This window comes from Oncorhynchus masou, chromosome 22, assembly GCF_036934945.1.
Source record: "Oncorhynchus masou masou isolate Uvic2021 chromosome 22, UVic_Omas_1.1, whole genome shotgun sequence".
Classification (NCBI taxonomy): Eukaryota; Metazoa; Chordata; class Actinopteri; order Salmoniformes; family Salmonidae; genus Oncorhynchus; species Oncorhynchus masou.
The window spans coordinates 47358336-47502424 of record NC_088233.1 but is presented as its reverse complement, the minus strand read 5'-3'; the positions used below and the strand labels follow the sequence as shown (position 1 = coordinate 47502424).

The following is a 144089-nucleotide window of genomic DNA, read 5'->3' as shown; positions in this document are numbered from 1 at the left end:
CAACCTGTCCCTCGACGTCAGCAAGACCAAGGAGACGATCATGGAGTACGGGAAAGGGGGGGACATGCCCCCATCCATATCGACAGGGCGGCAGTGGAGCAGGTAGACAGCTTCAAGTTACTCAGTGTCCAAACCACTGATCCAAACACACACGCATGGTCGTGAAGAAGACGCGACAATATCTCTTCCCCCTCAGGAGGTTGAAAAAGTTTGTCAGGTGCCCTCAAATCCTGGAAAGGTTCTACAGCTGTAGCACTGAGAGCATATCGACTAGGTGCATCACTGCTTGGTATGGCAATGACACCGCCTTCGACCGCATGGCGCTACAGAGGGTTGTGCGGAAAGCCTAGTACATCACTGGGGCCGAGCTACCTGCCAACCAGGACCTGTATATTAAGCGGTCTGAAAAGAAGGCCCGGAAAATCGTTCAAGACTCCAGCCACCCAAGCCATAGACTGTTTTCTCTGCTGCCACACGGCATGAGGTTCAGGTGCATCAAGTCTGACACCAACGGGCTCTTGAACAGCTTCTATTCCCAAGCAATACGACTGATAAATAGCTAACAAAATAGCTACACAGACGGTCTGCGTTAATCTTGTATCTTTATTGACCCTTTATTTGTGCACTGTCTCTATGCACACTCACAGGGCCCTATACACACTCACTCCAACACACACACACAATCCCTCACTCCATCATTTTCCCACTCACACAGAATACGCACATACATTTATGCTGACTCTACACACCCGCACAGCCACTCACATACAAGCTGCTGCTACCGTTTATCATATATCCTGATGCCTCGTCACCTTACCCCTCTACATATCTACCTCCATCACTCCAGTAGTCCTCCACATTGTAAATATTGTATTGGAACTGACTTAATAATTGTTTTCCTGTATATAGTATGCTTACTTACTTACTTTATTGCACATTTTTTTATTAAATTGTTATTGATTAGCGCATTGTCGGGTTTTGAGTTTGCAAGAAAGGCATTTCACTGTACTTGTGCGTGTGCGTGTGCCATTAAAACTTGAAACTTGAGTTGAGCAGAGCTGAGCAGAGCTGAGCAGAGCCGAGCCACTCAGATGTCAGTGGTGGTCAAATGAAGTTATACCGAAGACATCCTTACTCGCAAAGTCAGAATTGTTTACAATGAAAATGCCATATGGAAACAATTTATCATAAAACAGTTTGGGAAGCCGCACTGAGCTGGCTTGGTTGCACCTCCACGATAGTTGCTAGGACCGTGCTGGAAAGGACCATGTGAAAAAGAAAATATTTGAGCCTCCACGTTTCGGGTCGTCACCATGACGTGAAAAGGGCAATGACAGATGAATCTTCAGATGTATGCTTCGTTTCCTTCTCTCTGTGAGGTGTGTGTGTGTGTTCACTTTTCGGTCCCCTCCCTACAGGCAGCTGTACAAGCCCCACGCGTTCCTACTGTGTGAGGAGGAGAGGGAGCAGTTCCTGTTCCACCTGCTGTCCCTCAACACTGTGGACTACCTCTGCTTCACACGCACATTCACCTCCATCAGTAAGTGTAGCAGGGCTGTGTTCAATGAGAAGCGTTCCTTTTAAATGTGTTCATTTGTTGCCGCTCCTAATGAACACGTCCCAGCTTCCAAGATACTGAAACCAGAAACGTTCCTGGAACATATCGGGGGGTGTTCTCGTTGGGTTCCTTGTTCCTATTTGGTTGTATGACAACAGTATGAGACTGTTTTCCGAATGTTATTAGAGCGTTACAGTTATTAGAACAACAGTTCTTAAGACAGTCCCTGAAACGTTTTAAGAAGGAATGTTTTTAGAACACTGGCATCTTGGATAGTGGAACGTTACCACTAGCGTACTAGGTAACCGAACATTGTTAGCTGGTTTAAACTAGAGCAGGGATCATCAACTAGATTCAGCCGCGGGCCAATTAAAAAAAAAAAAATTTTTTGTCTTGAGTAAATGAAGGGGCCATGAACTTAATTATAAATAATGTGTAGACTGCAAATTGACCGCGAGAAGCCAAAACAGACATTATGTTTGAGTAAAACATAATAATTTCAGACCTTGTTTATATTTGTATACGATCCCGTCTCTATTATGCATTGTAATACTTGGGAACAGATTTCTTAAATTAAAATCACTTGGAGCTGATTTCCTGGGGTTTTGACGGTCTAATGTCCAACAATGATTTTTTTATGTCCAATGGGGGGGGGGGGGGCAAATAAAACCACCCGCGAGACAAATTGGGGGTTGGGGAACCCTGAACTAGAGGTAATGCATCCAACATTGCACTGAAATGTGTTCACCGCCTTGCAGTGATAAGAGCATCTGCTAAATGACCAAAATGTAAAAGTCCTTGTCTCTTGTGTCCCTTCAGGCATTCCATACCGTGTTGTCATAACGCCCATGAAGAAGCTGAGCATTGCCATGACAATGTCCAACCCCTGGGTGTGTGTGTCTGGAGAGCTGGGTGACTCTGGGGTCAGGCAGATCCCCAAGAACACACAGGAGATCGTCTTCCAGGTGAGATGCTCCGTTCCTCTGGGCTGGTTGGCGTGGATGGAAGCTACTGCTTTGGGAATTCTCCATCAAACACACATGTGCAAACACATGCATGTACACACACACCACACATGTACACGCACTCTCACAAATCACTGTCTCACACACACACACACACACACACACACACACACACACACACACACACACACACACACACACACACACACACACACACACACACACACACACACACAGTTCTCACTTTGGTCTCTGTGTCAGTGCCAGAACCTGGGCAGGCTGAGCACCCTGCAGTTGGGGCAGGAGAACTCTGGCCTACTGGCTAAGTGTCTGGTGGACTGTGTGATTGTGCACAACGAGATCACTGGACACACCTACAGGTAACGCACACATACTGTATGGACACACTGTTTTGGCTGTGTGTCAAACCTGCATTAAACTCCACATCATTTGGACCACGTTAGTCGGAAAAGTGTTGCTCTAATTTCTGCACTCACCTAGGTCATGTTCATTAGGGCACGCAACGGAAAACGTTTGAAAACATTCTGCAACAGGAAAATTAGTGTTTATTATTAGACAAGTCCCAAATGACTTCTCGCTTGCCCTATTTCACATCTATCCTCTGACCCCATTATCTATCTACATCCACGCTCTCCTCCCAGGTTCCCGTGTGGCCGCTGGCTGGGGAAGGGTGTGGGTGACGGCAGCCTGGAGAGGGTGCTGATTGGTCAGCTGGTGTCTCCCAGAGGAGAGGAGGAGTCTGGGAGGTGGACGGGGACGCCCCCGGAGCAGGGTTCACCCCCTCAGAGTGGACACTTGGGGTCACTGGGGCGCAGCAACAGTAACAACAGTATGTATGGGGGACAGACACACACGCAGTTTGCACCTGTAATTAAAACGACAGTCAAAAACAGATATTTCACTTTTTATAGAAACAGTCAACCATAATATTTTCTTTCTATTGTCATGAGTAAAATGTGCAAAACATTTTTTTTACGTCACTCGTTGCTATACCTTACTTTTAATGCTCTCCTTATCTCCTTATCTCCTCCATGCCATTGTCCATCTTCACGTCTCTTCCTCCTCTCAATCCCTCCATCTCTTCTCTATGATCCTCGCTCTCCTTCTCTCCTTCCTTCAGGACTGTCTTCTGTCCAGGTGCAGGAGGAAATGAGGGAGGCAGTAAACAACCTCGTCAAGCACTTCCACAAAGCAGAGCAGGAGGTATGGGTGGGTGTGTGTAGGTGTGCGTGTGTGAGAGAGAGAGAGAGATTCCAAAAACAGAAATAGAGAGAGAGCACAGCAGAGAGTTCTAATCTCTGATGAGAAGAGAGTGTGTGTGTGTGTGTGTGTGCTGGTCTGCGCAGGCCGATGTGTGTGTGCTAGGCTTGGGGAATTTAGAAGTACCCCCTATAGTATGATTTTCAATACCGTACTCTGTGGTGGAAATTCTACCTTTTAACTAATAACGAGGAGAGGCAAAGTCAATAATCAATCAAGGTATTCCTTTTATTAAAAACGTATTATTGTAAGGTGGCATGGTCGCACCACCCACACTGTTGAGATGGAGTGAGAGCCTGCACACAAAGAACACGGAAGCCTTCTATAGTCGAGCTATCTTATGCAAACACCTGCAAAAACACGTGACCCTATCTATGTGTGTGTGGAGAGCGACGACTGGGTGAAAAGGTTGCCTCGGTCTGTCGCAACTGAGTGAGGACAATAGGTGCCAAAGTGACAGGAAATCACTCCAGACATACTTCCTCTAACAGCAGCTCAACGGTTCCCCCAAGTTGGGAAAGCAAGCGCCTTTGACTCTCGGCCCAAATGACGTATGTCCTTCCGCTAAACACGTACAAAACATGAACCCTTCGCCCAGAAACAGGCTCCAAACAGAACAACAACTCTATGACTGGTGTGTAGAATATAACACTTTACTCTGTCTCCAGTTAGGCTGAGAGGAAGCAGTTAGTTTCTGTCATTCTTGGCTTAGCGCCCAGACATCATGGGGTCCTTCTACACACACACAACACAATTAGAACAGGCCTCTATTAATGCGCTCCCACTATTAATGCACACTTTTCTACCTTGTATGAGTTTGTTAAAGAAACATTCTCAAGCCCAATGCCTAGGCTTAAAGGATATTTTTGTACACAAGCATTAGTAAGGTTTAACAGAAAATGCCCTTGCAACTCCCCTTCCCGCCCTCCAAATAAACGGCTATGTGCCAGTCTGAAACCCCCTGGATTAGTGGAGGCTGGTGGGAAGAGCTATAGGAGGACGGGCTCATTGTAATGTCTGGAATGGAATAATCTTTTTGGCCTTCCTGTGACATCGAGTGCTGTAGGTGTCCTGGAGGGCAGGTAGTTTGCACCCGGTGATTGCGTTTTGCAGACCGCACTACCCTCTGGAGAGCCTTGCGGTTGTGGGCGGAGCAATTGCCATACCAGGTGGTGATACAGCCCGACAAGATGCTCTCGATTGTGCAGCTGTAACAGTTTGTGAGTGTTTTAGGTGACAAGCCAAATTCCTTCAGCCTCCTGAAGAGGTGACAGCACCTTCTTCACCACGTTGTCTGTGTGGGTGGACCATTTCAGTTTGTCCGTGATGTGTACGCTGAGGAACTTAACTTTCCACCTTCTCCACTACTGTCCCGTCGATGTGGATGGGGGGGTGTTCCCTCTGCTGTTTTCTGAAGTCCACAATCATCTCCTTTGTTTTGTTGACGTTGAGTGAGAGGTTATTTTCCTGACACCACACTCTGAGGGCCCTCACCTCCTCCCTGTAGGCTGTCTCGTCGTTGTTGGTAATCAAGCCTACCGCTGTAGTGTCGTCTGCAAATTTGCTGATTGAGTTGGAGGCATGCATGGCCACACAGGCATAGTTGAACAGGGAGTACAGGAGGGGGCTGTGAATTCACCCTTGTGGGGACCCAGTGTTGAGGATCAGTGGGGTGGAGATGTTGTTCCCTACCCTCACCACCTGGGGGGCGGCCCGTCAGAAAGTCCAGGACCCAGTTGCATAGGGCAGGGTCGAGACCCAGGGTCTCAAGCTTAACGACGAGTTTGGAGGTTACTATGGTGTTAAATGCTGAGCTGTAGTCAATGAACAGCATTCTTACATAGGTATTCCTCTTTTCCAGATGGGTTAGGGCAGTGTGATGGCAATTGTGTCGCCTGTGGACCTATTGGGGTGGTAAGTAAATTGGAGTGGGTCTAGGGTATCAGATAGGGTGGAGGTGATATAATCCTTGACTAGTCCCTCAAAGAACTTCATGATGACAGAAGTGAGTGCTACAGGACGATAGTAATTTAGTTTCAGTTACCTTAGCTTTCTTGGGAACAGGAACAATGGTGGCCATCTTGAAGCATGTGGGGACAGCAGACAGGGATAAGGATTGCCTTGCGAGGGTTAACACATTTAAATGAACGGTGAAGAGAACAATGGTGGCCATCTTAAAGCGAGCAAAGAACTTGTTTAATTTGTCTGGGGACAAGATGTCGATGTCTGCAGGCTAGTTTTCTTTTTGTAATGATTGACTGTAGATTGCCACATACGTCTCGTGTTTCAGCCGTTGAACACACTTTGTCTCTATTAAATGTTTACGGAGGAATAGCTACACTGTTTATGTTCGGTCATGTTTCCAGTCGCCTTGCCATGATTAAAAGTGGTGGTTCGCGCTTTCAGTTTTGCTGACGAATGCTGCCATCAATCCATGGTTTCTGATTAGAGAAGGTTTTAATAGTCACAGTGTGTACAACATCATTGATGCACTTGCTAATAAACTTGCTCACAGAGTCAGTGGCAATGTTGTTGTCTGAACATAATCAAGTCCATGTGATTAAAGCGTTGAATCTGATTGGTCAGACCAGCGTTGGATAAAGAACTTGTTTTGTTTAATTTGTCATGGTCAGATTTGCGAAGGGAGGGTGGGGAGGGCTTTGATGTCGACATTGTCAATGGTCCAGAATGACGTGGGCTATTTGTAATGATTGACTAGACACCTTTTCTCCACTGTTTATAGTCATGTTTCCAGTCGCCATGCCATGATTAAAAGTGGTGGTTCGCTTTCCAGTTTTGAATTCTCAGATTAGTTTTAATTTGTTAAAATGCACTTGCTAATAAACAGCTACAATAAATGCAGCCTCAGTATATTTGGTTTTTTTCTGTTTACAAAAATATGGACTTGGTAAACAAGCAGGGTTTGACTTGGTAACCACTCCACCACTCCAGCCGATACTTGGCATTGCGCATGGTGATCTTAGGCTTGTGTGGAGCTGCTCAGCCATGGAAACCCATTTCATGAAGATCCTGACAAACAGTTATTGTGCTGACGTTCCTTCCAGAGACAGTTTGGAACTCTGTAGTGAGTGTTGCAACCAAGGACAGACAATGTTTATGCACTACAAAATGGTATATCATAACCTGCAGTTTTGGAACAATGGGAAAGTAGTTCTGCTTTGAAAGTTGATTAATTTGAAACTCCACTTTTGAGAAAATGGCAATGGAATATTTTGGTACACCTACTGGAGAGCTCTCCTTTGTCGACACCTATTCAGCATCGTTCACACCCTCTGAAGCCTTAGCCCCACCCATCTCTTTAAGGATTCACATGTGCTAAACAGAGTGAGTAAGGTATTGTAGTTAACAACCAAAGATTTCAAGACTGAAAATGGTGAAAGTAGTAGCCTACAATAACAAATAACTCCAGGTAAAAATACACTTTATCTAGTCCTTGGCCTTATATCCTAATCTGACTTTGCACATTTGCATAGTAGCGATATCAAAAAATTGAAAGTGTCCAGATAAAAAACATTTGATAATTATTAGATGACGCTTACCCAGACACACTTGTCTAAATTGATGGGTCATGTGAAAGAAATGCTATAACCACCCCCCAGCCACATTTACCTAAGAAGATGGGTCACTTTTGTCTAGACATTTACACATGTTCATGAAATACAATAGATGGCCGTAATCAACCCCAGACACACCTGGCTAACTTGATGGGTCATGTAATCATCTGGTGAAGTGGAGTTGTTTTTGTTTAGACATGTAGCTAGCTAGCTAAAGAAGGAACCATAATCCCAACCCATACTACAAGCAATACAAACGGATTTTTATAGCTAGCCACTGTGCATGAAATGCTGTAGTATGAATCTGCAGGTACCTAAAACTAACCAAATACGTTCAATGTTAAGTAGCTAGCTAACATTAGGATATAACTAGCAATGCATATGGATTTTTGAGATACTAATAATATTATTACACGGATCATACATGTAACGCTAGCTAGCGAACCAGCAAGCTAACATTCCCTATCTAGCTAACAGTACGCTTTAACTTGCAATGAAAACGACTTTGGCAAAATTAGAAATGTATAATAACTGAAAATGTAGCTGGACTCTTACCCGTATACATGGGTGACCGCTTTATGGCAGACTGGAACCTCTGTTACTAAGTAAGGCATTCTGTGTCATGTCCGTTTTTGTTTGTACAGCTTGTTTGGCCCGCGTTGTGTCGAATCACTCCGGTTCACACTGATCGTGTGCAGAAAGCAGTCCATCACAACTTTTCCCCACTGATCTTTGTCAATAGCACCTGCTAAATTCAGAGTAGAAGCAACACTTTTGCAGTTCTCCATGGCTAATGTTAGACCTTTAAAAAAATGCCACATGTAGTATCTACACATACTGAGCAGCTCATGTTATAGACAGAAGCATGCTACATGGCAGACCATTCCGTACTCATCTCTTGGCATGTCCAGCCTATCCATTATCTCAGCCAATCGTGGCTAGAGGGAAAGTTCCTGTCTTTTTCTGTGGCTAAACCAACTAGGCTCATAATTTAACAATTGTATCAGTATTTACAGATGGCATACAAGTCTGTTAAAAATCAAATCAAATCAAATCAAATTTATTTGTCACATACACATGGTTAGCAGATGTTAATGCGAGTGTAGCGAAATGCTTGTGCTTCTAGTTCCGACAATGCAGTAATAACCGACAAGTAATCTAACTAACTTAAAATATGTTATTAAGGCACATGAAAGTTCACATGTTCCAAAAGGCATTTCTGCCAAAGAACATATTGAGTTCAATTTCAAAGGCCTCTCCTGTGAAGTAGTGACGTGTGACATACGCCTAGCTTCCTGAAATGGGTCACATTTGTGCTTGACGAGAGCGCATTGAAGTCTGGCAAAGACTATATATATATTTTATTTCTATTGCATAGATACATAGCCACTGACCAATCTGCATTAAGGGGAATCACCAATAAGGTCGCACGCTCAACTGTGCAACAGTGTAGGACAGATTCATGCTGGAAGAATCTACTGCCATACTGTGTTCGATCTTGTCTAGCCATCTTGTCTCAAGAGGACCACAATGGAAAAAAGTCCCGGACTTTATTGTGTGATATCCTTGATGGTTTAATTCATGTGCATGTATGGCTTTTTCAAGTTTTATGTGTGCTTGTTTCTTTTTAAATGGTCAAATTAATTAACTAAATAAACTAAAGGGGAAAGGAGAGGGATTTATGGTTCTATTTTTATGTCATTTTTTGTGGGAGGGGTATTGGAGGACAACTGGACGTCTACTTAGAGTTAGTATATATACGCATTTCAAAAATGGTGGTAAGGACAGTGATAAGTATCTCAAAATGTAACCCACCATGGTAATCGGTGAATTAAGTATAGCTAGCTATAACTCCAATGGTTTGGCTGATAATAAGAAAGGAAGAGCAGTTTTTACATGGCTAAAGGATAAAGATAACCATATTTATTGTCTTCAGGAAACTAATTGAATATCTTCCCGAAAAAGTGGCCTGGGAAAAATACAAATAAATCTATTTCAGTCAGGCGTAAAGAAATTCCAAGGTGTTATGATCCTGTTAAGAAAGAATTTGGATCTCGAGTTGCAATCCGTTAAAATAGATCCTCGAGGACGATGGATTGCCTTCTACTTGATGATAAACAAATGTATTTGAACCAAATAATTACGATCCAAACTTCTTCGAAAACAACACATAACACCCAGTCGCAACTGAATTGCGGTTGCATTTGGCTGCTTGCTAGGAGGTTGGTAGTTATCCTGAGGTTCATCGGGTCTTCATGTCCTCTGGATGGGAACCCAATTGCGCACAGCCATGTTGTGCAACACACAGCAAGCCATTACAATTCTGCACACTTTCTCAGGCTTGTACAGGAGTCTCTCACCGGCATGTATCAAGGCACTCCCTTTTAGTGCACCTATTGTGTGCTCCACAAGGGAGTGGATGAGACAGTGGAGCTCGTTGAAGCGCCTCTCTTCTGCACCCTGGGAGTTGGTGATCAGCCATAGTTTAAGGGGATATACCCTATTACCTGGGAGGAGGAAAAACACTTTTCATGATGCAGGGGAAATAATTGTGACTATTTCATAATTAAACCTGCTCATAACATTTGTTGTCGGAAGTTTACATACACCTTAGCCAAATACATTTAAACTCAGTTTTTCACAATTCCTTACATTTAATCCTAGTAAAAATGCCCTGTTTTAGGTCAGTTAGGATCACTACTTTATTTTAAGAATGTGAAATGTCAGAATAATAGTAGAGACAATGATTTATTTCAGCTTTTATTTATTTCATCACATTCCCAGTGGGTTAGAAGTTTACATACACTCAATTAGAATTTGGTAGCATTGCCTATAAATTGTTAAACTTGGGTCAAACATTTTGGGTAGCCTTCCACAAGCTTCCCACAATAAGTTGGCTGAATTTTGGCCCATTCCTCCTGACAGAGCTGGTGTAAAGGTTTGTAAGGCCTCCTTGCTCGCACAAGCTTTTTCAGTTCTGCCCACAAATGTTCTATAGGATTGAGGTCAGGGCTTTGTGATGGCCACTCCAATACCTTGACATTGTTGTCCTTAAGCCATTTTGCCACAACTTTGGAAGTATGCTTGGGATCATTGTTCATTTGATGACCCATTTGCGACCAAGCTTTAACTTCCTGACTGATGTCTTGAATATATCCAAATCATTTTCCTTCCTCTATTTTGTGAAGTTCATCAGTCCCCCCCACAACATGATGATGCCACTCCCGTGCTTCACGGTTGGGATGGTGTTTTTTGGCTTGCAAGCCTCCCCCTTTTTCCACAAAAAATAAAGATGGTCATTATGGCCAAACAGTTCTATTTTTGTTTCATCAGACCAGAGGACAAGTACAATCTTTGTCCCCATGTGCAGTTGCAAACCAGAGTCTTGCCTTTTTATGGCGGTTTTGAAGCAGTGGCTTCTTCCTTGCTGAGCGGCCTTTCAGGTTATGTCAATATAGGACTCATTTTTGTATCTGTTTCCTCCAGCATCTTCCCAAGATCCTTTATTGTTGTTCTGGGATTGATTTGCACTTTTCGCACCAAAGTACGTTCATCTCTCCTTCCTGAGCGGTATGACGGCTGCGTGGTCCCATGGTGTTTATACTTGCGTACTATTGTTTGTACAGATGAACGTGTTACCTTCAGGCATTTGGAAATTGCTCCCAAGGATGAACCACACTTGTGGAGGTCTACAATGTATTTCAAGGTCTTGGCTGATTTCTTTTGATTTTCCCATGATGTCATGCAAAGAGGCACTGTGTTTGAAGGTAGACCTTGAAATACATCCATAGGTACACCTCCAATTGACTCAAATTATGTCAATTAGCCTATCAGAAGCCTTTAAAGCCATGACATAATTTTCTGGAATTTTCCAAGCTGTTTGAAGGCACAGTCAACTTAATGTAAACTTCTGATCCACTGGAATTGTGATATAGTGAATTATAAGTGAAATAATCTGTCTGTAAACAATTGTTGGAAAAAGTACTTGTGTCATGCACAAAGTAGATGTCCTAACTGACTTGCCAAAACTATAGTTTGTTAACAAAAGATTTGTGGAGTGGTTGAAAAATGAGTTTTAATGACTCAAACCTAAGTGTATGTAAACTTCTGACTTCAACTGTATTTAGCTTATATATAGTCTGTTGCCCACACTGCTGTTCATCCGGATGAACAAGTCGTGACTTGAACTGGGCCAATGGTCAACAACATTGGTGAGTGCCATTTGTAGATCACAAATCACTTGCACATTGATGGAGTGGAAGTTTCTCCAGTTCACATACACAAACTTGTTCTCACTGTTGCCCTTATTGCAACACTAGGGCAGTCGATCGCCCCGATCACAATTTGGAAAACCTTCCATTGCTACAAATTGCAATTGTTTTTTTGCCTGTTCACTGGCTGTTTAGGGGAACCGTAAGTACCTCAGATACAGACGAATGATGCCATCCAACACTTGGCATTACGCGGCTGAGGGAGGGCTGTGATATGCCCGATCTGTCACACTATTCCCTCTGAAAGTCCCTGTGGCTAGGAACCCAACAGTGGTCAAAACCTGTACATGGACAGGTATAGCCTGATTGCGGCATGTAGGCCGTGCAGGCATTTACCCCAATTCAGAACATCGGTCCAACAGAATGGCTCTGGGGATCCTGTATTGTCTCATAAGCCAGTCATCAACGTGGGCAAAGAAAATCTGCTCGTCTCAAAAGACGCTCGCGGAGAATAACCATGCCAAGATTGCCAACGCAGCCCTGGTCTTTGGATGAAGCTAGTCTAGAACAGACATGCATATATTTATATTAACAGAGACGATTTTGAGTAATTGCTTGCACCAGTGCAGTGAAATGCATCAATATTAAATGTAAAAAAAAAATTATGCATTATTTTACCAGGTAAGTTGACTGAGAACACATTCTCATTTGCAGCAACGACCTGGGGAATAGTTACAGGGGAGAGGGATGTAAATTGGGGATTATTAGGTGACTGAGATGGTTTGAGGGCCAGATTGGGAATTTAGCCAGGACACCGGGGTTAACACCCCTACTCTTACAATAAGTGCCATGGGATCTTTAATGACCTCAGAGAGTCAGGACACCCGTTTAACATCCCATCCGAAAGACAGCACCCTACACAGGGCAGTGTCCTGGGGCATTGGGATATTTTTTTAGACCAGAGGAAAGAGTGCCTCCTACTGGCCCTCCAACACCAATTCCAGCAGCACCTGGTCTCTAATAAGTGACAATAAGAATAATACAAAAATAATTATGCATTTTATTTGTATAGCACTATTTTAACAACAGAACGTGCAGGCTATATGCAGGCTTAAGCCTAACAGGCTACGCATGGTCTAAAGTTAGCGGGCAGAAAAGCACATTCTCACGTTCCGTTCTTTATAAATTCCAACTTTTTTTGTGAATACTGACATACACATGTTTGGGACATATGTTGTACGTATGCAACGTCTATAAATGAGCCCCCAGGGCTCCAGCCTATGCATTTTGTTTGCTAACTTGCTCAATAAGTGGCTCGTTTGCGAGATCAAGCTTCTTGGTTACAACAGAGACAACCAACCTCCTCCTGGATCAAGATCCCTGCTGCCTAAATTGTTCTGTGTGGGTTTTTTTTACGTTTGGAAAGAAATCCCTTGCTGGTCCACTGCTGGTAGTACAGTATACCCCGGTATGGTACAGGAACTCTATGAACATCTGGACACCTCCCAACCCTAGTGTGTTCGTGTTTCTTGTACACGATTCATGACCTTCACTCTGCAAGGCAGAATCTCTCACAGTTAAAAGGCAGACTTTTTCCCTCTCTCTCTCTAGTCTACAGCCTGCTCTGACCTCCCCCTTTTAAAAGCCTGCCCTGGAGCCGTATCCACAGTGACTCAGGGTAGAGAATTGGTCATAAGTCTGAGAGTAGACGTTTTACGCCTACTCTTATGGCTAAAAAAATAAAAGCTGTTCTGCCGAGTCGACAGATATTTAGGAGAGCTCGAGCTGTCCTAACCAGTTTTGTTACCAGCAGGTGTCTTGGTGATTGGCAGAGAGTCAGTGGGTCCTGCACCATAGACAGGCAATACTGTATGATTCAGTGCAATAGGCCCATCACATTATAAAAAATGTAAAAAAGAGTAGGCAAAGTGTTCGTGTCAGGTGTAAATTATAGGCCGTTAAATGTTTTACCATTGTAACATTTGGTTCACCTTGGTTTTCTGTAGCATGCTACAGAGTTCACAGCTGGCCATGTCTCCTCGCGATTGGTTAATTCCCCATGATTTGCAACAACGTCACCACAATCTTTCCTTTACGTACCTCCAACTGTCCTGATTGCGAGTTCAACTTTTATGGGCTGATTCTTACTCCTGGATCAGATTTTCTCTGAGCAGCGTTTTAATACCATCCTAAAACGTACTCTGAGCGAAGAGTTTTTTTGTTGTTGTCCTAAAACGGGTTTTTAACAGGATTCCTAGGACCTTTTCTGAGACGCTTAGTGGATACGGGCCCTGACCTCCCCTTTAAACACCAAGCTCTGTAGAGACTGTTGGTGAATCACGGTAGTATTGCTACTATGGGGCCTGTGGCGCACCTTAATAACATTTTAATTGGATGCCACTTAGCCCCTGCCACCAGGACAACGCCTCTATCAATCAGCTTGAATAAATGACCCTTTCCTCGGCACAGCAGAAGCTGAGGAGCCTTGCAGATTTACACAGCCCCTCTGTGAATTGTAAATTAAAGAAAATTGGAAAGAAAATTCATTCAATTATAATGTATAAAAACACACCGCTTTGGGTGATTGTGTGACAGCAAGTGCTTTGGATTTGGTTGTTTTAGGAACCTGAAGGGAAAGCTGAAGCGTGGTACTTTGAAAGCCCTCTGGAAATGAAGTGTACTAAATACTATCGCCCTGTGTTGGGGTTTGTCACCGTGGCAACCATAATTCAACTCCTCCACACTGCAGCCCGGCAATTGTACAACACCATAGGCAAGACAGTAGTGCCTCATTTGCAAGGACACTTTATGGGACGTGAGAATTGGCTACTCTCATACCATTGAACTCGTGCATCAAATGTCATCATTGTGGTGGACTCCTGGCTTACTAAACCTGCATTCCAATTTCTGTGATGATATGCCCAAACATTTCTGAATGCAAGACCTCTCCTCTCCTCAGAGGGGGAACCTGACTGCTCTGCTGTGTGGAGAGGAGGGGCTGGTGCGCTCCCTGGAACAGTTCCTCTTACATGGCTTCAAGTCCTCCCGCTTATTCCAAAGGAGTGTGTTCATATGGGACTTTGTGGGTAAGTGGGTGTGGGTGTGTGTGTGCACGCGGACAGACTATGTGGAGTGTAGTCCATATAACTTGTCTCAATCACCCTTTTACATGATTCATTGTTAGTGCAGCACAGAATGACTCATCCAGTACAGTAAACAGCCTCATCTTTGCCTTCAAACAGTTATTTTTCTAGAACAGTACATACACTTACTGAAATCATAGAACGACTTCTCAATTTGGCCAACTCCTTAGCTCAGAATGTTATTCCATAGTTATCCAAGGGTCATCCTTGCCATAGAAATAAAATTACTAGAAGTCTAGTGTAGGAATAGTCATTATTTATCTATGAACCCTGTCCTTCTAATGTGTTACCTGCTCCGCACCTCTCCCCCACAGAGAAGGTGGTGGTTTCCATGGAGACGGCGGATCAAATGGGTGACTTGCGGGGGTCAACGGAACTGTGTGACTCTCTGTGTCACTATGCCAACGCCATCAACGCCTCGCCGCGGAACATCGGCAAGGAGGGCAAGTTCCAGCTGCTGGTCTGCTTGGGAGTCAGGTGAGAGGTCAAAGTTCAAAGTTCAAACGGCAATGGAGATGGTAGGGGCCAGGAGGATGTAACGTCACATCACAAATCATTCAGATATACTGTAAATATATTTAGTATGTTAGGTTCTAATTTTCAGATTTCAAACTCAACGGACGCTATGAAAGCTTAAGCAAGTTTATTCTTCCCAGAGGATCAGTACAGCTGCATTAGACAAAAACATTTTCACACAAGCACAAGGCTGAGTGTCCACTTACACATCTGTACAAACATTGTCTTTACTGCTAGGCAGTACACTAAGTGATACGGGTCAAAAACTTTTCTTTCTCCCTTAACTTCTCTGGGAAATGTGGGACGGTAGCGTCCCACCTCGTAAACAGCCAGTGAAATTGCATGGTGCCAAATTCAAAACAACAAAAATCCCATAATTAAAATTCCTCAAACATACAAGTATTTTACACCATTTTAAAGATAAACTTCTTGTAAATCCAGCCACATTGTCCATTTTAAAATAGGCTTTACAGCGAAAGCACACCAAATGATTATGTTAGGTCAGCACCTAGTCATAGAAAACCATACAGCCATTTTCCAGCCAAGGAGGGTGAAATAGCGATTAAATTAATCACCAACCTTTGATGATCTTCATCAGATGGCACTCACAGGACTTCATGTTACACAATAAATGTGTGTTTTGTTCGATAAAGTTAATCTTTATGTCCAAAAACCTCATTTGAAATTGGTGTGTTATGATCACAAATGCGTTGTCTCAAACAAACATCCGGTGAAAGTGCAGAGCCACATCAAATTACAGAAATACTCATAATAAACATTGATAAAATATACAAGTGTTATACATGGATATATAGATAAACTTCTCCTTAATGCAACCACTGTGTCAGATTTCAAAAACGCTTTACGGCGAAAGCACACCTTCCGATTTATGTTAGGTCAGCGCTAGTCACAGAAAAACATCCAGCCATTTTCCAAAGAAGGAGAGGTGTCAGAAAAGTCAGAAATAGCGTTATAAATATCCACTTACCTTTGATGATCTTGATCGGAATGCACTCCAGGAATCCCAGTTCCACAATAAATGCTTGTTTTGTTCGATAAAGTCCATAATTTATGTCCAAATACCTCCTTTTTGTTTGCGCGTTTAGCCCAGTAATCCAAATGCATAATGCGCGATCACTTGTTCAGACGAAATGTCAAAACAGTTCTATTACAGTTCGTAGAAACATGTCAAACGATGTATAGAATCAATCTTTAGGATGTTTTTAGCATAAATCTTCAATTATGTTCCAACCGGAGAATTCCTTTGTCTTTAGAAATGCAATGGAATGCAGCTAACTCTCACGGGGGCACGCGTGATCAGCTCATGGTACTCTGCCAGACACCATATGAGTTCTGTCATACTCACAGACATCATTCAAACAGTTTTAGAAACTTGAGAGTGTTTTATATGCATATTCTAGCTTTTGGGCCTGAGTAGCAGGGTGTTTACTTTGGGCATCTTTTTATCCAAGCTACTCAATACTGCCCCCCAGTCCCAAAGAAGTTAACGTGACCTAAGCTCATCTCGACCCCCCCTTCATCACTAATCCATGGCTCTCTCCCCTTATCAATGCCTGCCACATGTGATCGCTTTCCCTGTACTCAGCACATTCCAAGCTTAATTGCACACACCACATACCTTCCTCCTACAGATAACCATTCACTTCTGGTGTAGACCCTCTAAACCTAAGCACTCAATATTTCAATAGGATACCTGATATCATGTAGACGTTATACATTACCCTCTCTCCCTCCGTGACATGAATAAGTATATTTCATATTCTCAGAATCCAACAAGTAGAACAGATATGTCATGCAGAATAGGGAATCATTTCAGCTCTGGTCATCATATTTCTATCTGCGTGTTCAGAACGCTGCATCCTTCAGAATAAACCCCGGTTGAGACCCCACTTGTGCAGGTGTGACTTGGATAGATGCATTTGAACAGGGCTTTCTAAGGAAAATTGGAACGTCACCCCTGCCCTCTGGTGGTTGTATTAATTGTGTCAGTCAGAGTTACACACTTTCACTCCCGCTGAAGCCCCGGGGCGCTGCTCCGGCAGAGTGGCTGGCAACAGGAATGGGCCCGTAACCACACAAATTAGAAGATTGGTCGTAAGTGCTGAGAATAGACATTTTACTCTTATGAGTAAAAATAAAAGCTATGCATGAAGCCTCTTTAATAATAAGAGTCACCCCGAGTGGACAGATACTTAGGACACCTCATGAGCTGTCCTAACCAGTTAAGAGTTACCAGCACGTGTCTTGATAATAGAGAAATGCAGCGAGTCAGTGGTTCCTGCACCACATGTAATTGCTTTGGAGTTGTTAAAAATGATGTTTTGATAATTCTATATGGTAGGCCGTCATTGTAAATAAGAATTCGTTGTTAACCGACATGCCTAGTGAAATAAAGGTTAAATTAATACAACATTTTTAAAATGTCAACATTTTAAATACATCAATAATCTAGATGTGTATGGTACCTTTGACAATGATTTCACATGCTATACCTAAATACTTATAACAAATAGGCTAATAAATCAACATTTTGATGATTTAATTGGTCTCCAAGGCCCAGGGGCGGCACTATACATTTTTCACTGGGGGTAGGTAAGCAGTAGCTTGGTCCATGCATACGAGTGCTTGTAATATATGGTACATGCGTGTATGTGCAAGGACTATTCTAGAGGGGGCTTCAGCACAGTCTTGCCCCTTCCTGGAGCAGCCAAGGCCTTACAGTCACCAACCTGACTCGTTTACATCACACTCTGTTATTTCGGCGAGGGTTTTGGGTAGTAAGTGGTCTGAGGTGCTTTGTTTGGACATAGTACTCTTCTGTATATTGTATCTACATTTTCCTGAGACGGACCACCTAGCTAGTAACTGACCACTATATTGGAAGAAGCATCAAATAAAACCCATATTGAATGAGCTCACTTAATTGATGTTGTTGAATTTTAAATAAAATGCCTAACTTGAATCTGAGGACCTAGTCAACAGCTCCAGGTACAAGTTGCCTTGAATGAATGCTAAACTTTGCTTAGATCAGTTGCCTTGGGGCAACCTCGTCCTAATCAGAGTAATCATGGGGTGTATTTAGAGAGGTGGAACATTCAGAACATTGCAGATAGAAATGTAATGAATAGAGCTGACATGATTCCTCTATTTCACATGGTAGGCAATCAGATTTGTTTTACACAATGTATTTCTGTCTGAACGTTAGGTAGCATTGCGCCTTCCTGAACAGGTCTCTGGAGAAAGTTATGATTTGACCTTTGACCCTTTGTGTTGGCAGGGACCAGCTGCTGCCCCAGTGGCTCCCCTTGTTGGCCGAGTCCCACCTGACGGCACGTCTCTACGAGGAGTCGGCTTTGGTCCAGGACCACGCGGCCGTCAACTCCCTCTCTCGCATCCTCCATACCCTCCACGAGTTCCCCATCCCCTGGAGACGGCCCTCATTAAGGGGGTTGACCTCTAACCCCACCGCCGCTGAGGACACTGGGATATGGAGTTTTACCCCTATTCACATAATGCACAACGTACACAGGGTAGCAGGACCTCAACAGAGTCGAGTGACTTCTACGGCTGGCACAATTACCGTATAGCTGCTTAACTGACGGTTATGGATGAAGACTGTCATGAAAATAAAATCACCTTCATAACCATTGAAATTATGATCATGTTTTTGGGGGGGGGTTGGAATGAACAGCTGACGGGACGGCTGGGCATTTGTGCGGTTGCGTCGTTTGTTTCTGGATGTTGTAGCTAACTAGTATTTGGTTGCCTAGGCAACCCCCCCCCCCTGCAGCAGCAGTCAGGAGAGAGAAAATGTGCGTCTTTAAAGCGGCAATCTGCGGTTGAAACAATAAAGCACCCCTGCTTTGGTGTAAAGCTGAGGGACGGGCTGGAGAAATGTAACCACTCTCAAATTCATAAACAGAGCTATGGATGCAAAGACTGACCATCCATGATGTCAGAATTATAGTATTAACCATGTTTTAGGGTAAAGTGTTAGTTTTAGATGTACTTTGTTTACAAACATTGGAGCTTATATTTTAGGTTCTGACGGTGTGTAACATTTGAACTAAATGAGGCATTTGTAAGTTATATTCTTCAAGAATCAATGAGTACATATCACTCAGTCACAAGTCCCAAAATGAATGTAGCAACTGCAGATTGCCCCTTAAAAAAAAAAATAAATATATATATATATATATATATACACATAATTTGTTTTGCTATTCATATGGTTATATAACGATGACCGCGGTCATTTGGCTGACTAATTACCGTCATCCAACATTACATGACCGTCACAGCCCTAATGACTGCCTCTCACGGTGTCCTCTCTCCTTCCTTTCCGCACCGATCTGCGAAGATTTGGCAGTTGTAAGTAAGCAGTGTGGCACAAAGCTCGTCATTGGATCATCACCTCTTCAATCCTGTCCCATCTAGTGTAGAAGAAGGAAAGGAGACAATGACAGGAAGTTACTTTAAGCCGAAGTCACACGAAGCAATCTGACTGCAATTTTTTTAATGCTTGCAACAAAGTTGCATCTGGGTTGCTCAGTGTGTCAACCCACAAAAATGGCCAGCAACTTAGTTGCATTGCATCGCAAGTGCTAGAGATCGATCCTATTTCACCAACTGACTGTATGCAATGTCCAATCAGTGAGCTACAAGACTTGTCATATCGTTCTGTTCGGGACTCAGATGTCACTTGCAACCAGGGTTGGGTAATCCGTTAGTTACTAGTTACCTGTCCAAAATGTAAGGATAAAATAACCTTTGGATTACCCAAACTTCATAATGTAATCTGATTACTTTCTCGCTGATTAAAGTTACATGTATTTATTTTATTTTATCCGATAACATGTGACTGATTACATGTAACAAATTACTCCCCATGCAGTCCTGTTTGCAACTTACGTCTACAACAGAAATTGCGTCCAAATTGCTTTGTGCGACACAGGCTTTAGACTATTGAGACACAACCACCGGGGCTGGTCAGAACTAGACAGCTGAACTCTCATGAAAAGAGGAAGTTATTTGTGGGTGGTGTCTGGGAGGGGAAGGAACCCAGAAACAAGCCACTGCCAAACGGCAGCTTCTGCAGGCCTCTATTGCCACAGCACAGCAGGCTTATTGCCTTGTCCACTCAATCAGTCAATGTCATACATACTGTACATACACACAGAAGAAAACATGTTTTTTTCTTTCTTCTCCTCTTATGCTTATCTACACTGTGATCTGTCTGTAGGAGGAGTGAGGCGGAGTGATTCCCTTTTACCTAGCCAGCTTTGATGTCTCACATCGTGAAGAACAAGGGAGGGGAAAAGAGTTGCGGTGGTAGTGATGGTCATGAACTTTGACCTGCCCACCAGGCCTACTTTGAATCCTATTGCTGTTATGCATTCCTTGGGAATATAAACCTGACAAATGCATGCATGGCCATATCAGGGGCGTATTCACTAGGAACCAAACGGGCCGAAACGAGGAGGGACAAACTTGTCCAATGAGAAACACTAATATTTGCTAATGTTTTCAATGGTATGCACTAATGAATACACCCCTGTTTTTCTCTCTCTGATGGTGTATTCTCTCGACACAGTTTTTCTGCCCGCCAATCATGTGTATTTTTATGGTCTGGGCATTGTGAATGGATTCATTTAGGATAGTTACTCTGCTCAAAAGCTGGTGTACATGTTTGTCCTCCAAACCTTGGTAGCACTTTGTAATATCTTTCATGAAAAAAAACATCAAATGCTTTATAAACTATAAATGTTATAAAATATTATGCTTATAAAGGCTTACAAATAACACATAAGTTTATAAATTGTTTATTAATGGCCGCCGAGTGGCGCAGTGCAAGCTGTGCCACTAGAGATCCTGGTTCGAGTCCAGGCTCTGTCCCAGCCGGCCGTGACCGGGAGACCCATGGGGCGACGCACAATTGGCCCAGCATTGGCCGGGTTAGGGGAGGGTTTGGCCGGCAGGTATGTTCTTGTCCCATTGCACTCTAGCGCCCCCTATGGCGAGCTGGGTGCAATACACACTGACACAGTAGCTTTCCAGCTGGCTTCCGAGTTAAGCAGGCATTGTGTCAAGAAGCGGTGCTGTTCAGCTCGGTTATGTTTCAGAGGACGCACGGGTCTCCACCTTCGCCTCTCCCAAGTCTGTACGGAAGTTGCAGCGATGGGACAAGACTGTAACTACCAATTGGATACCACGACATTGGGGAGAAAAAGGGGGTCATTTTTTAAATAAATATGTTTATGAATGCTCATTCATGAAAGTTGATTTAAAGTGTTACCAAAATCTCATGTAATTTTCTCTTGAAATTGTCTCTGTGCAACAGTTGCCTAGTCCTGTACATTGGAGGTTTTATTTGACCTACTGAAGCCAGAAGAGGCATGACTCTTAATGTTCCCTTACTTATTGATCTGTGTTGTTCGATTCACTGTTTGCCTCCGGGGTCATTCTGGTTTTGCTGACCAATATAGATTAGTGAAATATTGAAAGTGGTCTTGTGTTAAATGAACATTTTGTTCACACAGCTTCTTTTTTTTTTACTGTGAATGTTTGTTTATTTGAACGTCGCCTAGTAAGAAGTCGTCCTTCAGTCATCCAATGTCACAATATACAATGTTACTTACAGTAGACTTGTGAAAACAATCTGTCAACGAGTAGAAAAGTGTTTTCTGCATTTTCTGATCGTAATATTGTGATGCTTATTTAATTGTAATTGCTAGGTCGAAACACTGAGTACAGAAATAAGCTTCATATTATATTGATATTACATGTGCTTTCTTTCTTGACAAGGTCCCAAGATACTGTCTCGTGCGTTGTCCTGCAAGCACTATCCTTAGTCAAAGCCACAATGACCAAGTCTCTACTAATATTACCTGAACATAGATATGAGGGTAAGCAATAATGTATTATTGTTACTTTGAATATTTATGAAACGTGTCGTTAAAGATTAAAGTCTAAGATAAACTGTTTGCTTTGTTTGTCGGGTGATATAAATTCTCACGACTCATGTACTGAAAGCAATGAGCCCATCAGCCCGATAGCTGAGTTACAGTAACAGGCCATTAAGAAATGTCTGAGAATGGAATTACATTGTAAAATGAAAGGATTCACATACAGGGCATAAAGCTTCAGTTACAAGGCATTATTCTAAGCATAGAGAGAGAGAGAGAGAGAGAGAGAGAGAGAGAGAGAGAGAGAGAGAGAGAGATAAATGAATCTAAAACCCTTTTTATAAGCATCTCAGTTGTTGACCAATAGTTTTACTGTAAAGTTCATCTCTAATTAGATATTAGATATACATGATGTAATTACAAAAGAACCTCTGCTTCTCAGAGGTGTGACAATGGGGGATCTGGAGATCAACACAGAAAAGGCTGAATTCCTGAAAAGACAAAACCTTTTGCACAGAGTGTAGATAAATGTAAGAGTCACTTCGGGGGCTGCCCTACAACAGCCCAGATGCAAACTGGTGAAAACGGTGTGTGGGTGAGTTGGAATCCCAAAAGGGCTTATATGAAAACCCCACCGCAAAAAAACATAATATAAGTACAAGAAAGCTATGCTCAATCAGATAAGCAAAGCATACTAATTATTATTTGTGCATGATATACTCGGTAAACACCAAAATATTTGTTTGTGCTGGCGATAGTTAGATGACATGGAGGGGGTTAAATCAAATCAAATTTGTCACATGCTTTGTGAACAACATGTGTAGAGTAACAGTGAAATGCTTACTTCAACAATGCAAAACGTTTAAAAAAATAAATAATAAGGAATAAATACACAATGAGTAAGATAGCTTGGCTATATACAAGGGGTACCAGTACCGAGTCGACGTGCAGGGTACGAGGTACAGTTGAAGTTGGAAGTTTACATACACCTTAGTCATTTATACTCAGTTTTTCACAATTCCTGACATTTAATCCAAGTAAAAATTCCCTGTTTTAGGTCAGTTAGGATCACCACTTTATTTTAAGAATGTGAAATGTCAGAATAATAGTGGAGAGAATGATTTATTTCAGCTTTTATTTCTTTCATCACATTCCCAGTGGGTCAGAAGTTTACATACACTCAATTAGTATTTGGCAGCATTGCCTTTAAATGGTTTATCTTGCGTCAAACATTTCGGGTAGCCTTCCACAAGCTTTCAACAATAAGTTGAGTGAACTTTGACCCATTCCTCCTGACAGAGCTGGTGTAACAGAGTCAGGTTTGTAGGCCTCCTTGCTCGCACACGCTTTTGCAGTTCTGCCCACAAATTTTCTATGGGATTGAGGTCAGGGCTTTGTGATGGCCACTCATTGACTTTGACTTTGTTGTCCTCAAGCCATTTTGCCACAACTTTGGAAGTATGCTTGGGGTCATTGTCCATTTGGAAGATCCATTTTCGACCAAGCTTTAACTTCCTGACTGATGTCTTGAGATGTTGCTTCAATATATCCACATAATTTTCCTTCCTCATGGTGCAATCTATTTTGTGAAGTGCACCAGTACCTCCTGCAGCAAAGCATCCCCACAACGTGATACTGCCACCCCGTACTTCACGGTTGGGATGGTGTTCTTCGGCTACAATCCTCCTCCTTTTACCTCCAAACATAACGATGGTCATTATGACCACACAGTTCTATTTTTGTTTCATCAGACCAGAGGACATTTCTCCAAAAAGTATGATCTTTGTCCCCATGTGCAGTTGCAAACCGTAGTCTGGCTTTTTTATGGCGGTTTTGGAGCTGTGGCTTCTTCCTTTCAGGTTATGTCGATATAGGACTCGTTTTAATGTGGATATAGATACTTTTGTACCTGTTTCCTTCAGCATCTTCACAAGGTCCTTTGTTGTTGTTCTGGGATTGATTTGCACTTTTCGCACCAAAGTATGTTCATCTCTATGAGACAAAACACGTCTCCTTCCTGAGCAGTATGATGACTGCGTGGTCCCATGGTGTTTATACTTGCATACTATTGTTTGTACAGATGAACGTGGTACCTTCAGGCATTTGGAAATTGCTTCGAAGGATGAACCAGATTTGTGGAGGTCTACAATTTTTTTCTGAAGTCTTGGTTGATTTCTTTTGATTTTCCAATGATGTCAAGCAAAGAGGCACTGAGTTTGAAGGTAGACCTTGAAATACATCCACAGGTACACCTCCAATTGACTCAAATTATGTCAATTAGCCTATCAGAAGCCTCTAAAGCCATGACATAATTTTCTGGAATTCTCCAAGCTGTTTAAAGGCACAGTCAACTTAATGTATGTAAACTTCTGACCCACTGGAATTGTGAAATAATCTGTCTGTAAACAATTGTTGGAAAAACGACTTGTGTCATGCACAAAGTAGATGTCCTAACTGACTTGCCAAAACTATAGTTTGTTAACAAGACATTTTTGGAGTGGTTGAAAAACGATTTTTAATGACTCCAACCTAAGTGTATGTAAACGTCCGACTTCAACTGTAATTAAGGTAGATATGATCATATAGGTAGGCATAAAGTGAATAGGCAACAGGATAGATAAACAGAAGCAGCAGATGTGATGAGTCAAAAGAGATGTGTGCAAGAAGGGTCAATGCAGATACAGTGCATTCCGAAAGTATTCAGACCCCTTTACTTTTTCCATCATTTTGTTACATTACAGCCTTATTCTAAAATTGATTAAATTGATTGTTTTCCCCTCATCAATCTACACACAATACCCCATAATGACAAAGCATATAGTTTGTTAGGAATTTCTGCAAATGTATTATAAATAATAAACTGAAATATTACATTGATATAAGTGGGCTCCAGAGTGGCACAGAGATCTAAGGCACTGCATATCAGTGCTAGCAGCGTCCCTACAGACCCTGGTTTGATTCCAGGCTGTATAACAACCGGCTTTGATTGGAAGTCCCATATGGCGGCGCACAATTTGCTCAGCGTCATCCTGGTTAGGGTTTGGCCGGTGAACGCTGTCATTGTAAATAAGAATTTGTTCTTACTAACTTTCCTAGTTAAATAAAGGTTAAATAAAAGTTTTCAGGGTCTTTACTCAGTACTTTGTTGAAGCACCCTTGGCAGTGATTACAGCATTGAATATGACGCTACAAGCTTGGCACACCTGTATTTGGGGAGTTTCTCCCATTCTTCTCTGCAGATCCTCTCAAGCTCTGTCAGGTATCAGCTATTTTCAGGTCTCTCCAGAGATGCTAGATTGGGTTCAAGTCCAGGGTCTGTCTGGGCCACTCAAGGACATTCAGAGACTTGTCCTGAAGCCACTCCTGCGTTGTCTTGGCTGTGTGTTTAGGGTCGTTGTCCAGTTGGAAGGTGAACCTTTGCCCCAGTCTGAGGCCCTGAGCTCTCTGGAGCAGGTTTTCATAAAGGATCTCTCTGTACTTTGCTCTGTTCATCTTTCCGTCAATCCTGACTAGTCTCCCAGTCCCTGACGCTGAAAAACATCCCCACAGCATGATGCTGCCAAAACCATGCTTCACCATAGGGATGGTGCCAGTTTTCCTTCAGACATGACACTTGGCATTCAAGCCAAATCTTGGTTTCATCAGACCAGAGAATCTAGTTTCTCATGGCCTGAGAGTCATTTAGGTGCCTTTTGGCAAACTCCAAGTGGGCTGTCATGAGCTTTTTACTGAGGAGAGGTTTCCGTCTTGCCACTCTACCATAAAGGCCTGATTGGTGGAGTGCTGCAGAGATGGTTGTCCTTCTGGAAGGTTCTCCCATCTCCACAGAGGAGACTCTGAGACTCTGTATAGACATGCACCTTAGCTCAATTGAGTCTCATAACAAAGGGTCTGAATACTTATGTAAATAAGGTATCTATTTATTTATTTTTATAAATTAGCAACATTTTCTAAAAACTTGTTTTCGCTTTATCATTATGGGGTATTGTGTGTAGATTGATGAGGGAAAACATTTATTTAATCAATTTTAGAATAAGCCTGTAACGTAACAAAATGTGTAAAAAGTAAAGCGGTCTGAATGTATTGTAATTTTGTTTTACCTTTGTTTAAGTAGGCTAGGCAGTTAAGAACAAATTCTTATTTTCAATGACGGCCTATATTAGGAGATCATCTGCAAATGAGTTTAGTTTATACTTATGTTTACCAATACTTATACATATTACGTTTGGTTCCTGACCAATGAATTTATGCAAGTGGTTCAATTGCCAGGGAAAACAGCAGGGGGGAGAGAGGACATATGTGTCTTGTGCCCCTTTCTAAAGCAATTTCATCAGATAATATTATTTGTGTGTATTTTTGCTTTAGGACATTTATATATTTCGTTTTTCTAAGGACACAGTGGGAGAACCTATTCAAGTAAGTAAATATATTTTGAAAATTATTTTTCTTAAAGTTTACTTGCTAGCTTGCTACAGTAACTTAGTGTGCAGATTAACTCACATCAATCAAATCAATCAATGTATTTATAAAGCCCTGATGTCACAAAGTGTTGTACAAAAACCCCAAACAGCATGCAATGCAGGTGTATAAGCACGGTGGCTAGGAAAAACTCCCTAGAAAGGCCAGAACCTAGGAAGAAACGTAGAGAGGAACCAGGCTATGGGGGGTGGCCAGTCCTCTTCTGGCTGTACCGGGTGGAGATTATAACAGAACATTGCCAAGATGTTCAAATATTCACAGATGACCAGCAGGGTCAAATAATAATAATTACAGTGGTTGTTGAGGGTGCAACAGGTCAGCAACTCAGGAGTAAATTTCACTAGAGAGTTGAAAAGAGCAGGTCTGGGACAGGTAGCACGTCCAGTGAACAGGTCACTGTTCCATAGCCGCAGGCAGAACAGTTGAAACTGGAGCAGCAGCACAGCCAGGTGGACTGGGGACAGCAAGGCGTCATCAGGCCAGGTAGTGCTGAGGCATGGTCTCAGAAAGAAAGAAAGAAAGAAAGAAAGAAAGAAAGAAAGAAAGAAAGAAAGAAAGAAAGAAAGAAAGAAAAAGAAAGAAAGAAAGAAAGAATTAGAGGGTGCATACTTAAATTCACACAGGACACCGGATAAGACAGGAGACATACTCCTGATATAACAGACTGACCCTAGCCCCCGGACACATAAACTACTGCAGCATAAACTGGAAGCTGAGAGAGGAGGGGTCGAGAGACACTGTGGCCCCATCCGACGATACCCCCGGACAGGGCCAAACAGGCAGGATATAACCCCACCCACTTTGCCAAAGCATGGCCCCCACACCACTAGAGGGATATCTTCAACCACCAACATACCATCCTGAGACAAGCACACAAAGATCTCCGCCACGGAACAACCCAAGGGGGGGCGCCTACCTGGACAGGAAGATCATGTCAGTGACTCAACCCACTCAAGTGATGCACCCCTCCTAGGGACGGCATGGAAGAGCACCAGTAAGCCAGTGACTCAGCCCCTGCAATAGGGTTAGAGGCAGAGAATCCCAGTGGAGAGAGGGGAACCGGCCAGGCAGAGACAGCAAGGACGGTTCGTTGCTCCAGAGCCTTTCCGTTCACCTTCACACTCCTGGGCTAGACTACACTCAATCATTGGACCTACTGAAGAGATGAGTCTTCAATAAAGACTTAAAGGTTGAGAACGAGTGTGCGTCTCTCACATGGGTAGGCAGACCATTCCATAAAAATGGAGCTCTACAGGAGAACGCCCTGCCTCCAGCTGTTTGCTTAGAAATTCTTGGGACAATAAGGAGGCCTGCGTCTTGTGACCGTAGCGAACATGTAGGTATGTATGACAGGACCAAATCGGAAAGATAGGTAGGAGCAAGCCCATGTAATGCTTTGTAAGTTAGCAGTAAAACCTAGAAATCAGCCCTTGCCTTAACATGAAGCCAGTGTAGAGAGGCTAGCACTGGAGTAATATGATAACATTATTGACAGGAGCTGCTAATATAATTGACATACTATATAGCTAGCTAAGTGAATTAAATATAACCAGCTAACTAACTTCATATTAGCTATAGCTAGCTATCCTAATGTATTTATCATTAGAAATTAAAAACGAAAACTCTAAATGCATTTGTAGCTAGGCAGCTAGCTAGCTAACAGCCATGGAAGAGGGTGAAAGAATTAGAAGCTCCAGCTGTCAGAGAAGGGAGAGATTAGGCTACTCTGGAAAGGGCAGGTACCTTTGTGGGAGGAATAATGAAAATATTCTCCAGTTCAGGTCCCTAGCGAGAAAAAAACTGAGGACAGAGATATAGCAACATAACATTCAGTGCCGTCTAATTAAAGTACAATGAAGCCTGTTTCATTGTGATTTTTTTCTGTGAAACCCTGTCTGCAGATGAAGAGGTCCCAATGACTGTCTCAAGAGAATAAGGGTACATCCTTGTATACCATGGTTTATATGTGTACTTATGTTAGCAAATGTTGTGAACAAAAATACAGTTTAAAAGTCACACACAATGTATAAACCTGTTACAACTGGAGCAGGCCAACCGCACTGGGTGTACAGGCTTATGTTCCAGCCCAGCACTAACACACCTTATCACACATAATTAGTTGATAATCAACTGTGCGATTGCCGGGCTGGATCAGGGATCATGGTAGCAAGGTTGGCCACCTCTGGAATTTACTTTTTTTTTATTACCTGAAATGATACTTGAGGAATAATAGCCTACGTGTTTTTTAACATTTTTTAAATTTGTTTTATTAACCCATCCACCTCTTTGGAGGACAAAACAATAGCTATTTTGTTTCTACAGCTTTTTTGTTACATATACAGTACCAGTCAAAGGTTTGGACACACCTACTCATTCAAGGATTTTTCTTTATTTTTACTATTTTCTAGATTGTAGAATAATAGAGAAAACATCAAAACTATGAAATAACACATATGGAATAATTTAGTAACCAAAAAAGTGTTATATAAATCAAAACATATGTTATATTTGAGATTCTTCAAAGTAGCCACCCTTTGCCTTTGACAGCTTTACACACTTGGCATTCCCTCAACCAGCCTCACCTGGAATACTTTTCTAACATTCTTGATGGAGTTCCCACAAATGCTGAACACTTGTTGGCTGCTTTTCCTTCACTCTGCGGTCCAACTCATCCCAAACCATCTCAATTGGGTTGAGGTCAGGTGATTGTGGAGGCCAGGTCATGTGATGCAGCACTCCATCACGAGCACTCCATCCCTCTCCTTCTTATAACCCTTACACTGTCTGGAGGTGTGTTGGGTCATTGTCTTGTTGAAAAACAAATGATAGTCCCGCTGAGTGCAAACCAGTTGGGATGGCATATCGTTGCAGAATGCTGTGGTAGCCATTATGGTTAAGGGTGCCTTGAATTGTAAATAAATCACTGACACGGTCATCAGCCAAGCACCCTCACACCTCATCCTCCATGCTTCACAAAGATCATCCGTTCACCTACTCTGCGTCTCACAAAGACACGGCGGTTGGAACCAAAAATCTCAAATTTGGACTCTCAGACCAAAGGATATAGAAAAAATTAGACTGGGGAATGAGTTCAGTGAGTTCAAGACAACTGGGAACTCGTAAAAATAAAAAAACTCAGACTGTGAAAATATATTTCGAATGGTCATCCAACTCGGAATTCCAAGTCAGGAACTCTGGCCTCTTTCTAGAGCTTCAACCTGAATCATGATGTCAGTGATCCTCATGATTCAACCTGGTCCCCCCCCCAGAGTTCCCAGTTATCTTGAAAGCTCCATAAATCCAGAGAATGCCCGATTTTGATGACAAATTTTCATGACAAAATCTGCTCACGAAAGCCCGCCTCACCACGGTCCTGTTCAAGTGAGCACATACAACAAGGTATCATGACACAAGGCTAGACCCAGATGCAGACACAGGAGGCAGATCGTTGAAGTCTTACAATATTTATTAATCCAATAGGGGAAGGCAAGAGAATGGTCGTGGACAGGCAAAAGGGTCAAAACCAGTCCAAAGGGTACAGGCAGGCAGAATCAAGGTGAGGCCAGGCAGGATGATTAGACAGGCGGGAGTGAAGTTCAGAGTCGGGCAGGCATCAAAACCAGGAGGACAATCCAAAGAGAATAGAAAAGGGAGTATGGGGAAAAACATGCGGGTTTACTCAACTAACATACGAGACAAACTGGCACAGAGAGACAGGAAACACAGGGATAAATACACTGGGGAAAACAAGCGACACCTGGAAGGGGTGGAGACAATAACGAGGACAGGTGAAACTGATCAGGGTGTGACACAAGGTGAGTCCAAAAATGCTAGACTTTTGATGACAAAATTTGCCCACCAGGACTGCTGCGGCACATTCCTGTTCAAGTGAGCACAGGAAAACAAGGTGAGTCCAAAAATGTATTGTATGCTGCTGCATAAATGATGTAATATGCCAGGGAGATATGTATACTGTAGCTAAGAAAGAAATACTAATGTTGTGTAGTAAGGTGTTAGTAGCCCCTGTTCCTCACCATAATAATTTGGTCCCATTTCCCCTCATAACTTAGCCTACTGTTCTGACTTGGTGGTGCACATGTAGCCTATAGCCTGTTTTAGAGAAATGTCATCATCAAATATTGTAAGAGCTTTCATTGTCTGCTTATATGCCCCCAATTATTTATCATATCGTTCTGACTTGGTGTACAGGGAGAATACTGTAAGAACGGCCCATGTTCTGAATTCTGTCACTGTACATTTCAAAAATGCTGAAAAAATAGTTATATTGACTACGTCCATCGTAGCCTGCTCATTAATGTCTTCATCGAAATTAAGGATTTCCTCTTATCCACTCGTCCTCCCCTTATGACACAGTTTGTCCATCTCAATTATCAGTAGAAACCAAATTTGTTAAAGCAAGTCAGCCATATTAGTGATGTTCTTTTAAAAGGCAGTAAATTAGGCTGAATGAACTGTTTCACTGCCAGACAAGGCTCTATTGATAGCCAGGTGTAGCAGTGGTAAGGTGTTGGGACTGCTGTTTGGACTCTGCTGTTGGGACAGCTTTATGTAGGCTCTAACAGTTTGTGGGTACCGTTTGTCACTGTTATAGTGCAATTAATGTATTGTTTGGTGTTGTGTTGTGGCTTTTCTGGCATTCATCAAAAAATGAACAGTTGAAGTTGGAAGTTTACTTACACCTTAGCCAAATACATTTATACTCAGTTTTTCACAAATCCTGACATTATCTGATATTGGCAGAAAGCTTAAATTATTGTTAATCTACCTGCACTGTGTAATTTACAGTAGCTATTACAGTGAAAGAATACCATGCTATTGTTTGAGGAGAGTGCACAGTTATGAACTTGAAAAGTTATTAATAAACCAATTTGGCACATTTGGGCAGTCTTGATACATTTTGTACAGAAATGCAATGGTTCATTGTATCCGCCTAAAACTTTGTACATACACTGCTGCCATCTAGTGGCCAAAATCTAAATTGCGCCGGGCTGGAATAATATATTATGGCCTTTCTCTTGCATTTATTTACAAGATGATGGTACAAAATAAAATACAAAAAAACACGTTTTTTTATTTGTATTATCTTTTACCAGATCTAATGTGTTATATTTTCCTACATTCATTTCGCATTACCACAAACTTCAAAGTGTTTCCTTTCAAATGGTATCAATAATATGCATATCCTTGCTTCAGGTCCTGAGCTACAGGCAGTCAGAGTTGGGTATGTCATTTTAGGTGAACATTTTTTGAAAGGGGAGGATCCTTAAGAGGTTTTTAAATAGCTGGAGTAAAAAAAAAGGTGTATTTTTTTAAATTACTGCACTTTTGGAGCTAGGAACACAAGCGTTTCGCTTCACCCGCATACCAATACAATTTGATTTGATAAAAAGTCAGATGTCAGTGAGTGGCTCTCACTTTTAAATAAATGTATGTTGGAGGTACCCAGCTACACGAGTCCTTGTCCACTAAACGAGACCTAAGTCCAGTTACTAATGTTTTGTTATAACGGCCAGTACTCAAGCGACTGCATTTTAACAAGCCATCTGGCGTTCCATAGTAAAAGACTGTCTCCGCCTCTTTGCTTACATTCTTCAACGTGCCATAGCAACGAAAGACGAGCCCCCTGTTCCCGCGCAATGCTCCCATTCTCATAACGCCAGCAGAGTGCAAACGCGATGAAACGTCAGCCGTTTATGCAAATCAGGTTGATTGAAGAAAGTCAGAAAATGGAGGCGTGGATGGAGCGCACGCGCACTGAGTCCACAACTACCAAGTCCCATACACAGCGAGCTCGACATCAACAAGAGAGAACGGTATCTCGATGCTGTGGAATTGTGAGAGTAGTTCGGCAACATTGTAACGACGCGTGTTCAAGGTTATTAATTTGTATCAGCCACGTTCGACTTGCATTTAAGGTAAGAATTGTGTTGGCTATTGTTCAGGTCTAGGCTTCTCAAAATGTGCAACATTTTTGTGTCGGTTTGCTTGGCTATTGTAGGCTTCGAAACAAGCAAGCTCCGAGTTGTTTTGGCCACTTGAGAAGGCGAACAATTAACATCGATTTTCACAGTTCGAAAAACAGAATTAATTGGCCTATAAGCCTAGCCTATTTATTCGTTTTTAACTTTTTTTTTTAATATACTGGATTTAATAGGCTAGTTTAAATGGGAATGAAACGATTGCAGTAATATGCCTGTTTGTTGACTTCTGGAGGTGAACTAAATAAACCCAGTCTGCAACATAAAAAATGGGTGAACAGCAGATTTAGGCCTAGGCATTTTATCCCCATTATTTCGAGTTATATAGTGCGTTGTATGGTGTCTTCCCGATTAATTCGTTTTTAGTAGTGATTCTTAATAGGTGGATTCCTAGCCTCCGAGTACACTTCGTTTGCAATGTTGAAATGTGCATGTTCCGCTATTTATTCGACTGCTTACCGACGTAAGTGATACCCAAGTTCGAGACCCCATCATGCCTGCCATTCCTACCCGAGATGGTGCGCTTTCAACACGCGGGCGATTGCTCTGTGTCAGCACGGATGCATCTATCACAAAACAAGTATTAGCCTAACCAAATGATAGCGACGAACTAAAAATGATAGCAAGATTAAACCACAATTTAAAATAATTGATGTAGACCTACGTTGTCACTGTTAAAAACCGAAGCTTTGAACTTCGTGCGCATTTGGTGTTTGGAGTTGCACTGGCCAGTGACGCGACGTCACCTGAATAACAATGTGTAGCCTAAAGATCACATTACACGACTATTCCAAAGCAAAAAATGTCTCGTTTTAGAGAGGACTGTGTTGTTTTTATGTGAAAAGTTTGATAATGCGGTTGTGTCAATGACATAATCGAGTTTATGGACTCAGACGGTGGGTTGAAAGGTTCAGTTAAAATGGGTGCGCATGAGGCTGCTCTTGTGGCATGCTTCCTCGTGTAAGTGGGCGGGGAACGTATCGATTTACAGTAGTCTTTCTTCGGTGCTAAGGTTATTTTTCATCACGACCGTTTCGTTTTTAAACAGGCCGTTTTTAATGAAACGATGTTAGTCGGTTTTACAACTTTAAAATTCAAAATATCACAAGCTCCATTCCTCCCTCGCACACCCCCTTTCCTCCTCCACACACACACACACCCTTTCCTCCTCCTCCACACACACACCCCCCGCCTCCTCCTCCACACACCCCCCCCCCGGCCTCCTCCTCCCACACACACACACACACACTCTGGCCCCCTCCTCCACACACACACACTCTGGCCCCCTCCTCCACATACACACCCCCCCCCTCCTCCACATACACACCCCCCCTCCTCCACATACACACCCCCTCCTCCACATACACACCCCCTGGCCCCCTCCTCCACATACACACCCCCCCTGCCCCCTCCTCCACATACACACCCCCTCCTCCGACTTTGAAGTCTGTTGCCATGTAGAGTTACGTCACGTACTGTATTATCCTGCTGCTGTCTGGTTGTGCCACTGCACTGTCAAGAGACCCGAAGGACTGCCACTTATATGGCAAAACAAGTAGACTGTAGGGGGCGCGGCTCACGGTTTTGCCGCATGATTATTTTGAAGGATTCCAAGCATCGTGATAGGTTTTGCATGGCAACGTAATATATACTTCTCCTTTAAATGCAAATGAGAAATAACCCGTTCTTCCAAATTTTCTTCACATTTCTTGCACCACGAGGTATTCACACAAGCAGCAGGTCAGATAAACTTAGCGTATGCCTTGGTTATTTAATTTACTGCGTCGGTGCGTCTGTCTTCTAGCATCAGACGAGAGTTTACAATTTTGTCCAAGCTAAGGATATTTGGCCATAACGGTGCGGCAACTAATGCAATGCAAATCTCCGAAGACGATATGAGCGCGGCAGCAGGGTGACATTATCTGTATGACAGGCAAACATACAGCTGACCTATATTCGCTCCTTTTGGGTCAGAGCATGGCAAGATGCTCACTTTCATCTGCTGCGCGTTATTTTTTTTCTTTTAATTTAAAATGTATTTAACGCGCAAGACTTCTGAAAATTATTGAATGTCCATCAACCGTTATTACAATAGTTAGCCTATATGGTTGGGAAAAAATATTGAAGTTGTAACCTGTTGTTCCGCTGGTTGGTACACAGGCTGAATCTTTTGCAAATAAATAACTTTTGAATAAAATTGACCATGTTATTATAGGCCATTTCCGTTCATAATGATTTGTACCATTTTCATTTTATTAAACTGCAAATGCCTTTGCTGTTTTGTGTTTTTGAAAACAGATGTTTGGCTTTCACAAGCCGAAGATGTACCGGAGTTTAGACGGCTGTTGCATCTGCCGCGCCAAGTCCTCCAGCTCACGCTTCACCGACAGCAAGCGGTACGAGAATGACTTCACGAGCTGTTTCGGGTAAGCAAGGATTTCTGACAGTTACCGCGCCCTTATAGCAGATTTCGACATCTATGCATTCTTGCAAAAGTAGAATGACTGCAGGAGTTGTAAAACGTTTTTTTTTTAAAGCAGTCAAAAAACAAACAAACTAAGCAGTCAATAAAATATCACATATTGAGTTCTGTTTCCATAGCACTCAGTGCATAATTATGCATGGGGCCTGTGCAGCAAATTGGTGGACTCCCAAACACACTCTGAAAATTTAACAAAATATTATTAGCCCTAATGAGTGGACAGCTACATGTGAAATACTGTAAAATGGTCAAATTGTGTTCCTCCTGGTAAAGCTAAATGTAATGTCATTATGAACATCCGTAATATTTACAATGTTCACATGGTCCTGCTTAACCCATATTTCACATGTTTTCCCCACATGTAGATTATGTGAAACTCGGTCTGGAGAAATCTGCAATGCCTGTGTACTCCTGGTGAAACGATGTAAGAAACTCCCAGTGGGGTCTAAGAAAAACTGGAATCACGTAAGCTCCACATATCTGCTCCTCACAACTCACCTGCCTGTTGGAAATGGTTAAGAAGGGAAAAAAAGTAATGGGAGCTCCTCTCTTCACTTCTCCTCTCTTCAATTTTCTTTTCTTCTATCCTATCCTAGGTGGTTGATGCCCGAGGAGGCCCCAGCCTAAAGATTTCCTCCAGGCCAAAGAAACGGAAGTCCCTCTCCAAGAGAGCCATGCCAATCCAGATTAGCCGACTGCAGAAAGAGCTAAAGAGGAACAGTAAGTCCTGTTCACAGTGCCCCATAAACATATTAAGGTTTGACCACTTTTAGGTCAGTTTTGCTAATTCAGTAATAGATCAATGCAACCGTAACACCCAATCTCAGAGGTTGAGGCACTGAGTCAGACAATAATTTTTTTTTCATTTCACAAGTATCTTTATAACGTAGCCTAAATATCTACATAATCCGGAAGGTTGAGATACAAACAATTTGCGAGATTTTACCAATCTGAACATACTCCTTCTTCAGTCTACCCAATGATGTACACTATAGCATAGCCTTCTACATCTATGGTTCTACCCCTCCCTCCTCCAGACTCTGATGCCCACAGCACCACGTCCAGTGCCTCCCCGGCCCAGTCTCCCAGCTACAGCAACCCTTCAGATGAGGGCTCCGACACAGAGCTCTCCCCAGGCTCCAGACGCTCCCCTGTCTTCTCCTTCCTGGACCTCACCTACTGGAAGAGGTAAGGCCGCAGTCCCCTCCAATCAAAACACTGTCTGTAATATCCAGCCTGGAAGTGTCCTTGTTCATCTTCACCAGATGCTTTGGTACTCAGATAAGAGAGAAATAGAAATAAAAGGAAACATCTAAGACTTTATTTATTTTATATGCACATATGCATTCGTCACTGTAACAATAATTGACCATATCTTGTTTGGCTGCGTACACTGTATCAGTATTACATGAATAATCTCATGTTCCTTTGCTTCTCCTCCAGGCAGAAGGTGTGTTGTGGGATCATCTACAAGGGCCGCTTTGGGGAGGTGCTCATCGACCCTCACCTCTTCAAGCCCTGTTGTCGCAAGAAACAGCAGCGGCAGGAGCTGGAGGAGGAAGAAGAGGAGGTTGTGGAAGAGGTAGAAGTGGTGGTGGTGGAGGAGGTGGAGGAGGTGGTGGTGAGGAAGGAAGACGAGGTGGTGAGGTCAAACAGCCAGGAGAGCTCAGAGAGTCCTCAGCTACAGGTCATCATGACAACATCTCAGACCAAAGTGGAGGTTGAGGAGGAAGACTGGCGATATTGCACCACAGTGTGAGCATCTTTGAGGAAGCCTACAGAATGCTTCTGGTTTACAAGCTCTTACAAGAAGAAGTTACCGCTGATTGCCTTTAGTCAGCGAGCAGCTGAATCTCGTCGTTTTGTTTGGTAACTTAGACTGACTGAGGCATATGGGCTAGTTTTTCCCCAATTCATCTGGTCTTGTTGTACTTAGTATTGTCCTGGGTTCGTCTTCATTAGGCTTGGGCATGCAACGGAAAATGTTTGAAAACGTTTTGCAACGGAAAATGAGCATTTATTATTGGGCAAGTCCATGTAGTCCACTCTGTTGAAAATCCATTTTATTCCGTTTGGTGCCTTATGAACATAACACAGATGTTCGGACACCTTTCTTGGTGTTTTTCTCCTTGACATAAAATGCTGTAGTTTTGACTGATCGGCAGAATACCTTAATTAACAGGTAACAGCTGTACAGTAGCACTTGTTTTATCGTGAAACAAATTCACATTCACACTATTTATCTATTCTGTATATATGGGCCTGTATGTATTTCTATATGGGCCACGATCGAGAGCCTGTTCACAGCACCAACAGCCAATACACCAGCCTTAATTTAGTGAGGAAAGGCAGTGCTAGTGTTTTGTCAGTGTTGGTATATAGGGATGATATTAAGGGAAATTTTTCAAATTGAAACTTTATATTCATCTCCAGCACCACACCAACACTGGTGTGTAAACTGTGATTTTGTGTTGTGTAATCAAAATGATGCACACCAGAAAATATATTATTCTAGATGATGACATCTGGTGTGCATCATGTCATTTTAACCAATTATGAGTTAGTAATTTTGACCAGGTGATGCTCCTGCTCAGACGTTGCATGCATCAACCAATGGTTGGGTGCCATTATAGCAACTGTGACATGGACTGGCAGATTGCTATAACATAGGTGGTGGCTCAATTGGTAGAGCAAGTTGTTTACAATACCAAATGTCATGGGTTTCATTCCCACTGAGGCCACCCACATATAAAAGTGTCTGCTACTTGGCATATGTATATTATTATTATTATGCGGTTAGCTGATACGTAAAATACCTATCCAGGTGTTGTAAGATCTGGCTGGTGTCAACAACGCCTAGGCTGAGGAACGCTACCAATTTCTAAAGTGTTTCCCGAATGATGTCCTCATCTTTTGTTACTACAAAATATAGAAATGGGCTGTTTTTATATAGTATGTTGATGTTTGGGTGGTGGAGATGATGAATATGAAGTTGAAAATGGTGAAATGTCCCCCTTTTTTTAAGGCAATAGTTAGTGCTAGATGGGTAGTTTGCATTTTCTCCAGCTTATTATGTTAACGTTTGCAACGGAGGCCTAAGGTTTTCAAAATGAAGTAAAGCAACACTAGTGTGCTTTGCATAAATGCCGAAGAAATAACCCCTCTCATCCAGAAGATCTGTAGATCAGATGCATGAGTCAAATATGCTATTTCATGGTCTTAAAAGCATATTACTCTTATTTTAAATCTTGCTCTTATTTTCCAGACCCAATGCCCCATAGTATTTTTTCATTTATAAATTACATATAAAAATTTCTTCACCATATTATAAATCAGCAAATGCAATAGTAACCTGTTCAGATTGTGAAATATAAATCCTGGAGGCCTGGCTGGATACCTTTTTGGTTATTACTGTCAATAATGGGACATGATTGTCATTACCACACACACAGTGGATCTACTGCAACAACTTAGACCTACAATGCAATGAAATAACCCACATGAGCACAACTCTGTCCCCCCTGTTGTCAAAAACATTTTTTTTGATTTTGGGGAATTATCTTTTCTTTTTATATTCTTTTTGTCATTTGTCTGCAGGACTTCCATATAATTTAAACTTCATGATACATATGTCAATTCTATTGATCGTTATTTAGGCATTTTATACTTTTGAGGACTTACTATCATTTTCAAACTTAGAATTCATCATTCCTTGGTTAGTTAAGCAACTACTATATACTAGCCTACATTATCAAACAAAAACCAAAGCACACTTAGATTCATTCCATTTCAAATGCAAAACAGGTTATTTAGTCATTTTATTTGTAACTTGAGTGGTATAAAAAGGACACTAAAATCAGTTTTTAATTATCCATACTATAGGGAAGATTGTATGTATATGGACATATTTCAATGGGGGGGGGGGGGGTTGAGGGCTTTCTAATTAAATGTTATTTATTTCATATTGACTCGGTACTGGTACTTCCTGTATACTGTTATGGCTGTTATTTTCTACTTCCTATATACAGCCATGTTTATTTTATTTGTTATTCACTGTATTTATTCCTCGTCACTATTTATTTTTTTCTTATTTTATCTCTGCATTGTTGGAAAAGGACCCATAAATAAGCATTTCACTGTTCGTTTGTCTGCGAAGTATGTGACTAATAAACTTCAATTTGTATTTGTGCATTTTCCCCATGTGACTATTCTGATGCTGGTTTCTCACTATGTAATAACTTAGATTTCACATTTAAAGTACTGTGATATGGTTAGCATTTAATGTAGTTCTTAAGCAATCAGTCGAGTCTGAAATTCACAATTAACAGTATTTGTGAATTATTGGGAACAATACTCTTATCAACATTAATGTGTAGTAATTTATTATGTAATATACTTGTACAATAATTTGATTGGACCTGTATCTTTGTATCAGGTATCCAGCCTGTTGAACTATGAATTTCAATGATTTGAGGTAGCCTATATTCAAATTTCACTTTCCTCTCATCTTTGCCCTGTAATGTTGCATATGACCTACAAGTCGAATCTTTGCTTTAGTGCTTCATGCATGTATTGTAGCTATGCAATTATTTACCAAGTTAGATCTAGACAAAGCAATGTTTTGTGTTTTATACATGATGTACTTTTTTTGTACTAGTCTTTCAATAAAAATTTGTGATTTTTGAGTCAGAATTGTCTGTTTTGCTAAAAACCTTGGACTTTTATCCTGTTTTGGGGTAGTTTATAACCACTCCCAAGCTCATCACAATACACTTTCACCATCCTATGAAGTTCATAACTTATTTCATCAGTAGCCTAAAACTTCATGCTTTCCCGAGTTGTAGCAATATATACAGTTGAAGTCGGAAGTTTACATACACTTAGGTTGGAGTCATTAAAACTCCTTTTTCAACCACTCCCCAAATTTCTTGTTAACTATAGTTTTGGCAAGGCTGTTAGGACATCTACTGTGTGCATGACAAGTCATTTTTCCAAAAATGGTTTAGACAGATTATTTCACTTACAATTCATTGTATCACAATTCCAGTGGGCTTCTGGTGGATATATTTCAAGGCCTACCTTCAAACTCAGTGCCTCTTCGCTTGACACCATTTGAAAATCTAAAGAAATCAGCCAAAACATCAGAAAATAATGACACCTCCACAAGTCTGGTTCATCCGTAGGAACAATTTCCAAACACCTGAAGGTACCCTAGTCATCTGTACAAGCAATAGTATGCAAGTATAAATACCATGGGACTACGCAGCCGTCATACCGCGTTCTGTCAGCATCATGTTGTGGGGGTGCTTTGCTGCAGCAGGGACTGGTACACTTCACAAAATTAATGGCATCATGAGGAAGGACAATTAGGTGGATATATTAAAGCAACATCTCAAGACATCAGTCAGGAAGTTAAAGCTTGGTTGCAAATGGGTCTTCCAAATGGACAATGACCCCAAGCATTCTTCTACAGTTGTGGCAAAATGGCTTAAGGACAACAAAGTCAAGGTATGGGAGTGGCCATCACAAAGCCCTGACCTCCATCCTATAGAACATTTGTGGGCAGAACTGAAAAAGAGTGTGCGAGCAAGGAGGCCTACAAACCTGACTCAGTTACACCAGCTCTGTCAGGAGGAATGGGCTAAAATTCACCCAACTTATTGTGGGAAGCTTGTGGAAGGCTACCCGAAACATTTGACCCAAGTTAAACAATTTAAAGGCAATGCTACCAAGTACTAATTGAGTATATGTAGCCAGGTTCCCCCTCATAGCCTGGTTCCTCTCTAGGTTTCTTCTTAGTTTCTGGCCTTTCTAGGGAGTTTTTCCTAGCCACCGTGCTTCTACACCTGCATTACTTGCTTGCTGTTTGGAGTTTTAGGCTGGGTTTCTGTACAGCACTTTATGACACCAGCTGATGTAAGAAGGGCTTTATAAATAAATGTGAATGATGTAAACTTTGAAAGAAATAAAAGCTGAAATAAATCACTCTCTACTATTATTCTGACATTTCACATTCTTAAAATAAAGTGGTTATCCTAACTGACCTAAAACATGGATTTTTACGAGGATTAAATGTCAGTAATTGTGAAAAACTGAGTTTACATGTATTTGGCTAAGGTGTATGTAAACTTCCGACTTCAACTGTAGATATGATGGGCATAACTTTCACTGAGGACGGGGGTCATGTCCCACACACACATTGAGAAATTGCATTTTTGCTCCCCCTACTATTTCGTTGACAAGGTAACTGCTGTTTAACGTAACATTAAAAAAACATAACTATTTTTATTCGCAGTGGTGAGCGAGTATCGTAACTGACATGTAACGTTATCTAATGTTTTATCCCCTCTCGACTGAGGTGAATGAATAACACAGCCAGGTCAGCTCTAGCCTCTAGTTACCTGTCAGAAAGTGATATTTGTAGCCTTTGTTTTGTTCCGTTTCAGGAAGTAAATGAACTTGGATAGCTTTCGCCAGTTTATGTACAGTTAGAGAGAGACCTTGCCAAAAGTAATAAAAAGCTCTATCATTTCAGGCTTCACATACACCATGACATTGAAGCCTGCAACGTTAGAGCTGTTTATTACTGTGTCAGTGTGAAAGGTTGAGAACTAGCTAGGGAAACTGACAGATCAATAACATTTCATTGCAACACTGCCTAATAAAACTCACATTGCACTGAAAAAAAAAGAGTCAGAAAATCAATATTAAATCGTTTGGCTGATGGTTTCAACGTTTGATTCTGGTTTAGTGTGATTGAGGCAAAAAGAAAAGCTAACATTAGCCAACTTTTGGCCAGCTATCTGTCTAACTTTAAATCAACTGGCGAAACCTAGCCAAGTTCATTTACTTCTGAAACGAGACAAAACAAAGGCTACAAAACGTTTCCATACAAACAAAATCTGTTGGACAGTAATAATCGCCACCTCATATTTCTATCTGACAGATAACTAAAGGCTAGAATTGATCTCAATCAGGTTCACGGCAATATGTATTTAGATATTCTTGAATTAGTGAATTTGAAAAGATTGTGTTAACAGACTATTAGCCTTTTTGTTGTTATTTCTGTCAATCAAAGCATATATTCTGCCGAGAGGGGTGCTCTGTTGAGTTTTGACGCTTGAGAAAATACATGTGACTAGCCTATTCAGCTTCAGCTATTAACCATCTTAAAATCTAATTAGAAATGAGGAGGTGTTTTTGGTGTAGCAGTTATGTTATAGCCCTACTATTTTATGTTTTTATATTTGGTTATGTAACATGCAAATGAATCATTTCAATTTTGCGAGACGGTGATTCTTTGATCTAACTTTACTAAACGAGCAACATTGTTAGAACAGATAATCTATTTGTAATAATACTAATAATAAGTGATGAGTATGACTATTAAAGGCGTAGGCAACAGATCTGGATGAAATTGCATTGTAAGCGAAAGGACTGAAAGAACGTTTTAACCCGAAAGGTGCTGAAAAGACACAGCCAGGATTGCGCAATGACGTTAATGAAAGAAGTTTACCCAAATTGTGATGCATGAAGAATAGTTGAAGGATAGCTCTGCCATTCGGCCAGTTCAGGAACATACAACAATAATTTGCAGTAGGCCTACAACTCGGCTATGTGGTATAGATATTTGTGGCTAAATACAAATAGCCTACCGCTTAATGTCATTGCAGTGTTTGCAAGGAGAGCTTTATTGCACGTAGGCATTTCCTTGTATTGTGTAGTTTACAAGCTGTATCATAAATAAGCGTTGATTCGACTAGCTTGAACACGTGAATACCCTATTATAGAATAAAACAGAGAAGTGAACTATTAATTCATAGAATTTATTTGCATAGATAAAAAATGCGATCAAATAATTTGGCCAAGTAGTAAACATAAATCAGTACAATGTAGAATTGCACAGACATAAAATATACTTGTTAGTGTGGTGCAAACCCGCCACAGGAGGTTGGTGGCACCTTAATTGGGGAGAACGGGCTTGTGGTAATGACTGGAGCGGAATCAGTGTAATGGTATCAAATACATGGTTTCCAGGTGTTCGGTGACATTTCATTCGCTCCGTTCCGGCCATTTTTAAGAGCCTTTCTCCCCTCCACAGATTCATGTCTGAAAATTAGAACCTAAATGCATTATTAACTCCAACTTGACCCAATTTACATTTCCAATTGCCCACACTGACATACCAATCTAGGCTAAATATACTAAACAGGGCTACACCAACTTCCAGAGAGGGTCAGGCTTTGCGGTGGCCACTCTGGTTTGGGTGTCCACTGCAAAACGGCATAGCCTTAAGCAAGTGGTCACACATCGTTCTGGGTTCCACATATCGTTCTGGGTTCCACTGCACAAGAGGGGTCCATGCAGTTTTAGGCAGACACAGTGATTTGTTTTTGTATTGATTTTTTACCTACCACCATTTACCTACCTTAGGCTACATATTAATTTCGTTTGTCATTCTATAGTTTTTCATTGAAATTTAGTGGTAGGGCCTAGTTAAATATAATTTTAAAATATTTTTTTGTCATTCATTTTCCAAAAATAGTTTAACCGTGTATTCTCGAGTCAAATAGAAAAAAGTGAGGGAGCGCAGCTCCTCTGAGCTCTGGCAGCACTACACACCCATAAATTTAAATGTTAAAAATGTATTTTCATTGTTAGAGTGGCCACTATCTGGTCAATATAATGTATAATCTGTGTCAAAAGCAATTACTTTTCCCATGCGACCCCCAGTTCGGGTCGCATTAGTTTGGGTCCCATTTGATTAGTTAGACCTAGAGTCAGGGTTGGGTAGGTTACTTTATAAATGTAATCCGTTACAGTTACTAGTTACCTGTCCAAAATTGTAATCAGTCATGTAATTGTGGGATTACCCAAACTAGTTACCTGTCCAAAATTGTAATCAATCATGGAATTGTGGGATTACCCAAACTCGGTAATGTAATCTTATTACATTCCGTTACTTTTAGATTACTTTCCCTTCAAGAGGCATTAGAGGAAGAGAAAAATGTATGTTACCAATTGAACAACATCTATTGCACGATAAATCAATGTTAAAGTTTACATAGCTGGCCATATATGGATGTTAAATGTTCCTTTATGGGTTGGTTATGCAGGCTTCTTCTAACCCATCGCCTTCTACTACATATAATAATACTATTAAATTATATATTTACATTAAAAACCAAAGTCTATCAGAATTCCAGTCATTCCAATAAATTCTTGGTCTTCAAGAATAGGACTTGGAAATATGGAAGTATAATTTGGCTAAATTGTTTTACCTGAGCATGACCGCAAAACTAAGGACTTATTAGCCAGCCCTACTCTGTTGTTTATGCTTTTGTTGTCATGGAGGACTGATTGGGCTCATTGATTCGAGTTGAAAAATAAATGCTGCACTCATGGAATGGCATGCTTTGAGCTCTACTGAAAAGTGCTATTTACATGTGAAAAATGAATGTCATATCCTGCATTTGTTAAAGGACTATTGTTAACCTTTTTGTTGGTGACACTTTGAAATCTTAATAACATTCAGCTGTTTAAAGGGCAAATCCACAGATGAAACAATAACCACTCTCAGATTAATAGACAGAGCTATGGATGCAAGGTCTGACCATCCATGATATCAAAATGATTGATAAGTCCAAAAACGGATGTAGCAACTACAGATTGCCGCTTTAAGTCTATCAAAAGTGTGCAAGTGTGAGCACGTGTCCCTTAGGGCTATTCTTTTTTTTATCAGCATGAATTAAATTGAGCAATAAAAGCCCCACTTTTATTCCATGGGTTTGGATCGGCACTATGCAGATGTGGCAAGAGCGCATTTTTCACTGGCTGTCCACTGGTTTCCAAAACAATGATTGATAGGCAGTTTAAACATCTTGAATTCAACCATTATTGGGTTCAAATACACATTTAGATTTGTGAACAGCCATCCACAACAACCACAATCGGTAAAGCGCAAATAGCTAAATGAGAGAGTGTGTGATCAGTGTGATTCACATCAATGCGCTATGTAGATATCAATAATAAGTGATATCCGTATCGCCGTAGACTACACAACTGCTGTCACCCTTACATCCAAGCGTTTATTCAAATTGACCATCTTTGGATGCCGACAGCAGTCCCACCATTGGAAGACATAGCTTGGACTGTAGCCTACCCAAAGCCTATTCCTGCTCTTTTCCCGCGATCCATCAAACACATTTGGTGTGACATTACAAGTCAGAGATCATAAAAAAATATTTCACACTTCTCTGTTTTCTTAATGGCATTCAAATCAGCATTGAAAAAAGGCGCAAATTTAAGTTTGTTCCACATGTGGTCAGATTTGCTCAAGTGGAACAAACTTAAACTTGCGCCTTTTTTTAAAACAGAGAAGTGTGAAATATTTTTTTTCGCAAACATCCTTTCTGAATATAAAAGTAATCCTCGAAGTAATATAGTTTTTCAAAAGTATCTGTAATCTGATTAGAATATTTTTGCAAGTAATGTAAAGACTACAGTTACCGTTAACGGATTAAATGCAAAAAAACAACACAAAAAACGGTAATTACATGTAATCCGTTACCCCCTAACCCGTCCTAAAGTTCTAAAAAGGTAAAAACAATAATAATAACTACCTTTGGTTTGCTGTGATTGCCATAAAGCCACCGGAAATGACAGATATTCCTTTCCTATGTCACGTGATCAATATTTCCACAACACGGAAGTGCGGTGCAGCGTAGCGTTCTGTTTCTCCAGAAATAAATGTTTCTCTTTGCCACAGACTGCTAAATTACATCTAGCTCCAGTTATGAAAGTGAATGTCAGTAGCTTAATGTAAGAGTGTATATTGCCATTCAAGTGTTAAAGAAAATTCACGGATATAACGAGTTTGGGACATATCTAATCGTAAGTATGTTAGGTCTAGCCTGCTTATCGTTACCACATATTTGTATAACTAAGCTCGTTCTGTGTGACGTTACCTGTACTGTCTGTCTATAGTCTAGTCCATCATAGTTAGGTAACGTTAGTATGCTGGCCAGCTAGCTTTAGCACACTGAACAATAATATAAACGCAACGTAAAGTGTTGGTTTCATGAGCTGATATAAAAGATCCCACACATTTTCCATACGCACAAAAACGTCTCTCTCAAATTATGAACAACTTTGTCACTCAAAAATGTGCAATTTTGTCACACAACACATGCCACAGCTGACTCCCGTTTTGAGGGTGGTGCAATTAGCATGCAGACTGCAGGAATGTCGACCAGGGCTGTTGCCAGATAATTGAATGTTAATTTCCCTACCATTATCAAACGTTGTTTGGCAGTACGTCCAACCAGCCTTAAACTTGTAACCATGCCAGCCAAGGACCACCACATCCGGCTTCTTAGCCTGTGGGATCGTCTGAGACCAGCCACCTGAACAACTGATGGAACTGTGGGTTTGCACAACCTAAGAATTTTGGCACAAAAGGAGGGGAGCTCATCTGTGTGCTCATCGTTCCTCACCACGGTCTTGACCTGACTGCAGTTTGGCGTCGTAACCAACTTCAGTGGGCAAATGCTCACCTTCAATGGCCACTGGCACGTTGGAGAAGTGTGTTCTTCACAGATGAATCTCGGTTTCGACTGTACCGGGCAGTGGTTTGCTGATGTCAACTCTGAACAGAGTGCCCTATGGTGGTGGTGGGGTTATGGTATGGGCAGGTATAAGCTATGGACAACAAACACCATTGCATTTTATCGATGGAAATTTGCACAGACATTGTGACGAGATAACGCACTGCCCCATGTTGCAAGTATCTCTACACAATTCCTGGAAGATGAAAATGTCCCACTTCTTCAATGGCCCATTGAGCATGTTTGGATGTTCTGGATTGATGTGTATGACAGTGTGTTCCAGTTCCCGCCAATATCCATCAACTTTGCACAGCCATTGAAGAGGAGTGGGACAACATTCCGCTGGCCACAATCAACATCCTGATCAACTCTATGTGAAGGAGATGTGTCACACTGCATGAGACAAATGGTGGCCACACCAGATACTGACTGGTTTTCTGATCCATACCTTTTTTTAAGACATCTGTGACCAACCGATGCATATCTGTATTCCCAGTCATGTGAAATCCATAGCCTGATTGATTTTATTTTGAGTGATTTCCTTATATGAAATGTAACTCAGTCAAATCTTTGAAATTGTTGCATTTATATTTTTGTTCAGTGTTAAGCAAACTAACAGAACGCATAATAAGCCTTGTATCTTGCCAGTGCTAACAATGTAACTGTTTCATAGCATTTCTTGACTACGATAGGCCTGCTCCCTAGCAAGCTCATATTTGTGTTAGCTAGCTATTTGTTATAATTTGTCATGCAAACGCCTAGCTGTTTGACATTCATGTATTCACAGTGTTGATGGTAAATGCTTTCCATTAATCATCAGCACCATGGAACCCACAGCTTCTGGAATGTTCTGTAACAGAATGCTTAGCATGGTAAACTCTGAGGATGTCAACGCCATCATCCAAGCCCAGAGGCACATGTAAGTAACAGTCCGGACTGCTGCACAGAGCACATCCTATATCTGCTGGGAGCATTGATATTTCTCACCCAGAGCAATGTTTCCCAACTCCAGCACACATTTTTGTTATTGCTCCGAACAAACATACCTCATTCAACTTGTGTGCTTGTCCAGGGCTACAATAAAAAGTTGTACTGTTGGGGGTATTTGAGGACTGGAGTTGGGAAACACTAACATGGAGAGCAGACTAGCTGGCTGCATGGGGTCTTGATGGATGGCCTTGCACGCGCTGTGATATGTTACAATAGTCAAATACAGCACAACATTGGTTCCTTTTGGATCAATCAGATCTGAGGTGATTTTATTACACCAACAAAACAGTCTGGACCTACTCATTTCCTTGACACTCAAGCCTGTTTCAGTCAGGTTGTGCAGACTGGCAAAACAGGCACATCTTTGCCAAAGACTAACGCAAATAGGACACCATTAATTTATAGAGCCTATTTTATCTTGCTCGTCATTGGCTCCTCTCCCAGGCTGGACCGCTTTGAGAAGACCAATGAGATGCTGATCAACTTCAATGGACTTTCCAACGTGCGGCTGCAGCAGATGAACGAACACTTCCTGCTTCACACGCGCACCCTGGTGGAGATGAAGAAGGACTTGGACAGCATCTTTAGGAGAATCAGGTGATGGACCCATCCTAATACCTCCCCCATTGTCTTCTGACAGATGGCGTCATTCTGACATGACACGCCGTTGCCGTCACGCTATCCGACGTAAGACAATGAGGCTACCCTTAGAACCGGCCTCTAGACTCCTTATACCCTACATACAAAAACATCCCCAAGCCTTACCCCGAAATCCTTTCTGTAGATCTGACACGGGTTGGATAAGTGTAAACAATATGGTAATGTCTCCACCCAGCCTATCGGGACAAGATGGGAACTACTTTCATACCTATCAAATTTTCAGATCTACAGGAAGTGGCAAGGGGTTGTTTAACAACCATTTTCTTGGTGGATTGTATACTTCCTCCAAGTATATATTATACTAACTACGAATGGAAACTTTCATCTGACTGTGACGGTCAGTCACATACTGTCTCTTGTCCAATTTTCACTCTAGCTCGTGGGAGTAGTCACAAAATTATAGCTCTAACCTTGGTTTCTTTCTTTCATAATCCACATATTCATGGTTTTATCTGTCCACGCAGGACTTTAAAGGGCAAGATCGCCAAGCAGTACCCAGAGGCCTTCAGCAGTGAGTTTGACATTTTACCATTATGACGGCAACATTGGCAGAAAGACAAGTTGTTTACTGTAAATAGTTGCACATTCAGGCATTTTTCACAGTACAGTAGTTTACTCATCTTGTTAATTAGATCTACACATATCTGACACTTTTGAAAGTATTTGACGTAATGTAATTCAATGTTTTGATTCCATATTCAGTAAGTCTTACTCCTCAGTGCCTCTGAGGGGGCATCTTTAATATTATTAAGTGCTGTACGTTCTTCAAAGAAATTTGTGGTGAATTGCTTTCACCTGTGATGTTTTTTTTCTCTCCAATTAATGTAGAATGGTGGCTACTTTAGACTATCGAGAGTCAACCTGAGTCTCTCCCTCACAGACGCCCACGAGTCGCCGGTCCTGGAGGACGACGAGTTTGATCCCATCCCGCCCAGTGTCGCCACGATGATCACCGCCACCATGTCGGGGCAGAGCACCGAGTCATGTGACACGAGCCCCGACGTCATTTCCCCGAATGTAAGCCGGTGTTCGAAGACCTCTCCCAGGAGCAGGCCGACACGCCCACCTCTGACCAAGGCCTGCCTAGCCCTGATACGGACATGCTGAGGGACGAGGGCCCGGACTCAGTACCTGCAGAGTAGAGCCTCTGTAACTCAGGCCTAGAGCGCTACTCAGTACCTGCAGAGTAGAGCCTCCGTAACCCAGGCCTAGAGCTCTACTCAGTACCTGCAGAGTAGAGCCTCCGTAACCTAGGCCTAGAGCTCTACTCAGTACCTTCAGAGCAGAGCCTCCATAACCCATGCCTAGAGCTCTACTCGGTACCCATAGATTAGATAGAAGCAGCAGGAGGTCAATGTGATTGATTTGGCTTTTAGAGTTTTGGCCAGATATCTGGTTTGTCGGGTTTGAATCAGTAGCTGATTTGATGGTCAGGATTTAAACCAGCACACACTGACTGCTGTTCACTTGTAAACGCCAAGATTGTGTCCAAAGATGATCCCTTTTGTTAGACACGCTTGTCCATCACTCGCCACTAACAATGAAGAAGATACTTGAATGTGTGTTGTGGTTGTGAAGAACTGAATCCTTAATTACTGACCACAGGAGGACTGCACCCAGCTAGTCATTTGTTTGTGTGCACAGGAGTCGCTCATTAATAATGGTTGAGCGTGGAAATATGCACTCATTTAAAGAGGTAGTGAGCTTTGTTGGTCATGGGTAAGCCTATTGGAAGCCAGCTAATCGCAATAGTACGGCCTACCAAAATATGTTTCAATTTTTTTAGTGACACACCTCCGTGTTATTTGCCCTATTAAAACTAGAGCCTGACCGATATGGTTATTTGGGTCCGATTCTTGGGGGACAAAACTGCTGATATACTGTTTTACAGCAGGGAAATGAAAGTGTCATTTTCCACACTGAATTCTCCTGAATTGCCATTCAGAAGAGCAGTTGTTCAAGAAATATGCTGCTAATGTTGATTTCTTACATTGTGACATAATGAGAATGGCCGCAAACATTCAGATCAGCTTGAGATACCCCCCCCCCATCCTATTTATTGAATATTAGTTATCGTGGAATTATCGGCTGATACTGATAAAGCGTTAAAATGCCAATATCAGCAGATCATTTCGGCGACGCAATATATCGGTCCGCTTCTAATTGAAACCTCACCACCGCAGACTTTTTTTCTTCTTCTTTTTTTTAACATGCAAAATGTGTGAGTTGCTGCATGGAAGAGTTCAGTATTATTGTTTTCCGTTGTTTCTCGGATATGCATTTTATTTTGTTGGGATGACTTGAGCTCGAGTACTAGGCTACATTGTAAATTACCCCTCTGTGAAGTGGCTAACTTAAGCATTCTAAGTCTTTATCTGTATCATGATTACGATAAATGTTACGCAACAACTTGAATGCTAAATTATATTATTTGGTTTGTTTAACAATTAAAAATACTTGAAATATGACCACCCCCAACAACAACAACAAAAAACCTCCAGCTTTTAATGTAACTTTTAGAAGAGGCGGAGCATCAAATGGGTTGCCTCCCACAGTGGACCAATGTTCCAGCCATAGATATGGGATTTCCGAAACTAGCTGAGCGTTGTTCCGTAGCACATGCACAGAAGTTATGGGGTTTTAGCTATTGGGGAGATGTGTCCAAAACAGAATAAAACGTGTTCCCTTTCCACATTGAAAAGGGTTAGATTAATAGACCCAGGTGATCATCCCGAGAAGACAATTATCTCTGGTTGTAATGAAAAGAAACTTCAGCACGCTGATGATCTTAAGAGACTGTGTTTGAGCCGAACACTGCAACTTGCCATCAATAACCTGCAGTATACTGCGTTTGCACTACACTATATGCACTGTATATATTTGTTAAGGCAGCATCCTTTCCTCTGCATATCCCCTCTATAAATTGTATATACTCACTGTAAATAATCTTCTACTCCAGAATGTTATGTTTACTGTAAGTATGTTGACTGTGTCTATTCTGTTAGTACACTGTCTATTGCTGGCAGCGCCTACTCACCAAATCAATGTACTGTACTTGACGAATAGGGATTCTGATGCCCTCTGCTGGCCAGACACTGATTTTATGGATCACTCACAGATCCAGGCCAAAAGCCAAGTTTCGAATTCAGTGGAAGCCACACCTACTGCTCAGAACAAACCATTAAACCGGGAAACCAGTATCTCTCTCTGACTCTGCTGCTCAGTCTGATAGGGTGTGTTTCACCATGGCAGAAGCTGTTTTTGATAAGGATTTGATTACCTGTTCAATCTGTCTGGATCCACTGAAGGATCCAGTGACTACTGCCTGTGGACACAGTTACTGTATGGGCTGCATTAAAGAAAGCTGGGATCAGGATGATAGGAAAGGTGTCTACAGCTGTCCCCAGTGCAGGCAGACCTTCACCCCAAGACCTGTTCTGGGGAAAAATACTCTACTGAACGAATTGGTGGAGAAACTGAAGATGACAAGACTCCAAGCTGCTCCTCCTGCTTACTGTTATGCTGGACCTTTAGATGTAGGGTGTGACATCTGCGCTGGGAAAAAACTCAAAGCTGTCAAGTCCTGTCTGCTGTGTCTTGCCTCTTACTGTGCGACTCACCTAAAACTTCACAATGACCTCAACCAAGGAAAAAAACACAAGTTGATTGATGCCACTGTACTACAGGAGAAGATTTGCACTCGCCATAACAAACTGCTGGAGGTTTACTGTCGTACCCATCAGCAATGTATCTGTCTGCTGTGTGTGATTGATGATCATAAAGGCCATGATATAGTCGCCGCTGCAGAAGAAAGGACTGAAAAACAGGTAAAGATGAGAACAGTCAAATCACACTATACATTTGTTAATCTATTTTAGCCTGGCATCCAGACCAGCGAGTGAGAATATGCGTAAGAAGCAGAGTAGAGTCATTTTAACTCGCAAAAATAATTTGGACATAACCTGTTTTTTAACATGCTTCATCTGGTAGGTCGATGTAACTCATACAAACAGAATGATGAGGTTCAATTTGGAAAGGGATCATCCAATCAGTGCGAAGCCCAATCCATTTGAGCGGACAATAGTTTTCAGACCGTTAAACAAGTGGCTGCAGGCTGGATGAGTCAGACGTTTGAGAGCGAAATGCAGCTCAAATTTCAAGGGGGTGTGCGAGCCAGAGAGGTGTGGACACGAAAGGGGCTTGGCTTGAAGCGCTGAACATCATGGCGTGAATAGAAATGTGCTTTTGCCATTACTAGCATCATACATTTCACTGAATTACAACATTATATACTAGACATTAGAAACAAAAAATAACATTATGCTGCTCTCAATATTTGAAAATAACGGTTCCACTTCCGGGAACACGAGAGATCACTTTGGCCCGGTTCGGTTTCGATTCCATGAAAAATATCGGTCTTTTCAGGTCCGTTCCTTGAACCGGTTCCTTCAGAACTAAAAGTGTAGATGGCTTCAACGTCAGACAAAAACGCCCTTTCAACATTTTGTTTTCTGGGTACCTTGTCAGATGCACAGTGTCCTACCTTGATAGTAAGCTATTTGTTTTATGCATATGATAATATTCTCTGCAGAAGCAGTTGGGGGGAAATAATCTGAAATCCCAGCAGAGAATCCAGGAGAGAGAGAAGGAGATGCAGGAGCTGAGACAGGCTGTGGACTCTCTGAAGGTGAGAGTTGGGAACATTTTAATTACACTCGCGGCAGTCTGGGGTCCCGATGAAAGCTAAGTGAATAGGGTGGTTGAAATGGATCCCCTCTTCTCTGTGTCCTAACAGCACTCTGCACAAGCGGAATTGTTTGACAGCGACAGGACCTTGACTGAGCTCATCCACTGTGTTGCGAAAACGCGCTCTGAGGTGAAGGAGCTGATCAGTGCCCAAGTGAAGGCTCAAGTGAGTCGAGCTAAAAGGCATCTGAAGCAACTGGAGCAAGAGGTCGCTGGACTGAGGAGGAGAGATGCTGAGCTAAAGCACCTGTCACACACAGAAGATCACATCCATTTCCTCCAGGTGACATCTCTAACTTAAATGTCACTCACAAATGACTCTTCAATGACTAGGTCTTGAACTCTTTCACAAGTGAAATGTGCTGAAATTAAGTAACTGTAGCCTTTCTCAATGTCGTAGCATTTCCAGTCTCTCTGTGTCCCTCTTGGATCTGAGGGCACACCCAGCATCATTGTCACCTTTGAGCATGTGAAGAAATGTGTCACTGAACTGAAAGAGCGACTACAAAACATCTGCAAGGAGGAAATGGACAGAATATACGGGAAAGGTTGGTAGAAGGCATATTTCGAGCTCATAAGTGCTCTTGTATGTTTGCTATTGTGTCTTCTGTAGAGATGCATGCAGTATGATTTGCGGTGTTTGTACCGTTGATGGCTAGGTTAGCATCGCTGAGTGACGTTGCCCTACTGAAACTTGTTGCATGATGGTTGTGCCTGTGTCCTATAGTGACTAAAGTTCCAAACATTCGCCCTTTTGAGCCCAAGACCAGAGAGGAGTTCTTAGAATGTAAGTAAAGCACACACGCACAATGCATGTTCACTCACTTTGTAAAAAAAGCAGGTAGCTGGAACCATTCTGAGTGGTCAGCTTCTGAGACCTCACTTGCTATATACTCATACAGCACTGACTGCTATACAACACTGACTGCTATACAACACTGACTGCTATACAACACTGACTGCTATACAACACTGACTGCTATACAACACTGACTGCTATACAACACTGACTGTTAGGGATCTGACCCACCACAGGTGGTCCAATAAGAACCAAACAGATGCTTAAAATGTTTCTCTCCAACCAGACCTGGGCAGAAAATAGTTTTATTTTGTAGTTTATTTGAAGATTACAAATACTTGAGGTAGTTGAATATGGTTTATATAGAGCATGCTGGGAAATATGATAATGATGGCTGTGGATTTCGTTAAATTTGATGTGGATTGTATGAGTTTCAGGCCCTTGTATTAGGGTAAAACAAGGCCCATACATGCATACATACATGCATGCATGCATGCATGACAATGACCCAACACACCTCCAGGCTGTGTAAGGGCTATTTGACTAAGGAGAGTACTAGAGTGCTGCATCAGATGACCTGGCCTCCACAATCACCTGACCTCAACCCAATTGAGATGGTTTGGGATAAGTTGGACTGCAGGGTGAAGGAAAAGCAGCCAACAAGTGCTCAGCATATGTTGGAACTCCTTCAAGACTGTTGGAAAATCATTCCTCATGAAGCTGGTTGAGAGAATGCCAAGAGTGTGCAAAGCTGTCATCAAGGCAAAGGGTGGCTATTTGATTTGTTTAACACCTTTTCGGTTAAAAAATAAAGAAACCCTTGAATGAGTAGGTGTGTCAACTTTTGACTGGTACTGTGTGTGTATACACTGAACAAAAATATAAACGTAACATGTAAAATGTTGGTCCCATGTTTCATGAGCTGAAATATTAGATCCCAGAAATGTTCCATACGCACAAAATAGCTTTCTAAAATGTGCACAAATCTGTTTATGTCCCTCTTGGTGAGATGTCCCAACTTTTGAGGGAGTGCAATTGGCATGCTGAATGCAGGAATGTCCACCAGTGCTGTTACCAGATCATTTTTGAATGTTAATTTCTGCCATAAGTCTGCCTCCAAAATCGCTTTATTAAAGAATTTTCCAGTACGTCCAACCGTCCTCACAACTGCAGACCATGTGGGTGAGCAGTTTGCTGATATCAACGTTTTGAACAGAGTGCCCCGTGGTGGCGGTGGAGGTTATGGTATGGGCAGGCATAAGCTACGGAAAATGAACACAATTGCATTTGATCGAGTGCAATTTTAATGCACAGAGATACCATGACGAGATCCTGAGGCCCATTGTCCTGCAATTCATCCACTGTCATCACCTCATGTGTCAGCATGATAATGCACGGACACATGTCGCAAGAATCTGTACTCAATTCCTGGGAGCTGAAAATGTCTCAAGTTCTTCCATGGCCTGCACACTCACCAGACATGTCACCCATTGAGCATGTTGATCCAGAGCATCCTAAACGTGTACGACAGCGTGTTCCATTTTCCGCCAATGTCCAGCAACTTCGCAAAGCCATTTGAAGAGGAGTGGGACAACATTCCACAATCAACAGTATGATCAACTCTATGCGAAGGAGATGTCATGCTGCATGAGGCAAATGGTGGTCACACCAGTTACCGACGGGTATTCTGATCCACACCTACCTTTTTGTTGTTGTTGTAAAGGTACAGTATCTGTGACCAACATATGCATGTCTTGGAATAGTACAGTAGATTGTGTGTGTGCTCTACTCATTCTATTTCCATCTTCAACATGCAGTTCCAGATGCAGCCATGCCATTAGTTGAAGGCAGCCAATCCAATAGTTTCAGAAAAGTAGTAACTTCCTGAGATTTGTATACAAATAGTTTGAAAAAGGAGTTGCTTTCTCAGATCTTTATTCAAATACCTGTAGTCACCTCCAAAGTCACTGTTTTTGTTCCCCTACAGAAACCTTCAACAAAGCATAGTTAAAACTAGAGTTCAGAAAGAAAAACATATTTCTACATTGTTAACATTTATTAAGCAATGAATAGAAGGCGAAAACCAAATGGTAGCATGAATATGTTAGCATTGCAAACATTATTCAAACACTAAGCCTACTCAGAGTTTAGTGGATGCACTTATCAACTTGACTAGGTCATCTCTTCTCCTGTAGTATGCCCATGTCCCGCTCTTTTTGAGAAAATAAAACTCCCCTAACACCCAAGGGAAGAGCGCCAAGAAGGTGATTGGCCAACATATGGGAGCAGAGATTGGTTGACTGGCTTGTCAATAAAATACCCTTAAATTCACAGGGTCTTTAAAAAAATACAAATAATAATTTTACACTATTTTTCCTCTTCCTAGACTGCTGCCCGCTGACATTGGATCCCAACACAGCAAATCAACTCCTGTGTCTGTCTGAGGGGAACAGAAAGGTGACCAGGAGTCATAAGATCCAGACCTATCCCAACCATGAACATAGATTTAGCCACTGGAAACAGGTGTTGTGTAAAGAGGGTGTCTGGAGTGTGTCTGAACCCTGCTACTGGGAGGTAGAGTGGACCGGGGTGGAGGTTGATGTAGCCGTCTCATATAAAGGGATCAGCAGGAGAGGAATTGGTCATGAGTGTTGGTTTGGTGCTAATGACCAGTCCTGGAGGTTGTACTGCTCTGCATCTAGATGCTGTTTCTACCATAATGGTAGAGAGACTTCTATCCCTGCCATCCGCTCAGACTCCAGAGTCGGAGTGTACCTGGACCACAGGGCAGGAACTCTGTCCTTTTACAGCGTGTCTGTCCCAGACACCATGACCCTCCTCCACGGAGTCAAGACCACGTTCACTCGGCCCCTCTACCCTGGGTTTGGGGTTGGTTCATCTGTGAGGATACTGACACCATTTTTGAGTAGTAACTAACTTAATATGTACGGTGTAAAATATGAACCTAGATTACAGTACTTCCCTATGGAACTACTGTGCAAATAGAAAAGTATCAGAAACACATTGTAAAGTGGGACGGTTATTTGTGTACTTTTTGGAAACTTTGAAAAAGCCCTGTTGATTGTCATCAATCATTCTCCCTGTGTGTACAGCGAACAATAAGTTCAGCTGCTGTTAAACATATTCAATGCCAACCATAAGACAATGTGTTTAGACTTTGCGATGTAAGTAGGGTAGTATATTGGTCACTTTGTACTTTTTTAACCATAACTAGCCATAACTCTGCCATATCATATAGTAATCTATGTATACTATGCACTACTCTACTATATTAGTTCATTAAAAGTGAGAGTTATTTGTTGGGAGTTGTCTGTCTCTATTCTGTCCAATGACATTACTTCTGCGCTCTTCTCGCCAGACCTGGTACCTTATACCTCAGCACAAACAGGAAAAGGAGAAGGAAACTCTTATTTTACTGTCCAAATAGTTCATAGAACCAAGGCTTTGTTTCTACACAGATCATTTGTTTTCCAATATGATTATCCATTATTACACTGTAGCTTTATAGAAGGCTCCTCGATACAAGGGCCCATAAATCATACTCCACTGATAGTGGAAGGCGCCATCAACAGAACCCTGGGAAATATGTTAATGAGCCCCTGTTACTAAAGTTTTTTATTTAATTTTTTTTAACAGGTCTAAATTGCCCTTGAGCCTTATACCAAAGATGAGTTTGGCTTATATCTGTAAATGTTTATTTTTCTCTCAATGTTGTCTCCATTACTGGCAGAGCGAAATTAGACCCAAGCAATCACTATTTATCCATAATAACAATGCAACATGAATGTAATGAACGTTCACTTTTATGGTCACAAAATCACTGAATCTTGATTGAAAGAACTCTCGTCATCTCCTTTGCAATGACTAGATTGATAGCCATTTAAATTAGATGTTACACGGGGTCAAAGGAATTCTCAAATTTGCCAGACTGCTGAAGAGAGGTTCTCATATTGTAACTGTAAGATATCCACCAGAACACCAGAGTATTTATGGCCATGAATGTGAAGAAGAAATGCTCCAGATTCCCTTAATGCAGTGTGTTTGGGTAGAAGGTACATGAAGTTGGACAGGCTATATTTTATTGGCTATAGAAATGAATCACCTTAATGCAGACAGACCCCCTATCAACATCAGCAACGGTCGTCAAAATGGATTAAAAAAAAGGTCCAAAATACAGTTCTGATAATTGTAACAGCTGCATAATGGAGTAAGATACTTAACCATTTTTAATGAGAAAAAAAAAATCTGTCAAATATTGACTGCATTATAGCAAATAATTCTATGAGAGACAGAAAATCAGTGGAATTCAGACATTGGTGGGACTGAATGTCAAATATCAAAAATACATGCCAACATTTTTAAACCACATATGGCCCTTTTATACATTCTGTCATATTGATAGAATAATAACGTTTGAAAATAACTCATTTGCATATACATATGGGCAAAATTTAATACATTAGCATGAAATTACTCTATCCAACCAGCTCTTTTTCAGGTACCCCCCACAATCTCCCATCAACTTTCACCACTATCACACACTCACAAATGGTTAATATACAATGTCTTCAGAATGTATTCCCCTGCCTTGACTTTTTCCACAGTTTGTTGTGTAACAGACTGAATTTAAAAATGATGACATTTATATTTTGTGTCACTGATCTACACACAATTCCCCATAATGTGTGGAATTATGTTTGAAAAAATGTAGAAAAAAAAAAAAAGAATAGCCTTGAGTCAATGAGTATTCAACACTTTTGTTATGGCAAGTCTAAATAAGTTCAGGAATATAAATGTGCATAACAAGTCACATATGTTGCATGGGCTTATTCTGTATGAAATAATAATGTTTTACTGCCCAATCTACCCCGCACATACAATTATCCCTCAGTCGAGCAGTGAATTTCAAGCACAGGTTCAACCACAAAGACCAGGGAGGTTTTCTAACGGTTCACAAAGAAGGGCACCTATTGTTAGATCAAAATAAATAAATGAATAACCCTTTGAGCATGGTGAAGTTATTAACTACACTTTGGATTACACACAGTCACTACAAAGATATACAGGTGTCCATCCTAACTCAGTTGCCGGAGAGGAAGGAAACCGCTCAGGAATTTCACCAGTTTAATGGTTGTGACAGGAGATAACTGAGGATGGATCAAAAATATTGTAGTTACTGAAGGGGTTAAACCAAGGCCTCATACCTTTTAAAGGGTTAATAAATTGTGTTATGATGAACTGTAAGGTCTCCTCTCAGAAGACCTCTGTGTGTGTGTTAAAACCTGACTTGAGTGATATGCCCTGCAGACACTATCAGATGGCGGAAACCGCCTAAGCTCATACTCCTCCTGTCTGGGTCCCACCGTGACTGTCTGACGTTCTCAGAATCCGACTGGTTTTCTGAGAACACAAGGCCACCGCAGGCCTGATGGAAACCGCCACTTGGCAAAAGATGCTTAGACTTCTCTGTTGTGAAATGTCACCTTGTTATGAACCTATAACTATATAAGTTGCAGGATGTCTTAGACACCTCGCAGAACCTGGGGAGAGCTATCATATACCGTACTCTACCAACTTCTGCCATACAATTGTACTACTAAAGGAGAATCCTAATAGTTAAACAAGGAGTCTGTGTTTCCTTTCTACTACCAATATATACGTTTGATAATTGTATAGACCTGATTGTCTTTTGAAGAAATTGATCAACATTACTCCACAATACTAGCATAAATGACAAGAGTGAAAAGAAGGAAGCCTGTACAGAATAAAAATATTCCAAAACGTGCATCATGTTTGCAATAAGGCACTAAAGTAATACTGCAAAACATGTGTCAAAGAAAATCACTTTTTGTCCTGAATACAAAGCGTATGGTCGGCAGGTAGCCTAGCATTGGGCCAGTAACTGAAAGGTCGCTGAATCTAATTACCAAGCCGGCAAGGTGACAAAAACTCCCATTTTGCCCATAAGCAAGGTAGTTAACCCCCAACAACAACTCCTTGGGCGCCATGGACATTGATTAAGGCAGCCCCCGCACCTCTCGGATTTAGAGGGGTTGGTTTAAATGCAGAAGACACATTTCGGTTGAATGCATTCAGTTGTGCAACTGACAAGGTATCCTAATGTTTGTGGCAAATCAAAAACTGAGTACCATTCTTCATATTTTCAAGCATGTTGGTGGATACATCATGTTATGGATATGCTAATCATCAGTAAGGACCAGGAAGTTTTTTTAGGATAAAAATAAACAGAATAGAGTAAAGCACATGCAGAATCCTAGAGGAAAACATGGTTCAGTCGGCTTTCCAACAGACACTGGAAGACAAATTCACAATTCAGAAGGACAATTACACAATTACACAAGGACAAATATACATAGGCTATAGACTAAAATCTGGGTTTATGATAACTGATTAAACTTTGCTTAATTAGAATCTTAGATAGATGCAGGTAGCCTATAGCCCCTGATAGGCCTACATCTAATTTCAGATAGCCTACAGTAGCCTAGGCAAGATGTTGGCAAGATGTAAACTGAACGATTTAGCAGTTTGCTTAGTTTAAATTGACAGACTAATTTATTAACATGAATAGTGAGGAGGTAAGAAGTACTTGTGTTTCCCTATTTCCCTGTACCACGGTATTAGTCATAATACCCATAAAACCTAGCGCTCTAACAGGGAAATGGTTCCAATCATTTTTCCACCATGAATTTTTCCCAGAGGGGATTTTAGAAACACTTAAAATAAGGGCTGTGTTTGGTGTAGGCTTAACCCTGGCATGAGCTTTTGATAACCGTGTAAATCTCTCTCGGACATTGTTGGGAATCAGGCCTACTACTGTTGTGTCATCTGCAAACTTGATGATTGAGTTGGAGACGTGCGTGGCCACGCAGTCATGGGTGAACAGGGAGTACAGGAGGGGGCTTAGCACGCACCCTTGTGGGGCCCCTATGTTGAGGATCAGCAAAGTGGAAGTGCTGTTTCCTTCCTTCACCACCTGTGGGCGGCCCGTCAGAAAGTCCAGGACCCAGTTGAACAGGGCAGCATTCTTACATAGGTATTCCTCTTGTCCAGATGGGATAGGGCAGTGTGCAGTGTGATGGTGATTGCATCGTCTGTGGATCTATTGGGGCGGTAAGCAAATTGAAGAGGGTCTAGGGCAGGGGTGGACAATTACAGTCCTCGAGGGCCTGATTGGTCTCGCAGTTTTGCCCCAGCTAACACACCTGACTCCAATAATCACCTAATCATAATCTTCAGTTTAGAATGCAATTTGATGAATCAGCTGTGTTTGCTCGGGATGGAATTAAAGTGTGACACCAATCATGCCCTCGAGGACTGGAGTTGTCCACCCCTGGTCTAGGTTGTCAGGTAAGGTAAAGGTGATATGATCCTTAACTTGCCTCTCAAAGCACTTCATAATGACAGTGAGTGAGTGCTATGTGGCGATAGTCATTTAATTCAGTTACCTTTGCTTTCTTGGGTCCAGGAACAATGGTGGACATCTTGAAGCAAGTGCGGACAGCAGACTGGGATAGGGAGTGTGACAATAATGCTAGTACCAACTCGAACCCAGGCGCAGAGAAACACAGCAGGCAGAGGTAAGGGTAAATCCATAATTTTACTTAGTCATAACAAAGCACCCGCACAAGGGCACACTAAGAAAAACACGAGACCTAAGCAAGGATCCAGGCCAACAGAGGAACCTAAATACAAGGCAACCAGGTGAATTCAATAACCATTAACCAGGGTAACCTGGAAACTAGAAGACAGGGTAATGGTGCCCTCCAGTAGAAACCTGAAGAAACAATAGTCAAAAACCACAGACCCTGTGACAGGGAGAGATTTAATATGTCCGTAAACACTACAGCCAGCTGGTGTGCGCATTCTCTGAGGATGCGACTTTGGATGCCGTCTGTGCCGACAGCCTTGCGAGGGTTAACACGTTTAAATGTCTTACTCACGTGGGCCACGGAGAAGGATAGCCCACAGTCCTTGATAGCGGGCTGCGTCGGTGGCACTGTGTTATCCTCAAAGCGGGCGAAGCAGGTGTTTAGCTTGTTTGGAAGTTAGATGTCTGTGGTTTTCCCTTTGTAGTCTGTGATTGTCTGTAGATCCTGCCACATACGTGTCAGGATTTGGCCAGGGTTGTTCCGGGTTTTGGTCACTAGATGCCCCCATTGTGCTTTTTGACCTTATGTTTTTTCCCTTGTTCCCCATTATTATTTGCACCTGTGCCTCGTTTTCCCTGATTGTATTTAAACCCTTAGTTTCCCTCAGTTCTGTGCTCTGTGTTTGTATGTTAGCACCCAGCCCTAGTGTTCTGTGTATTCTTGTCGATTCCGGTGGATGCTCTTGTGGAATTCTGTTTTTGAGTATCTCTTGAGGCTTTTTTTGCTATTCTTACCACCTTTTGGATTTGCCATTTTTGTATTGAGGGACTTCTCCTTTTTACTTTATTAAATACACCGTCTTAAGTACTGCTGTGTCTGCCTCATCTTCTGGGTTCTGCTGACTATTCGTGGCTCAGTTGGTTAAGTGACTGTTTCTCACTCCGGAGACCCAGGTTCGTAACCGGGTCCTGACAGAAACACAGAGCCCTAAAATGAACCCAGAGGCAGCCAGTTCCCAGGACCTTTTTGCCATGCTGTCCCACCACCAGGAGACTGTCCAACGCCACGAAGCCGCCCTGGTTCAGCAAGAGGCCTTAATGGCTAGACATTCTCATCTTCTGTCGGAGATGCTGACTTCCATTAAGCAAATATCTGATCGTCTTACCCCGGCAACAGTTCCCGTCCCAGTACCTCAGATTCACGTACCCATGGCAGTTAACCCCCTGGCTGAACCTCGTCTTCCACCTCCCCAACAGTTCTCAGGTGATCCAAGTGCTTGTAAAGGGTTTCACACCCAATGTTCTCTCTCCTTTGAGCTACAACCCTCGTCGTTTCCCACCGACCGGTCTAAGATCGCTTATATCATCACCCTGCTGTCGGAAAAAGCCCTGGCCTGGGCTACTGCTGTGTGGGATGCCCATAGTTCCTGCTGTGCCAGCTACTCTGCCTTTGCTGAGGAATTCAAACGAGTGTTTCAAGGCCCAAGCAGTGGTTCTGACTCAGCCAAACAGCTCCTGACTCTCCACCAAGGTTGGTGCAGCGTGACGGACTATGCCATCCAGTTCCGCACGGTGGCAGCAGCAAGTGGCTGGAACAACGAGGCGCTCACGGTGTGCTTTCTGAAAGGCCTTTCCGACACTATCCAAGATGAACTGGCCACTCGGGAACCACCGGACAATCTCGAGTCCCTGATCAAGTTGGCCTCACGCATTGACCAGCATCTGAGAGAGAGAGAACTCAACCGTAGACCTCTAGCCCCTATCAGTCCCAGCTCCGAGTCCCCACCTTTATCCTCGCTGGCTCCATCGGAACCCATGCAGATTGGACGCATCTCCCAGGCTGAGAGAGACCGCCGGATGAGGGAGCGACGCTGTCTATATTGCGGCAAACCGGGCCATTTCCGTTCCACGTGTCCCGGGCTCCAGGGAAACGCTCTGTCCCGTACAGACCAGGGGGAACTGTAACGGGAAACATAACCTCCTCCCATCCGTCCAACTCCCGTCTGCTCATTCCAGTCACCCTCTCCTGGGACAACCACAAGCTTCACCTTCAAGCCTTGGTAGACTCTGGAGCCGCAGGTAACTTCATGGATGGTGTCTGGGCGAAGGAGAATGGCGTTCCCTCTGAACTTCTAAGTGAACCCATGAGGGTCACTACATTGGATGGAAGCCCTTTGGGATCTGGACTTGTCACTCATGTCACTACCTCCTTGCGACTTTCAGTTTCACAACACCAGGAATTGATGAACTTTCATTTGATCTCCTGTTCCGAGTTCCCTCTCGTCCTTGGATACCCCTGGCTTCACAGCCATAACCCTCACATCGACTGGTCTGTGGGCACTATCAAGCAGTGGGGTCCTACGTGCCAAGCTACTTGTATTTTCCAGAATTCCCCGAGTTCTACTCCGGAGTCTTTAGAATCCATCGACCTGACCCGAGTTCCCGAGTGTTACCATGACCTCAAACTGGTGTTTAGCAAACAGAGGGCCACCATGCTACCACCCCATAGACCTTACGATTGCCCCATCGACCTGTTTCCGGGCACTTGCCCTCCCAGGGGTCGGATCTTTTCCCTATCTCCACCCGATTGAGCTGCTATGGATACCTACATCAAGGACGCTCTGGAAGCAGGCCTCATGCGTCCATCCACCTCCCCGGCGGGAGCAGGGTTTTTCTTTGTGGCCAAGAAAGACGGTGGATTACGTCCTTGCATCGACTACCGGGGACTCAATGCCATAACCGTCCGTAACCGTTACCCGCTACCCCTTATGGCCACAGCCTTGAGCTGCTCCAGGAAGCAGTTGTTTTCACTAAGCTTGACCTGCGGAACGCATACCATCTTGTGCGGATCAGACCTGGTGACGAGTGGAAGACCGCTTTCAACACGCCTACTGGTCACTATGAATACTTGGTGATCCCCTTCGGCCTGACCAACGCCCCAGCGGTGTTCCAAGCGCTCATAAACGATGTGCTTAGGGATATGCTTAACATATTTGTGTTTGTTTACTTGGATGACATCCTCATCTTTTCGAGCTCCCTTCAAGAACACACTAAGCATGTCAGACAAGTACTCAAACGCCTCCTGGACAGCCATCTGTACGTTAAGCCGGAAAAATGTGAATTCCATTCATCCCGAGTACAATTCCTGGGATTTGTAGTGGAACCCGGTCGAGTCCAAATGGACCCCAGGAAGGTAGGGGCGGTAGCGGATTGGCCCACCCCCAAATCCGTTAAGGAAGTTCAGCGTTTCCTGGGCTTCACAAACTTTTACCGCAAGTTCATCAAGAACTTCAGCTTGGTGGCAGCCCCTCTCTCAGCTTTAACCAAGGGTGGCAATGCAAGGTTTTTGTGGGGAAGAGAAGCTGAGACGGCCTTCCAAGGACTCAAGCAGCACGTTCTCTCTGCTCCCATCCTGATACTACCGACTACGGATGAACCATTTGTGGTGGAGGTAGACGCATCAGAGGTTGGTGTTGGAGCTGTCCTGTCTCAGAGGGGTGAAGACAAGAAGCTTCATCCGTGCGCTTTCTTCTCACACCGGCTTACCCCGACTGAGAGGAACTACGATGTGGGGGATCGTGAACTCCTAGCGGTTAAGATGGCATTGAAGGAATGGAGACACTGGCTCGAGGGGCTTCTCACCCGTTTCAAGTGCTTACGGACCACAAAAATCTGGAGTATATCCAGCAGGCGAAGCGGTTGAACTCTAGACAAGCTAGATGGTCTCTTTTCTTCAATCGATTCCAGTTTATCCTCACCTATCGGCCCGGGTCGAAGAATCTCAAACCGGATGCCCTGTCCCGAGTCTACGCTCCTGCCATTCGAGATGACACGGACATGCCTGTCCTTCCTGCTGCTAAGATTGTGGCTCCGATCTCGTGGCAAGTTGAGGATACCGTGAGACGTGCTCAAGCTAGCGAACCGGACCCGAAAGGAGGTCCTGCCAATCGGTTGTTTGTCCCCAAGGCAGTGAGGACTCAGGTCCTTCTGTGGGGGCACTCCTCTCGCCTCACCTGTCATCCGGGCGTAGGTCGCACCTTGGAGTTCATCCAGCGTAAGTTCTGGTGGCCTACCATAAGAGAAGACGTTGCCACTTTCGTCAATGCCTGTCCCATGTGCTGCCAGGGCAAATCTTCTCACCTCCGCCCTCAAGGACTCCTTCACCCTTTACCTGTTCCCCACAGACCCTGGTCCCATATCTCATTGGACTTTATTACTGGACTTCCTCCATCCCATGGCAATACTACTATCCTAGTCATAATCGACAGGTTTTCTAAGGCGGCCAGGTTCGTCCCTCTGACTAAGTTACCTTCTGCCAAGGAAACGGCTGAGTTGGTAATTAATCATGTGTTCCGAGTCTTCGGCATTCCTCAAGATATGGTTTCTGACAGAGGTCCCCAGTTCGCCTCAAGGTTTTGGAAGGCCTTCTGCCAACTCAGACTGGCAGAAGCCCCCATATCTTCAGGGTACCATCCGGAGTCCAACGGCCAAACAGAGAGGATGAATCAAGAGCTGGAAACCACCCTCCGATGTATGACTCGTGACAACCCGTCCACATGGTCATCCTTTATTGTTTGGGCCGAATACGCGCACAACACCTTGCACTCCTCCTCCACTGGTATGTCCCCGCACGAGTGTCAGTTTGGCTATGCTCCTCCATTGTTCCCGGACCAGGAGGCAGAAGTCAGAGTGCCTTCAGCCTTGAAGTTCGTCAGACGCTGTCGGCTTATGTGGAGGAAGACCCGTCTTAATCTTATGCGTTCCTCACAGAGGTACCAACAACAAGCCAACAGACGTCGCTGTCCCGGGCCTACCCTGCGCCCCGGCCAGAGAGTCTGGCTCTCCACAAGAGACTTACCTCTACGGGTGGAGTCTCGCAAGCTGTCCCAAAAATACATTGGTCCCTTCAAGGTTGCCAGGAGAGTTAACCCAGTTTCTTATCGCCTACACTTACCCAGATCCCTTAAGATTAATCCCACATTTCACATTTCATTGTTAAAACCTGTTGTTTTTCTCCCCTTGTCCCGGCAGACAGACCTCCCCCTCCGCCTCGTGTCATTGGAGGCCAGCCGGCTTATACCGTCCATCGGATACTGGATTCCCGCCGGGTGCAGCGGTCCTGGCAGTATCTGGTGGACTGGGAAGGCTACGGTCCCGAGGAGCGCTCCTGGGTTCCTGCCAAAGACATCCTGGACCCTGACCTCATTCGTCAGTTCAGGGCCCTCCACCCTGAGAGAGCTGGTAGGAACGTCAGGAGCCGTTCCTAGGGGGGGGGATTCTGTCAGGATTTGGCCAGGGTTGTTCCGGGTTTTGGTCACTAGATGCCCCCATTGTGCTTTTTGACCTTATGTTTTTTCCCTTGTTCCCCATTATTATTTGCACCTGTGCCTCGTTTTCCCTGATTGTATTTAAACCCTTAGTTTCCCTCAGTTCTGTGCTCTGTGTTTGTATGTTAGCACCCAGCCCTAGTGTTCTGTGTATTCTTGTCGATTCCGGTGGATGCTCTTGTGGAATTCTGTTTGAGTATCTCTTGAGGCTTTTTTGTGCTATTCCTACCACCTTTTGGATTTGCCATTTTTGTATTGAGGGACTTCCCTTTTTACTTTATTAAATACACCGTCTTAAGTACTGCTGTGTCTGCCTCATCTTCTGGGTTCTGCTGACTATTCGTGGCTCAGTTGGTTAAGTGACTGTTTCTCACTCCGGAGACCCAGGTTCGTAACCGGGTCCTGACAATACGTCTTGTCTGAACCATTGAATTGCGACTCCACTTTGTCTCTGTACTGATGTTTTGCCTGTTTGATTGCCTTACGGAGGGAATAACTACACTGTTTGTGTTCGGCCATATTCCCAGTCACCTTGCCATGGTTAAATGCGGTGGTTCGCACTTTCAGTTTTGCACGAATGCTGCCATCTATCCATGGTTTCTGGTTTGGGTAGGTTTTAATAGTCACAGTGGGTACAACATCTCCTATACACTTCCTGATGAACTCAGTCACTGTATCCGTGTATTCATCAATGTTATTCTCAGAGGCTACCTGGAACATATCCCAGTCCGTGTGATCAAAACAATCTTGAAGTATGGATTCCGATTGGTCAGACCAGCATCGAATAGACTTTAGCACGGGTACTTCCTGTTTGAGTTACTGCCTATAGGAAGGAAGGAGCAAAATGGAGTCTTGATCAGATTTGTCAAAGGGAGGGCCTATGCATTTAGAAAAGTTGAGTAGCAGTTGTCCAATGTTTTACCAGGGAGAGTACTACAGTCAATGTGTTGGTAGAACTTCGGTAGTATTTTCCTCAAATTTACTTTGTTTCAATCCCCAGCTACAATAAAGCAGCCTCAGGATATGTGGTTTCCAGTTTGCATAAAGGCCAGTGTAGCTCTTTGAGGGCCGTCGTGTTATCGGCTTGAGGTGGAAAATACACGACTGTGACTATAACAGAAGGGAATTCTCTTGGGAGGTAATACGGTCGGCATTTGTTTGAGGTATTCTCGGTCGGTGAAGAAAATGACTTGAGTTTCTGTATGTTATCACAATCACACCACGAGTAGTTAATCATGAAACATACACCCCTGGCTTTCTTCTTCTCTGAGAGTTATTTATTCCTGTCTGTGCGATGTACTGAGAACCCAGATGTCTGTATGGACGGGGACAGTATATCCCGAGGGAGCCATGTTTCTGGGAAACAGAGTATGTTGCAATCCCCGATGTCTTTCTGGAAGGAGATCCTCGCCCAGAGCCTGTCTACTTTATTATCCAGAGACTGAACTTTAGCGAGTAATATACTCAGAAGTGGTGGATGGTGTTCACGCCTCCTGAGTAGGTCTAGGAGTCCACTCCGAATACCTCTTCTCCGCCAGCAGTGTTTTGGAGCAGCCTCTGGAATAAGTTAAATTGCTCTGAGTGGTACGAACAAAGGATCCAACTCGGGAAAGTCGTATTCCTGGATGTAATGCTGGTGAGTCACCGCCGCTCTGAATACCAAAAGTTATTTCCGGCTGTATGTAATAACACAACTTCTTCAGGAGGTTAATAGTGTAAGAAAAAACACACAAAAAAAACTAATAACTGCAAATTTGCAGCATATCTGTCGGCACCATCTTACATGGACATGGCTTGTGTATTCAAGCAGAGCTGACGCCGCTTTCTTCTTTTTGTTGTCGCATTTTTGGAAAAAGATACTCTCATTTGAGCAGTGATGTTGTTAGTTTCTGGAATAATATCAGGACCAATTTGAAAGCACATTTGAAAGATTGAAAACAGGCACAACCATTGACGCAATCAACCGAACTGGCAGCGAGCTGGATCGCATCCTGACAAAGCCCCTGGGAAGAAGTGCTGGCTTGGTTGCTCTGTGTGTTTTCTACTTCAAAGGTACTAGAAGGCTGGGGTTCAAGCCCTTTTTTTATTTCCTGAAGTTGTTTTCATCTTTCAGCTCATAAGTGAGTGAGTGAGTGAGTGAGTGTGTGAGTGAGTGAGTGAGTGTGAGAGACTGAACTGAGTAATCTATCCACAAAGTAGATGGATGGAGGACTTACAGCTAGATAGGGAGGCGCTTACCCGCATTGCCATGATGACCCAGGACCATTACCCAGTGAAATTGGCTATTACCTCCAGGCTGCAAAATAAGTACACAGTTAATTTCTTCTCACAGTCTGGTATAAAACGTTTCTTATTGTTCATAATCATATTTTACAATTGATCTGATCTCTCCCCTTCTCCATTTTGTCCCTGCCTCTTTCTCCATCCTTCCCTCCCTCTCTCTATGCAGATTGTCCAAATGCAGGATGATGTCAGTACGGACACGTTTGTCCAGGACCTCTCCATGACCCTGCAGCCTGTGAAGGTGGCCCTCACACTGCCTTCCTAGAGTTCAGCTGACCTGCTGCCTCTGCTCACTGACCAGGGTGAGTACTCATTCATCCCATCTCATCCTGTCTTTGAATGCTTGTCTCTCTCCTCCACCTTTAGGACCAATACATCTTCAAACCTTTGGAGTAAAGTAAAAAAATATATATAATTTTTTGTTGATTATCTGATCCATCTTCTACGACAGGTGTGCATTTATCTCTCTCTTTGTATTTTACAAGGACTTTCCCCGTCCCTCTTTATCTATCTCCTTCCCCTTTCTCCCTCTCTCTCTTCTCTCTCTTGCTCTCTTTCCCTCCTCCCATCTTTCTCTCACTCACACACACGCTGCACTGGCCCAGTATCTTCTACGACCTCTTTCACAGACTCCTGCAGTCCTAGCATGGATGTGGATCCCAACACAGCATGTGCAACCCTCTCTCTGTCTAGCATTTAAGTATTGAAAAGGTGTGGGGCTACGAAGAAAAATAGAACAGTGCATATTGAAGTCACATATGGCATAGAGTGCAACAAGCACTGGAATGTTCCAGGGGATGAAGGATGAGGGGAAGTGTGGTTGTGAGACATGTATGGTTGCGGTGGGAACATGTGGGTCTGAGAAGGTGTGATGTCGAACGACTCGATTAGCGTAGTGTCAGCTAGCTACATAGTTGTCTTCGTATCCAAGATAATTGTGCAGTTTAGAGTGTGTAGACTTAGAGTGATTATCTTAATTTACCGAGGTTAGCTAGCCAGCTATTTGTCGTCCTTAACGTAGGAAATGCTGCTAGCTAGCTAGCCAACAGCTAGCCAACCTCTACCGAATTGAACTCTAACTACCCGGTCAACATTCGCGTCGCTCCACAGGTAGTATCACATTTTCATTTCACTTCATTACAGTACAACGGTTTGATTTGTTTGATCGTAGCTAGCCAGCTACATAGCCGTCTTTGTATCTAAGACAATTGTGTAGTCTAGAGCGATTTTCTAGGTTAGCTGGCCAGCTATTGTCGTTCTTCTAACGTAGCTAGCCAGCTAGCCCCCGAATAGCAGCACTGTAGTAACTATTACAGTACAACGGTTTGTTTTGTTTGATCGTAGCTAGCTAGCTACATAGCCGTCTTTGTATCTAAGACAATTGTGTAGCCTAGAGCGATTTTCTAGGTTAGCTGGCCAGCTATTGTCGTTCTTCTAACGTAGCTAGCCAGCTAGCCCCGAATAGCAGCACTGTAGTAACTATTACAGTACAACGGTTTGTTTTGTTTGATCGTAGCTAGCTAGCTACATAGCCGTCTTTGTATCTAAGACAATTGTGTAGCCTAGAGCGATTTTCTAGGTTAGCCAGCCAGCTATTGTCGTTCTTTTAAGTAACGGAACGCAATCAACCTTGCTAGCTAGCCAGCTAGCCCCGAATAGCAGCACTGTAGAAACTATTACACTCGACGGAACGACTTGATTAGTGTAGTGTCAACATCGCAGCCACTACCAGCTAGCCTACTCCAGCAGTACTGTATCATTTCAATCATTTTAGTCAATAAGATTCTTGCTACGTAAGCTTAACTTTCTGAACATTCGAGACGTGTAGTCCACTTGTCATTCCAATCTCCTTTGCATTAGCGTAGCCTCTTCTGTACCCTGTTAACTATGTGTCTATCTATCCCTGTTCTCTCCTCTCTGCACAGACCATACAAACGCTCCACACCGCGTGGCCGCGGCCACCCTAATCTGGTGGTCCCAGCGCGCACGACCCACGTGGAGTTCCTGGTCTCCGGTAGCCTCTGGAACTGCCGATCTGCGGCCAACAAGGCAGAGTTCATCTCAGCCTATGCCTCCCTCCAGTCCCTCGACTTCCTGGCACTGACGGAAACATGGATCACCACAGATAACACTGCTACTCCTACTGCTCTCTCTTCGTCCGCCCACGTGTTCTCGCACACCCCGAGAGCTTCTGGTCAGCGGGGTGGTGGCACCGGGATCCTCATCTCTCCTAAGTGGTCATTTCTCTCTCTCCCCTTACCCATCTATCTATCGCCTCCTTTGAATTCCATGCTGTCACAGTTACCAGCCCTTTCAAGCTTAACATTCTTATCATTTATCGCCCTCCAGGTTCCCTCGGAGAGTTCATCAATGAGCTTGATGCCTTGATAAGCTCCTTTCCTGAGGACGGCTCACCTCTCACAGTCCTGGGCGACTTTAACCTCCCCACGTCTACCTTTGACTCATTCCTCTCTGCCTCCTTCTTTCCACTCCTCTCCTCTTTTGACCTCACCCTCTCACCTTCCCCCCCTACTCACAAGGCAGACAATACGCTCGACCTCATCTTTACTAGATGCTGTTCTTCCACTAACCTCACTGCAACTCCCCTCCAAGTCTCCGACCACTACCTTGTATCCTTTTCCCTCTCGCTCTCATCCAACACTTCCCACACTGCCCCTACTCGGATGGTATCGCGCCGTCCCAACCTTCGCTCTCTCTCCCCCGCTACTCTTTCCTCTTCCATCCTATCATCTCTTCCCTCTGCTCATACCTTCTCCAACCTTTCTCCTGACTCTGCCTCCTCAACCCTCCTCTCTTCCCTTTCTGCATCCTTTGACTCTCTATGTCCCCTATCCTCCAGGCCGGCTCGGTCCTCCCCTCCCGCTCCGTGGCTCGATGACTCATTGCGAGCTCACAGAACAGAGCTCCGGGCAGCCGAGCGGAAATGGAGGAAAACTCGCCTCCCTGCGGACCTGGCATCCTTTCACTCCCTCCTCTCTACATTTTCCTCCTCTGTCTCTGCTGCTAAAGCCACTTTCTACCACTCTAAATTCCAAGCATCTGCCTCTAACCCTAGGAAGCTCTTTGCCTGAAGCTCTTTGCCAGAATCTGTCTCCTCGCCACGCGCTCTCACCACTGGTGTCCCCCAGGGCTCTGTTCTAGGCCCTCTCCTATTCTCGCTATACACCAAGTCACTTGGCTCTGTCATAACCTCACATGGTCTCTCCTATCATTGCTATGCAGACGACACACAATTAATCTTCTCCTTTCCCCCTTCTGATGACCAGGTGGCGAATCGCATCTCTGCATGTCTGGCAGACATATCAGTGTGGATGACGGATCACCACCTCAAGCTGAACCTCGGCAAGATGGAGCTGCTCTTCCTCCCGGGGAAGGACTGCCCGTTCCATGATCTCGCCATCACGGTTGACAACTCCATTGTGTCCTCCTCCCAGAGCGCTAAGAACCTTGGCGTGATCCTGGACAACACCCTGTCGTTCTCAACCAACATCATGGCGGTGGCCCGTTCCTGTAGGTTCATGCTCTACAACATCCGCAGAGTACGACCCTGCCTCACACAGGAAGCGGCGCAGGTCCTAATCCAGGCACTTGTCATCTCCCGTCTGGATTACTGCAACTCGCTGTTGGCTGGGCTCCCTGCCTGTGCCATTAAACCCCTACAACTCATCCAGAACGCCGCAGCCCGTCTGGTGTTCAACCTTCCCAAGTTCTCTCACGTCACCCCGCTCCTCCGCTCTCTCCACTGGCTTCCAGTTGAAGCTCGCATCCGCTACAAGACCATGGTGCTTGCCTACGGAGCTGTGAGGGGAACGGCACCGCAGTACCTCCAGGCTCTGATCAGGCCCTACACCCAAGCAAGGGCACTGCGTTCATCCACCTCTGGCCTGCTCGCCTCCCTACCATTGAGGAAGTACAGTTCCCGCTCAGCCCAGTCAAAACTGTTCGCTGCTCTGGCCCCCAATGGTGGAACAAACTCCCTCACGACGCCAGGACAGCGGAGTCAATCACCACCTTCCGGAGACACCTGAAACCCCACCTCTTCAAGGAATACCTAGGATAGGATAAGTAATCCTTCTCACCCCCCTTAATGATTTAGATGCACTATTGTAAAGTGGCTGTTCCACTGGATGTCAGAAGGTGAATTCACCAATTTGTAAGTCGCTCTGGATAAGAGCGTCTGCTAAATGACTTAAATGTAAATGTAAATGTCATTTTGTTGAAATTTGTGTGTCTGTTTATTGTCTTTTGTTTATGTTGGGTTGTTATTGTTTGAGTAATAAATCAAATAAAATCATATAAAAAAAAGAAACAAGGAGATAACATGGAGTGACAAGGTTCACCTACTATCACCAGGATCTGTGCAAAGTGGCTCTGTCTGAAACCTGCTACTGGGAGGTAGAGTGGAATGGGGGCGTGTTGATGTGGCTGTCTCGTACCAAAATCACTACCCCACGCTCGCAGGTTAGTGTTTTCTGTCATGAATCTTGTTCTGGAGATAGCTTTGCAGAGTTAAAGAAGGATTTTTAAGCCTTGATACAATTGAGACATGGATTGTGTATGTGTGCTATTCAGAGGGTGAATGGGCAAGATAAGTGCCTTTGAACGGGGTAGTAGGTGCCAGATGCACTAGTTTGTGTCAGGAACTACAACACTGCTGGGATTTTCACACTCAACAGTTTCCTGTGTGTTTCAAGAATGGTCCACCACCCAAGGAACATACTGTCAACTTGACACAACTTTGGGAAGCATTGGTGTCAACATGGGCCAGCATCCCTGTGGAACACTTGTCACCTTGTAGAGTCCATGCCCCGACGAATTGAGGGTGTTCTGAGGGGAGAGGGTGCAAGACTGCAAAGCTGTCATCAAGGCAAAGGGTGGCTACTTTGAAGAATCTCAAATACAAAACATATTCTGATTTGTTTAACACTTTTTTGATTACTACATGATTCCATATGTGTTATTTCATAGTTTTGATGTCTTCACTATTATTCTACAATGTAGAAAATAGTAAAAATAAAGAAAAACCCTTGAATTAGTAGGTGTTCTAAAACAATTTATAAATGCCTCATGAGCTTAGTTCAACTGTCACACTCCGGGAGAACCCAATATATAACCGTGTTTTTCCCCAATGTTTTTAAACATTGTAAAAGTAAACAAACACTGTATAGCCTGATAACATGGTTAAAACAACCATTTTGATATCATGGATGGTCAGTCAATAGCTCTGTCTATTAATCTGAGAGTGGTTACATTTCTCCAGGCCCATCCCTCAGTTTTTTTTTTTTACCAAAACAGAGACGGGGTGACCGTTTTATTATTGTTTAGTCTGTGGATCTGCCCTTTAAACAGCTGCATATTATCAACATGTCAAAGTGTCACCAACTAAAGGTCAACAATAGGCTTATAGCAAATGCAGCAAATGGCATTCATTTTTCACATGTAAATAGCACTTTTCAGTAGTGATCAAGCCATGAGCGCAGCATTTAATTTTCAACTCAAATCAATGAGCCCAATCAGTCCTCCATGAACAACAGAGTAGGGCTGGCTAATAAGTCCTTAGTTTTGAGGTCATGCTCAGGTAAAACAATTTGTTGAATCTATACTTCCATTTTTCCAAGTCCTATTCTTGAAGACCAAGAATTCATTGGAATGACTGGAATTCTGATAGACTTTGGTTTTAAATGTAAAGATATAATTTAATCATATTATATGTAGCAGAAAGTGATGGGTGAGAAGAAGCCTACATAACCAACCCATAAAGTAAAATTTAGCATCCATATATGGCCAGCTGTGTAAACTTTAACATTCATTTATCCTGCAATAGATGTTGTTCAATTGGTAACCTACATTTTTGTCTTCCAATGCCTCTTAAAGGGGAAAGTAATCAGATTACGTTACTGGGTTTGGGTAATTCAAAAGTTATGTTACTGATTACAATTTTGGACAGGTAACTAGGTACTGTAATGGATTACATTAGAAAGTAACTTACCCAACCCTGCCCATTGCAATGAAAACAGGGCAACCAGTGGAGCAAACAAACAACATTGTAAATACAATCAATATTAATCTGTTTACTTGTCTTCCCCTACTATTCGTACTACAACTATTTGCACATTGTTAACACTGTCGCTGATAATATAACACTTGAAATGTCTTTACTTTAAACATTTTTGAGTGCAATGTTTACTGTTAATTTATAATTGTTATTTTGTTGTTTTTTGTTGTTTATTTCACTTGCTTTGGCAATGTAAATCAATGTTGCCCATACCAATTAAGCCCCTTTGAATTTAACTATATAGTTATGACAGTCATCGCAAGAAGTGATCCGGCTTTTTTCAAATTAAAATTAGATATTTTTTTTGCATTTTAGATAGACCTAACCCTATCCTAAAATGCTACGTTAATTATACTAGCTTGCTGCGGAAGTTCTAACCTACTACAAGTCAAATCTGACGTTTATGACCGTGACGACCTTCTTCTCCATGATGTCACCATGGATACCGCCCAGCGTCTACAAGGAGCGTCGCGTTCCGCGTTAGTGATTGGTGAGAGATTGTGTGGTGTATCATGGGAAAATAAAGTTGTTTGCAATCACAACCAAGTAAACAGAAGGGAAGAGGTGCGTGAAGACCTAGGTAAAAAGATTAATATAAGCCAAATATTTTTGGGATAGTCGAGCTAGATGCTATTGCATTGCTAATGACAAGCATAATTGTATGAGAATCTAACGTTAGCTAGCTGAAAAACAAGCTAGTAACTAGGTAATTTGCTAACTGTCTGTAGGTAAGTAGCTACTTCATACAGTGCTACGTATCGCGTTAACTGGCCAGTGCCAAGGGAGGTTATTGCCAGAGGATTAGCTAGCTGTCTGGGCCTTTTAACATAATTGATCTGAGCTGCAATAACAGTCTGCTAGGGCTGCTCGGGCCCTGCAAAAAGCTACGATAACTTTGAACCAGTATCTAACGCCCAGATCGCTCCGTTCAAACTCCCATTCACCAACTCTGCAAGCGTTATAATGTCAAAATACGTTCGTTTATCACGAAATATCGAGTTTCGCTTAGCAACTATCGTAATTTAGTCCCGTTACGGCTGGTATGTACTTCCCAAAAAGGTCTAAATACAACATTTACAAGCAATTGAACAATGTTTTATTCGGCACCTCCAACAATGCCAATGGAAATCAATAATTACTGCCACACACAGGTCAGAAGTCTACAACAGCTCAACACAGTACATTGGAGGTGCTGAAGAGGAATTTTCCGGATACTTGTACATTTTTATTTAGACCTTTCTTGGAAGTACATACTGGGCGCTACGAGAGTAAATGAAGATAGTTGTTTAGCGGAACTCCATATATGGTGATCAGCGAACATATGTTGACGTTATAACGCTGGCAGAACTGGTGAATGGGGGTTCGAATCGGAGCTTCATGGGCGTTATATGCTGACCAGACCGGACACGTCGCGTGCGAGAGCGTCGCAAAATAATAAATTTAGAAATCCATGTTATTAAATTATTGCACCCACACTGCTCGCGCGCGCCAACGAGCGTCTGCGATGCCAAGGGCTAACACGGAACCCAAACCGGCTGCGCTCGTGCCCTATCGTGCATAAATGTATTTTGTCCCCCCACACCAAACTCGATCACGACATGCAGGTTAAAATATCAAAACAAACTCTGAACCAATGACATTAATTTGGGGACAGGTCGAAAAGCATTAAACATGTATGGCAATTTAGCCAGTGTGCTTGCACTTGCTAGCAAATTTGTCCTATTTAGATAGCTTGCTGTTGCTAGCTAATTTGTCCTGGGATATACACATTGAGTTGTTATTTTACCTGAACTGCACAAGGTTCTCTACTCTGACAAATTAATCCACACATAAAACGGTAAACCGAATCGTTTCTAGTCATCTCTCCTCCTTCCAGGCTTTTTCATTGTTGAACTTATATGGTGAACACAACTAAACTATCATTGTATTACCACGACAACTGGCAACAAAATTCGTCTTTCAATCACCCACGTGGGTATAACCAATGAGGAGATGGCATGTGCGTACTGTCGTAGAAAATCGTTTATCAAATATAACACTTGCAAGAACTTGTGAATTCAATAGGCTTTTAATACAAAATATCAGAAGCCGAGCTGGTCCGCGGAACAACTCCCTTTCCTGAGCTCTGGCTCTGTATTTATACACACATAACATATAAGTCCATCCTACATGCAAATGTGGTAACCTCCCTTAGTCCATTATCTTTCAATCTGTCCATCCGGCTTGTTCACGCCCAATAACGCCCATATCTGTCTTGGTTGATTTATAATGGTGGCAGGACCTCCTCCTATCCCAAAAATAATATATGCCCATTTCATCCTATGGGCCCCTTTGGTGTGTTTCTTGGTATGGTATGTCCTTATTAGGACTTGTAGACTATGTGTCTCTTCTAACATTCCTTCAGTGTCTTCATATCCTAATAATAATACATTACGTCTTATCCTATGTTCCCCACATGCCCAGCTTGGTATGTTTCTTGGTATGGTTTGTCCTTATTAGGACCTGTAGACTATGTGTCTGGTAGCCTATGTGTCTCTCCCGCTCTTCTCCTGTAGTCTGACGTACATATTTGCTCTTCAGTATTGTTTTATCCCTATATGTATCTTTTACACCCACAATACCTGCTTCTATAAACCAATGAGGAGATGGGAGAGGCAGGACTTTCAGCGCGATCTGCGTCAGAAATAGGAATGACTTCTATTTTAGCCCTTGGCGTCGTAGAAGCTCGCGAGCAGTGTGGGTGCAATAATCGACTAACATGGATTTCTACATTTATTTTGCGCCGCTCGTGCACGCGACGTGTCCGGTCTGGTCAGCATGTAAAATAGAAGTCATTCCTATTTCTGACGCAGATCGCGCTGAAAATCCTGCCTCTCCCATCTCCTCATTGGTTTATAGAAGCAGGTACCCACGTGCCATCTCCTCATTGGTTATACCCACGTGGGTGATTGAAAGACGAACTTTGTTGCCGGTTGTCATGGTAATGCTATGAAAGTTTAGATGCGATCACCATATAAATTCAAAGATGAAAAAGCCTGGAAGGAGGAGAGATGACTAGAAACGATTCGGTTTACCGTTTTATGTGTGGATTAATTGTCGGAGTAGAGGTCCTTGTGCATTTCAGTTAAAATAACAACTCAATGTTTATATCCCAGGACAAATTAGCTAGCAACAGCAAGCTTGCTAAATAGGACAAATTAGCTAGCAAGTGCAAGCTAACTAGCGAAATTGCCATACATGTTTAATGCTTTTTGACCTGTCCCCAAATTAATGTCATTGGTTCAGAGTTTGTTTTGATATTTTAACCTGCATGTTGTGACCGCGTTTGGTGTAGGGGGACAAAATACATTCATGCACAATAGCGCACGACGGCTTACGCGCGCAGCCGGTTTGGGTTCCGTTTAGTAGCCATGCGTGTTTATTATAATGCTTGTTCATCACAATGATCGCTCGTCATAATGCTCGCTACATAGCTGTTCCTGTTTTAACTCTGTCTGCATTCCTTATTTGTGACTGCTCAATACATTAGAGTGAGTATCCACAAAATACATTTAAGAAATGGTTTGTGCTTGTTAAATTTTTTTATTTTTTATAAATTCACATGTTTGTATGATAACAGGGGGAAAGATGTCAAGCTTTCCTGCCTCCGCCTCCAAGAGTTTCAGCTCGACTCCTCTGAAGACTTACCAGGACAGCGGCAGGGAACTGCACCGATCCAAGAGTGTGGACTATGACTCAACAGGCGACTCCACCTACTCTCTGCTCTCCCCCATCTACCATGACAGCTATGAGAGTGATGAGGACCTGGCTGCAGCTCACCACGTACATCAGATAGACACCTCAGCCACACAGAGTGATGACGCCAGACCCCTCTCACCCATCAGGTATGGTTGGTGTACACGAGCAGTGTTACCCAACTGGATTCAGCAGACAGTCAGCAACATTTTTGTTCGCGCCACATGTTCTTCAGTTATTGTCCCCTCATCAACAAGCAATTAAAAAGGGTTGATGACGCAAAACAATTTGATGAGACTGTTTCAATGGAAGTGCCACAGACCAAAATAAAATGTATGAATGAAGGGTACACAGGATTAGCTCTAGTAGGCTTAACTGTAGGGTTTGTGCACAAAGTTATGCTCAGAGTTGAGTGTGTGTGTTTCAGAGATGATCCACAACAGAAGCCCCCAGAGAGGAGAGCAGTAACTGAGGCGGAGGATCCAGAGGCATGTCTCTCTGCCTGGGAGAGGTGGCTGGTCTGCAAAGCCAAAGAGGAGAGACTCAGAATAGAAAAGAAAGCAGAAGAGGTGCGCAGTCGTATCTTTTTAGTTTTTTCTTCTGTTTAGCAACTCCTGTTAGCATTGGAGTCAGAACGTGATCATTTATGTTTTTCTAACATTTGATATTTTCCTTTCTGTAAATTAGGGTTGCAAATGTCTATACATGGAAGCAATTGAGTATGACTGTGGGGCTGACAAGTGTTATTTGTTAGGAGCGCCTACTGAGGGAGAGGAATGAGGAACAGGAGCGAGAGCAGCAGAAGAAGAAGATGGTGGTGGAGGAGAAGATCCAGGAGTGGCTGCAGATGAAGAAAGAACAGGTTAAGAACCCCCCCTTCTTTTGACTCAGTTATTAACAAAGTTCCAGAGAGGAACAATGCAGTTGTATGCTTTCTCATGCATACGTTATATCTGCACCTAAAGGGGTAAGTCATGTTTTTGTGATTGTTTGTCATCCCCAGGAGAAGCAGGAGAAATTGCTGAAGGAGAGCAAAGAGCAGAAGGAGATGCAGAGGCAGCAGCAGAAGCAGAGGGAGGTTGAACAGAAAGCAGGGGAGAAGTACAGAGAGTGGCTACGGAGGAAGAACCTGGAGAAAATGGAGAGCGAGAGGAGAGTGAAGGTAGGTTCTTTCACAGTAGCCTTGTGGAAGTATTCAGAGATGTATTCAGGACAGTAAACAAATTAAAATCTCTGAAATGTTTTGTTGCTTTGCTCTCTACATTAGAGTACAGTTGTTGGAAGAGATCGACATATTTGCTAAATATTCCTCTGCTCTCTCTTCTGTCATTGATAACTAATCTTCAGCAACACAGAACTAAACCATGTAATTGCATTATACAGTAGTTTGTTACTCTGAATGCAAGTTCATGTGGCAAATTCCTGGAAATGTCCATTTCAACATGTGTTTCAATCTTTCTGACCACAACTGCTTTGGTTTCCCTGGAAATTATTTGTGAGGTGCTCAGCTGCTGAGTTTGGGACAATTGTGTTGTAACAGGAGGAGGCAGCCAGCAGAGAGGCTCAGGAGAGGGAGCGCAGACAGAGAGCAGAGGAAAACTTTAAGGAATGGCTTCGTGCCCAGGACAAGAGCCGACCCAGTCCCAATGCACCCGGCTGCCCGCGAGGTAACATAACGGTCTTCACCTGGTTTAGGGTTGTTCAATCTCATATTCACCTTCTGGAAAATGTAAATTAAAAAAATGAAACAATAAAATGTTTTATTGCCACACACATGTAGTTGTACAGTTGTGCATGTACATTTTAAAGTAAGTTTTGATTTTGTAAAGTAAGTGTATTTTGTGTCTTCTCCCAGGTGGCTATGACAATGTAACGTACCCATCTCCCAGCTTCTACAACCCAATCCCATGGAAGCCCATCCACGTCCCGCCACCAGAGAAAACACCAGTGAAGAAGACTTCCCACAGGAAACGGCCAAGTCAGCCCAAGTACCAGAACAGCCCCAGCATCCCATTCAGACTCAGAGACACTGTAAGCTCGGCAGCTCGCCTGCAGAGGAGATGACCGCTCCAGTAGAGGTTCACCTTGGACACAGATCTAGAGTACTATCCTCAGATCTAACCTCCGGGGAAACCACAAAACTGACCTTAGATCAGTGTTTAGGCGCTTTATGGTACTGTTAGAGGACACAGGGGAGGTGACCATGCTAATGTACATACCAGGGATCATCAACTTTTTTGAGTGGATGATCAGGTGGCCGGAATATAATTACAGATCATTTGTAGACTGTAAATTGACCGCAAGAAGCCCAAACCGATATAACATTTGACAAAAAAATCGGATAATTTCAAACCTTGCTTACATTTGAATTAGATCACAAACAGTATATCTCTCTTTTATGCATGTGAATCTTTTGAAACAGATTGCCAAAATTCAAATCACTTGGAGCTGATTTGCTGATGTTTTCAGTCTTTTATGTCCAACAATAATAAAATCACCTGCGGGCTACTAGTTGGTGAACCATGGTATAGGTATTTCTGTTTTTTTTTTTTATACATTTGCAATAAATTCTAAAAACCTGTTTTCGCTTTGTCACTGTGTGGTATTGTGTGTAGATTGATGAGGAAAAACAATATTTAGTCCAGTTTAAAATAAGGCTGTAGCGTAACAAAATGTGGGAAATGGTCAGGTCTGAATACTTTCCGACTGCACTGTGTAGACTCAGTTGCACTCGTCCATTGACTGTGTTTTCATGTATTTCTTATCGAAAAGACACGTTGTGGTAGTGTATGTTTTTTGATGCCAGATTTGTATAGGTTCTTAATTCTCAAAGAATATTTTATGATTGATGTGAAGCTAAATATTTTTACAAATTCTGTTACTTTCACTGACAACAATTTTCTAATGACATGTACATTTTTTTGCTTGCATAGTTCAGGATGTCAATAAAAACTGTTTATTGTACTGTTTAGTTGTGGCTATTTATATTATGGCTATGGGCTGGATATTTTAATTCATTTTAGATTCATCAACCTAAATGGATAGCAGACAAAGAGGGAGATTGACAAGTGTTATTTCTTATGCTTGAACTATTACACAGTAAAAATAAAAATGCTAATATAACATGAGTTGATCAGTAGACAGCTGTAGATAAGGCAATAATAGGAGATATGGTGTCAGTGGGTGAAAGATAAACATTCCTCAGGCTGCAGGGCTTAATGTGGAACCGTCATGTGACCACACACTCAGAGGAAGAACATGGTGGTTGGGGCCAGAGATAGGCCAGCCCTGGTGCACAGCGCCACTCACACTCGCACGCATTGTTCTGTGTCCAGCTGTGCCTTGTGCCTCTGTGGGCTGAGATGACGACAAACCAGTGTGTGGGTGGAGAGAGAAATGGAAGAAAAGAGGGGGTCTCTGATTCCAGAACAGTAGACTCTTCATCACTTCACTTTATCTCCTCGCGAGGTCAATGTATGGCGCCTGAGGTAAAATGGATTCATCACACAGTAAATTCAATTAACCCTCATTAACAAGATGTTTACTGAGAAACGCTTAAGCGTTGTCTTGTGTTCTTAGCTGTCTTGTGTTCTATATTTAGCTGTTGAATGCACTGGAATGTGTTAGTTGACGGCAGTCAGGAGGTGCGAATAGTGAGAGAGGGGAAGCCGCCTGTGTGTTTCTGAGTATTTGTATGCAGCTCTCTGGGGTCCAAAGGCCACTTGTCAAGACAAAATTATTGTGTTTACATTTCGCCACACGCAGCTTAACTTCCTGGAGTGGCTCCCTCTATTGACTTAAGGATGTGTACCCAGTGAGCCTTGCAAGAACCTAGAGACAAGTCTTAAATGTGACCGCTGCGACTGATCCCTCCTTCCTGTCCTCACAGACCCTGGACCTTGCCCGGAAAACTACAATTCCCAAGATGCAGTGGTGCAGGTGGGCAGGCAACTGGAAATCACACCTGCCAGGAAAGGTAAGGGGTGTACCGTAGCTGTCTGTGAACGAATGAGAGCGGGGAGAACAACAGAGTAGAGAGAGAAATATGGTATAAAGGGCATAAGAACACCAACTGTGCAGGGAAACAGTTGGAGGTCTGAGCACAAAGAATGGGAGTGATTTGATGTACACAACCTTTGAAAAAGGGCAAAGACTTTAAACGTGGACCTTTTGGAAGCCTTCCAGAACATCTTTAATTGTGATATTATTTTGAATATGACATTTTATTTGTGTGTGGAATGAGCTCACTTTGGGAGATGGACACCTGAGGAAATACCCGAAGAGGGGCTGAGTAGAGAACACCTGTAGAAGTAGAGGATATAGCGTATTGAAGCCTTATCTTCAATACAACTTCTGACAAGAAAAAATAATGAAGAAGAAACAGGCTATGGTTATAAATAGGGGACTAACAAGCCGTGATATTCTTGTTTTGGCCAACAATTTGTTTTCTGTATAGCAGCCAGTTTAAAAAAAATATAGTTCCTGAGTTTTCCCAAGACAGTCTGCATAGAAGGGACACCGTTTTAGTAGTAAATGTTCATGTACTTCTTTAGCTCCTCTTGAGGAAGGGTTCTCTTCGTGTTTTTGACTAGGATATGACCATCTCTGTCAACAGTTTCAACTGTTATTGACGCAGCTAACAACTTACACAGTAGAGAACCAGTTCTATCGCTGCTGCAGGGCATCTCGGCCTGGCCCTATTTTAGTTTTGTCTCTCAGATTCTCCCTGTGTCGACCCCTCACCATGCAGTCCTCTGGGCCGGAGCAGGACGACTCCTTCGACTTCCTCTTTAAGATCATCCTGGTGGGAGACTCAGACGTGGGGAAGACCTGCGTGGTCCAGAGCTTTAAGTCTGGTGTCTTCATGGAGAAACAACAAAACACTATCGGGGTGGACTTCACTGTACGCACCATGGACATTGATGGCAGGAAGGTCAAGGTAAGGAAATATGTGTCGATTTCTGGGACGATTGTTTATCACATTTTTCGATGTTAAGTACAGGACATGTTGTTTTTGTGCCGTCCGGTATTTTGTTATTGTCAATAGGCCTAGCAAGCTTAATTGTGTCTTTACACAGTGTAAATGGTTCTGCCTCTGCTGTCCTCAAAAGCAAAGAAGTCTTCAGCACTTTTTTGTTTGTTTTAAGGAACAGGAGAGGTCAAACTGTAACTTTGGATCGCCCCGCTGTGAGTGTGTGTGTGTGTGTTTTCTGGGTGTGTATCAAGAGACTGTATAATTGTATGGACAATATAAGTGTGTTTTCCTAGGTACATGTTTGTCTGTGTATTTGGAGGATGGGTTGGATGTTTTTGGACCACCCTTAAAAACGTCTCATGCATAAATGAAATCAATTAAAACCTCCCTGTACCGGTCTCTCCTGCACAGGGATGCATAGACCTCCAACCCACAGTCCTTTGCCCTTTAATGTTTGCCGAAGCGACTGGATAGGTGTAAGCATGTGGTGCTGTCTCCAGCTAATCTTTCAATGTGCTTAGGGGAGCACTCTCCATGTTTACACCTATCTTGTTCTACTAGAGGGTTGGGGAAAAGGCTATGGGTGGGTTCAAACTGACCCTTTGTTCCTTAACCTGGCCTGAGAGTGTGTGTATAAGAAATTAGTAGTTAGTAGTGTGTGTTCTCCAGCTAAAGTGGGTGTTGTTTCTTGTCTCCTCAGCTGCAGGTGTGGGACACGGCTGGACAGGAGCGTTTCCGCACAATCACCCAGAGTTATTACCGCAGTGCCCACGGCGCTATAGTGGCCTATGACATCACACGGCGTCCAACTTTTGAATCTGTGACACACTGGATCCAGGAAGTGGAGCAGTACGGGGCTGCTAGCGTTGTTCTCATCCTCATTGGTGGGTGGGAGAGACACAGGCAACACGTGGCTTTAGTCAAACTCTGTTATAAAGCCTACTGAGCAGTTGTAATAATGACATAACAGATATGGTGCTCATCGTCACCGGTGGGTGAGAGAAAATTGTCTGACACTTACCTTGAGCTTATAAATAGATTCTTCCAAGCAATCAACAGTCGTCTATTTCTCAAATAGAAACTCAAATAAAAATATCAATTTCCATTCTCTGCTCTTTTCTCCTAGGGAACAAGTCGGATCTGCAGTCGGAGAGACAAGTGCTGTTTGAGGATGCCTGTACTCTGGCTGAAGGGAAGGGTGCGCTGGCCGCCTTGGAAACCTCAGCCAAGGAGGCCCAGAATGTGGAGGCAGCCTTCGTGCTAATGGCCCGGGAGCTGATGGTTAGGAACGGCCTGACCATCACAGACGAACACTCACAGGCCTCCCCACACTTCCCAAACTCCCATCCTATCCATGGCTCCGATTCCACGGACAGGAAATCATGTTGTTGAGAGAATTGATGGGCAAGGTGGACAAGAGGTTGTTGTGCTGATGGTCCTGATAACTGTATAATTAACCTAGAGAGAAACTATAATTGTCTGGAATCAACGTTGCTACAAAGCCTGCTAGTTTTAGACTGTCACATTTAAAGGTGCTGTCAAGAAGCGTGTTGGGATAAAGGCTAGGGGTTGGGGATGTGTGTGTCTACTATATTGTGCGTTGGTGGGGATGGAATAGATACAAGTACTGTAGTGATGATTGAGACTATCACTGCCACTGAAAAGTCCCACTCCAGCTGTATTTTTTACTTTTCCCATTGAAACAATATTTCAAGTATAAATACAGTACACACATTTAGGGGTAAAAAAAATAATGTTTTGAGCAAAATAGTTAAATATTATTATTTTTTAACACAATTGCGAAATTCAAGAGTTTGCCAAAACAAGGAGTTGGTCTGATGGTGCACTCTGATGTCATCGGATTTTCCCTTTGCTTGCAGGAACAATAGAGGAGAAATGGACCACCTATTTTGTTAAGTGAATCAGGTGATAAATTAAGTTCTAGGGAGGCAGGAGTGGGTCTTTAACTGTAGTTTTAAACTTGGCTGCCAGTAGTCACATGCACCTGTCCTTAATGTGCTTGACCTGCTACTATTGTCTAAAACGTAACCAGTATTTAATAACCAAACGTGGTAAAAGTATCCTCTGGCCACCTGTGGTCTATTGTATGTGTCAAAATGACTGGTTTCAATGAACACTCCTAATGTTTGATCTTTTACCTTAAAAAAAAAAATGTCCTCCAGTTTGTCAAATATACTGTTGCATTGACAATTCCACAGTCTCAGACTTCTTTCCCTTCAAACCATGGGCCAAATTGTACAAATGCTGACATCCCCGCATAAAACATTCAATAACAAATTCCATAAAAATAATAATCATAATTTAGAAAACATGATAAAATACTTACATCCCCCGATAGCATGCCTTCACATACTATTGGCTCTGTTAAGATGCTCCAACCCTTAATTGAACACAAGCGGATATGTAGGACTAGTTTCGTTAACGGTTAATTGAACATACTTGCCTTGCATCAGTTGTGGAGACCATCAATGAACATTCCTTGACTTAAATTAGTCACTTGCATAAAGAAATTACTCTGATACTATAATAATCCTGGAAGTCACTGACCTATCAAACCCACCCCTAAGGCTGTTTCAAGTAAACTAAGAATCATTTTAGTCGCCAAAAAACATAGTCATGATTACCATAACAGACACAATTACACTCTTTAGAACAGGACATGCAACAGAAATGGAAAAGTTACGGAAATCTCAATGGCAGAACAGTATGGTAAATGTGCACGGACATTCTAGACTTGTATAAAGACAATACAATAGTGAGGGGGTTAAGGAGGAAGTCTCCTTCATATGTTAACTTGTATTTTAGACATCTATTGGTCACAGAGAGGTCTATGTGGACTCTGTCCTAACCAAAGAGTAGCTGTTAGGCTCGGTTTACACAGGCAGCACAATTCTGATCTTTTACCCAATTGTTGGCAAAACATCTGATCTGACTGGTCAAAAGAGCAATTATTGGGCAAAAGATCAGAATTAGGCTGCCTGTGTAAAGGCAGCGTTTGAGACCCAGACCATGAGGGGCTGTTAACTAACTAGGCAGTGAAGTGAACAGTATATGGGCCAGGAATAGACTTGACAGGACAGTATTGTCCTCGCCCCTAGTACACCCCTGACACCCATTCCATTTTGTCACGGATCATTTTGTGGTTGTCCTCCAGGCTCTGGGGCTCCCCAACGATCCGCTTGAGCTGCATCTGAACCCTGCAGTGGCGTCAGGCCTGTAAGTAGTGGTTGTAGAGGTTGGCACCATAAATGTCTGCTATAGGGTTGTCACTGTGATGGAGAGACGGGAGGGAAGGAAGAGAGTTAAGCGGGCTTGAGTTAAAATGTGATAGCCTGGCTGACGTGACCCACGTGACTACACAGCAAAGAGCTGTGATCCACTTGGTCTGGACAAGAGTCCATGTAAAATTTAATATTTGCTCAGAATTTGAGCTAACATTTTGATTGGTTCTCATATGCACGCTATTTCCTCGTCAATTTCCTACTCCCCACTAGCGAGATAAACAAGCCAAGCTGTGGGGAGAAAAACTCAGGGGCGAAGCATTCTGAAAAGTAACGGCCAATTTAGGGACTGAATTAAGATAGGCGCAACTTGAAGCATTTCAAGCCTTTGTGCGAGGGGAGGATATATTGATGGTCTTGCCAATTGCATTTGGGGAAAAGCCTAATTTAACCAGCTAGCGAGTTCTAGTCTTCAAGAAGCTAGGAAAACAGCTTCCAATTCTGACAGTCGTGTCCACGCTAAAGGCTGTGGTGGACGGACTAATCCACAAGGCAACAGCCCTGGCTCTCAGATTGGTGGTTGTGAAGCAAGACAAGAACGTTATATTGGAGGGTGCATGCGACCTTGTCTTCGGAAGTCCGGAGAGCTGGTTGGAGAAAACCAGGAAAGATGTTTTGGCCTCAGTCCTTTACAGATCCAAAATCGTCCGAGTCATTACAGATGAAGTCCACATGGTCTACAAATGGTATGTACAATGACCGAGAACTGTTCAGCAAGCCTACTCATCTTGTTGACTGATGAAAAGTAAATGTGGACAGTTCTTCTAACATCTTCAATATGCACCTCGGACTTCGACAAGAAGGACACGCACAGTTGCGTCCCAGATGTGTCTGTCTTCACTCTTAGCCTACTTCAGAGTTGAGATGCCTGTGAGAAGGACCCGATCACATGAAGGGCATTGGCTAAAAATCATTTAGGTATCTGAGAGCCATGTGAGTGTGAGGTGCTTCAGAGCACGGTGATTGGCAGCCTGGAGAAGGAAATTATAATAATTATACTCAGCCCAAGGACACAATGGCCACTTTGGCCGCAAAAGGCATGGATTTTTTCAGGGGACATTATGGCCACACAAGGAGGATGCCGCCGGGACATTAGAGGCCTAGTGAGAATATTATCAAGTGCTTGTCAAATTGTGAATGAGAGACTGATGTAGTGTGTGCATCCTGCGCAAGTTACAAAGCTGAGCTCATGACTTTCATGCAGCTTTTTTCAAATCATAATTAGTAGCATCATTCAGCCTTAGAATGTTTTAAAAATCAAAACATTTATTGTGAAGGTGTAGGCTATATTAAATGGATTTTTGAAATGCAGACGTTCCACAGGTCTGCATCAGTGGCTTGTAGGCTATGTGTGGAAGCCAAGAGAGGCAATACATTTTTATGTTAATTAACGATCAATTACCGTGAGACCAGCAAATATTTGCTTGACAATCACAGGATGACAAAATGACATGACAGCCCTAGTCTCAAGTTGGAAAAACTCATAGCTCACAGAGTGATTTCCAATGTTATGGTTGGACAACTGTTGATATTAAAAAGGAATTTAAAGGCGTTCAGCTTGTCATGTTCTGACCTTAGTTCCTTTGTTTTGTCTTGGTTTTAGTATGGTTAGGGCGTGAGTTGGGGTGGGCAGTCTATGTTCTTTTTTTCTATGATTTGAGATTTCTGTGTTTGGCCTGGTATGGTTCTCAATCAGAGGTAGCTGTCAATCGTTGTCCCTGATTGAGAACCATACTTAGGTAGCCTGTTTTCACCCTTGAGTTGTGGGTGATTATTTTCTGGAGTTTTTTCCTGCACCATTCAGGACTGTTCGTTTAGTCGTTTTATTTATTGTTTCAGTGTTCAATTACTTTATTAAAGAATATGGACACTTACAATGCTGCGCATTGGTCCTCCTCTTCTTCCACCTACGACGAACATTACAGAATCACCCACCACCAAAGGATCAAGCAGCGTGGTAAGGAGCAGCGCTATCTGGAGGAGGTGACAACATGGGACGAGATAGAAAGGTGGTCGGTCGACCCAGGGAGAGTGCCGGAGCCCGCCTGGGATTCTCTGGAACAGTGCGAGGAGGGATACCGGCGAATGGAGTTGGCACGGCGATCAAGGAAGCCCGAGAGGCTACCCCAAAAAATTATTGGGAGGAGGCACAAGGGGAGTGTGGCTAAGTCATGTAGGAGACCTGAGCCAACTCCCCATTCTTACCATGGAGAGAGGTGGACCGGGCAGGCACCGTGTTATGCCTGAGGCGCACGGTGTCTCCGGTGCGCAGGCATAGCCCTGTGCGTTACATAGCAGCGCCTCGTATTGGCCGGGCTAGAGTGGGCATCGAGCCAGGTGCCATGAAGCCGGATCAGCGCATCTTGTCTCCAGTGCGTCTCCTTGGGCCGGGGTACATGGCACCAGCCCTGCGCATGGTGTCCCCGGTTCACCAGCACAGCCCAGTGCGGTAAATTCCACCTTGCTGCACTGGCCTGGCTACGGGGAGTATCCAACCAGGTAGGGTTGTGCAGGCTCGGTGCTCGAGACCTCACGTGTGCCTCCACGGTCCGGTCTATCTGGTGCCTCCTCCACACACCAACCCTCCCGCCTGTCCGGTGCTGCCAGAATCTCCTGTCCATTCGGGACCCGTTGCTAGGGTCCCCAGTCCGAGGTCGGCGGCGAGGGTCGCCGCTCTAAAGAGGCCACGGAGGCGGGTTAAGAGGCGGACAAAGACTATGGTGGACCACGCTGCGCATTGGTCCTCCTCTTCTTCCACTTACGACGAACGTTATACAGCTATCCAGAATCAGAACCAGTCATGCTGCTCTGAGGCTGAAAGATAATTGTTCCACTGCACCTGGGTACAGAGAGGGTTAAAAGATACCTTCACTCTACATCTTCACTGGGTCTAAACCTTTCACAAAGTCATTCCACATTTGCTTCATGCCTTATATCACCCTCTAAAATAATTTGAATTTTGTACATGCTGTCTGTTTTCTTTATAATTACATTAGTAAATGTTGCATTAGACATTTTTTCTTGACTTGATGAAAGATGATTCGTATCTATTTAGGTTTTGTTGGTCATACTTGCTGTCGTCTGATCTTTGTGGGCCAGACTGTGATCTATTAATGTTTAGGTTACTACATGCATTGCCATAACGAGGGAGCAGGGAGGAAACATGCTACAGCAGTAGTAGATAGTACAATGTGAATCACTCATGTATTCTATGTAAACAGAGGACATCCAAGAAGGATAATCCAAGAAGGAAAATTAATACCTTCAGTGGGGTAATGTTCAGCCTGTAATTAGCTAACTAGTAAATGTATAACCAGAGACAGTACAGTATGAAGATAGGCAGAAACTGCTTCTCTAATAGAAATTCCCGATCACACTTGTAGGCGATGTCAGGGTGACTTTGGCTAGCAAAGCTCATGCGGAAACGTGCCTAACTGCGCATATGCAGGCCTTCAAATCAAAGTCACTTCTTCGCAATAAAGTTGTTATTAACTCTAATGAAAAGGTCTCAGTTTCGACTGCAGGCTGACTTCGGTCGTCAGTTGAATGGTGTTTCCTCCAACACATTGGTGCAGCTGGCTTCGGGCCATGTTTTGGAGGACGCATGACTTGACCTTCGACTCTCCCGAGCCCGTTGGGGAGTTGCAGCGATGAGACAAGATCGTAATCACGAAATTGGGGAGATAAAGGGGGTAAAAAATAATAATAAATAAAACCTGTCAGTTTTCATGAGGTTGGAGTAATAACTTAAAGACATTGGCTCGATTGAAGTTTGTTCCTTTAGATTTAGAGAAAATAAGTAACTAAGGAATACGTTTTCACTTCACTAATTGACTTCTCAAACCTCAAACCTCATCCTGATCTGCTTGATCTGTTTCTCAAGCGTTCCCGGAATTCTCAAGATGTTGCGCCTCTGGGCTTATATACTCAGTGGTATGACTAAAACATACAGTTGAAGTCGGAAGTTTACATACACCTTAGCCAAATACATTTAAAGTCAGTTTTTCACAATTCCTGACAATAATTCATAGTGAAAATTCCGTGTCTTAGGTCAGTTAGGATCACCACTTTATTTTAAGAATGTAAAATGTCAGAATAATATTAGAGAGAATGATTAATTCCAGCTTTTATTTCTTTCATCACATTCCCAGTGGGTCAGACGTTTACATACACTCAATTAGTATTTGATAGCATTGCCTTTAAATTGTTTAACTTGGGTCAAACATTTCAGGTAGCCTTCCACAAGCTTCCCACAATAAGTTGGCTGAATTTTGGCCCATTCCTCCTGACAGAGCTGGTGTAACTGAGTCAGGTTTGTAGGCCTACTTGCTCACACATGCTTTTCAGTTCTGCCCACAAATGTTCTATAGGATTGAGGATTGTGATGGCCACTCCAATACCAATGGCCATTTTGCCAGAACTTTGAAAGTATGCTTGGGGTCATTGTTCATTTGGAAGACCCATTTGCGACAAAGCTTTAACTTCATGACTGATGTCTTGAGATGTTGCTTCAATATATCCACATAATTTTCCTCCCTCATTATGCCATCCATTTTGTGAAGTGCACCAGTTCCTCCTGCAGCAAAGCACCCCCACAACATGATGCTGCAACCCCGTGCTTCATGGTTGGGATGGTGTTGTTTGGCTTGCAAGCCTCCCCCTTTTACCTCCAAACATAACAATTGTCATCATGGTCAAACAGTTCTATTTTTGTTTCATCAGACCAGTGGACATTTCTCCAAAAAGTACAATCTTTGTCCCCATGTGCAGTTGCAAACCGTAGTCTGGCTTTTTTATGGCGGTTTTGGAGCAGTGGCTTCTTCCTTGCTGAGTGGCCTTTCAGGTTATGTCGATATAGGACTCAATTTACTGTGGATATAGATACTTTTGTACCTGTTTCCTCCAGCATCTTCACAAGGTCCTTTGTTGTTGTTCTGGAATTGATTTGCACTTTCCGCACCGAAGTACGTTCATCTCTAAGAGACAGAACGTGTCTCCTTCCTGAGCGGTATGACGGCTGAGTGGTCCCATGGTGTATATACTTGCGTACTATTGTTTGTACAGATGAACGTGGTACCTTCAGGAATTTGGAAATTGCTCCCAAGGGTGAACCAGACTTGTGGAGGTCTACAATTTTTATTCTGAGGTCTTGGCTGATTTCTTTTGATTTTCCCATGATGTCAAGCAAAGAGGTACTGAGTTTGAAGGTCGGCCTTGAAATACATCCACAGGTACACCTCCAATTGACTCAAATGATGTCAATAGCCTATCAGAAGCTTCTAAAGCCATGACATTATTTTGGGAGGCTGGAGGGGGAGGGGAGGTTAAAGGCACAGTCAATTTAGTATGTAATCTTCTGACCCACTGGAATTGTGACACACTGAATTATAAATTAAATAATCTGTCTTTAAACAATTATTGGAAAAATTACTTGTGTCATGCACAAAGAAATTTGTGGAGTGGTTGAAAAACAAGATTTAATGACTCCAACTTAAGTGTATGTAAACTTCCGATTTCAACTGTACATTTGATTAGCTATTTGATTTCAAGTTGATAGCAAGCTAAAGTTATAGCTGGCTGACTTTGGGCTAAACATTGCGAGCTAGCTAGCTATGCTAGCTGACATTAGTTGCTACTTGCTAGCAACAAGATTGCAACATGTTACAGATTGCATTTGTCTAATATGCCACTCATTTTTGTGTAAAAGGGTTGTTTTAACATTCAGAAAATATGTATAATCTGTAGACTTTATATCTGTAGGCCTTCATGCCAGACCACCCTTCCTTTCTTTGTGGTAAAGCTGGTGAAACTGCCATGTCCATTTGGGATAACACAACAACAAAGAGGATACTTCAAACAACAAACACTGTTTCCCCTAATGTCGATTCCATCATTAAGGTGCAGTACGTAGTGGAATTAGTCTGCATTGATAATGACCTGACCAGTCACACAACTCAAACAGTCCATTCTGTGTGAGTAGAGGGGCTTGTCCAAGCCAAGGTACAGACAGTGCATACAGTATCATGGTGGTGTCTACTACATGCTCTATGTTCTGTCCCTGTCAATCATTATCAAACTACACCCACCCAACTCTTTCAAGTTTCAGCCAGTGGGCATTGGTCATTTTAGTGCACAGCCTTGGCAGGGACTGTGGCTAAGTAATGATAGGCAAGTGTAAAGGTGACATCAAGGTTATTATAGTTTTGTGATTGAATGTGAATTTTATTTCTGTTTGTTTTTACATATTAAATAATAATAATCAGTTTAGTTTAGTTTCAGTTTTCAGACTTGATTTTCTAGTTTTATTCATTTTCAGTTTGATAAAAACATTTATACTCAGTTTTTATATTATTTCGTTTCAGTTTTAGTTTTAGGGACAGAAAGTAGCCTATGCGTGGAAAGCTATTTACAGTGCCTTCAGATATTATTCGTATCCCTTGACCTATTGCACATTTTGTTGTGTTACAGCCTGAATTCAAAATGGATTAAATATTTGTTTTTTCTCACTCATCTACACACAATACCCCATAATGACAAAGTGATAACACGTTTTTAAACATTTTAGCAAATGTATTGAAAATGAAATACAGAAATATCTCATTTACATAAGTATTCACACCCGAGTCAATACATGTTAGAATCCCCATTGGCAGCGATTAAATCTGTGATTCTTTCTGGATAAGTCTCTAAGTTTTGTACACCTGGATTGTACAATATTTGTACATTATTCTTTAAAAAAAAATATTCAAGCTGTGTCAAGTGGTTTGTTGATCCTTCATAGATAGGCATGTTCAAGTCTTGCCATAGATTTGAAGCCAATTTAAGTCAAAACTGTAACTAGGCCACTAAAAAACATTAAATGTCTTCTTGGTAAGCAACTCCAGTGTAAATTTGGCCTTGTCTTTTAGGTTATTGTCCTGCTGAAAGGTGAATTTGCCTCCCAGTGTCTGTTGGAAAGCAGACTGAAGCAGGTTTTCCTCTAGGATTTTGCCTGTGATTAGCTCTATTCCGTTTTATATATATATATATTTTTAACTCCCTACTCCTTGCCGATGACAAGCGTCATGTCACCATTACTCAACATGATGCAGCCACCAACAATGCATGAAGAGTGGAACTCAGTGATGTGTTGAGTTTGCGCCAAACATAACACTTTGTATTCAGGACATAAAATGTGTTTTTTGCCACATTTTTTGCAGTTTTACTTTAGTGTCTTGTTGAAAACAGGATGCATATTTTGGAATATTTGTATTCTGTACAGGCTTCTTTCTTTTCACTCTGTTTTCACTCTGACATTTAGATTAGTATTGTGGAGTAACTACAATGTTGTTGATCCATCCTCAGTTTTCTCCTATCACAGGCATTGAACTCAGTAACTGTTTTAAAGTCACCATTGGCCTAATGGTGAAATCCCTGAGTGGTTTCCTTCCTCTCCGGCAACTGAGTTAGGAAGGACGCCTGTATCTTTGTAGTGACTGGGTATATTGATACATCATCCAAAGTGTAATTAATAACTTCACCATGCTCAAAGGGATAGTCAATATGTGCTTTTTTATTTGTTTACCCATCTAAGTCCCTTATTTGCGAGGCATTTGAAAACCTCCCTGGTCTTTGTGGTTGAATCTGTGTTTGAAATTCACTGCTCCACTGAGGGACTTTACAGATGATTTACTGTATGTGCGGGGTACAGAGTGGAGGTAGTCATTCAAAAATCATGTTAAATACTATTATTGCACACAGAGTGAGTCCATGCAATGTATTATGTGACTTTTTAAGCAGATTTCTACTCCTGAAACTTATTTAGGCTTGCCATAACAAAGGCATTGAATACTTATTGACTCAAGACATTTCAGCTTTGAAGGTTTTTAATCATTTGCAAAAATGTCTAACAACAATTCCATTTTGGCATTATGGGCTATTGTGTGTAAGCCAGTGACACATTTCCATTTAATCTATTTTAAATTCAGGCTGTAACACAACAAAATGTGGAAAAAGTCGAGGGGTGTAAATACTTTCTGAAGGCACTGTATGTGACTTAAATGTAAATGTTGTAGGCCTATAGTTTACTTTGGGATGTTACTTCTTTCCACTAGGGGGCAGTAATACATTAGGTGATAGACCAGGACCATAGACTTGGGTAGACATAAAATCTCTGTATCTGTGTAATAATGAACGATCTCTTAAACTAAGAGCATTGTATTTGGTACAAATCATTCCCTAAATTCTAGACCTCAGCTGAATCTGGCAATGAATGGTGTGGCTGTTGAACAAGTTGAGACTAAATGACTTGGTGTTGCCTTAGATTGTAAACTCATGGTTAAAACATATAGATTCACTGGTTGTAAATATTGTGAGTATCCGTGCTAAAGAGATGCTCTGCTTTTTTGATACCACACTCTACAAAGCAAGTCCTGCAGGCTCTAGTTTTATTTTATCTTGATTATTGTCCAGTCATATGGTCAAGTGCGGCAAAGAAAGACCTAGTTAACCTGCAGCTGGCCCGGAACAGTGGCACGTCTTGTTCGTCACTGTAATCAGAGGGCTAATATTAATATTATGCATGCCAGTCTCTCTTGGCTGAGCGTTGAGGAAAGGCGGACTGCGTCACTTCTTATTTTTATAAGAAACATGTGTTGGAAATTCCAAATTGTTTGCATAGTCAACTTACACACAGTACTGACACACACTAACTCCACCAGACATGCCACCAGGGGTCTTTAAAAAAAAACTACAAAAATAAAGCAGCACTTCACAGCACAATGTCTCTCCCACATGTGACCTACTTCTGTGTATGTACTGACATGTATTCACGTTTTTAAATGGATGTAAATTGTAGTCTTTTTCGTTGTCGGACCCCAGTAAGACGAGCCGTCACTATTGGCGTCGGCTAATGGGGATCCTAATCAAATCAAAGATGGCGTCTGTGAGCCTTGGCTGCACCATTGAGGACATAGTCCATTTTACTTCTTCTCAAGTAAAATTCATTGGCTGATCCCTTCTGATGACCTGGCTGTCAAGACTCCAAACTGGTAATCAGGTCAACCGGGTCATCAGGAGAGATCAGCCAAGGAAGTTGGAAGCTTCACCCAAGTCCTCAATGGCATCGCCCAAGCTAACAGTCTTTTGGCCACTAGAGGACTCTATTCAACACCATAGCCAGGACATAGATTTGGTTTCAATTATAACTCAATCTTAATGTCACTTGGATTTAAAGGATAAGCACCTAGACTGGTAGATAAATATGGAAGGAAACTCTTGCCTGTGTTTAAACAAAGCCAATTTTTATTTCATTTTTTACTATAGACTAGTCAATTACTTTTACCTGACAGAAAGACAGAGGAAAACAAAGTAATGCAGGCATTTTACATGTTTATTTACATTAGACATTTAGCAGACACTTATCCAGAGCGACTTACAAGAGTGCATACATTTTTTGTACCGTTCATGTAATATTCAAATCAAGTCACTGACAAACCCTTTCAATTAAGGTTAATAAAAACAGCTGCTACAGCAAAAACCTAAGCAATACAACACTTCACAAATCTATCAGTCCACAGCCAGCCAGTGTGCATTCAACCAAACAAGATTTTCTGGTTCATCTTCAAGAAGACTGCGTTCCAGAGGTGGTTTTTTGGTTTCTCAAGCCTGATGACCAGACAGAAAATTCCCTTAAATGAACACTTGGGATGCAGAAACCAAATCCACAGGGCACAGCTTTGGATAAAACAACCATCCTTGTCTGCCATAACTGGAGGGGAGACTCTAAACACCCCGCCCTTCACCTCTTCCAGGTATTGCCACAGCTCACGCGTGGCACTTAATTCCCCAGCCAGGTGGACAGTGACCTTAGACACAATCTTCAATGCAAGGAAGTTGTATTTCTTAAGCACTGTGGTCGAGACACTTGCCGGATTCATCGCGCTGGGATCTTCCTGGGGTCCAGCTGCTCTATGGAGGAAGTACAAAAGACAGCATACCTACTTTATGGCCGGGATGAGGTCTATGTCGATTTGAGTCAATGGGCTCTTTTTCCTAAACAATATTTTAGATTTACAGAGATTTTGATTGGGATCCATTTCTGTTCAGAGGAAACAAACATGTATGTAACTAGCCCACGCAATTGTGCATTTTTATATCTAGTTATTACAACGACCACTTAATGATACATCCATTGATAAAAAATGAAACCACTAGTTTTCACAGCAACACACAAGACAATTAACGATACATCTTTATTGATAAAAAATAAAACAACCACTAGTTTTTTCACAGCAACACACAATAGACAAATCAGTAGTAGAAAACAAGTGCATCAAGGATGCATGTGCATGACCTATGCACAATGTTCAAGTTGTTCTGTTTGTATTTGATTAGAGTATCAATGTAAAACGACATTAATGTCATACACAACTTGTCTGCCAATGACCATACACACCCAGGTCTTCTTGGCCTAAAACCTGAAACTGATGCGTGAGACATTGTAGATATGCAAATGAGTCTCATATCAGGTGTCAGAAATTCAAACAGAGCATGTCAAAGGGGAATAGAGGGTTGCGATCAGTAGACATTAAATAGGTTTTGAAAAAGGTTGCAATTCCAATAACAATGATCCATTTTTATATTTCCAAGTCTGGCACCTACTGAATGGTACCCAGGTCTCCAGTGGGCCAGATCTCAGCTGTAGTGGAGGTCTTTCTCCAGCCCGTAGATCTAGGCCTTCAGCTCCCCCTGGACCTTCCTGGTCCGAACGTTGGTCCGACGCACCTCGTGTAGGATGGTCAGGACCCACGTTCAGGGTCGCCTTTAACACACACACACACACACACACACACACACACATAAAAACATACAACAGGTAACACACAGGCGTACAACATTTGTCCCATGCTCACCTTGAAGAGCTGTTTCTCCACGTCTTTGAGTTTCTGTTTGAGATGTTTGATGTCGCTCTTGAAGCCCTCCACCTCCATGGCCGCCCTCTTCTTCAGGGCCTCGTACCGCTGGGTCATCATCTGAAGACGCTTTGCCATCTTGTCACCGGTCCTCCATGGCCGCACCTACAACATTCTTCAGGGCCTTAATGTGTTTGGACGAATAGCCCAGGAAGAATAGCTGCTGCCTTGGCTAATGGTGATCATCATCTGTCATAAGACGAACAGGTAATCAAATGGCTACCCGGACTATTTGCATTGTGTGCCCTTTTTTGCACTATTGGTTAGAGCCTGTAACTAAGCATTTAACTGTAAGGTAACACCTGTTGTATTCAGCACACGTGACAAATAAACTTTGATTTGATGGGTATGATCCCGATGTTGTAAGACCCTGATCTGAAGTGTGTGCACCACTACCCACCCAGAGCTCTTCTCTTTGGACATGCTGGGTGTCAGGCTGGGCCACGCTGCTGGGTCCTCTGGATCCTGGCTGCTCCCTCCCGTGGCTGCTGGCCTCCCTCAGTCGGTCCTGGTTCGTGTCCAGCTCCCAACTCTAGACCAAAATCGTACTAAACTCTCCCTCCATTTGGCAAATTTGAACAATTGTCTTATAGCTAAAATTAAAAGAAGCACCAGTGACTTGGTCAATAAAAAAAAGTGGTCAGATGAAGCAGTGTTTTGCTAGCACAGCTGGAAGATGTTCCGGGATTCTTCCGATAGCTCAGTCACTGGCTTCATCAATAAGTGCATCGAGGACGTTGTCTCCACAGTGACTGTAGCTACGAGGGCGTGCGAACTATAGACAGTAACACAAGCCTTCCCCAGACAAGCTAAATTACAACCGAGGAAGCAAAGGAAAAACAAACCGTTGTACTGTAATATTACTACAGTGCTGCTATTGGGGCTAGCTGGCTAGCTAACACTGTGAGCGCATCAAAAGAACGACCTTTAAAACAGGTCAACATTCTAAGGCCGCAGGGCAAGACGGATTACCAGGATGTGTACTGACCAACTGGCAAGTGTCTTCACTGACATTTTCAACTTCTCCCTGACTGTAATACCAACACTCCAATTTGTACCGCCCCAACTGATAGCCAAATACCCTAGTAAAACTGACTATCCTATGATCCTCGCTGGTCATCTACAAAATAGCTTCCAACACTCTACTCAGCAAACTGGAAATCACAGTGCCATCCGTTTTGTCACTGCACCTTATACTGGAATGAAGTGAGAACTGGTTCCAGGTCATCTACAAATGCTAGGATATCTCAGTTCACTGGTCTGGAAACACCCACCTGCCTGTGACTGATCATCCCTAAAGAACACCTCATTGCAGTTCTCTGCTGCCTGTGAAAATCGCTGAAGTTGGAGACTTTTATCTCCCTCACCAACTTCAAACATCTGAGCAGCAAACCGATCGCTGAAGTTGTACATAGTCTATCGGTAAATAGCCCACCCAATTTTACCTACTTCTTCCCCATACTGTTTTTATTTATTTACCTTTCTGCTCTTTTGCACACCAATATCTCTACCTGTACATGACCATCTGATCATTTATCACTCCAGTGTTAATCTGCAAAATTGTAATTATTTGCCTACCTCCTCATGCCTTTTGCACACAATGTATATAGACTATTTTTTTCTACTGTGTTATTGACTTGTTTATTGTTTACTCCATGTGTAACTCTGTGTTGTCTGTTCACACTGCTATGCTTTATCTTGGCCAGGTCGCAGTTGCAAATGAGAACTTGTTCTCAACTAGCCTACCTGGTTAAATAAAAAAATAATCTCTATTGCACGTCACACTGCCCTTTCACACATGGACAACAGGAACACCTATACGAGAATGCTATTCATTGACTACAGCTCAGCATTTAACACCATAGTGCCCTTAAAAGCTCATCCCTAAGCTAAGGACCCTGGGACTAAACACCTCCCTCTGTAACTGGACGTCCTGACGGGCCGCCCCCAGCTGGTAAGGGTAGGTAACAGCTGCCATGCTGATCCACAACACGGGGGCCCTTCAGGGGTGCATGTTCAGTCCCCTCATGTACTCCCTGTTCACTCAAGACTGCATGGCCAGGCAAGACTACAACACCATTATTAAGTTTACCAGTGACCACTGACAAGTGATCAGTGACAAGACAGCCTATAGGGAGGTCAGAGACCAGTCCGTGTGGTGCCAGGACAACAACAACTCCCTCAACGTGATCAAGACAAAAGGAGATGATTGTGGACTACAGGTAAAGGAAGACCGAGCACACCCCCATTCTCATCGACAGGGATGTAGTGGAGTAGGTTGAGCGCTTCAAGTTATTTTGTGTCCACATCACCAACTAACTAACATGGTCCAAGCACACCAAGACAGTTGTGAAGAGGGCATGCCAAAACCTATTTCCCCTCAGGAGACTGAAAAGATTTGGCATGGGTCCTCAGATCCTTAAAAGGTTGTACAGCTGCACCAGAGAGCATCCTGACTGGTTGCATCACTGCCTGGTATGGCAACTGCTCGGCCCCCAACCGCAAGGTACTACAGAGGGTAGTGCTTACGGCCCAGTACATCACTGGAGCCAAGCTTCCCGCCATCCAGAACCCCCCCCCCCCCCACACACACACACTTTTACACTGCTGCTACTCTGTTATCATCTATGCAGAGTCACTAACCCTACCCACATGTACATATCTCAATTACCCCAACTAACCGGTGACCCCGCACGTTGACTCTGTACCGGTACCCCCTGTACATAGCCTCACTATTATTATTATACTGCTGCTCTTTAATTATTTGTACTGTTTTTGTATTATTTTCTTAACGGCATTGTTGGTCAAGGGCTTGTAAGCATTTCACTGTAAGGTCTATCTATACCTGTTGTATTTGGCGCATGTGACAAATCAAATTTGACTTGATTCCCGGAATCAGGAGGAAATCCAGAATCATTCAACAATCATTTCTGGAAAACCATGGAATTTATTGACAGTTCACAGAATTCTGAAGCCCTAGTGGCATGTAATACCACTTGTCATTTAGCGGTGTGTGGGGGTAAAGTATGAGGAATATGAGGCAAAAGTGGCATGTGGTAGAGTATAGTAGATAGTGAACATACATACATACTTGTCAGTGATGGGGTCCTGGTCTCTCTGGTGCTGGACCTGTCCCTCCTCCACGTGGATCCTCCTGTCCTCCAGCAGAGACTCCACCTTCTCTTTGGACAGACCTGTCTGCTCCTCCATCTGAGCCGGCAGCACCTCCACAGGTAGGCACATTACACCAATTCAACTTACAGCAAGTGTTCAAAGCTAAATTAGTTGTTTTGTGTGTGTGTCTACCTGTAGTACTAAGGTCTGGTTGGCGCTTCTGTACTGCTCTGAGCTTCCTCCATTCACCACTCCCTCTGATCTAGATTTCTGGTTACCCTCTGCTCACAGACAGAAGTCGGCACAGAGAAATATTGCACTCCAAACACAGATTATTCCACATTTCTGTAAACTGATTTGTGCTAAGAGCCCACTGTAATCCTACTTAATGAGACTTAAGTTGGGCTCTAGTTTCTTCTGGGCTATGGTAACCTACAGCAGACAGACAACAGTCTTTCAAGTGGCCAACTAGATATCTCTCCCTGTCCGAAGTCATGTAATGTGACATAAGACAATGGGGTAGAATATATCCTGGAGACTGACCTCCCACCTTGAATGGGGGTCGCTGTGGGAGTAAGTTATCCCCCCCAATGTCTGGCCCCATCAGGGCTAACAAGTGCTGGATCCTCTTGCTGTCCTCCCACTCTCTGCAAACAAAGACAATAGAAAAACATTATTTTTGAAAAAGTCTCAAATGTAAAGCTGGAAATGTCAATTGCAATTGTTAAGTGTAATTGTGAATCAAATGAGAGCTCACCTGATCTTGAGTATGTTGTTCTCCGAGTACAGGCGCAGTGCCTGTTCCCTCTCTCTCAGAGCCTTCTGCAATTCAGAGTCCCCCACCTCCCACTGCAGCTTCTGTTGGAGGGCAGGGAGAGACAGGGGGATTAAAGCCCAAAGCAAAGAAAAAGCAGTTTTTTATTTTTCTCTGCGTGAAAGGGCTGGAATTACACAGAACAAAAATATAAACATGTGAAGTCTTGGTCCAATATTTCATGAACTGAAATAAAACATCCCTGAAGCTTAATTCTATCAAATTGTGCACAAATTTGTTTACGTCACTGTTAGTGAGCAATTCTCCTTTGCCAAGATAATCCAGCCACTTGACAGGTGTGACATATCAAGTAGCTGATTAAAACAGCATGATGTTACACAGGGGCCCTTTCTGATGGGGACAATAAACACCCACAAATGTGTAGTTGTCTGTCACACAATAAACACAATGCCACAGAAGTCTCAAGTTGAGGGAGCGTGCAATTGGCATGAGGATATTTTTTTTTAGCAAGCTATACTTTTCCTGACATGCCGAAAATGCAGCCTTGTTGATGAAATTTGACACTTTGCGGCCACCAGACTACAGCTTTCATTGAATTGTGAGTCATATCAACACCGCAAGTGACCATGGCTGCATTCCAAACACTTAAAATCATTCCTTCCTCCCTCAGCCCTCAAATTAAGTGGACACTTCTGATGACGTGTCGTGACGTTTGACGAGTATACACTTGCAGGGCAAGGGGGGAGTAAGGAGGTATGGAACAAAGTGCAGAGAGAGAGCTATTGTTCATAATTTGTTGTCTCTGTAGCTCTAATGGGGCACCCCGCGTGGCGCAACTTCTAAGGCCCTGCATCTCAGTGCTAGAGGTGTGGTTCAATTCCAGGCTGTATCACAACCGGCCGCGATTGGGAGTCCCATAGGGCTTAACTGACCTGCCAAGTTAAAAAGGTAAAAAAAAAAAAAAAAAAATTTGAAAGGGCGGGGGGAGTAAGGACTGATTTTTAAATGGACCGCCATTTCCCGGAAATTCGTCACTCAGTCATCCCGTGATGATTGTGTTTTCAGCCACCAGTAGCTTGTGAGAGCTTTATATGCACTACAGTAAATTATGATTGCATGTCTACTGATTAAATATGTAATTATTAATATGCCTACTGTATGATAGCTAGCAAATTAATATCTAACTAACGTTAGCCTGCCTAGTTGAAACTTCTGAAGGAAAATGTTTTATTTCTACAAAAACATCATTACTTTTATGAGATATGTTTGTGCCTTCATGTGTATTATTAGCACAATTTCTAACCTTTTTACATTAGTTTTTACTTACGCTTGTATGTTGACTTATCCATATTGATGTTGAGGTTTTACGTTTCGGTGGACTTTTCTTAGTTATGTACAATCATTGCAAATTGAATTATGGGGCATTTCAGGCCCCGAGGTGAACATAATTGTACACTCGCAAACTCGATCAAAAACGAGGGCTGAGGGGTTTAGGTTGCGAACTTCCCTTGTTTGGCTAATTGTTTGGACCTACGTCCAAGATGGTGACTGGGATTCCCCCAAGGGTGTAAGTGGACGAGGGTGTGTCTTTTGAGTTTGAAACGCAGCCCATGGTTGTTCACTCGCTCCCTCAAACTAAATCGAGGGCCAAGGGGGCAACGTAAGTAAATTGGGCCTCCGTTTAAGATAGCAATGAAACACCACCTGATTTTGATGGGGATTCTCCCAAGGGAAGTGACTAGTGTAAGGGCTGAGGGGGTAAAAAGGTTTTAAAAAATTAAGTGTTTGGACTGCAGCCGTTGTACCCAAGGGTTCCGGTGGAATGCATTGAAACATGCGGCTCTCTCGTGGCTTTCTTAAGCAAAATAACTATGAATGAACATACTTATTTTCAAATAACTGTCATCATATAACATCACCTTAAGGTGTGGGACGTTCACTATATTACAAGGAACAATAGCAGGTCTATTTCGTGCCAACAGCTGGCATATTCTGTCCATTCACAATTCACCTGTGGGAACATGGCGGCTCTCAACACCCGATAACTGAACGTTGCAATTGAAACCGATGAATCTCTTGCACTGCTCACTTCTAAAGTGGATACCCACTCAACTAAAGTTGGAAGTTTGAAAACAGTTGCCAATGTGACAGAGGGGCGACTCCATGACCTGGAAAGAGTGAACTAAGTTAGAAGGGGAAATCAATCTCATCAAAAAGAAAACAGAATCCCTCATTCCCGTAAATTCGTTGTTCAATGTGCGAGTCCTATGACTTGAAACGGGTGTGGTAGCATTAAAACCAATTTCCTTCATGAACAATCTGATCTATTAACTGAGACCCAGGAGAAGCTGGGTCTCATGCCGCTGATAAAACTTTGCACACGGCAGTGTTTCAATTAGCCTTTTGGCCGATATGTTTTTTTTTTAAACTGCTGACCAGGAGAAAATGACCGGGAGAAAAAAAATGCCATTGCAAAATAATGATTTTTATTAATTAATGGAAATACAAGTCGATTTAAATACATTTGACCATCGTGCTTATCGGTCTATGTGTTCAATTTGCATAATTTAGTGGAATTAAATTGGCGTGTGTGTATTTTCGTTAGTCATTACGTATCTTATTTATGAGGCATGTCTTCCCTTGCTTCAAAGTAGCTTATAGGCAAAATACCGCCATGGAAACGTGAAGGCAATTATTTTATAAAGACTTCATAAACTGTGCGTGAGTTTCAAGTTCGGCGAAGCTTACAATTTATCCTACCATTTATAATGTTCTGCGTTGCAGTATCGTTGAACAATTTAATTTAAATAACGTTTTCGTTTCTCAAAATAATTTTTGTCACGTGGCTAATCATACGAATCGGAATTAAAATGATACAAATCTAAAAGTTTAAAATCAACTAGATCACCAGCCTCAGTCATATTGATACACCATGGTCCATTGGTGGCTAAAGAAATTAGCACATGGAACTCATAGCCTATCGGCCAATGCAGCAGTGGGCCTATAACTTCCATTGCTCTTTCACACAGAGAATTGGTGATTATCGGAAACATTTTTCAAATCGCTTACTGTGAAGAACTATAGTTTTAATATACTGTATTATCATTCTCAAAAAAAGTTCCTACATTTCCTCGCAGCATGCCAGGTAGGCTACTTTTATGTGTTTTCAGGCGCGTAAGATCCCTCAACATTATTTTTTATTTTATTTCACCTTTATTTAACCAGGTAGGCAAGTTGAGAACAAGTTCTCATTTACAATTGCGACCTGGCCAGGATAAAGCAAAGCAGTTCGACACATACAACGACACAGAGTTACACATGGAGTAAAACAAACATACAGTCAATAATACAGTATAAACAAGTCTATATACGATGTGAGCAAATGAGGTGAGATAAGGGAGGTAAAGGCAAAAAAAGGCCATGTTGGCAAAGTAAATACAATATAGCAAGTAAAACACTGGAATGGTAGATTTGCAATGGAAGAATGTGCAAAGTAGAAATAAAAATAATGGGGTACAAAGGAGCAAAATAAATAAATTAAAAACAGTAGGGAAAGAGGTAGTTGTTTGGGCTAAAATATAGGTGGGCTATGTACAGGTGCAGTAATCTGTGAGCTGCTCTGACAGTTGGTGCTTAAAGCTAGTGAGGGAGATAAGTGTTTCCAGTTTCAGTGCTTTTTGTAGTTCGTTCCAGTCATTGGCAGCAGAGAACTGGAAGGAGAGGCGGCCAAAGAAAGAATTGGTTTTGGGGGTGACAAGAGAGTTATACCTGCTGGAGCGTGTGCTACAGGTGGGAGATGCTATGGTGACCAGCGAGCTGAGATAAGGGGGGAATTTACCTAGCAGGGTCTTGTAGATGACATGGAGCCAGTGGGTTTGGCGACGAGTATGAAGCGAGGGCCAGCCAACGAGAGCGTACAGTTCGCAATGGTGGGTATGGGGTTTGGTGACAAAAGGGATTGCACTGTGATAGACTGCATCCATTTTGTTGAGTAGGGTATTGGAGGCTATTTTGTAAATGACCGCCAAAGTCGAGGATTGGTAGGATGGTCAGTTTTACAAGGGTATGTTTGGCAGCATGAGTGAAGGATGCTTTGTTGCGAAATAGGAAGCCAATTCTAGATTTAACTTTGGATTGGAGATGTTTGATATGGGTCTGGAAGGAGAGTTTACAGTCTAACCAGACACCTAAGTATTTGTAGTTGTCCACGTATTCTAAGTCAGAGCCGTCCAGAGTAGTGATGTTGGACAGGCGGGCAGGGGCGGGTAGTGATCGGTTGAAGAGCATGCATTTAGTTTTACTTGTATTTAAGAGCAATTGGAGGCCACGGAAGGAGAGTGGTATGGCATTGAAGCTTGCCTGGAGGGTTGTTAACACAGTGTCCAAAGAAGGGCCAGAAGTATACAGAATGGTGACGTCTGTGTAGAGGTGGATCGGAGACTCACCAGCAGCAAGAGCGACCTCATTGATGTATACAGAGAAGAGAGTCGGTCCAAGAATTGAACCCTGTGGCACCCCCATAGAGACCTCCAGAGGTCCGGACAGCAGACCCTCCGATTTGACACACTGAACTCTATCAGAGAAGTAGTTGGTGAACCAGGCGAGGCAATCATTTGAGAAACCAAGGCTGTCGAGTCTGCCGATGAGGATGTGGTGATTGACAGAGTCGAAAGCCTTGGCCAGATCAATGAACACGGATGCACAGTAATGTTTCTTATCGATGGCGGTTAAGATATTGTGTAGGACCTTGAGCGTGGCTGAGGTGCACCCATGACCAGCTCTGAAACCAGATTGCATAGCAGAGAAGGTATGGTGAGATTCAAAATGGTCGGTAATCTGTTTGTTGACTTGGCTTTCGAAGACCTTAAAAAGGCATGGTAGGATAGATATAGGTCTGTAGCAGTTTGGGTCAAGAGTGTCCCCCCCTTTGAAGAGGGGATGACCGCAGCTGCTTTCCAATCTTTGGGAATCTCAGACGACACGAAAGAGAGGTTGAACAGGCTAGTAATAGGGGTGGCAACAATTTCGGCAGATAATTTTAGAAAGAAAGGGTCCAGATTGTCTAGCCCGGCTGATTTGTAGGGGTCCAGATTTTGCAGCTCTTCCAGAACATCAGCTGAACGGATTTGGGAGAAGGAGAAATGGGGAAGGCTTGGGCAAGTTGCTGTGGGGGGTGCAGTGCTGTTGACCGGGGTAGGAGTAGCCAGGTGGAAAGCATGGCCAGCCGTAGAAAAATGCTTATTGAAATGATCAATTATGGTGGATTTATCAGTGGTGACAGTGTTTCCTATCTTCAGTGCAGTGGGCAGCTGGGAGGAGGTGTTCTTATTCTCCATGGACTTTACAGTGTCCCAGAACTTTTTTTGAGTTAGTGTTGCAGGAAGCAAATTTCTGCTTGAAAAAGCTAGCCTTGGCTTTTCTAACTGCCTGTGTATAATGGTTTCTAGCTTCCCTGAACAGCTGCATATCACGGGGGCTGTTCGATGCTAATGCAGAACGCCATAGGATGTTTTTATGTTGGTTAAGGGCAGTCAGGTCTGGGGAGAACCAAGGGCTATATCTGTTCCTGGTTCTAAATTTCTTGAATGGGGCATGTTTATTTAAGATGGTTAGGAAGGCATTTAAAAAAAATATCCAGGCATCCTCTACTGACGGGATGAGATCAATATCCTTCCAGGATACCCCGGCCAGGTCGATTAGAAAGGCCTGCTCGCTGAAGTGTTTCAGGGAGCGTTTTACAGTGATGAGTGGAGGTCGTTTGACCGCTGACCCATTACGGATGCAGGCAATGAGGCAGTGATCGCTGAGATCTTGGTTGAAGACAGCAGAGGTGTATTTAGAGGGCAAGTTGGTTAGGATGATATCTATGAGGGTGCCCGTGTTTAAGGCTTTGGGGAGGTACCTGGTAGGTTCATTGATAATTTGTGTGAGATTGAGGGCATCAAGTTTAGATTGTAGGATGGCTGGGGTGTTAAGCATGTTCCAGTTTAGGTCGCCTAGCAGCACGAGCTCTGAAGATAGATGAGGGGCAATCAGTTCACATATGGTGTCCAGAGCACAGCTGGGGGCAGAGGGTGGTCTATAGCAGACTGCAATGGTGAGAGACTTGTTTTTAGAGAGGTGGATTTTTAAAAGTAGAAGTTCAAATTGTTTGGGTACAGACCTGGATAGTAGGACAGAACTCTGCAGGCTATCTTTGCAGTAGATTGCAACACCGCCCCCTTTGGCAGTTCTATCTTGTCTGAGAAGGTTGTAGTTTGGAATTAAAATTTCAGAATTTTTGGTAGTCTTCCTAAGCCAGGATTCAGACACAGCTAGAACATCCGGGTTGGCAGAGTGTGCTAAAGCAGTGAATAGAACAAACTTAGGGAGGAGGCTTCTAATGTTAACATGCATGAAACCAAGGCTATTACGGTTACAGAAGTCGTCAAAAGAGAGCGCCTGGGGAATAGGAGTGGAGCTAGGCACTGTAGGGCCTGGATTCACCTCTACATCGCCAGAGGAACAGAGGAGGAGTAGAATAAGGGTGCGGCTAAAAGCAATAAGAATTGGTCGTCTAGAACGTCTGGAACAGAGAGTAAAAGGAGGTTTCTGAGGGCGATAAAATAGCATCAAGGTATAATGTACAGACAAAGGTATGGTAGGATGTGAATACAGTGGAGGTAAACCTAGGTATTGAGTGATGAAGAGAGAGATATTGTCTCTGGAAACATCATTGAAACCAGGAGATGTCATTGCATGTGTGGGTGGTGGAACTAATAGGTTGGATAAGGTATGGTGAGCAGAACTAGAGGCTCTTCCGTGAAATAAGCCAATAAACACTAACCAGAACAGCAATGGACAAGGCATATTGACATTAAGGAGAGGCATGCTTAGTCGAGTGATCAAAAGGGTCCGGAGAGTGGAGAGGTTGGTTGGGGGTCACGGCGATTTAGACAGCTAGCCAGGCCATCGGTAGCAAGCTAGCATAGGATGGACGTCTGTTATTAGCCACCACTTAGGTTCCGTCAGTAGATTAGTGGGGTTCCGTGTGGTAGAGGGGATTAATCCAAATCACACAACAACAACAAAAATAAAAACAATAGATATAGCTAGAGGCCCAAGAAGAAAAAAAACAATAAAAATAAATAAATAAATTGTCCGATTGTCTATTCAGATAGCAGCCGATAAGACAGCTAATGGCTAGCAGGCCGCAGATGGGCGCCCAGGCAACGTCGCGACGGAGGAGCCAGCCGGATAACTCCTTCGGGTAGATAACGTCGGCAGTCCAGCCGTGAAGGCCCATTGGGGCTCCGCGTAGGCAGAAAAATGGGTTGGTGACCGCAGCCCAGGAGTGATTGATGGAACTCCTCAGCTGGCTAGCTCCGGAACAACTGATGTTTGCTCCGGAATCAACGAAAGCTTTAACTAGCTTCTGGATTAGCTTCTGGATTAGCTTCTGGCTAGCTCCTGGCTAGCTTCTGGCTAGTTTCTGGCTAGCTTCTGACCTAGCTTCTGAATTAGCTTCTGGCTAGCTCCTGGCTAGCTCCTGGCTAGTTTCTGGCTAGCTTCTTGGAGTTTCTGGCTAGCTTCTTGGAGGATTACAGATTTGAGGTAAATAATACTTTTTTATAAATATAAATTGGTGAGGCGGGTTGCAGGAGAGTGTTTTGAAGATGAGTTTATGGAAAATAAAAATAAATGTATGAAAAAAGTTGTAATATATATATATATATATACGGGACACGACAAGACGAGGACAAGAGATGTCTGAACTGCTATGCCATCATTATCAGGACAGAGAAACCAGACACATGCTCATTGCTCACATATTAAATTATACTCGAGATGCATTATCTTCACAAATACACAGTGCACAAAACATTAGGAACACCTGCTCTTTCCATGACAGATTGACCAGATTAATTTAGGTGAAAGCTATGAACCCTTAATGATGTCACTTGTAAAAGACAACAGATTTTAAGTGCCTTTGAATGGGCTATGGTAGTAGATGCCACTGCAACGCTACTGGTGTTTTCACTCTCAACAGTTTACCGTGTGTATCAATGATGGTCCACCACCCAAAGGACATTCAGCCAATTTGACACAACTGTGGAAGCATTGGAGTCAACATGGGCCAGCATCCCTGTGGAACAGTATCGAACCTTGTATAGTCCATGCCTCGACGAACTGAGGCTGTTCTGAGGGGAAAAGGGGGTGCAACTAAATATTTTGTACACTCAGTGCATTTTAGATGCTTTTCACTGACAACCGCAACTCAATAATCAGCTAGGCCTATTGCCATGTGCACTTCCCAAATTTTGGGCTTCCCAAATAGGCATTGCCCTACGAGCTTGTGATTTGAAACAATCCACAGCTATTTTTAAAACAAGCTAGTGGTCCTCGATTCCTCTGTCGTTAAGTCATGCTCTTTGGTGAAATATTTTATTTTAGTACTTTATGTATAGACAGGAATAATTTTATAACTTTGGCAAATGTATTTCCATTTACTTCCCTATTGGAACCACCGCTATGCCATTTCTCTCCTGTTCTATTGGTTTTCATATGGACTTTCTTTCAATCCTAGTTATATTAGCAACCTATCCTAGTTCTTGCATTTTTAGATTCCACCCATTTCTAAGTTTCCATGGAACCGCTATCAGGTGCATTGTTTAGAATGACGTTTTCTCACAAATTGCAGTTTGGCAAATGTTTGAAATGTATGTTTTATTGGCTGCTTCATTACGTGAGTTGCATTTCTCAAATGGGCGGTAAATTAAAATATTCCCGGTCACGTTGTCCAGCACCCCAACAGAAAACCTGGCGTCGTCTCTGGGACGGATCTCGGGGTATGATTGTACGAATCCACGGATTTGAAGTCAAAGCACAACTTCTTCGGAATTGGGGGCTCTGACCTATGCGGAGAAAAGGACCAGCATCTACCCAGATCTGAGTGCCGAACTGCTGAAACAGAAGGCGACCTACAACAAGATGAGATCCCTAAACCTGAGATGCGGCAAAACTCATCTTTTTTTGTTAAGTCTTTTATCTCCCCAATTGGTAGTAGTTACAGTCTTGTCTCATTGCTGCAACTCCCGTACGGACTCGGGAGAGGCGAAGATCGAGAGCCATGCGTCCTCCGAAACAAAACCGGCTGGCTTCTGGGTTAAGTGAGCAGTGTGTCAAGAAGCAGTGCGGCTTGGCAGGGTCGTGTTTCGGGGGATGCATGGCTCTCGACCTTCGCCTCTCCCGAGTCCGTACGGGAGTTGCATCGATGGAACAAGACTGTAACTCCCAATTGGGGAGAAAAAGGGGTAAAATAAATCTTGCCGGTCATGTTGTCGGGCGCCAAATTTTCCTGACGAAATCCGTGCTCCACGCTAAACTGTTTAGGATAGATGGCCAGTCCCATATGGGCTACCAAACAATTCCTTTTATTTTTAGATGGCCTCCGTTTACCCTACTGAATTTAACTTCCAGGGAGAACTTGGCCTACAGGCCATGATTCATTATTGTGAAGATCTAGATTATAGACTCCATTTGTTTCACATACCCTCTTCTTTAAAAAATAAATGTTTGTACATAGTATAGTACAGTACACGCTTAATACAATTTGAGGGTACATCATGTTTAAGGTTATTTAGACCATATTGTTATTAACAATGATGATAATAATGTGGCCGTTGTACCCCTGGGATGAATATAATAATTATAATTCCCTTCTCTTGGCTGTCATCGCCTACCCCGAAGCACCCCTCACTCACATGGCTCTCTCAAGAGATCTCAATTCTTATTAGCCAATGTCCGTCACATGATTGGGTCCTTCTCACAGGCAATCGCTGCTCCGAATTAGGCTACAAGTGAAGACAGACACATCAGGGATGTAATGGCATGCGTCCTTTGTATCGAATTCCGTGCTTATAAAAGATGTTAGAACTGTCTGCATTTACTTTTCGTCAGCCGACAAGATGAGTAGAGCTAACGAAGAGCAAAAGCAGTAGCCTATGTCAATCTACTATCCCCCATAGTACAACAGTTGACTGATTCTGTTGGTCAGCTTGTCCTTCTGTGCGAGAATGGTTTGGGATGAGTTGGACCTCAGAGTGAAGGAAAAGCAGCCAACAAGTGATCAGCATATGTAGCAACTCCTTCAAAACTGTTGGAAAGCATTCCAGGTGAAGCTGGTTGAGAGAATTCCAAGAGTGTGCAAAGCTATCATCAAGGCAAAGGGTGGCTACTTTGAAGAATCTCAAGTATATTTTGTTTTAACACTTTTTTGGTTACTAGAGGATTCCATATGTGTTATTTCATAGTTGTGATGTCTTCACTATTATTCTACAATGTAGAAAATAGTAAAAATAAAGAAAAACCCTTGAATGAGTGTGTCCAAACTTTTGACTCGTACTGTATATATGTAATTAAAAGTCTCATTAAAGTTTGGCTACATTTTCAGGCGCCTCCATCATGTCAGCATAGGTCTGGACATGACAGGAAGCAACCAAAGGCTATCACCTACACTTCAACATGTAGGCTAATTATTTATGTACATTTACATGCACTCATGTTAACAGAATAGCTACTGTTTCTCGGCTTTCAAATCAATTTAATTGGCTATTTTGGTTAATGGATTGGTGCCCTAGCTGATGGCCTTGGTGCCATGTTTCATGAGCTGAAATAAAAAAATCCCAGAAATATTCTATAAGCACAAAAAGCTTATTTCTCCCATATTTTGTGCACAAATTAGTTGATGTCGCTGTTAGGGAGCATTTCTCCTTTACCAAGACAATCCCTCCACCTGATAGGTGTGGCATATTAAGAAGCTGATTAAACAGCATGATCATTCACAGTGTTTTGTCCCCAACACAGGTGCACCTTGTTTTGAGGACAATAAAAGGCAACTAAAATGTGCAGTTGTCACACAACACAATGTCACAGATGTCTCAAGTTTTGAGGGTGTGTGCAATTGGAATGCAGACTACAGGAATTCCCACCAGAGCTGTTGCCAGATAATTGAATGTTAATTAGTCTACCATAAGCTGCCTCCAACATCGTTTTAGAGAATTTGGCACTACATCCAACTGGCCTCACAACCACAGACCACGTGTAACCACGTCAGGCCGGGACCTCCACATCCGGCTTCTTCTTCTGCGGGATCGTCTGAGACCAGCCACCTGGACAGCTGAGGAAACTGTGGGTTTGCACAACTGAAGAATTTCTGCACAAACTGTCAGAAACCGTCTCAGGGAAGCTCATCTGCATGCTCGTTGTCCCTGACCTGATTGCAGTTCGGTGTTGTAACTGACTTCAGTGGGCAAATACTCATCTTCAATGGCCACTGGCATGCTGGAGAAGTGTGCTTTTCGTGGATGAATCGCAGTTTCAACTGTACCAGGCAGATGGCAGACAGCATGTATGGCGTCATGTGTGCGAGCGGTTTGCAGATGTCAACATTGTGAACAGTGTGCCCCATTGTGGCATTGGGGTTATGGTATGGGCAGGCATAAACTACGGAAAACGAACACAATTGCATTTCTTCAATGGCAATTTGAATGCACAGAGATACCGTGATGAGATCCTGAGGCCCATTGTCGTGCCATTCATCCGCCTCCATCACCTCATGTTTCAGCATAATGCACAGCCCCTTGTAGCAAGCTGAAAATGTTCTAGTTTATCCATGGTCTGCATACTCACCAGCCATGTCATCCATTGAGCATGTTTGGGGTGCTCTGGATCGACATGTATGACAGCAAGTTCCAGTTCCCGCCAATATCCAGCAACTTCACACAGTCATTTAAGAGGAGTGGGACAACATTCCACAGGCAACCATCAACAGCCTGATCAACTCTTTGCGAAGAAAATGTATCACGCTGCACGAGGCAAATGGTGGTCACACCAGATGCTGACTGGTTTTCTGATCCACAGCCCTACCAACAGATGCATATATGTATTCCTAGTCATGTGAAATCCATAAATTAGGGCCTAATTCATGTATTTACTGATTTCCTAATATGAATTTTAACTCAGTAAAGTCTTTGAAATGATCATATGTTGCATTTATATTTTTGTTAAGTACTGTATATAAATTCGACATGAGTTTGTCTGACCACCACGCTTACTTCTGCGAACTTTAAATTTCAGAATTTTCTAAAAGAGCCACAAGATGGCATTTCAACATTTCATTACTACAAAATCCTACATTCTGTGATCAATCTAAAATTGAACTAAATTAATTCATAATGATCAATAAAAATGAAGGTGATGACCTCTCGGATTCTATGGGATGCCACCAAAGATTTTATTAAAAATAATGCAACTTGCATCTTGGTTGAATAATTACTCTTTCCAAATTCAACAGGAATTAATTTATTGATGACAGAGAGCAGTCATTCTGCCCCTGAACAAGGCAGTTAACCCATTGTTCCAACCCCAGTAGGCTGTTATTGTAAATAAGAATTTGTTCTTAACTGACTTGCCTAGTTAAATAAAATGTAAAGACTCAACTTTTACCTCCATGCTAATCGTCCCAGTCATTTACTGGCCAACAAGCTAGGCAATTAGCTGATCTAGCAACTATTGAATCTGAAACAGGGGAATTACTATACCAAATGAATCAAATATTCTCCCGCTTCTATAAAGAACTGTACACTGATTGTAAATCCACACCAAGTCAGACTAAGTCCTTTCTAAAATAATTATGACATCCTCTTCTCTGAACAGATCACACCTGCTTGTTCTAATGTTGTAGTACCTCGTCTGTTCTCCTTTTTGTTTTGTAAAAGATAGGGTTAGGGTTAGATGGGGTCCAGTCATCAATCTGTATCTTGTATGGGGCCCAGTCATCAATCTGTAAGTGTCTGTGCTGTCTTTTCTTTGAACTGTGGCTATGTGTTGTGTTTGTTGTGTTCTAGCTGGACTCCAGTAGTTTGCCTCTAGTTTGCCAACCATAACCATGGTGGTTGGCTAGGCTAATAGCTAGTTGGCTAAATAGCTAATGTTAGCTGGCTGCCTAGCTTGCTGGCTAAGATAACTGGATATATACAACATTCTTTGATAGCTGGTTAGATGGCGTTATGTATTTCCAAAACTTTGGTTTACTTTATTGTAGCTGGAAGCTAAGTGTTTATAGCAATACTGTACATGAGTCCGCCAGTTTCTCACTTAACGTTAGCAGGCTGGTAGGGCTAACGTTAGCAGGCTGGTTGGCTAGCAACCTTGAAAGTTGATTTGTAACAATACATTCATAAAGTATTTGCTTGTAAATTGGCTGAAAATGTTATTGAAACCAGGAGTCAAATATATTTAAGTTATACATTTAAAGTTATTCTGTTGGAGTTGACATTATAGGAATTAGGCTGGTTTGCCTGGTCCTCCATATTACATCACCCCCCAGATTTTTTTTCTTTTCGACATGACTTTGGCATATGTATTATATTTGTACTTTTTCAAGAGGACATAAAGAACATGTACCATACATACACAACATATATTTGCTGTCTTTATAAAGGAGCGTAATTACATTCACATGTTAAGGGTACATTTTGGCTGTATAGAGCAAATGTTTAAAGTCTGAATAAGAATACAATTTGGATTAAGCCACAGGCGAAAACATTTTTAACAGGAAGCATTGAAAACAGATAAAGCAGTCTTGGTAAGACGTTCATATTCACTGAAGCAACCCGACCTGCTAGAGATATAGGGAGGGGCATCCAACGGTCTAGATTTTTAGTGATTTTCCTAATCACCAGGGGTAGTTCAACGTAATATTAACACCCAAGTAACGCATGCTTGTATCAGTCCACTGTGGTAGTTCATTTGTGTATTACCAAATGAGGAGAGTTAAACTTAACGCATGAGTTAGAGTTATACTTAAACTACATCTTTAATAATAGCTTTGCAATAGCAATGACTTTCAATTATGCACCATTTCTAATGAACCATTGAAAGTGACAACACAATGGCTACTGAGATCTTTTATAGCAAAGATGCACCCCTCTCAACCTACATGACGACAACAGATACATAGAATGATCACAAGATTAAGATTTGTATGAAAGGTATCTATAATACATAGCAGACAGCAACTGCTGTGTCAACAGTTTTCATTGTATAGACCAGTGTCTGGTCCTCCTATTCCAAACTGGAACCAACTCACCCTGGTACGGTACAGCACAAAAATATTACCTCATGTTATCTGGAATGCTCTTAAGGTTTTATCACCCAAAGACATCGTAAATATCCTCTGTCAGTGTTATCTCATATCTCATATCTCATGTGTGTGTGTTCCTCAGTAGAACACACACACAATAGTTAACAGAACACTCTATTCTGTCGAATAAAACAACCATTATAATGCAATACAAGCATTATAACATAATCTTGCAATTTCCACGACACCATTTCCTATCTTCCCGATTTGGTCCTGCCGTACATACTGTACCTACACGTACACTACGGTCACAAGATGCAGACCTCCTTATTGCTCATATAATTTCTAAGCAAACAGCTGGATGCAGGGCTTTCTCCTATAGAGCTCCATTATTATGGAATGGTCTGCCTATCCATGTGAGAGACACAGACTCGGTCTCAGTCTTTATTGAAGACTCATCTCTTCAGTAGGTCCTATGATTGAGTGTAGTCTGGTCCAGGGGTGTGAAGGTGAACGGAAAGGCACTGGCGCGACAAACCGCCCTTGCTGTTTCTGCCTGGCTGGTTCCCCACTCTACACTGAGATTCTCTGCCTATAACCCTATTACAGGGGCTGAGTCACTGGCTTACTGGTGCTCTTCCATGCCGTCCCTAGGAGGGGTGCATCACTTGAGTGGGTTGAGTCACTGATGTGATCTTCCTGTCTGGGTTGGCACCCCCCTCGGGTTCATGCCGTGGGGGAGATCTTTGTGGGCTATACTCGGCCTTGTCTCAGGGTAGTAAGTTGGTGGTTGAAGATATCCTTCTAGTGGTGTGGGGGCTGTGCTTTGTCAAAGTGGTGTGGGGTTATATCCTGCCTGGTTGGTCCTGTCCGGGGGTATCGTCGGATGGGGCCAGTGTCTCCCGACCCCTCCTGTCTTAGCCTCCAGTATTTATGCTGCAATAGTTTGTATCAGGGGGCTAGGGTCAGTCTGTTATATCTGGAGTATTTCTCCTGTCTTATCCGATGTTCCGTGTGAATTTAAGTATGCTCTCTCTAATTCTCTCTCTCTCTCTCTCTCTCTCTCTCTATCTCTATCGCTCTCTATCTCTATCGCTCTCTTTCTTTCTCTTCTCTCAGAGGACCTGAGTCCTACGACCATGCCTCAGGACTACCTGGCCTGATGACTCCTTGATGTCCTCAGTCCACCTGGCCGTGCTTCTGCTCCAGTTTCAAATGTTCTGCATGGTGCTATGGAAGCTTGACCTATTCAAGCTTGACCTGTCCTGGACCTGCTGTTTTCGAGTCTCTCTCTCTACCGCACCTGCTGTTTCTAACTCTGAATGATCGGCTATGAAAAGCCAATTAACATTTACTCCTGAGGTGCTGACCTGTTACACCCTCTACAACCACTGTGATGATTATTTGACCCTGCTGGTCATCTATGAACGTTTGAACATCTTGGCTGTGTACTGTTATAATCTCCATCTGGAGACCAGCAGGGTCTCAGAGCCTGGTTTCTTCCTAGGTTCCTGCCTTTCTAGGGAGTTGTTCTTAGCCACCGTGCTTCTACATCTGTATTGCTTCAGCGGCATTAGTTATTTACTGAAAGTTTTATAGAACTCACAGGGGAACCCACCGGGACACGGACACTTCCCATTTTGCATGCTTCTATCTCTGAGTCAGTAATGGGGGTTTCAATCAATTCATTTTCTTCACGCGATAGCTCTGGCAGCTTCAAATGTGTGAGAAAGTCCTCCGGAGAGGAAACATCTTTAGGTTTCTTTTATAGGGTCTCGTAGTACTCAGCAAATGTCTTATTTATTTGGGACAAGAATTAACTTTGCCCTGTACGGTTCTGATATTGAGAAAACATCATTCCGCTGCAGTCTTTTTAAGTTGCAGTGCAAGAAGTTTCCCTGGTTTCTCCCTGAGTATAGTATTCATTTTGGGCAAATTGTATAGAACCCTCAGCTTTATAAGTAAGAATCGTCCCCATCCCCTTGTTTCTTATGTCTTTCTTCTAATTGGGAGGTTTCTCTCAATCTTCTCTTATTTTTGTATACATACTTTTTTGAGCAGAGATGAATAGGCGATGAATTGACCCCTAAGATAAGCCTTGACACTCTCCCATAAAAGGGTTGGGCTTATACGTTTTTGTAATTTAACTCAACAGAAGTTAAGTTCAGCTTGAACAACCCTTTGAAAACAAGTTTCTCCAAGAAGAGAAAGGTTTAGCCTCCACCTGTATGTATCAGGTTGTCGATCTTTTAACTTAAGTTTTAGGGATACCTGACTATGATCTGAGATGGTGATGTTATTAATAATACCGTGTTCTGCCTGATGAGCTAAGGTCTGAGTGATAAGAACAAAGTATATCCTAGAGTAAGTCCCACGAGGATTTGAAAAGAAAGTATATTTTGTTGTTGGGTTTAGTCACCTCCAACTACACCATGTGTATTTGAATGGTTAGCAATCTCTAAGAAACATATATTAATATATTTTGGGGAATCGTCATTTGGTGCATACAAATTAGCAAAAGTAAAATTTATGCCAAATAATAGACACTAAATAATAACAAATTGACCCTCAATCAGTTACCTTATTCTTCAATGTAAAAGACAACCTCTTATTAACCAGTACACAAACACCAATTTCATTTTGAGGAGGAGTGAGAGGAGAAAAACGTCTGATCTACTCAATCTCGTTTAAGCTTTTTGTGCTCCTCGTCTGATAAGTGGGTCTCCTGGAGGAGGGCAATGTCACAATCCATTTGTTTTAGCTGTGTCAATATTTTTTTTTCTCCATTTAAATCACTTGGTTTAAGCCCTTCACGTTATAAATCAAAATGTTAAGTGACTTCATTGGCAGTATAAAGTGTCAATATAAAACACTACAGACTTTGATTTGAATTGACCTTTTCCTTGTACCCATAACTGCAGACAGAAATGCTCCTTTGTTTTTTATTTCAATACAAAAACACACACAGAAACAACAAGAACATCAACACAAAAACGAGTGTCTCCACTAGAACGAAGGGAGCCCGAACAGTGAAATTAAAAGTAGGACACATAAGACTGCCACATTCCTGGGTGATAGATCTTGGTGGTGTGTTGTTCTTTAAACGAGGGCGGTTCCTCATAAGACCCAGTAGCGGTCCAATTGTGGAAACTAAGTGACATTTCGGGCCTATATTATAGTATACCTGACCTAATATTTATCACTAGACAATTTCACTTCAGCGACCTATCATTTAACGAGTAACCTGGATGCAAAATAAACAAGAAACAAAAAAGGGAAGGAGCCCGTAAACAATCCAGCATGGGTGAGACATTCCCTGCACAAAATGTTTCCCCATCTCAAATAATATTAGGCTATAAGAAAACAGAATGCAAAAGAAATAATACAAGCATATGCGGGCAGGCATACTAACGGTCTCTCCTTCCAAAGAAAGCTGTCCGAAACAATAAATGCTGAACATTTAATGTAATCCAAAAGCATTGTATGAATAAATACACAATTAGGAAATGTTTGGCTAATATTTTCACTAACCTACACTTGGGTAGTCTATATGTAATTGCCATAAAACAACATAAAAAAAATCTTTACTCTATAGCCTATTAAAAGAGAAAGTGTGAATGAGCGACGATGGACATAGTCAATATAACTATTTGTTCAGCACTTTTGAAAATGTACAGCGACAGAATTCAGAACATAGGCCATTCTTACAGTATTCTCCCTGTACTCCATGTCAGAACTGTAGGATAAATAAAGGGGGCATATAAGCAGACAATGAAAGCTCTTACAATATTCAATGTTTACATTTCTCTAAAACAGGTTATAGGCTACATGTGCACCTCTTATCTGCTTGTCGTCCCCTTATGCCATAGTTTGTACATCTCAATTGTCAGTAGAAACCACATTTGTCAGTTTTGTGTATGTCAGCCATATAAAGCAATGTTTTTTAAAGGCAGTGAATAAGGCTTTTTGAATTTAACTGGGTTCCGTCTGTTTCAGACAGGATCTTACAAATTCTGGTTGACAGACTGGGAGTAATATAATTATATTGGGTGATGGAGAACATAATTCTCCTAACAAAAGGTGTTGTGACTGCTTTCGGGACTCTGCTGTTGGGACAGCTTTCTGTAGGCCCTAACATTGCACTGTGATTTGATTAGCGATGCTCCACTGCTACCTACTGTTCTGGTGAATTGAAACACTGTGTGACTGTCTGGACTTCGGCGGCACAAACGTTGGGGAAAATATTATTTAACTGCATATCATTTGATGTAGCAAAATACCTTTTTTAAGGTGACCAACATAATGAAATTAAAGCATAAATAATGAAATAGTTAAATATAAGCCTAACTACCTGTATGTTTTTACATTTTATTTTCATAGACAATATGCCTAAGTCATCAGTACCACAAGCACACATTTTCCATGTGTTACAATAGCCTAAATGTAGTAGTATAGATGGTGACGATAACGATAGAAATAGTAGCTACGCTTTATTTGCCGCTTGCCTAGACACTGATCCAAGGACAGTTTCGCATTCATAACCTTAACGTTATGATTTGGGTAGTGTGCGCTGATCCTAGACCTGCACCTAGGATCTATATTCCTACTGTCCGGTGTCTTTTGGTCCTCGTAACTTAAGAAAAAAAAGTAGCCTATATCTTTATTTATGTTTTGTATTCTGTTAGAAAAAGGACATGTTTGACATTCAGAAAAACATATTGTTCATGCAGGCATTTTCCATCCTGTTCAGTGCATAACCCTAACAGGGTGGAACCTAACAGGTGGACATTTGGAGCCTGAATTAGCCATAGCTCTGTGAGTGAGCAAGATTGAACTAGCATTAGGGTGAACAGGATTTTAAGTTCTCTATCAAACATATTTTAACATTTTGAAATGTTGTTCATTTAATTTAATAATTTAGCCTAACAGGGTGGACATTTTAGGACGTTTTAGGACCACTATTGTTTTCTCTATATATTTCACCTCTTGGGGATGTCATTCGAAAACATAATGTTAAGTTTCACTGCTATGCGGATGACACACAGCTGTACATTTCAATGAAATTGAAACCCCTTGTGTGAAAGCCTTTCCATGCTTATTCAAAAATCAGAAACTTTCTGTCCAAAAATGATGTCAGATGGCTCAATCCATGCTTTTGTTACTTCTAGGTTAGACTACTGCAATGCTCTACTTTCCGGCTACCTGGATAAAGCACTAAATAAACTTCAGTTAGTGCTAAAAACAGCTGGAGCAGATGGCTCCATTTTATGGGGTTCTTTTACCCATGTGAGAGACGAGACTGTCTTTTAAGTCTTTTGAAGACTCATTCTTCAGTGATTCATAGATGTAGCCTGCCCAGGAGTGTGAAGAAACCTGGAACAAGGACCAGTGTCTCTTAGGTTCCCTCTTTCCACTGGGATTCTCTGCCTCTAACCCTATTACAGAGGCTGAGTCATGGTGCTCTTTCATGGATAGGAGGGGTGCGTCACGAAGTGGGTTGAGTCACTGATGTGGTCTTTGTCTGGGTTTGCGCCCCCATTTTGATTGACATTGGCAGAGATCTTTGTAAAAATAGGCCTTGTCTCAGGATGGTTTGGTGGTTGAAGATATCCCACTAGTGGTGTGGGGCTGCAATGGATGGTGTGGGGTTATATCCTTCCTGTTTGGCCCTGATATGTAAGCTCGGATGGTGCCATTGGTCTCCTGACCCCTCCTGTCTCAGCCTCAAATGATCAGTCTCAGCCTGCAGTAGTTTATGTGTCGGGGGATAGGGTCAGTTTGATAGGTGGAATTGTCTGTCTTATCCGGTGAATGATTTAAGTATGCTCTCTCTAATTCTCTTTCTCTCTTTCTTTCTCTCTCTCGGAGGATCTGAGCCCTAGGACCATGCCTCAGGACTACCTGGCATGATGACTCCTTGCTGTCCCCAGTCCACCTGGCCGTGCTGCTGCTCCAGTTTCAACTGTTCTGCCTGAAACATATGGAATCCTGACCTGTTCACCGGAATTGACCTGTCCCAGAATTATTTGAAATCATTTATGAACATTTGAACATCTTGGCCAGTTCTGTTATAATTCCAGGGCACAAAAAGGACTGCCACCCCTGTATGGTTTTTAGGTTTCTTCCTAGGTTTTGGACTTTCTAGGGAGCTTTTTTCCTAGCCAACGTGACTCAAGAGCATTGCTTGGTTTGGGGTTTTAGGCTGGGTTTCTGTTCAGCACTTTGAGATATCAGCTGATGTACGTAGGGCAGGAAATAAATTTGATTTGGATTTGGACATGAGTGGGACATACAGACTAACAAGAAACATGGAAAAATAGATACAACTGAGTGTTTATATTTATATGTAACAAAAATATAAACGTAAAGTGTAAAGTGTTGCTCCCATGTTTCATGAGCTGAAATAAAAGATCCCAGAAATGTTCAGCACAAAAAACGTATTGCTCTTAAATGTGCACACATTTGTTTACATCCCTGTTAGTGAGCATTTATCTTTTGCCAAGATAATCCATCCACCTGATAGGTGTGGCATATCAAGAAGCTGATTAAACAGCATGATCATTACACAGGTGCACCTTGTGTTGGGGACAATAAAAGGCCACTCTAAAATGTTACGTTTTTTCACGCAACACAATGCCACAGATGTCTCAAGTTTTGATGGAGAGTGCAATTGGCATGCTGACTGCAGGAATGTCCACCAGAGTTGTTGCCAGTAAATGTAATATTAATTTCTCTACCATAAGCCAACTCCAATGTTGTTTTATAGAATTTGGCAGAACGTCCAACCGGACTCACAACCGCAGACCAGTGTAACCACGCCAGCCCAGGACCTCCACATCGGGCTTCTTCACATGCAGGATCGTCTGAGACCTGCCACCCGGGCAGCTGTTAAATCTGAGTATTTATGTCTGTAATAAAGCCCGTTTTGGGGGATAAACTCATTCTGAATGGCTGGGCCTGGCTCCTCTGTGGGTGGGCCTCTGCCCTCTCAGACCAACCCATGGTTGCGCCCATGCCCATCCTTATATGAACTGTAAATCAGTAAACTTTTTTAAATTGTTGCATGTTGAGTTTATATTTTTGCTCAGTATATTTAGCTTTGCACCATTGTTTTACCACCAACTAAATTATGAAGCTTCCTGAATTGTAAATCCTGTATCCTGAAAACCGGAAACATCCGCCTTTCCCCAGCCCAGCAGTGCCTCAGCAACTGAATACCAGGAGCTATTCTCTGAATGGGGCCACTGCTGGGATCTACCACCATAGAGATAGATAGAGGACTCATCTGTGACATAGTGTCTGTGACAACACGGGCAGTGCCATTGAGGCTACAACCCATAGAGCCCTGCAGTGTGGGTGTCATTATACCCATAAAATCTAGAGGTCAAACAGGGAAATGGTTCCAATCTTTTTTTTCCACCATTCATTTTTTTCCAAAGGGGATTTTAGAAACACTTAAAATAAGGGCCGTGTTTCATGGAGACTTATCCTGACCTGACATTTTGATAACCATTTAAATCTCTCTCGGACAAGGTGACTTAACAATATATTCGGCTCTCTGTCACAAAAATGCTAATCAGCATCAACGTAGATATCATGCAAAACTACAAATCCCTGCAAGCTCCTGCATCTAGCTGACACCTTTGCTAACAGGTATTGTCTCAATTCAGAACTTTAAAAAATTGAGCTTATTTACTCTTTACTACATTTAACTAACATTAGATAGTTAATCCAGAGATTCTTACCTTTGCCTTGATTCAGCAGTCTCATCCAAATCACCATGGATGATCAAGTTCTTTATGATTGCCACATTATCAGCTAATTAGCATTTAATTATTAATATTTTTTAATTGGGGGGGGGGGGGATACAGACAAATATATTGATAAAAGTCACCTTGTCCTAGAGAGATTTACACAGTTATCAAAACGTCATGCCAGGGTATTATGACTCTAACTGTGGTACTCTATAGGAATCCCCACCCAGTCGAGTACTTTGACTACTTTAAATGGCGGAAGCATGGTGGAAGCACTCATTGGCGCTGCCCATGTTAAAACGGCTTTGGGCCACTAGAGGCCTCTATCATTCTTTATGTCTACCACCCAGCGTTCACTGTCGGTAGCGCCACTGTTGAGAGGGTTCTGTCGCTAACAGGAAGATAGAACATCGGTCGGTGTCAGCGTTATTCTTTTGTCGAAAATGGAACGAAAAGTAGCTCGAGAATTTAGGCACAAGGTAAGAACTTCATTTGTGTTTCATTTTGTTTTGGCTGTTATCAAAGTCCTATGATGTACTCGGAACCCTGTTTGGGGTAATGCTTTTGCACAGGTGCCTTTAGATGAGTTTATAATGTCTTCATAGGTGTAGAAAATGTTCATATAGGACTAACATGTTTTGGCTGGGATTTTAATTGAATTGTTTCATCCTTTATTTCACAATTGTGAAATTAGACGGTTGTGTTATACAACTGTTATACAACAAGTGAATCCTCTGTAGTGTAGGATTAAAAAGTTGCCCTCTCTTGTGAGGATATTTAATTTAATATATTCCTTTTTTATACCACATATGTGTATAGTCTATACAATAACAATGTCGATTATAGGGAGAGTGTGTACAGGTAAACTAGGCTATTATCATGAGTACCTATGGCCTGTGTGTCAGCTTTCCTGATTGGTTATCCTAGTCATTTGTCAGGTGAACTGTGTGTATTGCAAAACGTTCACCTGGTGTTTCCAACATATTTTCGTCTCTTGGTCATTCTAGACCCAACACAAAGATAACGATTATGCATTTTGTATTTAGCCATGCAATTGTTCACGGATACTCACGGTGACAGTATCCGGATAATTATGTCAAAAAAGAGAAGCTGTGTAAAGGCAACGTGATACGTTTGGGTGTTTTCCGTCCTCTGTAATGTGGACCCAGAGCCATCTGTCCTCTATGCTGTAGGCTCTCACTAGGTCGCTCCCCATTAGATAATTTAGACCGTGTCAGGGATGTCCAGCCGAGCGGAAAAGGATGGGACGATTTACAGCAGCAATTAGAGACAGAGGGGACTGGCAGGCAGGAAGGCATGAGCAACAACAACAACACTTTTAGATAAGGCTCTAAAAAGGGCTTTATAAATACATTTGATCTATTGAGCACAGAACAGCATGCGTTTTAGGTCATGTTTGTGACAATGAATATGTGGTGACAAATGTCTTTGTCAGGTGAATATAGGCTACTGTTAGATTGAAGTGGGCCCTTAACTTCTCTTACAGTTTATTTGTTGTATGTGTTGTATTCACCCCGGTGCCTCTGTTGGACGTTTTGAGAATAAGGGAGTTTAAGGGTTCAGAGAACACAAGAGGTCTTCATATACTGTATAACATAAGCTGAGGTATCTGGCTGGCTCTTTATGACATTAGCTTCAACCGTTCCGGGTGCTAAAGTCTGTGCGTAGTCACCGTTGCTTACCTTGTCTCTTTATGTTGAGTCCGAGAGCTTTACCAAACCATAAATACACTGTCATACACCCAGGAACCTGCATGGTTGAGCTTGTGTGTAGTAATGTGTGCCTAGGTGTCTGCGTGTGCGTGTTGTGTGTATCTCTAAGCCTTTTCTTTGTACACTCTTGGAAGTAAAGCAGCCTCAAATAAACTTTTGGGGTGATAAAGATTGCCAGCTGTGAGGGTAAATGTCATTCCTGTGCATAAGTTTGTACACAATATATATTTTTTGAAATGCATATTACATATTGTAATATTAACATTGCTGATTACATAGTAGTAAAGTGGTAGCTCTTCCGACATTAGGATTTGCATAGGCTCTTGAGGAACTCAGTTTTTAACCTTAACAATACGGGGGCCAGAAATAACTATCTGAAAGACACAACCCCAATTGTCTTATCTGACCCGCTGGGCCAAAAATAACTATATTGCAAGCCAGGACCCTACTAAGCCACGCCCCCGGTCATCTTATCTGACCACCTGAGTCATTTCTTAATAACCCAGCATCGATAACCCAGCATCAACAACCAAACGTGTTTCTTAAAAAATAAAAAATAAAATAAAAAAATAAATATCAACATTGATATTAAAATAGTACTCATATAGGAATGGGTAATGTTTTACAAGTTGCTGGCCATCCCATAAAGCCATTGCCAAAAACCACCTATTTTCATCTTCCGAGTTTGGCAGCGCAACAAATCCAACATCAAAATAAATTCAGAGTGCTCCGCACACTCTAGCGAGAGGGTTCCTCCAGGAAACATTAAAGGTTCCCCCATAACCCATTAACTAACCAAAGGTGCAAATATGAACCTATTGACTGCAATGGTTCCTTGAGTCACCCCTAATTGTAAGAAATGATGGTGGAGGACTGCTTGTCACAGGGATGTACTGTAAGGTGACACTGCTCACCTCACTATTCCAAACCGCCCTCCAACCTCCACCCCTCCTTATCGCTCCCTTACTCCCCCTCCCTAGTCCGGTGGCATAAGTGTGTGTACCAGCCCACAGTCCTAGTAAGGGGAAGGGATCTAGAAAACAGGAAAGCTACCTGGCCTTCTACCTCCAGCAACACACAATAGAGATGCTATTGATGCTAACGCTTTACAGGCACAGGCACACAAACGCAGCACTGACAAACATATACACAGGTTGGTGCCCACCCGCGCACACACGCTGAGGCACTCACACACAGCCGGATAGACAACCTTCCTTAATGAAGGAGATGGGGTATATTAATGACTGGCCTAAGCGCTTCCTCAAAACTTTTCTGCAGCAGTTCAGTCGCTACAAGGTAAGATGCACACACTGCTGTGCGCACACAGGCACACACACACACACACACACACACACAAACCTAGGGCTAAAGGGAATGCCCCCTGTTATGCTGAAATGACCACAGTAGAGAGGGATGTGTCAGTGTAGAGCCCGCAGTCTTCCCTGGCAGCTGCTATCTTGTCTGTGATGATGAAGATGAGAGTGAGACTAAAGATGCCTTTGCTGTTTAGGTGGAGCTGCTCATTGACAATGAGGCTGAAAAGGATTACCTGTACGATGTCCTGCGGATGTATCACCAGTGAGTACCAGTGGTGTAAATGACTTCAGTAAAAAATACTTTAAAGTACTACTTAAGTAGTTTTTTTGGGGGGGTGTCTGTACTTTGCTTTGCTATTTATATTTGTCACAACTTTTACTTCACTACATTCCTAAAAAAAAATGATGTACTTTTTACTCCATACATTTTCCCTGTCACCCAAAAGTACTCGTGACATTTTAAATGCTTAACAGGATAGAAAATGGTCCAATTCACACACTTATCAAAAGAACATTTACGGTCATCCCTAATGCCTCTGATCTGGCGGACTCACTCAACACAAATGCTTAGTTTGTAAATGATGTTGGAGTGTGCCCATGGCTATTCATACTTTTACTTGTGATACTTAAGTATATTTGAGCAATTCTATTTACTTTTGATACTTATGTATATTTTAAAACCAAAACACTTTTAGACTTTTACTCAAGTAGTATTTCACTGGTTGACTTTTACTTTTACTCGAGTCATTTTCTATTAAGGTATCTTTATTTTTACTCAAGTATGACAATTGGGTACTTTTTCCACCGCTGGTGAGTACCACGATCTCTGTTTGACTTTCACTTCAGTTTAGTGATAAATTATTGACCTTTTCAGGATGACCAATTTTCTGACAATTTAACATCCCTCAACTGATTTGCTGATCCTTTATTTGGGGAAGTGGATTGTTAGTGAGTCTGCCAGTACTTGAACAAAATTAAGATGGCCTTTTTTGTGTCACTTCTACTTCAACAAAAAAATGGAAAATGGTCAAGCAAACACCTTGATTTCTCTCCAATTGCAGATTTACGTATAGGAGGATTAAGTCTCCTGTGTGTGTGTGTGTGTGTGTGTGTGTGTGTGTGTGTGTGTGTGTGTGTGTGTGTGTGTGTGTGCGTGCGTGCGTGCGTGCGTGCGTGCGTGCGTGTGTGTGTGTGTGTGTGTGCGCGTGCGCGCGTGTGCGTGCGCGCGTGCGTGCATGCTTGTGTGTGCGTATACAGGTGTATGGTGGGAGATAGGATTTCATTCAGGACTATGACGATAATGTGGACTGAATGGGGGTGAAGGGGAATTAGCGGTGCTGGTTTCCATGCGCTCTTTGTATAGAGCCAGAGACCTGAGACCCCATTGGTTAGACCCATGATCGGTTTTCCGCCGTGCTCCGCCAAGCCTGGCCAGCTATTCACTAAAGCCCTTTACTCGTTCATACACGAGTAAGGAGTGAAATGGCAAACGTTAATAATTCATAGTCATAGGTCTTACGTTCCAGTTGGAATTGGTAGGTTGATTGCACATTCTTGGAATCCTGGATGGCCCATAAGGCCATGGCGTTTATCATACCGTTCTGAACTAGTCATTCTGTGCGCTGCTTTGAGTCCCTTTGTCCTCATAATCACGCATGTCAACGATAGGAATGATAAAGAAAGGCATTCAAAACATCTCGCTCTCCCCTGAATGGCTGTGCAGTGTGCAGTGTGTGTGCGTGTTGAAGCTGTCCTTTGACCCTCGGCCCTCTCCCTCAGGTCCATGGAGCTGCCCGTGTTGGTGGGGGACCTGAAGCTGGTCATCAACGAGCCCAGTCGCCTGCCGCTGTTTGATGCCATCCGGCCCCTCATTCCCCTCAAACACCAGGTGGAGTACGACCTGCTCACCCCCAAGAGGTCACGGTGAGTGGAGGGGTCTCTCCCACCCACCAGGCTGGAGCCCATAGACTTTCAATAAGATGCACTTGTCTTATACCATGTAATTACTCTCTTAGTACTTATAGGCAACGAGAATGTACACCAATTTGATAACACAGAACTGATAACCCCTTCCTCCACCTTTTACTGTCATCCTCCATCTAACCCCTTCTCCCTCTCCCCTCCTGTCTTCCCTTTCCTCCTCCCTCTCTCCATCCGGGTGGTGCAGTAAGCTGAAGGAGGTGCGTCTGGATCGTACTCATCCTGAGGGTCTGGGTCTGAGCGTGAGAGGGGGCCTGGAGTTCGGCTGTGGACTCTTCATCTCACAGATCGTCAAGGATGGACAGGCTGGAAACAGTGGCCTGCAGGTGTGTGGGTGGGTGTGTGTTTGTTTGCGTGCGTGTTTGTGTGTGCAGCGCTTGTGCATGCATCGAATAAGGTCAACCCGAGGAACAAACCGTTTTGGTAAAAACACCCAGGAACTTTTTAAGTATCTTCCTGTCCTTCATCTCTTCCTGAAGCTATTTGCTCTTGAGTCACGACTCAGACTGATTGGATCTGCTTTTCCGTCAGTCTGCTTTAGTTATTCCCCTCAACCGGCGTGACAAGATGTCACACACTTCCATTAGCTCAATAACCGGTGACACAAATTGACACACAGCTACAGCCGAGTTGACACAGCCATCCTGTCTGGCATCTAGGAGAAAAAAAACACTTCTGAGACACATCCTTACCCAGTGAGCACAAGACGTTGACTTATTTTCAACTCAAAATACGTATTTTCAACGTCATGTAGTACCAGTATGGAGGGTGGATGGGATGTGGTCAAATATCTAAAGAGAGGCAAACATACACTGTGAAACATAACACTCAGAAAAGTAGCCACACACTGTCACACTACATAAAAAGTGCTGGTCGTAACGTCTGACCTCTGTGTGACCTCCAGATGGGAGATGAGATTGTCCGCATCAATGGATACGCCATCTCTTCCTGTATCCACGAGGAAGTCATCAACCTCATCAAGACCAAGAAAATCGTGTCGCTCAAAGTCCGGCGTAAGTTAAACGAAATCCACCCAACCAATATACGCACTCACCCTCATGTCAAATACAAAAGTGAATATTCATAACTTACTTCAATTTTGATCCTTTTATTTGTGCAGAGGTTGGGATGATACCAGTGAAGAGGTAGGGCTTTTTCTCTCTTTGTTGGTATTGTATTTGACACCTTTCTGCTTTAGAAAAGACTGTGATCAAAATAAAACAAGAAATCCTGTCCTGGGCAAGGGGTATCCGGTGAGCACTGAGATGGTAGCTAGATTATTGATTGATGTATTTCCTGTGCCAGGTGTTGCTCACAAAATCTTACTCAAGGGATCTTCCTGATTAAATAAAGCTGAAATAAATTCATGAATGAATATAGAATCGGATTTATCCCACGCTTTCTGTTCTTCTCTAGTTCCACAGAGGAGCCTCTGAAGTGGCAGTTCGTGGACCAATTTGTGTCTGATTCTGGGGTGAGAATGAGATAAAATGTTCTTTGAGATGAAATATTCTCTCATATTCTTTGAAGTGTAGCACCCTTTGGCCCTGCTTCATTCTCATTTGAGTAATTTAATAAACACTTATCCAGAGTGACCTACCAATAAGGAGGAAGAAAAAAATAACACACTAATGCAACACGGAATTGTACAATCTCTCTTTTCTCTCTCTGCCCCCTCTCTCTCTCTCTCAGGAGAATAAGAGCAGTGTGGCAGGCCTGGCATCCATGGGAGGGAAGGAGATCAAGGAGAAGAAGGTGTTCCTGAGCCTGGTGGGCACCAAGGGCATGGGCGTCAGCATCTCCAGTGGCCCCACACAGAAGCCTGGCATCTACATCAGTAACGTCAAATCTGGATCCCTCGCTGCTGAAGTAGGACTGCAGGTAAGAGTTTGGCCCTGTCTAGCGTACTGTAAACCACTTTGTAATGAACATGTAGAAATGTATCACGATGACAACCAGTCAACTTGTTGGGACCATACTTGCGAACATAAACCTTTTTTAAAATGGATTAAATTAATGTTTTTCCTCATCAATCTTCACACAATAACCCATAATGACAAATCAAAAACAGATTTTTCGAAAGCAAATATATTAAACATAAAAAACATAAATACCTTATTTACACAAGTATTCAGACCCTATACTCAGTGCATCTGTCTATGTAAGCTCCCACGGTTGACAGAATGTGCCATGTGCAACTACATCAACAATTTTCATTGGCCGATGCGCATTTTGAGACAGAGAAAAAGTTTCAACTGAAAAGTATGGACCCATAGTGTTTTGTCAAGATCAATGAGAAATCTTCACTCGATTGGAAACCTTTTTCAGAATCATGTCTCAATATTGTGTGAGTGTTTGTGTCAAGATTCCATCTACAGTGCCTTCAGAAAGTATTCATAGCCCTTGACTTATTTCACATTTTCTTGTGTTACAGCCTGAATTCAAAATAGATTAAATAGAATTTCTTACCCATTTTATTCATTTATTTATTTAACCTTTATTTAACCAGGTTAGCCAGTTGAGAACAAGTTCTCATTTACAACTGCGACCTGGCCAAGATAAAGCAGTGCAACAAAAACAACAACACATGGGATAGACAAACGTACAGTCAATAACACAATAGGAAAATCTAAGGCAATAAATAGGCCATAGTGGCGAAATAATTACAATTTAGCAATTAAACACTGGAGTGATAGATGTGCAGATGATGATGTGCAAGTAGAGATACTGGGGTGCAAAAAATAAAATAATAATAACAGTATTGGGATGAGGTAGTTGGGTGGGCTATTCACAGATGGGCTGTGTACAGGTGCAGTGATTGGTAAGCTGCTCTGACAGCTGATGCTTATAGTTAGTGAGGGAGATATAAGTCTCCAGCTTCAGTGACTTTTGCAGTTCATTCCAGTCATTGGCAGCAGAGAACTGGAAGGAAAGGCGGCCAAAGGAGGTGTTGGCCTTGTGGATGACCAGTGAAATATACCTGATGGAGTGCAGGCTACGGGTGGGTGTTGCTAATGGTGACCAGTGAGCTGAGATAGTGAGCGTTGCTCGGTAAAGCGGGGCTTTACCTAGCAAAGACTTATAGATGACCTGGAGCCAGTGGGTTTGGCGACGAATATGTAGCGAGGGCCAGCCAACGAGAGCATACAGGTTGCAGTAATGGGTAGTAAATGGAGCTTTAGTGACAAAACGGATGGCACTGTGATAAACTACATCCAATTTGCTGAGTAGAGTGTTTGAGGCTATTTTGTAAATGACATTGCCGAAGTCAAGGATTGGTAGGATAGTCAGTTTTACGAGGGTATGTTTGGCGGCATGAGTGAAGGATGCTTTGTTGCGAAATAGGAAGCCGATTCTAGATTTAATTTTGATTGGAGATGCTTAATATGAGACTGGAAGGTTGGACTGGAGTTTACAGTCTAACCAGACACCTAGGTATGTGTAGTTGTCCACATATTCAGAAGTCAGAACCGTCTAGAGTAGTAATGCTAGTCGGGCGGGCGGGTGCAGCGATCGGTTGAAGAGCATGCATTTATTTTTACTAGCTTTTAAGAGCAGTTGGAGGCCACGGAGGGAGTGTTGTATGGCATTGAAGCTCGACTGTAGGTTTGTGTCCAAAGAAGGGCCAGATGTATACAGAATGGTGTCGTCTGCATAGAGGTGGATCAGAGAATCACCAGCAGCAAAGAGCGACATCATTGACATATACAGAGAAAAGAGTCGGCCCGAGAATTGAACCCTATGCCACCCCCATAGAGACTGCCAGAGGTCCGGACAACAGGCCCTCCGATTTGACACACTGAACTCTGTCTGAGAAGTAGTTGGTGAACCAGGTGAACCAGGCGAGGCAGTCATTTGAGAAACCAAGGCTATTGAGTCTGCCGATAAGAATGTGCTGATTGACAGATTCGAAAGCCTTGGCCAGGTCGATGAATAAGGCTGCACAGTAATGTCTTTTATCGATGGCGGTTATGACATCGTTTAGGACCTTGAGTGTGGCTGACGTGCACCCATGACCAGCTCGGAAACCAGATTGCATAGCGGAGAAGGTACGGTGGGATTCAAAATGGTCGGTGATCTGTTTGTTAACTTGGCTTTCGAAGACTTTAGAAAGGCAGGGCAGGATGGATATAGGTCTGTAACAGTTTTGTTCTGGAGTGTCTCCCCCTTTGAAGAGGTGGATGACTGCGGCAGCTTTCCAATCTTTAGGGATCTCATACGATACGAAAGAGAGGTTGAACGGGCTAGTAATAGGAGTTGCAACAATTGCGGCGGACAATTTTAGAAAGAGGGTCCAGATGGGGGAGGGGGGATACCCAGGCCAGGTTGATTATAAAGGTATTTTAGGGTGCGTTTGACAGTGATGAGGGGTGGTCGTTTGACCGCGGACCCATTATGGACGCAGGCAATGAGGCAGTGATCGCTGAGATCCTGGTTGAAGACAGCAGAGGTGTATTTGTGGGGCAAGTTGGTTAGGATGATATCTATGAGGGTTCCCATATTTACGGATTTAGCATTGTACCTGGTATGTTCCTTGATAATTTGTGTGAGATTGAGGGCATCTAGCTTAGATTGTAGGATGGCCGAGGGGTTAAGCATATCTCAGTTTAGGTCACCTAACAGTACGAACTCTGAAGATAGATGGGGCTAATCAATTCACATATGGTGTCCAGGGCACAGTTGGGGGCTGAGGGGGGTCTACAACAAGTGGCAACATTGAGAGACTTATTTCTGGAAAAGTGGATTTTTAAAAGTAGAAGCTCGAACTGTTTGGGCACAGACCTGGATAGTACGACAGAGCTCTGCAGGCTATCTCAGCAGTAGATTGCAACTCCGCCCCCTTTGGCAGTACTATCTTGACAGGAAATGTTGTAGTTGGGGGTGGAGATTCCAGAATTTTTGGTGGCCTTCCTAAGCCAGGATTCAGACAAGGCTAAGACATCAGGGTTGGTGTAGTGTGCTAAAGCAGTGAATAAAACAAACTTAGGGAGGAGGCTTCTGATGTTAGCATGCATGAAAACCAAGCTTTTACGGTTACAGAGGTATCTACACACAGTACCCCATAATGTTAAAGTGAAAATATGTTTAAACATTTTTGCTAATTTATTGAAAATGAAATACAGAAATCTCTCATTTACATAAGTATTCACACCCCTCAGTCAATACTCTGTATCAGCTTTGCACATCTGGAATTGGGGATTTTTGTCCATTCTTCAAGTCTTTTCACAGATTCAATGGGATTCAAGTCTGGGCTTTGGCTGCCTTTTTCATTCAGGATTTGGCTGGCTTTCCATTTCACCACATCAAAGATCCCATAGCTTAAAAGCCCAGATTGGTGAAGTGCTGTAGAGACTGTTGTAGTTCTGTCAGGTTCTCCCATCTCAGCCAAGGAACTCTTTAGTTCAGTCAGAGCTTCCATTTCACCACTCTCCCATGAAGTCAGATTTGAAGTGGTTCTTGGTCACTACCATCTGACCAAGACCCTTTAGTTGTCCAGTTGCTCAAGTTTGTCCAGTTGCTCAGTTTGGTTGGGCGGCCAGCTCTAGGCAGAGTCTGGGTAGTTCCATATTTTTTTCAATTTCCCACTGTGTTCCTGGAAACCTTCAACACTCTAGAAATAGTTGTATAGCCTTGCTCAGATATATGCCTCAGATATATGCCTCATATATGCCTCATCACAATTTTGTCTCAGAGATGTCAATTGAACGTCCAATCAGTTCCTTGGACTTCATGGTATTTCTTTAGTTTCAAAAATGCTAAAACATGTTTTCACTTTGTCATTATGGGGTATTGTGTGTAGATGGGTGAGAAAAAATATATTTAATGAACATGTCAACGGGGCAGTTGTAAATCATATACTCGCAGATAGAGAAACAACAAATTTCTGTACAGGTTGAAAGTGTAAATATAACCAGACTGTCCAATTTATAGTTACTGAGAAAAAATGCCATGCTATTGTTTGAGGAGAGCTCCTAACAGCAAAACACCTTTTTTTCACCGCGGTAGGTTTGATAAATTCACCTCTGAAGGTGAAATGTGTACTTACATTCTGAAATCTTGTTCTGATTTATCATCCAAAGGGTCCCAGAGATAACATGAAGTGTTGTTTTGTTAGATAAAATCCTTTTTCATATCCCAAAAATGTCCATATAGCATGCACGATCGATTTTGTATTTCCACTCGTTCAAGAAAGGAATCTGTGAAAATCTAACCCTAAATGTTGTTTCAACCAGTCAAATTACATTCAAATGTATTCCTTAGAGACCCTAGAACGTAACCAGACTTCACTATATCATTAGGAGTGTAGTATATCCTATAAGACACCAAATTTGGTCACTAATACTGGAAAAGCTAAATCAAAGTCCAAGTATACAGATTTGATGATATTGTTTGCAGAAAATGTTTATGTAAATGTAAATGCATGTAAATGTAAATGTATCCTTCACGATTTGCCCAAATGTACCTGGGTGACTTCACACTACATGTCATGTAGCTTGCTCATACTTCAAGTTATCAGTCTGAAACTTTGCACATACACTGCTGGCCTCTTGTGGACACCCTTGGAATTACAACCAGAGTGATGGCTAGATTTGGGACCTTTCTGTTGCATTTCAAAGAAGGTGGTAGAAAATAAGTTGTTTTTTTTCTTTGTATTTTCTTCTACCAGATCTATTGTGTTATATTCTCCTACATTCAATGCACATTTCCACAAACTGCAAAGTGTTTCCTTTCAAATGATACCAAGAATATGCATATCCCCGCTTCAGGACCTGAGCTACAGGCAGTTAGATTTGGGTATGTCATTTTAGGGGAAATTGAAAAAAGGAGGCTATCCCTAAGAAATTTTAATGAAGGCACTGTATTTGGGTCCTAGTATGCCACAATGTCCCAATGTGGAACCAAATAAAGTACTGAAATGTGTGTGTGTTTTTACATGGTTGGTATTATGGATTGTATTGTGTTTTGTGTTGGTAGATTGGTGACCAGATCGTGGAGGTGAACGGGGTGGAATTCACCAATCTGGATCACAAAGAGGTAGGACACATGAAATGCAGACAAAGGTTTGATACATCCAGAAAACTGTTTTGGTAAATAATGAATTTGCTTTGGAAAGTTTTGTTTTTATTGCTCAGTTAAGTTTTGTCTTTATTGCGTCTGCAGGCTGTAAGAGTCCTGAAGAGTAGCAGGAGTCTAACCATCACAGTTCTCACCGGCGCAGTAAGTACACCGCCAGGGCCTCCCCCACCCCCAAAACATTTTAGTGGCCCCCCGCTTGACATCGGAGAGAAAAAATGCAAGTACACTTCCTGCAATTCTGCAAGTTTTGCCATGGGGCTTAGAGAAAATGTTGCCGTTTTGAAGCAAGTTTGCTGCAATTATACATATTTTGCCATGGAGCGGAGAGAAGATTTAGCAATTTTAGAACTAATTGCATGCAACTCGACTAGGGCAGAGATACAGTTTTGCACGTGTCCTGCGTGTCTGTAATCCGACCGTGAAGTTTTTATAGCTGGCTAGACTGATTTACCAATCTAAAAATGTTTTACTGACATAGGCTAAATGAGTGACTTTCAGGGACTGACAGAACAAAAGAAAACCTGCTGATGCACAAACACATTTCGAAACTGCACCTTGTGTGTTCTATTATTCTAACTCTCAACACTAAATTGAGACTCCAACTAAATTTTTGGGGGTTCAGGGGACCCCTAGCGGCCACGGGACCCTAAGAGGTTGCTTATGTCACTTATGCCTAGGGCCGGCTCTATGAATAGTGCTTCCTTAACATTTCCCCAATTTATCTGCAGCCGAGTCTTACTTGATTTATTACTTTTACATGACTCTGCCATCGCGAGCATGTTGATTTTGTCCATTCATCCCAGACGCGATCAGGACACGCAGGGTGAAATATCATAACGAACTATGAACCAACTATATTCATTTGGGGAGAGGTCGAAACACATGAAACATTCATGACCATTACCTAGCTTGCTGTTGCTAGCTAATTTGTCCTGGGATATAAACATTGGGTTGTTATTTTACCTGAAATGCACAAGGTCCTTTTTTTCTGGATCTTTGTAGAATTTTGACTCATTTTGAGTCACAAAATCATGTGTTCTCTAGTCCGACAATTATTCCATAGATAAAAGGGGAAACCTAGTTCGTTTCCAGTGATCTCTCCTCCTTCGGTCTTGTACTTCTTCTTCTGTGGACTTTATATGGAGGTTGGCAAACAACTTTAAGGTGCATTACCTCCACCAACTGGACTGGAGTGTGGCCCTCATTTCATCTTTTAATCATCCACGTGGGTATATGCTCCTAAAAACCAATGTGAAAATGGGAGGGGCGGGACATGCAGCGCGTCAAGCATAAAAAATAGAACCAAGTTCTACTTTAGCACCTGGCTACGCAGATGCTCGTTGGCACCCTCGAGCAGTTTGGATTAAATGATTGAATAACATGTATGTGTACATTTATTTTGCAACGTGAGCGGTGTGTTCAGCATGTTAGTTCCTACTGGAGTCTCGCATACCCCTAGCAGTTTTGACAATTTTAGAAAATGTGAATAACTTAGATTTTTATCAATCTTTTATCCAAGTTTACACTAGAGCCAAGTAAGCTTTATACCTGCACCACAGATTACACAGGTAATGCAGAAGACAGCAACATCTGCATCAGTGGAGGCTGCTGCGGGGAGGACGGCTCATAATAATGGCTGGAACGGAGCAATGGAATGGCATCAGACACGTGGAAACCGCGTGTTTGACCTATTTGATTACCATTCCACTTATTCAGGCCATTACCACGAGTCCCCACCAACCTCCTGTGATCTGCATTATATCCACCTACAGAGTAGGATAATGTGTATGTCTATCTTTAGAACATTTACCCAGACAAAGTCTGCTTCTGGAGGAGAACATGACTCATTTCGGAAAGTCATTTACCAAGGTGGTTGTCATCAGGCCTCAGTTACAGGGCTGTGTTCTTGCAACACGACGTCTCCTCTCATTTACTGCTAGCAGAGGAGGTACCGCTCAATTGAGAATTGTTCCTGTGTAAATGTTATGTTGCTTTGTGTGCAAACAAGTGCGGAGTGCCTCTTATTGATTCGTCCATATACTTGAGCGAGTTAACACCGGTGACATACAGTTAACTGCCAAAATAAAGGAAATGCTTGAGTTAATGAGGGATACAAAGTCTTGAAAGCAGGTGCTTCCACACAGGTCTGGTGGCTGAGTTAATTACATTCGTGGGAATGGGCCTATGTGGTTAGGGCTAAATTGAAATGTTTCTTACAGAAGAGATATGAAAGGTATACGCATAACCATGCTAGTAATTGAAAGGGAACAGTTTGGAGATTATGGGAACATAAGGATTTGTTCTTAAATAAGAATTTGTTCTTAACTGACTTGTCTAGTTAAATAAAGGTTAAAAAATAAATACAAATAAAGAATTATTAGACCAAAGGTCTAATCACACAACAGTTAATTTTTTTATTTTACTAGGCATGTCAGTTAAGAACAAATGCTTATTTACAATGACGGCCTAGGAACTGTGGGTTAACTGCCTTGTTCAGGGGCAGAACGACAGATTTTGACCTTGTCAAGTCCGAGATTTGATTTAGAAACCTTTCAGTTACTGGCCCAACGCTCTAACCACTAGGCTACCTGACGCCTCAAATAAGACTGAATCTTGGTTTGTATAGAACGCAGTCACGAGTGCATTCAGGTGCGTGTGCTGCAGCACATTGTTCTTTCTCTCAATCGACAAACATCGTCTCATTCTGTTCATTCAGAACAACCCAGGGTGTGATGTCATGTCATCTTGTAACTAACTGTACATCTAACATAGCGATCATAAACATTGACACTGTTTATGGCATCAGTTTTATGATATGGAAAAGTGAGGTGCACATTTGGACTCACGGGCGTTTGGCTTGTAATGACATCAACGCTGTATTTGTTATAATCCTCAAACGTCTCATCTCTCAAAATACACCGAGTCCTCTTAATTCACAGACAAAAGGTGCCCAATTAGCGGGAGGGATGGGGGAGGGGCAACTTCTTGTCGCACGTGTTGCTCCAGTTCAGAACAGGCTGTAAGCCGTATCAAATGTTTGGGTGTCCAACCCCAGAGGCATACATTATATATACAACATTTGGTAATCGATAGGAGCTTTTTAATTCTAAGGCACAGCAAATGTTTAAAAATTGAGATATTTGAACCCTCTGATGTCTTCCCCCTTCCTGATTGTCCGTCTGTCCCCCCCCCCCCACCCCCCCACAGGGCAGTGAGTTGTTTATGACAGACGAGGAGCGTCTGGCGGTGGAGGCTCGCAGGGAGCTGGACAGACGAGAGTTGATGCACCAGAAAAGGGTTGCCCTGGAGACTAACAAGATGGTCAAGGAGCAGCAGGAGAAAGAGAGGCAGTGAGTGGATATCAGTGGACTGATTGATTGGTTTTGAGATTTAAAACCCAATTTAAACCACATCATTGGATGTATGGCATTTAAAATCATCAAGGGCAACTCAAAGAAGTGGTCAAACATATTTCCAATGTGGCTGGGGCTTTATCAGAATAGATAAGGCCCTTTGGGGGGAAAACTATTGTACTGAACTATTGTACGGAATAGGCAGCCCAAATAATGATGGGAAGGTTGGACAGAAAAAGCATCAAAACCAGCAATTGATGACTATAAATTATTATTTTATTCAGAGAGCTGAAGCTTTGGCAATTGGGAATTCATAAACTGATCATTATGTATTTTTGCTAAAAGTTATTGTTGTCTGTGCATATTGCTTTATGAACAGATTCCTCTCTTGACATACCCAGAGAGAGAGAGAGGGAGAGCACAGACAATACGTGAGGACTGAAACATACTGTATGTTGGTTTTCACTTGATAACCCACGTTCAGTTTGCCAAAATAGTCAGGTGCTGACAGCCATTGAGCACAGAGACTTTATCTCTTAGCTCTGTACACTAGAAAATAACAGGCGTTTCACTAGCAGTGATAGCAATCAGAGACAAGCAAAACAAAATATTTGTTTTTTTTCCTGATTGACAAATGAGATATACCACTGAGTATGCCAGTGAATATCCTAATATTCAGAACAGCCTCAATTCGTCTGGGCATGGACACTACAAGGTGTCGAAAGCTTTCCACGGGGATGCTGGCCGATGTTGACCCCGATGCTTCCCACAGTTGTGTCAAGTTGGCGGGATGTCGTTTGGGTGGTGGACCGTTCTTGATACACAAGGGAAACTGTTGAGCGTGAAAAACCCAGCAGCGTTGCAAACCCCGTTCAAAGGCACTTCAATATTTTGTCTTGCCCTGTTGCCATCTGAACGGCGCACACACACAATCAATCCATATCTCAATTGTCTCAAGGCTTAAACATCCTTCTTTAACCTGTCTCCACCCCTTCATCTACACTGATTGAAGTGGATTTAACAAGTTAAATCAATAAGGGATCATTGCTCTAACCTGGATTCACCTGGTCAGTTTGTCATAGAAAGAGTAGGTGTTCTCAACGTTTTGTACACTCAGTGTACAAACCTGTCATCAACATAGCTAGCATAGTGAATCTATTATACTGACGCTATCTCCAGACGAATAGGCTGTAGTATATACAGTATCTCAGTCCTATACAATTTCAGAATATGTTGTTATTTCCCATAAAATTGGATTTTAGTCATCCATACCGCACATATAAATACATATAAATGTTTCTTTGTGTTGCGAACAGGAGAAAGATGGAGATTTCTCAGAAGACTGCCGAGGAAGAAGAACGCTATCGGAAGGAAATGGAGAAGTGGGTTTTCACCCCGCTTTGCAAATTCATTGCTCTTTCTGTAATATATGTATTGTGTATGTTACGTACGTAATGTTACGCATATGGTAAATTATTTCCGCAGTCAAACAGGCAGATCAGTCAGGGACTTGGAGTATTGCATGAAGGGAACCCAGTATCTATCAAAACTTCACAGACCGTGTAGTTGAGCTCAGAGAGCTTCAGTTCTCTTGTGTGTTCACAAATATATCAGAGAATGTTTAGTTGGGATGACCCAGTGACCTCCTGACCTGTGTGTGTCTATGTGCGCGCGCTTGTGTGGATGCATGCGTTTGTGTGCGTTTGTGTGCGTGCCTGTGTGTGCGTAGGATCGAGGCTGCAGAGAGGAAGCACCACAGGGAGTGGGAGGAGGACTGGGCGCCTAGAGAGCAACCCAAAACCAAGAGTCCCTCCCCGGCCCCGCCTGAAATCAACACCGCACCCCCCAAGTCCAAGAACTCTGGTAAGAACAGTAGGTCAGGTGGTACCTCTGATAGTGTCTAATGAATCTGTAGAAAGGGGTACTCAACTCTGACCCCAGAAGGTCCGGAGCCTGCTGGTTTTCTTTTCTACCTGATAATTAATTGCACACACCTGGTGTCACAGGTCTAAATAAAATCATATATTATTAGTCGCGTACGCTGAATACAACAGGTGTAGAAGACCTTACAGTGAAATGCTTACTTTAAAAAAAATACAAAGAAGAATAAGAAATAAAAGTAACAAGTAATTAAAGAGCAGCAGCAAAATAACAATAACGAGACCATATACAGGGGGGTACCAGTAAAGAGCCACTGTGCGGGGGGCACCGGTTAGTTGAGGTAATATGTACATGTAGGTAGAGTTATTAACGTGACTATGCATAGATGATAACAACAGAGAGTAGGGGGGGTATTGCAAATGGTCTCGTTAGCCATTTGATTATATGTCCAGGAGTCTTATGGCTTGGGGGTGGAAGCTGTTGAGAAACCTCTTGGACTTAGACTTGGCGCTTCCTGACTACAGGAGCGCCCCTGACTCGAGGGGAACAATGACAAAATGCAGTGGAACTGTCTTCGAGGTCCAGAGTTGCGTTTGAGGGCTACAGATGAATGAATAGATCCAAGGAAGGCCGTGTAGATCAGCAGAAACTGTAAGGGCCTAGACTTACAGTTGTGTTTCACCTCTTTGCATGCTGTCTGTCTCCTCTCTTCCTCCACTGTGTGCCGTGCTTCCCTGACTTCCTCCACTGCCAGACATTGGAGCAAGCTCTTTTCAGGCTGACGACGACGATGAAGAGCAGCAGGAGGAGGAGGAGGAAGAGGGGAGTGAAGTGAGTGACGGGTCTCACAGTGTACCCACAGAGCGCAGTGTCAGAGACGTACCACAGTACCACTCGCTACATGCTCGATTTCCTTTGACAATCGAAACCAACTGACAGGCTCCCACACCTTAGTGGGGATAGCCTGGATGCTAGGCTGTTTCTGCTTTAGCTAGCTGTTCAAGTATTTCAGAAACTGCCTTGCATTACTCTTAACATGGTGCCATCTTTCTCAATACAACCCCTTGAGCTGTCTTTCTCCATTCATTTCTGTCGCGTGCACGTGGATTCAGTTGCCAAACTGTCGCGTGTTTTTTCTCCATAGTTGCTGAAAGTTCTGCTCTGAGTCCTCCTTAGCCTGAGTGTCAGTCTGTTCCTGCTCTCTTCGTGGAATTGTCATGCATTGCAGGTTTGGCTTGACAACGACAGTGGAGTAGACGAAAGCACAAACAAATCTGGAACCAGGCTAATTCCTGCCTCGGCATCCGAGTGACTGTTTGGCATTGTTTTTTCTCTCTCTATAGCTTTCGGATGGTTTTATCGCTACGAAGGGAAGCTGCCCACGCTCCGCAAGGTATTCTGTACGGTCGGGGTTTGGTGTGCTGTGAGATGTGTTCTGTCAAAGCTAACGGACATATTTAACTTTGAGCAAAAATAACATCACTCGTTTACTGGTTCTGTCACCACAGTGCGTTGGCGGTTCTATAATATATTATTGTCGAACCTTACTGTGCAGTTTCTAGTCTTGGTCCTTGTACGGTTTAGACGGTTTGGGGTGGAATGGGTGCTGGTTTCTCCCTGGTTTCTGTAACGATTAATATGAATGATATCTCAGAAAGGAGAGAAGAAGAGGAAGAAGAAGAAGGTGTCCAACACAGACACCCTGCAGGAACAGAGGAAAAACAAGAAGGAGATGGAGTTTGAGCTCAAGCTGGCTGCAGAGAAGGAGGAGATGTATGAACGAGAGAAGCAGCTGAAGATCAGTAGACTGGTGCAGGAGGTAGGAGTAATGATCAGTAGACTGACGCAGGAGGTAGAAGTAATGATCAGTAGACTGACGCAGGAGGTAGAAGTAAGGATCAGTAGACTGACGCAGGAGGTAGGAGTAAGGATCAGTAGACTGGCGCAGGAGGTAGGAGTAAGGATCAGTAGACTGACGCAGGAGGTAGGAGTACGGATCAGTAGACTGACGCAGGAGGTAGGAGGTAGGAGGTAGGAGTAAGGATCAGTAGACTGGCGCAGTAGGTCGGAGTAAGGATCAGTAGACTGACGCAGGAGGTAGGAGTAAGGATCTGTAGACTGATGCAGGAGGTAGGAGTAAGGATCAGTAGACTGGCGCAGGAGGTAGGAGTAAGGATCTGTAGACTGACGCAGGAGGTAGGAGTAAGGATCAGTAGACTGGCGCAGGAGGTAGGAGTAAGGATCAGTAGACTGACGCAGGAGGTAGGAGTAAGGATCAGTAGACTGACGCAGGAGGTAGGAGTAAGGATCAGTAGACTGGCGCAGGAGGTAGGAGTAAGGATCAGTAGACTGACGCAGGAGGTAGGAGTAAGGATCAGTAGACTGACGCAGGAGGTAGGAGTAAGGATCAGTAGACTGGCGCAGGAGGTAGGAATAAGGATCAGTAGACTGGCGCAGGAGGTAGGAGTTCTGTGGAACGTGATTCTTAATGAGTGAGGAAATAACATAAAATGAGAAAAGGGTGACTTTCATCTTCTGAGTTGACTTCCCATCAGCATCTTGTCAATAGGGTGGGTCTTCTTTTATTCATTTATAATTTGGTGTATGACTAAGCCCTAACCCAGCTTTGAGTTATACAGTATGTTGTTCTATACAATAATCGGGGACCCAGCCTTGAGTTATACAGTATGTTGTTCTATACAAGAATCAGGGACCCAGCCTTGAGTTATACAGTATGTTGTTCTAGACAAGAATCAGGGACCCAG

The 144089-nt window shown here is 42.8% G+C and overlaps 5 protein-coding genes and 1 pseudogene across 11 annotated transcripts in view; all 6 read left to right on the top strand.

The window, feature by feature from the left end:
* The first annotated feature begins 32420 nt into the window (after positions 1–32420).
* LOC135509591 (SIN3-HDAC complex-associated factor-like) lies at positions 32421–39827 on the top strand. Of its 3 annotated transcripts, none has more exons than XM_064930372.1 (6): positions 32421–32590; positions 34952–35079; positions 35501–35600; positions 35732–35855; positions 36173–36323; positions 36579–39827. In XM_064930372.1, exons 2-6 carry the CDS (start codon positions 34952–34954, stop codon positions 36892–36894), a joined length of 819 nt encoding a protein of 272 aa, XP_064786444.1. In that variant the 5' UTR covers positions 32421–32590; the 3' UTR covers positions 36895–39827. The 3 variants fall into 3 exon arrangements, with proteins under 3 accessions (XP_064786444.1, XP_064786446.1, XP_064786445.1); XM_064930374.1 differs by lacking the exon at positions 32421–32590 and adding an exon at positions 34355–34393; XM_064930373.1 differs by lacking the exon at positions 32421–32590 and adding an exon at positions 34400–34801.
* A 6016-nt stretch (positions 39828–45843) lies between these two features.
* On the top strand, positions 45844–50813 carry LOC135509590 (kxDL motif-containing protein 1-like; annotated as a pseudogene).
* Positions 50814–50914: 101 nt separating this feature from the next.
* LOC135509589 (tripartite motif-containing protein 16-like) lies at positions 50915–57258 on the top strand. The gene is made up of 6 exons (XM_064930371.1): positions 50915–52218; positions 52983–53078; positions 53187–53420; positions 53538–53685; positions 53865–53924; positions 56323–57258. Exons 1-6 carry the CDS (start codon positions 51637–51639, stop codon positions 56871–56873), a joined length of 1671 nt encoding a protein of 556 aa, XP_064786443.1. The 5' UTR covers positions 50915–51636; the 3' UTR covers positions 56874–57258.
* An 18469-nt stretch (positions 57259–75727) lies between these two features.
* LOC135509587 (coiled-coil domain-containing protein 34-like) lies at positions 75728–81951 on the top strand. The gene is made up of 7 exons (XM_064930367.1): positions 75728–75832; positions 78872–79136; positions 79415–79556; positions 79742–79849; positions 79991–80149; positions 80528–80654; positions 80843–81951. The coding sequence occupies exons 2-7, from the start codon at positions 78880–78882 to the stop codon at positions 81049–81051; spliced, it is 1002 nt and encodes a 333-aa protein (XP_064786439.1). The 5' UTR covers positions 75728–75832; positions 78872–78879; the 3' UTR covers positions 81052–81951.
* A 326-nt stretch (positions 81952–82277) lies between these two features.
* LOC135509588 (ras-related protein Rab-19-like) lies at positions 82278–86175 on the top strand. 2 transcript variants are annotated; one of them, XM_064930368.1, is made up of 5 exons: positions 82278–82475; positions 82877–82963; positions 83603–83926; positions 84663–84846; positions 85089–86175. In XM_064930368.1, exons 1-5 carry the CDS (start codon positions 82350–82352, stop codon positions 85352–85354), a joined length of 987 nt encoding a protein of 328 aa, XP_064786440.1. In that variant the 5' UTR covers positions 82278–82349; the 3' UTR covers positions 85355–86175. The 2 variants fall into 2 exon arrangements, with proteins under 2 accessions (XP_064786440.1, XP_064786442.1); XM_064930370.1 differs by having other exon boundaries at positions 82281–82475; positions 83738–83926.
* Positions 86176–124364: 38189 nt separating this feature from the next.
* ush1c (Usher syndrome 1C) overlaps positions 124365–144089 on the top strand; it is a 48813-nt gene continuing 29088 nt past the window's right edge. For 2 of the 4 annotated variants that reach the window (XM_064930364.1, XM_064930363.1), the window contains exons 1-14: positions 124365–124463; positions 127228–127295; positions 128813–128956; positions 129201–129339; positions 129918–130026; positions 130134–130158; positions 130430–130487; positions 130706–130894; positions 135989–136048; positions 136175–136231; positions 139298–139440; positions 140760–140825; positions 141173–141306; positions 142079–142155. In XM_064930364.1, coding sequence (XP_064786436.1) covers positions 124428–124463; positions 127228–127295; positions 128813–128956; positions 129201–129339; positions 129918–130026; positions 130134–130158; positions 130430–130487; positions 130706–130894; positions 135989–136048; positions 136175–136231; positions 139298–139440; positions 140760–140825; positions 141173–141306; positions 142079–142155 — 1305 coding nt within the window. In that variant the 5' untranslated portion in view covers positions 124365–124427. The other 2 variants (XM_064930365.1, XM_064930366.1) reach the window with 2 other exon arrangements.

Excerpts from the sequence above, each read along its gene's own strand:
- LOC135509589 (XM_064930371.1), top strand. The coding sequence starts at position 51,637 with ATGGCAGAAGCTGTTTTTGATAAGGATTTGATTACCTGTTCAATCTGT. Across the intron at positions 52,219-52,982 it reads AAGAAAGGACTGAAAAACAG|AAGCAGTTGGGGGGAAATAA; the intron begins GTAAAGATGAGA and ends TATTCTCTGCAG. Across the intron at positions 53,686-53,864 it reads GGACAGAATATACGGGAAAG|TGACTAAAGTTCCAAACATT; the intron begins GTTGGTAGAAGG and ends TGTGTCCTATAG.
- LOC135509588 (XM_064930368.1), top strand. The coding sequence starts at position 82,350 with ATGACGACAAACCAGTGTGTGGGTGGAGAGAGAAATGGAAGAAAAGAG. Across the intron at positions 82,476-82,876 it reads GTCAATGTATGGCGCCTGAG|ACCCTGGACCTTGCCCGGAA; the intron begins GTAAAATGGATT and ends CTGTCCTCACAG. Across the intron at positions 83,927-84,662 it reads TTGATGGCAGGAAGGTCAAG|CTGCAGGTGTGGGACACGGC; the intron begins GTAAGGAAATAT and ends TTGTCTCCTCAG.
- LOC135509591 (XM_064930372.1), top strand. The coding sequence starts at position 34,952 with ATGTTTGGCTTTCACAAGCCGAAGATGTACCGGAGTTTAGACGGCTGT. Across the intron at positions 35,601-35,731 it reads CTAAGAAAAACTGGAATCAC|GTGGTTGATGCCCGAGGAGG; the intron begins GTAAGCTCCACA and ends ATCCTATCCTAG. Across the intron at positions 35,856-36,172 it reads GAAAGAGCTAAAGAGGAACA|ACTCTGATGCCCACAGCACC; the intron begins GTAAGTCCTGTT and ends TCCCTCCTCCAG.
- LOC135509587 (XM_064930367.1), top strand. The coding sequence starts at position 78,880 with ATGTCAAGCTTTCCTGCCTCCGCCTCCAAGAGTTTCAGCTCGACTCCT. Across the intron at positions 79,137-79,414 it reads AGACCCCTCTCACCCATCAG|AGATGATCCACAACAGAAGC; the intron begins GTATGGTTGGTG and ends TGTGTGTTTCAG. Across the intron at positions 79,850-79,990 it reads TGCAGATGAAGAAAGAACAG|GAGAAGCAGGAGAAATTGCT; the intron begins GTTAAGAACCCC and ends TGTCATCCCCAG.